The sequence below is a fragment of the Zeus faber genome (assembly GCF_960531495.2).
Source record: "Zeus faber genome assembly, chromosome: 17".
NCBI lineage: Eukaryota > Metazoa > Chordata > Actinopteri > Zeiformes > Zeidae > Zeus > Zeus faber.
In genome coordinates, this window is record NC_137204.1 from 29,572,349 (window position 1) to 29,715,154 (window position 142,806).

The 142,806-nt window shown below is 47.1% G+C and overlaps 7 protein-coding genes across 10 annotated transcripts; 4 read left to right on the top strand and 3 right to left on the bottom strand.

Annotated features, from left to right (window-relative positions):
- Positions 1-3,760: 3,760 nt before the first annotated feature.
- On the bottom strand, positions 3,761-14,096 carry sowahb (sosondowah ankyrin repeat domain family member B; the record flags this gene model as incomplete). The annotated part of the gene is made up of 8 exons (XM_080017740.1): positions 3,761-5,420; positions 8,238-8,425; positions 8,973-9,034; positions 9,695-10,066; positions 10,392-10,583; positions 11,057-11,368; positions 11,756-12,384; positions 14,005-14,096. The coding sequence occupies 8 exons, from the start codon at positions 14,094-14,096 to the stop codon at positions 4,988-4,990; spliced, it is 2,280 nt and encodes a 759-aa protein (XP_079873866.1). The 3' UTR covers positions 3,761-4,987.
- A 2,890-nt stretch (positions 14,097-16,986) lies between these two features.
- ccni (cyclin I) lies at positions 16,987-32,067 on the bottom strand. The gene is made up of 10 exons (XM_080017283.1): positions 31,873-32,067; positions 30,715-30,871; positions 24,826-24,960; positions 22,438-22,512; positions 21,515-21,655; positions 19,886-20,005; positions 19,641-19,742; positions 19,308-19,437; positions 18,923-19,143; positions 16,987-18,140 (listed from the first exon to the last, which is right to left on the bottom strand). Exons 2-10 carry the CDS (start codon positions 30,823-30,825, stop codon positions 17,901-17,903), a joined length of 1,275 nt encoding a protein of 424 aa, XP_079873409.1. The 5' UTR covers positions 30,826-30,871; positions 31,873-32,067; the 3' UTR covers positions 16,987-17,900.
- A 999-nt stretch (positions 32,068-33,066) lies between these two features.
- On the top strand, positions 33,067-40,863 carry ccng2 (cyclin G2). Of its 3 annotated transcripts, none has more exons than XM_080017284.1 (8): positions 33,067-33,160; positions 35,575-35,718; positions 36,066-36,203; positions 36,770-37,020; positions 37,958-38,039; positions 38,216-38,314; positions 39,342-39,544; positions 40,475-40,863. In XM_080017284.1, exons 2-8 carry the CDS (start codon positions 35,602-35,604, stop codon positions 40,590-40,592), a joined length of 1,008 nt encoding a protein of 335 aa, XP_079873410.1. In that variant the 5' UTR covers positions 33,067-33,160; positions 35,575-35,601; the 3' UTR covers positions 40,593-40,863. The 3 variants fall into 3 exon arrangements, with proteins under 3 accessions (XP_079873410.1, XP_079873412.1, XP_079873411.1); XM_080017285.1 differs by lacking the exon at positions 33,067-33,160 and adding an exon at positions 34,060-34,124; XM_080017286.1 differs by lacking the exon at positions 36,066-36,203.
- An 83-nt stretch (positions 40,864-40,946) lies between these two features.
- On the bottom strand, positions 40,947-53,415 carry taf1c (TATA-box binding protein associated factor, RNA polymerase I subunit C). Its single transcript, XM_080017741.1, has 15 exons — positions 53,011-53,415; positions 51,026-51,137; positions 50,685-50,734; positions 50,163-50,258; positions 49,899-49,969; positions 49,004-49,257; positions 47,994-48,125; positions 47,608-47,725; positions 47,423-47,494; positions 46,881-47,016; positions 46,256-46,384; positions 45,584-45,779; positions 44,788-44,925; positions 43,333-44,606; positions 40,947-42,859 (listed from the first exon to the last, which is right to left on the bottom strand). Exons 1-15 carry the CDS (start codon positions 53,140-53,142, stop codon positions 42,551-42,553), a joined length of 3,219 nt encoding a protein of 1,072 aa, XP_079873867.1. The 5' UTR covers positions 53,143-53,415; the 3' UTR covers positions 40,947-42,550.
- A 2,767-nt stretch (positions 53,416-56,182) lies between these two features.
- Positions 56,183-94,765, top strand: atp8b1 (ATPase phospholipid transporting 8B1). Of its 2 annotated transcripts, none has more exons than XM_080017921.1 (30): positions 56,183-56,221; positions 64,215-64,394; positions 65,303-65,400; positions 70,546-70,659; positions 72,562-72,660; positions 72,764-72,825; positions 73,028-73,100; positions 73,202-73,272; positions 76,122-76,204; positions 77,436-77,594; positions 78,772-78,860; positions 79,281-79,471; positions 79,601-79,685; positions 79,893-80,016; positions 81,009-81,052; positions 82,463-82,619; positions 82,706-82,894; positions 83,414-83,526; positions 84,454-84,618; positions 85,418-85,529; positions 85,615-85,690; positions 88,460-88,589; positions 89,252-89,380; positions 89,587-89,743; positions 90,134-90,357; positions 90,633-90,716; positions 90,804-91,049; positions 92,015-92,153; positions 93,160-93,290; positions 93,427-94,765. In XM_080017921.1, exons 2-30 carry the CDS (start codon positions 64,235-64,237, stop codon positions 93,655-93,657), a joined length of 3,735 nt encoding a protein of 1,244 aa, XP_079874047.1. In that variant the 5' UTR covers positions 56,183-56,221; positions 64,215-64,234; the 3' UTR covers positions 93,658-94,765. The 2 variants fall into 2 exon arrangements, with proteins under 2 accessions (XP_079874047.1, XP_079874048.1); XM_080017922.1 differs by having other exon boundaries at positions 89,653-89,743.
- Positions 94,766-96,239: 1,474 nt separating this feature from the next.
- nars1 (asparaginyl-tRNA synthetase 1) lies at positions 96,240-108,996 on the top strand. The gene is made up of 15 exons (XM_080017470.1): positions 96,240-96,394; positions 98,191-98,273; positions 99,256-99,321; positions 100,127-100,219; positions 101,523-101,612; positions 102,015-102,093; positions 102,422-102,492; positions 103,026-103,112; positions 103,870-104,091; positions 104,413-104,612; positions 104,720-104,855; positions 105,757-105,870; positions 107,210-107,341; positions 107,440-107,571; positions 107,971-108,996. The coding sequence occupies exons 1-15, from the start codon at positions 96,352-96,354 to the stop codon at positions 108,100-108,102; spliced, it is 1,680 nt and encodes a 559-aa protein (XP_079873596.1). The 5' UTR covers positions 96,240-96,351; the 3' UTR covers positions 108,103-108,996.
- A 4,039-nt stretch (positions 108,997-113,035) lies between these two features.
- On the top strand, positions 113,036-134,030 carry fech (ferrochelatase). The gene is made up of 11 exons (XM_080017803.1): positions 113,036-113,252; positions 114,075-114,165; positions 116,241-116,360; positions 117,231-117,379; positions 118,203-118,337; positions 120,644-120,750; positions 124,634-124,732; positions 125,214-125,321; positions 125,432-125,596; positions 129,460-129,519; positions 130,196-134,030. Exons 1-11 carry the CDS (start codon positions 113,216-113,218, stop codon positions 130,328-130,330), a joined length of 1,206 nt encoding a protein of 401 aa, XP_079873929.1. The 5' UTR covers positions 113,036-113,215; the 3' UTR covers positions 130,331-134,030.
- Positions 134,031-142,806: the final 8,776 nt, after the last annotated feature.

The window sequence follows — 142,806 nt, forward strand, 5'->3', positions numbered from 1 at the left end:
TACAACTGTACTTTACTTATGTTCCATAAAATGTACTTATTTATTGAAGTTGAATGTATCGCCAGAGAGGCTAGAGCCCCCATCTGACCCTCTGGAGTGCCATTGAGCAAGTCATTCAATCTCCACCGCCCAAGGAGGCTCTTTTTCTGCCGACAGGATAAAAGTTTCCCATTACAATATTAAGGGATAAGTTGACTACTTTGCTATTTTTCTGCTGCAGCTTCTCGCTGTGATTCAGTGCAGTCCAATGAGCCAAACGATTGGACTCAAAAAAAACAACAACCTTTAAATCTCCTTCTTAGAAAAAAGGAAACTCACAATATTGACAGAAAGTTTTTCTCTGTTAAAATCGAAAGTAAAATGGGTCACATGAATTTTATCAGATTGTTCTGGGTTTAATTGACTCTTTGACAAAATAAACCAACAAAAATGTAGTGGACAAGAAACAGGAAGTTGTGTAACTTCCTACGGTCTCTTCCGTCGCTTCCTCCTAACCCTAACCTACTGCAGGCAACTTTTTGCTCTGTATCTACTGTGGAAATTGCAAAATGTAGTTTGAAATAAAATATAATACTAGTTACTTAAAACATATAAAAAGGAGAAAGTTTCAAATTAAACTTGTTTTTTGAAGTCGTAAACGTTTGCCCCATTGGACTGCATTCAAAGACACCCAACAAGATCCAACCTTTAATGTTGCAGTTGGGCTTGCATCCTATTTATTGTTAAAAGTTGTAAATAATTTGGCCACTCCCAAGCTAATAGAATACCATCACATCTAAATATCAACACGAAGAATTTGTCATTTCATGATAAATAAATATTAATAATAAACAGAAATACATGTAATGTAATGTACAACAGTTAGCATGAAAACAACTTTTTGGACTCAGAACTCCCAAAGTTTTTGTTTCGTTAATTTTATTCTATTTCAAAATCTTTATATTCTGGTGGGGATTCTGACTTATGTCACACTGGCAACTTCATTGTTTTATTTTGCGTGCAGCTTTTTACCACTTTACACAAACTCCACGGCGATCCACACTGATATTGTTTGTGTTTCATTTTAGTTTATTTACTTTTTTTAGTTAATTTCCCACGATACATTTTGGCTGTTGTGAGTGTATTCGATTGTACTGTTCTGAATTTAAATGTATTAATGTGTTTGCTTTATGAAATGGAGGACGAATGGAAAACGCTCCCTCTGTTTTACAAAATAAATCTATTTTTTAAACACAACATTTGTCATTGCATTTTCTGTTTTGGGAAGATTGTTTAGAAACTCTCAAAATTGTTTATAAAAATTGTGGGTTTTTTTTTCTTTGTCCAAAGTCTTAAAATTGTGTTTTTTAAAGATAGAAATGTGTTTTAATATCTGTACTATGGTAGGGGCACTCTGTGTGAAGGGTTCAGACACTGCCTTTCAGTGCTGCCGTCATAGATTCCACCCAAGTCACCACCATTGTTCCTTAAATCAGATGACCGGAGGAGACAACATCACTTGGTAAGACTCATTGGCCCAAAGATATAAGTCGCTCTAAGAGGTCTTCAGGGTTCAATGCAGAGTGACCTTTAACAGGCTCCACCCTGAGGGTTGCCGGAGACCAGGATCGACTGTGAAGGCGACCCGGCCGATTCGGCCATCTGACCGGATGTCGGATGGCCGAATCGACTCCCTCTCCACCCTGATAGCCGAACAGCATCACCAATAGTGGCTGCTGAGAAAAGACGCTGGAAGCTGAGCGCCTGAGGTTTGGGAGTTCAGGGTTCGATGCCAAATGAGCTTTTGAAGGACGGTACCCCGCAGCCTCCGGGGGTAGGGGTTTTCCGAGAGAAAGCAGCGAAACATTTTGGAGTTTAGTTAAGAGTTGAGAGGTCATGTGTGTTTTGAAGAACATCAGGCAATACCTACGCCCGGTATTGCGGCCGGAGGGACTGCCACCTACTGAATACTACACCACCACCTACCTACAGCATACTACACCACCGCCTATAGGTAGGCGGTGGTGTAGTATACAGAAGGTGGTATGTTACTACCATCTAAGGTGTGTCAGAATGCAGTCTACTGATTTACCATCAGTCTGTCTGACATTAAGGTTTAGGTGCAGTGAAACAGCATCCCTACTGCAACTCTGAGGTGTTTCAAAAAGTTGCTCTCAGAAAACCCCCTGGCATTGGTGTTTTTCAGAGGTTTGAGGGTACCTTATACGTATTTTTCAAAATCATACTTGGCACCGAACCCTGAAATCACAAACCTCAAGTGCTCACCTTCAAGCAGCTTTCCTCTTTGAACCAATGAGTCCTACTAAAAATGGGTCGTCTTCTCCAATCATCTGATTGGTAAAGGTACAGGACTTGGATGGAAAAATGGAGACTTTAAACTGTGAAGGCAGAGCTTGAACCATCACGCCACTAGGTCACCATCACGCTCCACCCTTGTATTCGGGCGCATTTAAACGCACCATGAGGTGCGGCCTTTCGATAGCTCACCTGGCATCCATCCCTCGAGTGCTAGAAACCCGAAACCCGCCGACAGCGAGCCACTGAGTCTTTAGAAGCTTGGTTGTTTCCTCCAATCATTTGATGATTGAAGACAAGACCCAGGACTTGGGTGAAAAAGGGGCACTCTATAGTATTTTCTCGAACGTACTGGTACTCTAGAGGGCACTCTTAGTGTTTTCTCTAACGTACTGGTACTCTGGAGGGCTTCTATAGTGTTTTCTCTGATGTATTGGTGCTCTAGAGGGCACTCTATAGTATTGTTTCTAACGTACTGGTACTCCGGAGGGCACTCTATAGTGTTTTCTCTAATGTACTGGAACTCTAGTGTTTTCTCGAATGAATTGGTACTCTAGAGGGCACTCTATAGTGTTTTCTCTAATGTACTGGTAGTCTAAGGGCACTCTACTGTCTTCCCTAATGTAATGGTAATCAAAAGTCACTCTATAGTGTTTTTTCCAACATACTGGTACTCTAGAGGGCACTCTATAGTGTTTTCTCTAACTCACTGGTAGTCTAAGGGCACTCTAAGGGCACATTCACTGCGTTCTTTCGACCAAAGGAGCATAACGGAGGCTCTCTCTCTCTCTGACAAGAGTAGACACGACTTCTCAGCTGCAGCAACAATTCACCTTAACTTCACCATGATATCTTCAGGATTTCTCCAAAACGACCCAACAAGTCAAGACAACTTTATTTATAAAAGCATGTTTGCCTTCAAACACAAGCAGGTTTGACCAAAGTGTCGTCAAAACTACATTCAATAAAATAAATCATATGAAACTGAACTTGCTCTGACGAAAACCTCACTCCAACCTTCATGCACAAGCACACAAGAGTAGACACGTCTCCTCAGCTGCAGCAACAATTCACCTTCAACATCACCTTTGTTTATAAAAACCTGTTTGTGTTTAAAAGAATGTAAAGAATGTGTCTTTCTAAACTTACGGCTGCTGTTAATGTGCCCGACAGACAGGAAATCATGATGAGGGATCCAAGAACTATCATGATGTTTCTGTTTCCCATCTATTGATTTCATGTTGATGGATCATATTTCAAGCTAATAATTGAGGATGTTTTGTGCAGAGTTTAAATAAATCTCTTGAATTTCCGGTTTTAATCAATGCTTGCAGCCTCATCATGTATCAAAATCCAGTTTATTTGTGTAAAATTAACAAAATCCCAAAAGTCATAAAAAAATAAATGCTGTTCTTTTAAATCAGTGAACAAGTTCAACAATCCACTGTACATTGGTTTTGACTCCCCCAAACCGATACACTGAATAGAGTGATGACCACTTGACAAATTCAGGAAAACATTTCCCTCACCGTAAGAAAAGGTCACAATTCCATATTTCAAAAATCCCACCACACCCCCGTGCTATCAACATGTCACTGCTTTTTAAAGAGAAAAGTGCAAATTAGTTTGGAAAATAAATCACTTTATCCCGAATGCAGCCTCTTATGTCAATGTAAACTCAATATAACCTAATCATCAGCCAGGTAGAAACATAACACCCACTTATCCAGGAAATAGGCCTCTTTGGTCATTCATGTCTCACAAGGTCATTGGACGTCTCTGAAGGTCATTTGTGTCTGAAGGTCGATCGCGTCTCTGAAAGCCATACGTTTTTTGATTTATCTCTTGAGGTTGCTCACAACACTGAAGGTCATTTGTGTCTTTTCTTCTCTGAAGGTCGATTGTATCTCACGAGGTTTAATGTGCTTCCCTGGAGAGCCAGTTAGCACGGGTCAAGCAGAACCCAAAACCAATGTTCAGAGACTAAAGACTTTAGATCAGCTGATCCTGTTGATACTGATCCTGATCTGCCTGAGAAGGTCCAAGTCACTGCGACTTGACTTCACACAAAGCTGGTGATGACGGGCAAGTCTGAAAATGCAACGTTATGAATTATAATTCCCATTGTTCCTCAGATCTCAGGTAAACCGATCCAAAATATAATATTAATACAAAATACCCGGTATGTAGGACTGGTTCTGTGCATTTCAGTTCTACATACAGTGAACATCAAACATTAGGAGGAAAAATAATACAAACCCAAAACATTTGAACGGTGAGACTAAATAGTGAATAGCGCACACAGAGTGACAATCGCACACAGAGTGACAATCGCACAATGCCCTTCACGTCTGACTTTGTCGGCCATGTCGGATGTTTGAACAGGAAGCAGGAGGAATCAGGTGCATGAACTGTGTCTTGTTTGGTTTGAAGCTTCGACTTCAACTCCATGCATTGAAAGTAGAGTCGTAAAAGGTCGTTTTAAACAACATTTAACAACAAGAAACACAAAGGTGGGGTCTCTCTCTCTCTCTCTCTCTCTCTCTCTCTGTCTCTCTCTCTGTCTCTCTCTCTGTCTCTCTCTCTCTCTCTGTAGGCTAGGAAGTCAGTTGGTTAGTCAGGCAACAACCTAGTTTCTGATTAGGAACTAGCAGCCAAACAGTCTGTCAGTGATGTGATGTCAGTCATCCTCTCAGACAGAGTTGTCCGCCTGGTGTCCGTGGAACCTGAGCAGTGATTTGTGTTTGAGGAAGGCGGCGATTGACGACGACCTCTTCACATCGGCCGACATCCCCCCTGTGGCCGGGCGGCTGCGGTGCGGCCTCTCTGGTGACGAAAACGAGGCGTGGCGGTGAGAGGCGGGGCTCCCGTCTCTGCCCTGCGTCAGCGTGGCGGGGGAGGGGGCCCCCAGGAGCCGCAGCAGGTCCACGGCCCGAGGTGGCTCCAGGACCTGCCAGGGCTTCAGGCCAGCGGCGTCCCTCAGCCCAATGTTGGCGTTGAACTTGTGGACGAGGAGACGCATCATCTTCTTGCGACCGTGCATGGCCGCCAGGTGCAGCGGGGTGTAGCCGCAGGACGAGCGGGCGTCCACATCCAGCACCAGGCCCGCCTTGCTCACCCCGTACCTGGGCACACGGAACAAGTCGGATATCAGGAAGTAAAAAGTACAAATACCCTGACGCAGAAGGACTCCAGAGAAAGTACCACGTCGACATTTCTACTTTTGGAAAAGTAAAAGTAATGGTCAGTTTCCTGATATGAAAGTGTGTCAGCCAGCCAGTCGGTCAGTTGATCGGTAACACTACCGAGGTTTACAGAAGTCGGACTTTACGAGCCACTAAAAACCCGAGGAACGTTAACAGATGCAGTGGAGAAGAGGTACTAAAATGAATAAATAAATAAAAAAACACAAAAAGGCAAAGGAAAAAAAAGTTTTGTTTTTTTAAACCAAACAAGCCTCGGTGAAAAGGGGAAAGACAGTCGCTCTAAAAACGCTTTTACAGGTCTGAACAGATAGCAAACAGATTTAGGGACATAAGAAGTTTTGCTGTGGATACCACTGTAAACAGAGAGCGAGGGTCAGTAGCCTGCCAGAGAGAGATAAGACTAGCGCTTATTGTATTGTCTGCGCGCCACTAGAAAGGTTTAAAGGTTAACCTCAGGCCTCTTTGAGCCTGGAAATAAATAGCTAATATTGAGGTTGGTTATTCAACTTACAGGTTGTTTGTCTTGGAAACGTGGTCTGGTTGTACCACTATACAGTAGCTAGAGACCTATGATATCCTCTGGTTTAGTTTGCTGGCAGAGACAGAGTAAGGCATGAAAAATAACTATATCAATTCTGAAGAGGTGGGGAGGAGTAGCGCACCCTCTCTAGATCTCCACCATTGTTAGACGTGTGGCAAAGGTTGCCGGTAGGAGAGGACGCTTCTCATCCTGCAGTTTGGCATCTGAGATGAATTAAGTCTGTTCTACAGGAGGCCTAATCTTCTGGGGAACAAATTAAACACTATATGAGTCTTTGAAGCCATACCAGGGATAAAATAGTGTTTAAGCTATCTGACCCATGGGAGGCTGAAAGAGAACAAAACAAGGTGGGCTTGTTAGAGTGAGCTTCCTATCTGCCTGAACCAACCGAAGCACAAAATAAATTCAAATAATATATAAAAAGAAAAATAGTTGAAAAGCAATGAAAAACAATTACTGGGAATAGTATGGTTGAGAAAAAAATAAAATTTAAAAAAGTTTTGAAGTTACCTCTAATAAGGTTCTTTGGAAAAAAAAATGTTTTCACTCAGGGAGAACAGGGAGAAAACTTAGGGGGAAAAAGGTGGGAATTTAGATTCTGTGAGAATTCCGCAGCAGGCAGATTGTTGAAAAAACAAACTCTGGGAACGGTGCCAGTAAGCAGATACAAATGAACTCTGATTTCTTGGTTAGAAGGAGAAACATAGTTCAGAGAAAACAGAAAAGAGATTAAGCGCTAAATAAATAATGGAAAAAAGTGTCAACCGCTGTCGAGATGTTCACAAAACACCCACTATTATCAAAAGAGATCCAAGAATGCTCCAAAAAAGTGGAATAAAAGAACAAAAAATAACCCTACCCCATGGCCAGTGGAAGGAACATTTGACATTGATGTGTGTGCGTGGATAGACATCCTAATAAAGAATCAAAATTCAAAGGAAAAAAAACAAAACTAAAAGGGAGCGGCAGTCTCTCTACAGTCTACAGTGTGGTAGACAGTACGGTATAATCAGACCAATTGTTGGTCTAGTCTGCAAAGAACACACTCTACAACTAGACACTATAAAAGGGTATGTAAAATGTGTATTTGACCAGTCTTGTCCTCTGCAGAGGCAAACTCAGATCTTTTTATAATAACTTATCTTAAATGAAAGGACCTCTTCTCCAAGGTGATGTTTCCACCACACCAACACCACCAACAGACGCTGAACCAAATACAAAAGGACAGCTGGCTGGCCCATGGATTCAAAACCGCTGGCTCACTCCAACAATGTTTTCAAAAGGCCGGCTCATTTAAGCGTAGCTTTGAGAACCCTGGCTCATTTGACCGTGGATTCCAAAACACCGGCTCATTTGACCAATGGATTCGAGAAGGCCGGCTCATTTGATTGCTTGCCGTGGCAGACGATCAGGTTAAGATTGGTTCATGGTTTAATCTGAGCACATTTGTGACCCACCACAGCAAAACCTGCATTGTCACACATTTCTTAAATGGCCCGGAGCAGCCAAATAAGTTGAAAAAACCTTTCTTGAAGGAAAATTTGATTTTTCCAGATTTGTGTTCCTTTGTGGATTTCTTTTTATCGCTCAATGTTTTTTCAAAGCCGGGTTTGATTTATAAATAGTAGATAAACATTAAACCGTGGAGTTAAATGTTCCCGTTAGATGAAACACAGTTCACTTACCGACACGCCGATCGATGGTTTCCTTTAATGCGAGAGTCCGGGTGAAGATCATTCCTCCATATTCCATGTGATGTGAAGTCACAATGTGAAACCGTTTTGATAGAGTTCAACCTTTAACTCTTAGGTTTTTAATACACACACCTGGATTCATTGTTGTGTGGGCGTAACACGTGACGAAGAAAAGCTGACGTCACTTCTGTAAACAAGAGGCGGCGCCTTTGGAAAACTTTCAAGGTGATTATCTCACAAACAGGGTTTGCTGCACCCTCGTCATTGACAAAATATTTGCTTGATTCGCACTAGTGACACCTTGTTTTGAAGCTCTGATTCTCCACTTTCGAATGAGGTGGGGACAAAAGAAGTGAAACAGCACCAAAAGTACCTAAAATCTGCGGTGGGTCACATTTTGTGTATGTCTTTCAATTAACCCAGTACAAAATGGTCAAAACATGGCAAAAACAAGAACGTAAGTCGTGTAGAAGGCGTCGTGGGGGCGGAGGTGGGCGGTACCAGAGCGTGTTGAGGACGCGGTGGTCTCCATGCTTGGCGATCCAGTGCAGAACGGTGTAGCCAGAGATGAAGTCGTGCCTGTTGAGCAGCGACGGGTCTTCACGGAACAGCGAGTAGATGTCGGTCCAGGCCCCCGCGGCTCCTTTCACCAGCCAGGTGTGTTCCCTGTACTCCAGGGGCACCAGCGACTGGGAGCAGGAGAGAGAGTATTATTATTATTACTATTATTATTACTATTACTACTACTACCACTATTATTATTATTATATTTTTTTGTTATTATAATTATATTGTTATTATTTGCATATTGTTCTTATGATTTTAAACTTGATCTATTATTTAAACATTTTAGCTTAATTTTGTCAATTTTTAACATTTAGATCGACAGATTTACTGTTGATTTCCATTTTTTGCTTGTTTCTTGAAAATTATTGAGTTCATTTTTATGTTTATTATCAAATTGTTCTGATTATTTAGGATAATTATTCTTGTTTATTTTTATTCTCTATTGCTAATGTTTGGATCTATCTGTCTATCTCTCCATCTGTCTGTCTTTCTATCCATCCATCCATCCATCTGTCTGTCTGTCTTTCCATCCATGCATCTGTCTGTCTATCCATTCATCCGTCTGTCTGTCTGTCTGTCCATCTATCCATCTAGGTCTTCACTGGTCTATCCTGGTCCTGGTCCTGGTTCTGGTTCTGCTCCTGGTCCTGGTTCTCTGGACCTCCTCACCTGCTTGTGTAGATCTTGAGGAGGAAGAAACTTCTTCCCTCCGCTCTTCCTCCCTGATCCACCTGGAAAACATGGATGAACAGAAGACATGAAAGCAGTTCCTCTGCACCGGGGTTCACTGGTCTCAGACTGGTTTCCGACTGGTCTCAGACTGGTTTCCGACTGGTTTCAAACTGGTTTCCGACTGGTCTCAGACTGGTTTCCGACTGGTTTCCGACTGGTCTCAGACTGGTCTCAGACTGGTCTCAGACTGGTCTCAGACTGGTCTCAGACTGGTCTCAGACTGGTCTCAGACTGGTTTCAAACTTTTTGAGGTGTATACAATGTATGATCAGGGTTTTGTGAACCCGTGGGTTTTAGTATCGGCTGAAGAAGAAAATAGTTCCATGATCAGAGCAAAAAGCTGCATAAACGAATAATTGATTGAATGAATGAATGAACACTGAACATGCTGGTAGCATTTAAGCGCTTGATAGATAAAGTTTGTCGTCTCTTTAAATATTTTTGATTTTACAAAAAGAGCCTGACGAGTATATTTCTGTGTAGATTGCGCCTTAATTCTGAAATGATTTTAACGGGATGAAAACACCGTTTCTTTGCAGCCCTGCGCTGGTGGAGTTTTACTTATTTTTACCGAGCGACTCATCGAGAACAGGCTCTGGAAAAGGGGTGGAGCCCTGTCACCGGCGCGACCCGAGCGCTCCCTGCGTGGTTCCTCTCACCTGGACCGGCCTCCTCCTCCAGCTCCGCCAGGTCCCGGAGGCTGGGGCAGCGGGAGGTGGAGGTGGAGGCGGAGGAGAGGGAGGAGGAGGAGAGGTTGTAGCGCAGGCTGAGGGAGGACGACAGCAGCAGGAGGCGGCTCTGCCGGGCCGACACGGCGCCCCCTCCGCCCTCGTCGGGGAAGGGCTGGTCCAGCCCCGCCCCCAGGCTGCGGCACTTCCTGCTCCGCAGCCTGCCGCTGACCCGCCTGGCGACCGCCGGGCGCTGCCGTGGCAACGGCGACGACGTGGAGCCCCCGCTGGACTCCGCCTCCTCCCGGTCGTCAAGGAGATGACCTGTCAAGTGGCAAACGGAACCGATGAAAGTCTGGAAAGCTGAAAGGTTAAAGAGATACTCCGGTTGCTGAGGCAAACAGAGCTCACAGAAGCTAGGCTAGTTGATCCCATCCGCGGCCATGCATTGAGCTAACACTTAGCATGAGATGCAGGAAGTCAAATTTCCCGATTTCAAAGGAGCTAGGCTAGTCGATCCCATGCATTGAGCTAACACAGTTAGCATGCAACTCAATCTGGTTCGATCCTCTCGTCTGAATCTGGAGAAGAGACAAAAAGAATATTTCCCCCAAAAACGGGAGTGTCCCTTTAAGGTGAATGAAAGGTCAAGGGCGGGTGGATGTATGAGGTGTCCTCCCTCTCAGACCTGTGGAGTGGTGCCAGGGTGAGCAGGAGGTGGAGGAGGGCGGAGCTTCCTCCTCGCTCTCCATCAGGTGTCCGGTGGAGTGTCGCCACGGCGACATCGTCCCCCGCTGGGCTCGATGCATCAGGGAAGGCAGCCTGTTGTCTGAGGAACGCCGCAGCACTTCCTGTATGCTGGCCCCGCCCATTTTCTGGGCTGGAGACAGACAGACAGACAGACAGACAGACAGACAGACAGACAGACAGACAGGCAGACAAAACTATAAATTCCACATCATATGGTTATGGTTTCTCGTCGTGTTTCCATTTAATTTGACTTAAAACCAAAAGTTATTAAAAATTCAATTTAAAATAACTGAACAAACTGAAGCAAATGTTTCCTGATGTGAAATCATAATACAAACTATATATATATATATATATATATATATATATATATATATATATATACATATATACATACATACACATACATACATACACACACAGTATATACACACACATACTGTACATACATATATATACATACATACAGTAGATATATACATACATACAAACTGTATATATATATATATATATATATATATATATATATATATATATATCAGGTATATATTCTGTGTACTGTGTTCTTTTTAACCCCGACTGGCCACAGAAACAAAGCGTCACCTGAAGGGAAGGTTAAAGCTCCGTCCTCGTCGCTGCTGTTCCACCCGAGTCCAGCGGGGGAGCCAGAGGGCGTCCAGTCGCTGCTGAGGAGGTCCGCAGGGGAGGGCGGCAGGAGGCTGCCGGGGCCGGAGGACAGCCGGGGCCCCGGGCTCAGGTTCCAACCCGGACCCGCCCCTACCCCAGACTCCCGTCCCGGACCCGGGGCGGGCGACCCCCTGGCCCCCGTTTCCTGAACGTAGATCGTCGGGGGGGGCCCCGGCTGAGAGGCCGGCGAGGACCCTCCTCGGTCCTCCGACCTGCGGTCCTCAGCGGCTGAAGGGGGGGAGGCAAAGGAGGGGGAGGAGGGCGTGGAGGGGGTGAGGGAGGGGGAGGAGGGGGTGAGGGAGGGGGGGGAGGGGGAGGAGGTGGAGGGGGAGGAGGTGGAGACGGTCCTCCCAGTGTGTTCTATGGACCCGTCAAGGGGCCGCGCAGCCCCTCTGGCCGACTCTGGACGCCTCGGGACCTGATCACCCTTCACCTCCTTCTTCTGCTCCTCCTCGTCTTCATCATCCTCATCATCCTCGTCCTGAGAAATGGCCGTCTTGTAGCTCTTTCTGTGCCGGGCTCGGCGCCGCGCCACGTGAACACCCTGGATCGGATGAAGATCGGAAGGTGCTGCAACATGTGCCGGTGCTGGAGGGCCCGCCTCGGACCGGCGACCATCTGAGCCTCCTCCTCCCGTCTCGGGGTGCGGTCTTCCTCCCGCCGCGGCCTGGAGCCCCCCCGAGGGCCCCGGGTCTCCGCCCAGAAGGGGGCTGCGGCTCCTCTTCTGGCGGGCTCCAGCTGGTTCTCCCCCGGACCGACCCAGTTTGGCGTCGGCGAAGGTGTACCGGCCTCTTTCGGTCAGCTCGGGCGGGCGCCGCGGGACATCCTGCCTGCTGCCGGGTGATGAAGGTGTTCCTCCGGAGATGGGTGGAGGAGGAGCGGGTTCTCCGCCGCGGCCCAACCGCTGGGCGTGTTGCGGCGCCTGCGGAGAGGAGGCGTGGGGGGGTCCCGCCGGGTTCAGGTGGGTCTCCGCGCTGCCGCCGCCGCCGCCGCCGCTCTGGACGATCTGGGCGGAAGGAAGGACCACCCCGGAGACATCTCCGGGGGGGGCGGGTGGTGCGACGGGCTCCTCCTCCTCCGGGCGGCTCCCCCGCGCCGCCGAGGCGGCGCCGGGCTCCCGGAACCTCTTCCTCAGCACCACATAGGCCCCGTCCTCCCGCCGCTGCACGGTGGCCACGGCGTTGACGAAGCCCTTGAAGCGCTCGCGGTGCCGCGGCGCGGCGCTGCTCTCCCGCAGGAAGGACCTGGGGTAGGGGGCAACACATCGTCAAACCCCGCCCCCAGATGTACCGCACCTCGGGGGGCCTTGTTTTTTCTGATTGGATCAGGTGAGTGGGACACAAGACGATAAACGTAACCGTTGAAAACAAGTAAAGACCATTATTTTATGGGGGGGCTAAACATGTTGACACCCGTGTTACCCGACGGCGTAAACATTACGATACGTTTCCTGTATTCAGCCTGGAAGGATCTCGAGACGCGGTTCCCCCCCGGGTTGGACCGTACCACCTGCCTCGGCTTCCAAACAATAAAAACAGTGTTTTTATCGCCGCTTTTATTTCCCCGATGTCGCTTCCGAGTTCTAACGGAAAACGTAACCGTGCGTAACGCGGACGCTCCATATACATTTTACATTACATTGATCAGACGCTTTTATCCAAAGCCACTTACAATTATTCAAACACCGACAGACGCAGCCATGAGGAGCAATGAGGGGTTAAGTGTCTTGCTCAAGGACACTACAGCATGCTAGCAGGAGGAGCCTGGGATCCAACCAGCAACCTTTAGATGACTAGACCACCAGCTCTACCTCCTGAGCTACCATCCCCCACGCTCCCTCAGCCGCCGGCGTCGCTCTGCCGCCACCTGTGACCTGTGACCCCGGCGGGGGGGGGGGCACTGCGTGCTGCGTGCCGGCTCCAACCAAAACAACTTCAAATACTATTTTCAAATCAACTTTTGGAAACGACCTCTTGTGGCTTTGTTGTTGTTGTTGTTGTTGTTGTTGTTTTCAAGGCCCTCACCCTGTCGTTGCCGCTTCCTTTGTTCGTCTTTTTCGGGGCCTTAAAGAAACCGGCCGACACCGCTGCACCGGTGTCGGCCCCGCTTGGCCGTTGGTGCCGTGCGAGGGTGTGGCACAATGGCCGCCCACGACCTCACCTTTTTTAAATCAAACCACTCACTCATGTGACATCACTTGACTTTAACAAATGACATCGCCACTGTGAGGAAGTCGGGAAGTCGGCCATTTTGGACTGAAGGCGCGACTCCACCCGCTTTTTGGTCATTTTTATAGCCGGCACTGTGGCGAAGGCCTGCGAGGGCGGCGTCTGCGAGACGCCTCCGACGCCGAGACACCGTCACAGGAGCGAACTGCGGCCGCCTCCAGCGTTGACAACGAAGCCGCCTCCCCATTAACAGTCAAACACTGGGTCCGGTCAGGCGGTGTGGGCGTGGCGGTGTGGGCGTGGCGGTGTGGGCGTGGCACGGCACCGCCCAGTTTTTGTTTTTTTGCCTCCTACTTTCCTGAATCTCCTCACGCGCCATTTTATTTGGGGGGGGGGTCCCGCCGACACGTGCACGTGGAGGACCCGCGCCCCCCCCACGCTGCTCGCGGCTCTGGTCGTGACTGAGGTCCACGGAATGTACCGTAAAGCGACATGTCGTAAAGTGTGGCTTGGGTTGGGGTTTTTTGCGCATGCACGAGGCTGATTTGGGGCCTGGCAGCCCGTTGCCAGGGGTCACCGCTCCTGACCCTGCGCTCGGGCTCCGGGCCCCTGGGGCTCTGGGGCGTCGGGGGCCGCTCACGGTGCTACAGAGGTGTGTTGGGGCGGACACGCTCAGCTCGGACCCGGACACCGTACCTGAAGTGCCGCAGCAGCGCCGCGTTGCGCACCGCGCCGCCGCCGCTCCGCAGGAAGCGCAGCACCGCGTCCTGCGTCAGGTCCGTGGCCATGTCGGCGTCGGCGTCGGGGTCGGCGTCGGCGTCGGGGTCGGTGTCGGGGTCCGTCTGGGGAGCTCCTTGGGCCGGAGCAGCTCGTGGCGTCGGGTCCAGGTGCGGCTTCCAGGAGCGACTCGGGAACGAACCGTCCGCACCGAACGACTCGTTCCGAACGACTCGTGCGTCCGGAGCCGCGCCCTGCGTGTGGGCTTGGGAATGAAAGCAGCTCCTTCCCTTTCCGCCCGGAAACCTCAACAACTGAAAGCAATTCATTCCACTGCAGATGTAATTAATGTGGAAAAAATAAATCACATTCAATTGACTAATTTACACTTTCAACAAAAAAACCCTAAACAAAAGTGAATTACTTGCATGACGTGTGATAGAAATGACGTCATTAGTGCATGGACGTCATGGATCCACTGCATCCACAGACAAGATGAATAAAATGTGTATGGGGGGCGGCCCTGACACGCCGTCCTCCAAGTTGGATCCAGATGGCTCCATTATTGTGGGATCATTTGGTGAAAAACTGTATTTCTTTGTCATCTGCACAAGCGATTCAAGATTCAAGATTCAAGATTCAAGATTTTTATTTGTCACATACATATACATACTTCCATACATATATGCAGTGAAATGTAATGCAACGCACCCGGTGATAGCACACAATAAGTCCTAGGAAAAAGTACAAAAATAAAATAAAATAAAAAGTAGAAAATTCCTTTCATAGACCGACTAACTGACTCCTAAAACATAATACAGTAAGTGGAATACTTATAGAATAAGATAAAAATATATAGAATAAAATACAATAAAAAATAAATTGAAATAAAATGGAATAGATAGAAGGAATATGCCTATGTATATACAGATATGTGCATTAAAGTGGCATGTGAATTAAAGTGGCATGTGAATGTGAATAGTGTGAGGTAGTGTTTGGGATAATACAGCACAGTATACAACAGTACGGCGCAGCAATACGGCATCACGAACAACCCTGAACAGTGATACAGTATGCGGTACAGTATGCTACATACAGTACAGTAGGTAGTGGAGCCTAGTGCATGGCTCAGTTAGGACCCCTGGTGAGGTCAGCGTTGACAGTTCTAATGGCTTGAGGGAAGAAACTCCGTCTCAGTCTCTCTGTTCTCGCTGCGTGACTGCGGAGGCGCTTGCCTGACGCAGCAGCTGAAACAGTCCGTTGTTGGGGTGATGAGGATCCTTCATGATGCTGCAGCTCTGCTACTACACCTCCGACGGCTCTCACAGGTCACATGATAGCGTTGCAGTCCAGTGATTGGTCAACAAGTGGGTCCTCACCAAGACGGCGGCACGTGCAGATGGAACTGATTCAGACTTTGATGGATCCGACGAACCCACAGATGACCTGAACAAGGTGTGTGTTCGTGGCAGTTCCAACACGGTGGCCTTCCAGTTTCATCCAGATGGGTTCAGTATTGTAGATGGAGATTGTGATCGACAATCACCACCTCACCAAGATGGCGGCATATATATATTTGTGATGGGACTTAAACTAATGGAATATAATTTACAACCTAATAATCACGCCCATATTTATGATGAAACATAAATATATAAACACTTCTGAGGACAACTGACACGCACCACACTAAGCTCTACAACCAAAAAACCCAACGACGTCACTGTCAGAATTGATAGACATTCCAGAGACGTCAACGTACACAAACGTCCTGAATTATAATGACTGGAAACAATGACGTCATCCAAGCAACATGTATTTATCCTGTGTGTGTGTTTTGAAATAGTTTCCTCCTTTTTGTGTTTTTGGTGCAGCCCACGACACACAATTCAACCCAGCAACTGAAGTCAGCTCAACCACACAGCACTTTATTTATTTATAGTTTTATTAGATACATTATTATTATGAAGTCAGTTAAACACTCACTTTATTTATTTATAACTTAATTAAATACATTATTATTGTGAAGGCAGTTTTATGTTCATTTACAAAGTGCCATAAAATAATTCTGTTCCCCAAAAGAGATGAATCAAGGTGGTAATCATTTCAGCCAACATCATCATCATCATTCAGCCCTACGTCAGAATGATAACCACCGTTAGTTGCAGCGTAGGAAACCCACCCACAGCCACCATCCCATAATAGAATTACACTGTTACCAGGCGGAAGGAAGCGACTTCTGCAGTCACAAAGCACACCCCAACATTGAACTTTAAGAAATCCAACGACTCTTTTTTTTTTTTTGACCGAGTGACTCGTCAAGAACCGAATCTGGAAAAGAGTCGAACCTCCCATTACGTCACAGGAAGTCAGACTCCACCCACCGCAGGTATTCAGCTTTCCGCCCGCACCTGTAATATGATTTAGTGTTTTTATTCTTACCATTAATATCACTGTTTTATTAATATTAATAGCTGAAATATTATCATTATTACATTAATATTGTCGTCATTCATAATATATCATTATTAATAAAACATAGTATAATTATCATTATTACCGTTAAGATTAATATTGTTATTAATGACTAGCGTTTTCATTACTATTATTATTATTTGAAGCACTTCTTTCTAAAGCACTTTGACTTGCATATTGTGTATGAAAGGTGCAATTGTAATAAAGGGTTAAAGTATTATCTTCAATTATTCCTACTTTAATTAACAATATTACACAGAATGTGAAAGGACCGGGCTGGATCCAAGCGCCCCCACCGCACCGCTCAAACCGCTGCTTCCTGGCTGCCCAAGCCCCGAGTGGCCACCGGCCGCACTGCAGGCCACTACTGCGCTGGGACGGTTGCCAGTTGGAATCCCAAGTCGACACACTACGTCATTAGATCTTTATTATAGATTTAGATTTAAAAAAAGAAAAAGAAAATAAAATGAGACAGAAACGACCGGAAACGGTTTATTGGGACACTTTTGCTTTATTGGTGCCAGAGTCGTGGAGCAGCCCAGGACGGTCTCCAACCTCACAGCAGCGGGAACAACAGCTTGTTTTGTTTTTGTTTTGCATTAAAAATATGAAACGTAAACTGGAAAAGGGTCCACGCGGAGGGAGGCGCGGAGGGAGCTGGAAGGAGGAGGAGCTCTGCTTCACGTTTAACCGGTTGAGTCGTCGCCGACGCCCTCGCGCCCCGAACTCCGCCCGTCTGGGGCGGCGGCATTTTCACCAAAAAAAAAATTAAATAAATGAAAAGCCCCGGAAGGATGGAAGGAAGACGTGGAGCGGCTCCCGCACGACAGGCGTGACGGCGGGGGGGGCTCGGCCTCCTGCGGAGCCAACGCTGGACCACGTCACAGTGACTCCTTCTGCTTGTTTGGATCCTTCTTTATGATGGCGGCGATGGGGGCGGGACCAGCAACGCACACATCCTGCCACCGCCGCTTAGGAGACGAGCGCTGGGAGGAGACTGAATGACGAGGGGGAAGGGGAGGAAGGAGAGAAGCCGAGAAGGAGAGGAGACGAGGAGAGAAGGGAAGGAGAGGAGAGAAGGGAAGGATAGAAGGGAAGGAGAGGAGAGAAGGAAAGAAGGAGAGAAGGAAAGAAGACGAGGAGGAGAGGAAAGAAGGAGAGGAGAGGAGAGAAGGAGAGGAAAGAAGGAGAGATGAAGGAAACAACAGGTTATTAAATGAAAGCTTCAGACACGGCTTCTCCACGTAGACTAAACCACGTCACGTAGATTCAAGTCACGACGGAGGTGGAAACCGCGACACTTTTCCTCGAACCGAAAGGGTGTGGGGTTTTGGGAAACAGATCCTGGGCGTGGCTTTTAGGGGCGGGGCTCTAAAGGTGTGGCTTTTAGGGGCGTGGCTCTAGGGGGCGGCGATGGGCTGCAGAGGCGGGCAGGGGGAGGTTCTGCCTTCCTGTCTGGACAACAGGACACTGCAGCCCGGGCCTCCTGCAGCCTCTACGCCTCCTCCACCTCCTCCTCCTCCGCCCGGTGCTGCTGCTGCTCCGGACGGCGACGCCACCTCCTGGACGGCGGCGCCGACGTCCTCGTTGTACAGACGTTTGATCCCGTCGTAGAAGTCGTCCACCTCCATCTGCTCCACCTGCAGGAGGGACACAGGTATTACAGACTACATCCTTTTATTTTGCCCATTGATTGACCCGCGAATCAAAGCGTGACGAACAGGAAGTGGAATTCCTCGTCGCCCGCGCCCGGTGCTTTCCTCCCCGTCCGGAGAAATCCCCAAAAAGGTTCCCAGGTCGTCCTGAAACCACTTCCTCTGGTTCGGTTGAGATGTTGGAGGAAGGCGGCGGCGGCGGCGCAGAGTGCGCTCAGACACGCCTGTCACCGGGGGAGCCAGACAGGGCTTTCTCCAGGATAATCACACGATTTGAGCCTTTTATTCCGTTTGCCGTCCTTTTAAAAACACCAAATGAATCCATTGTTGTCCGTCCTGCGGCCGGCGGGGCCCGGTGCTCCGCCCGGCAAATGACTCCCTTCACGTCCACGGGCCCTGCCGGAGCGGCGCATCAGGCCTGCCATCCCACCCCCAGCACCCAGAAAAATATAAACAAAAACAACTCTGAGAAAAAGAGATCAAGGGGCAGTTTTTCTGTCCTTTTATTTTACATCTATTTATTTGTTTACTACGTGTTTGAAACTATTTTAATTTAAATTATTATTTTTTAACAACTGAGTTGAAAATATCGGCAATCGCTGACTGACGGTTGCCGGTAGGAAAATCTTCACATATCACAGAAGCCTCAAACAAACAGTCCTGCCGTCCGAGCGACACCGTCACATCCACCCGCCGCTGTGATGGAGGCCTTTCACACCAAAACAACAAGGGAAAAACACAACGCACGCCTTTTAGCCGCTAGCTACCTTGCGCTTGCCGGAGGCCTTGGACCGCAGCGTGACCTTCCGCAGGCGGTGGAGGTCGGGGTGCAGTCTGGGTGGAGAGAGCAGAACAGGGGCGGGGCTGGTGGTCGGAGAGGGCCAGGGCCTCTGGCTCCCTTCCCCGCCGGCGAGCGTCTGAAGCCGGGCAGGAGTGGCGGCGCAGAGGGCCGGCTCCCTGGAGGGCTGGGCGAAGGAGGGCGTGGTCCCTGCAAGGTTACGGGAAAACTGTGTCAACACCAGGTGGACCTACAGACACCTACGCACCTACCAACTCCTACCGACCTGCCGGCTCCACCCACTGCTGCCGCCCTTTAAACAAACAAAACACCGCTAAAGCTCAGTCGTGAAAACCTGTGGTTTCCGGTGGTACCTTGTAGGCGTGGCTCCGGGTCCGGGCGGGGCTGGTAGATGTACACGGTGTTGTGAGGTAGGGGAAGTCTCTGAGTGGACAGACCGCGAGCCAGCACCTCCCTGACCCTGATCAGCTCCGAGCTGTCCATCTGGACGCACAGACAGGGGAACACATCGGACGGTTACGGACGCACAGACCTCACAGCGACCGCAAGCCGCCGCTGGGATTCCCATCCGGGATCCCGTGTCAGCGGTGATCTCTTTTGCTCCCATTTCCGGATCTTTATCTCTCCGTCCCGCTCAAGGCTTTCCGACCCGAGGCGCCCGGCCCCCCGCGCCGCTCGTGGGCTACCTGTGCCTTCCTCAGCAGGTCTATGGTGAGGGGCAGCCAGTCAGGGCAGCAGGCCTCCAGCTCCAGGGTGATGAGGGCCAAGGCCAGCATGGATCCTCGCACCTACGGGAACATACGGGGGTCAGAGCCTGTCGGCTTCACGCCCCAGCCGGACGAGGCCGACGGCTCACGGGAAGGTTCTCCCCGGTTCCACGGAGGGTCTGACACCGCACGCCCTCCGTGTGTGTGCGTGTGTGTGTGTATACCTGTGTGAAGGCGTGGTCCGCCAGACAGTGGAACAGTCGGTGTGTGAGCAGCGACAGATGCTGAGAGCGATTCAACCCCAAACTGAACCTCGGTCGACATGACAACACCATGGCATGGAACTGCGGGAGGAGGGAGACTCCCGTTAAAGTCAAAGTACCACATTGACATTTGCACATTTCCAACTTCAGTATACACAGCTATACACTGACATAAGTATAAGCTGTAAATACTACTGAACCTTGTAGCAATTTACAATAAAATACTACCGGGCAGAGCTGCAGACCTTCCTCTACAATCCCATTCGAGTTTGTTTGCTTTATTATTTTGAATATTCAAGTGTATTCAAATTTTTAACGCTCAAACTGAGTACGGGGGGCACGGCGCCGCATCTCCGGTCAGAGTGAGCTTTTCTCCAAACAAAGGAAATAAAATCACTCGATGCGTTTCATTTACTCCGTTTCCTGCTGCCTCTCCGCTGCAGAGCACATCGCAGGTCACTCCTGGAAAAAAATTAAAATAAAAAAAATCCCGCCCGTCTTTTCACAGCCCACCGGTGAATAAAGATTTTTTTTTTTTATATTCGAACTCCATTTGAATTTCGTTCCTGCAGCCTGACTTTAGGGTATACTTCTTAAACATAAATACAAATCCTGATTAAAAACAAAAAAAGTAGAGTAGAAATGTGGTAGAAGAAAAGGTATAGATATTTTATTTAGACACATTTTGCCATTGCCATTGTCGTTCTTCATCACCCAATGAAGAAGAGCCATTTATTGACGTTGGACCATAAGAATCAGAAAAGAATTGGATTAGCAAATAATATTTTGCATTAGCAAATTTTAATTATATTCACCACAACCTTTCTAACATTGCTTTCAATCCCCCTTAAATGTTGTTGTTGGAAACATAACATTAAAGAATCTTAACGATTTGACAAAAGTATCTATCAAAAATAATTGCGGTTAGAGCAATTATGTAATTGTGCAGGCTCTAGCTAAGTGGTGGACATCCCTCCCTCACAGCATCCATTGGTGCTGTGATCTCCTCTCCTGTCACCGCTGTGCACCTGTCACTGTACTTTACCATTTCTTATTACTAATTGTTGATCTGGCTTATTCCATTGTTTTTGGTAATTCAAGGTTTACACTTGTCTATCAGTAGGTTATTGTAAAAGCCAATGTTATGTATTTATAGAATTTTCATTTATTGTAGATTCCCTAGTTTTCTATCTTAATGTTAATTGTGAGCTTTACCAGCTTTAGCTTTTAACTGCAAATGTTTTAGGTAATCCTCAGGTTTATGGCATCGTGCCATTTTCTTTTTTCCATTTGTATTCTTATTATGGTGTTATTGCCTTGTCTTATTGTCTTATTATTGTTATTGCCCTGTTCTGATGCATGTTACAGCCTGTGACACCGAAATATCCCTCTGGTGATCAATAAAGTATCTATCTATCCAGCCCTCCATCTACCTGTCTGTCTACCTGCCTGTCTGTCCATCTGACACTCAACCTCTCATTTCCCAGGCTCAGAACTGCACTGATACACCAACAAAATGTACTTATTCTAAGTCGCTTTGGACAACAACAGTGTCGGTTGAATGAGGTCGTCACGGTTACAGCGACGTACGATGTGCAGGAAGTGGAGCGGCGTGGCGGCGTGCAGGTTCCAGTCCAGCTTGTCCAGGATCACTCTCTCCATGCGACGGATCTCCGACGGAGAACAGTTACAGCCGCTGGAGCCGGCCAGCTCCTTCAGAGAGGGCACACACTGCGTGCACACACACACACACACACACACACACACACACACACACACACACACACACACACACACACACACACACACACACACACACACACACACACACACACACACACACACACACACACACACACACACACACTGTAGCGTGCGTGTTTGTTTTCCTCTGTGTGTTTGTGTAATTCTGTGTGTAATGGCTGTGTAAGCTGCCTGTGGAAAAGATGGCGTCCTGTCAATAGAATTCCCAAAACCGAAGAAGAAGAACATTACGATATTAAGATGATTCGAGGAAAGAAACTTCTAGATGTTTGCACTGGAATTAACAGTGTTTAACTGCAGGTTTGAGGCTTAATTCATAGACCTCAAAAAGCTATGAACATTATTATTACTACTGTTATCGTTGCTATTAGCATTACTGTTATGCCATTATTATTTTTTTGGATTAAAAGAGCGTTATCTCATTGGAGGGACATGCTGTTTTTTATTTATAATATGTAACCATGCGGTAAAAAGATAAGATAAAAGTTTAAGTGCAGGAATTCAAGAATAGTGTTTTCATTTTAGTGTTAAATTCATTTAAATTTAAATAATTTAAAATGAAAAACGCATTTTCCTTTTAGTAATACGACAAATTATTATTAATATATTGTTTACTTATACATTATTATGTTTTATTTTGGCTTGATCCACTCGGTCCTGGTCCTGATAGTCTTGATTATATAAATTCCATCATAAATAACAATAACATTGGTGTATGTAAGTAAGTGTTTTCGTGCACATGCACTCACCTCATCCTCCTCACAGGTCTTGGCAGCGAGGAAGAAGCAGCCAATGGCGATGCAGCGCAGGTACTTTGGGCGGGCCTGAAGGTATTGGAGGAATTCAGAAAATAGATTTTCTATTTATTTAGGTAATATAACACGTTTAAAAGTTGCAATAACATTAAGATATTTGCCGAAGGAGCATTTTCTCTCTTATCAGAATAGACCGACTCCGTAACCAGCCCTACAGAGCACGGTGATGGGGGCGCACAGAGAGCCGTGCTCCATTCACACATAATAATATATTTATGATTCCCCTTATTGATGATTCCTCGTTTAAATGTTATCCTTGAGCATTTTGTAAACTTCTGTCCGTTTTATCCTCCAATTGTTATCCACACTGAACGACAAAAAAAGTAAAATAAAAATAAATACGGCTCGACTTGAAGAATCTCAGTCGACTGATGGGTTTCTGACTGATGACTCGCCTCGTCCACTTTCAGAGGGCAGCCATAGCAGATGTATATATAATGTATATAGTAGTGTGTAGATGTATGACACACACACACACACACACACACACACACACACACACACACACACACACACACACACACACACACACACACACACACACACACACACACACACACACACACACACAGACCTGTTTAACCAGCGTTCAGACTTAGGACCAGCTCTCTGACCAGTCTGGATTATAGACTGTGTACAATACCAAGCATCTCATCACCCTTTGTATACTATATACACTATATACGCACTAAAGATACTATATGTACACTATATACACTGTATACATCTCATCTCATCACCGTTCTTAGTCTCGTTCCCGCAGTCTGTCGGTACTCACTAAACTACACACCACACATTGTGACAAATAATCTCTTGAACTTGAACTTGATAACTCCTGACATTCTGTTTGTTCAATGTCCTGCCATCCAGGGCCCAATTGCTCCGGTTGTAACCATTTCATTATAAATTGAAGATGGTTCGCTAGATAGTAGTATCTGAAGTTTGGGGCTGGTAGGCCTCCACAGTTTTCCTTTTTCCTGTAGTGTTGCTAGTTTAATTCTCGGTTTCTTGTATTTCCAAAACATTGATTGGTATCGAGTCTAGAGAATAAAACCAATGTATTGTTGGTTGGACTGGGGTCATTGAAAATATATTGTTTATTTTTGGTAGCGATATCAATACCAAGATATCTAATATAGCCGGTTGTGGTGGTTAAGGGACGTTTCTGGGTTACAATATTCCAGTCCTCCCGACTGAGTGATAAGACCGTGGTTTTAGTCCAATTTGTTGAATAGCCTGAGATGGCTGAGAATTTAGATCTAAGATTGAACACTTCCGGCACGGATGGTATTGGGTTCCGTAAATACAACAAAATATCCTCCGCATAGAAACTCGTTTTAGTCTCATTTCGTCGCTCATTTAGCCTCTCCTGTGAATATGAGAGCCTCAACAAGCGTCTTCCTGTACTGCGCCATGTCACAGAGAGGCTCTACCGTGTGGTTTTCTTTTCTAATGTAAATGATTTATTAATTGAATATACAGAAAACGTGCTATACCGCGATATATATCCTTATCGAGAAATGAAATGACCTATTTCAGGGTAGAGTATTTTGCCCTGATCGCACAGCCCTACCGTGAAGTTGTGAGAGCGTTGAGGGCATTCCTGTCCGCAACGAAACCTCTGGCCAGGAGGGGGCTGGAACCTATATGCCCCCAGCTCTGTGTGAACTCAATCCTTTCAAAAGCCTTGTGATCACAGGGACAATATGGAGGGATCAGGGATGTACTGGATCTAATGCACAGAGACCAAAGCAGCAGGAACCTCCTGCCGTCCCTGGAACAAAGACCCCAGGGCCACATAAATCCCCCCTTCCCTGGATCTATAAACCTCCTGGTCCTCCCTGGATCTACAAACCCCCTGGTCCCCCTCAGATATATAAAGCCCCTGGTCCCCTCCTGGATCTATAAACCCCCGGGTCCCCCCTGGATCTACAAACCCCCCTGGTCTACCCCTAGAACTATGAACCCCCTGGTCAAACCCCCCTGGACAAACCCATTGGTTGCACCTGGATCTTAAAAAGCCCTGATCTCTCCGGAATCTATAAACCCCCTGGTCCACCCTGAATCTCCAAACCCCTTGCCACCCCCCTGGAAATACAACCCCCCTGGTCCCACCTGGATCTATAAACCACCCTAGAACCCATGATCCGTTTGGGTTCCAGTTAAGATAATTAGCCTTCATCTTGATACATAAATCTAAATATGTGATGAATAGGTCTAGTACAGTAGTACTAGCGGCCATAGTTGTACTAGAAGTGCTAGTCGTCGTAGTTGTACTACTGGTAGGACTAGTACTAGTAGTGGTTGTAGCGTGTTATTTACCTTGATGGGAGCAAGGAAGCGATCCAGGATGCTAACGGCTAGCGCCAGCGTCTCGGGGTACAGCTGGAGGTTCCGGTGCAGCTCCGTCAGCCAGCGCACCGCCTCATCCCGTTGGGCCGGGGAGATGTCTGTATCCTAGCAACGGCAAACAGCGGCAACCAATTAGATGCCTTCCAACTTTCAGTAACGTGTACCATTTAATAACATGTAGCATCGTATTTATGTCCTCATTAGTTATTAGGTTCTGCTGGGGTTTAAACTGTTTATGATAATAGCAAGTAACAATTAAAGGCATCATGTAGTTATCAACCAACATAAAGTGTCAAAACTTTAGACTTGAGACTACAGGTACGTAAATTTAATATATACCGCTGGATCTTTTAAAAGAACGTAACGAACGCTGCGGAAAGTGTCACCAAAGCCCAGATATCTATGTCCAACAACTTCTGAAAATGAAAAGGCCAACAGTACAGACAGCGAAACAGGCAAAACTCCCCCCCGCGTGTGTTTTTAAGGATGAACCCCTTTGCCCCCGGGCCCAGGTCGCCAACATTCCTCCAGCCGACCCGGCGGGAGCACACTGCGCTGACACCCAATATTTTGGCCTTCAAACATGAGCGGCGCGCACGCTTTTAGCGCCCGCACAACTATGCGTTTCGGCAGCAAAACGACGATGGTGGTTCGCCCAGCAAAACGCACAAATAGGTTCATGAGGCGTCGGTAAAAGTCATCTATTGGGGGAAAAATAAAAAACCAAGACAAGCGGGTTACCCATGGCAACCATTGTATCCATGCTAACCATTTTATCCATTGTATCCATGTCAACCGTGGTTTCTGTTTTCTCCTCGGTAACTTGGTTTGGTTGTTGTGAAGAGGCTCCGATGTTCAGGAATGTGAAACAGCAGAACCGGTGGCCGGGGCTGAAGTTCAGGAGCCGCTGACCTTGTGTCCAGCTCACGAACCTGTAACGTGACACAGCTCAACCTGCACGATCTTCTGGTCCTTTCCGTCTTTCCCCTCAAGTCGAAAACAAACAGTTGGTTGCAAAGCACATCCGCTCTGCAAACCTGACCAGGCCGTTCCTTTGTCTTGAATAAACAAGACAATGTTCATTAGCACCTGTGTGGAATGCTCCAAACAGACAGGCTTCATCCCAATTTAATTCACCTTTCGGTCCAAATGATTCCAGCATTTTGGGGCAAATTCCCAAAAGCTCTGCAAAAGGAAATGCAACACAGATCAGGACACAGCGACACATTCCAGATGGGTTGAAATATTTCAACTCAAATTTAGGATCCGACGCTACGACGGGAATTCACTGTTTTTTGGGAACTGGATTAAAACTAGTTAGATAAGTATTGCATACAAAATAATGATGCTATCGATGTTAAAGCTGGTCATTACTATACCCACCATCAATAGATCAATTTTTATATCATATTAATTGTGGGGCATGGGGGGGTTGCACTTTGCAAACACTACATTAAAATAAAGTTTTGAATTTTCATTCATGGAAAATGGTAAATGTCCAGATACTCCTGCTCCTGCAGAAAGTTGAACTCTGCCCGGGTTCAACTTTTGAGTTATCGCCAAACAAGCTTGTGCTACATTTTGACCAGAGGATTTGATATTCCGCTGCCGGATAATTTTAGCTCCATACAAAGACATTCGTGAGACGGCACCTTTAAGAACCATGTGCCGTCGTGATTTCCAAGCAGCTGAAGTCTCCAGCTTAATGGGGGATCCCTATAATAAAAAAATAAGCTATGTAGTCGACCACTTGACGAGATATTCCAGCACACACCTAGCAGAGCTGCACCCAGCGGAGCAGGCACCTAGCGGAGCTGCACTTAGCGGAGCTGCACTTGGCGGAGCAGGCACCGTGCAGGGGTGACTCAGCAACTCTTACAGATTAACAGTCAAGGACTTGCCCTCCGTAAGTCCCTTCACCTCGATTAGCCGAAACCTCAAGTCAAGCCAAGAAGCGCGGCGAGAAGTTGGACCGTAGCCAGAGCCAGAGCCTCGATGGAGGAAAAATAGTCTGACATGGCGATGAACGACAGGAGGAGGAGGAGAGAACTGGACTGGGAATTGTGGAGCGGCAACAGAAATCGGCAGAGATGAGACGAGGAGACAGAAGATGAGGGATAAGATAGGGACGTGAGATAAGGAGAGAAGAGACTAGGAGGCAGAAAGGGAGATAAAAAAAAAAAAAAAAAGAGATGCGGGGAAACAAGATGGCGGCAAGGCCTCGGATAGAACAACAGCAGGGCTGAAGTGCACGTGTTTCGATCTCTAGTTCGTAGGACGCTTTGTTCCTAAACAGAGATTAGCAAACAGTGTGAATCCCTGACGCTAATCCCGTTAGCTTGATGAGCTGCAAAAGTACAAGCGGCCCTGGATGAAGCGGTGGAGTGGAAACAGTGGGAAAGAAACTTAAGACGACTTCTTCTCCATTTGAGGACTTCTGACCGGGCCCATTCCAATTGGGTTGAACTGAAACATAGCACCAGCTGCTCTTCACAGTCCGTGGTCAAATTAATAAGGTATCGAGCTGTACAGACTGTAACCACGGGGAGGACCGACTTCCTAAAAAAGGTCTACGAACATTGACCCGTTATCCTAAACTTCACACAAATGGAGATTCTTCTCCTCCTCCTCTTGCTGGGGGGGTTGTTTTACCAGTGAGGAAATGCTAAAGCACTCATCAGCTTCTATTTTATTTTACTAAATCTCTTCGACAAAAACACTAATTGAAAGTCCCTGTAAAGTGAATTCAGTGATTTGTTTCTAAACGCGTTCTAATGTTAGAAGGTAATCGCTAAAAACACGTGAAAAGACAGCAGCGTACTGAAGTAATGGAGTTAGAACGTTAAACTGTTTCTCGCCATTTCTGTGATTCCGATTTTTTTTTACACTTTATAGACACCAGGTCGCAAACGGAGCGTCAAGGGTGAAATAGGCTAAGCTAACAGCCTGGAGTTTGAGATAAAAGGCTGTTTTGGAAATGAACACCTGGAGTAGAAGGCGTCTTCAGGGACACCGGGACCTCATGCCACGGACGCCCAGAACAAAAAAAGAACCGCCCCCGTTGGTTTTTGACTGCGCGGGGTGTGGTTACGTTAGCATTAGCTGCATGCTAGCAGGCAGCGGAGCCCCGACTTGGCCTGCGGAGGAGCCAGCAGGACATTTAAAGTTACTATGTGGTTGGCCTTGGTTTGAGCATCTTCAGGGGACACGGCCCCCCTGTGTCAGAACAGAGGGAACTGCCTTTTCCCCCCTCCCCCTCTTTCTCTTCCACAATTTTGAAACCTAATTTCATATACTTGGCGATTTTTTTTAAATCATTGATTGGCTGGGTGGTTTGTTACCCATTTTTCTGTGGCGTGAAAAACTCAGAACACATTTATTGTCGCTTTAGAGGAACGTACAATTCATGGCAGCAAAGCTGAAAATGGTTCATTTTATCGCAATTACAGAAACAAAATTAAGGCAAACAAACAAACAAAAACAAACAAAAAAACAAAAAAAAAAAAAAACCCTTCCTTGAGGAGTTTGATGGTGATGACCTCAAAATTATTGCACTTCTGTGATTTTCTTGAATGCGGTGCCACGAGATGAACCTGTGGCTCCCAGTGATATGACCAGGCGGCCGACGCCCATGGAATCCTTGGTCAAACTACTTTTAAAACAGTGTGTGTGTGTATATATATATATATATTATTATTATTATTTTACATGGTTGTGATATTACAATATCAGCAAATTACATCTGGAAAGTAAAGATTTGCCTGAAGAAGAAGGCGGCGATGCAGGGAGGCGCAGGATGAGACGGAGAGATGACGAGGAGGAGGGCGGAGGATCACACAGCCGACGCCACGGCAACGCGGAGGAACAAACAAACAGGGAACACGGCGTCCTGGCCAAGCAGGCGTTTCCGCCGCTAAAGCCTCCAGGTCGGTTCCTTACGCAGTGGTTCTGGACGATAGCGGCTCTTTCTCAATAATAAGCCTCAGAACTGTTCCGTCACGCCACTAAAACATGTAATTTCTTCTCATCACATAATCGACCAAACCTAAAAGTTGTGTATCACCATGTCAGGAGAGTTTGCAAGAAACACAAACCCAGGGAACCAAATGAGCAAAGTCACAAACAAGCACCTTCGTGAGAAAAACCCCAAATCTGCCCCAACCCCAGAGCTACACCACGACGTCGGATGAGATTCCCCCAGTGGTTAGACAGGCCTGTCTAACCACCACTGGGGGTTAGAAAGGCCAGGACAAAAATGTGTTTCTGGGCTGTATCGCCCCCCGTGTAAGTAAATGCATTTTGTTGTAAAAACAGGCTCGTCTGCATTTGACATTGAAGCGACGCTGCGCCGCGCTCCACGTATAAGCTAAGGTCCGGCCTCCGCGAGGCTACTGCAAGACGTGCCAAGAGCCGGTTTTTAAGGATTCGAACTGGCGACATTCCAGTCGTAAGGGCGCGACTCCAAAACCCTCCCGGACGACTCAGTTTCCAGGTTATGCTCCATAAACACGAGGCTAATGTTTACCACCACGGACGTGAAGCCTGCCTACTTCCACTGGCGCGGTGGGTCATGGCCTGCTTCTTATCTCACAGCCCAGTAACCTTGACCCAGCTCTGGGAAGTTCCCTTCAGTCCAGTGCAAAAAGACGAAACAAACTGAGGCCGAACTGAAACCGAACACCAGCTGCTCGGTAAAAATGAATAGGAAACAAATTAAATGAGCCCCGGGGCGGAATCTACTTGGAAGAAAGGTCAATGAACGTTGATGGATCCTGAGCTGAAATGTGCCGAACAAAGGCTTAAAAACAAACAACCCATAATTTCACCACCGTATTACATCATCGGTGGACGTGTGTCAAGACGTGAAATGGAGGAACGGTGACTCTGCGATAATTTGACAAACCCAAGCGTCGGCGCTCGTTCTGCTCCGTCATAGACGTGGTGGTTTCGGTGACATCGCTTGACATACCATAATAACACGTCATCGTCATTAGCGTCATGGAAATTGGGTTGGGCGAAGCAACGGGGCTGAACGAAGCGTAATGGTATTAACAGCATAACGGCAACAAAAACAACAACAAAATGTCCATATCAAACACATCACATCAGCAGCTCCTTCGTAGTTACTTACTGTTGTATACTTTATCATTCACCGTGCACAGTAATATCCAACTATGCTGCTTTATATTTACACCTGGTCAATACTTGCATACTTAATGAAGGCTAGCTGAGTCACACGTGATTACAGCTGCTGAGAAGGTGAACGGGAACAGCTAAGTCAGCTGTTGTGATAAACTGTCACATTATCAACCAATGCACAGAGCGCTCATTGATTGCATTGATTTCCTTGATTGCATTGATTTCATTGATTGCATATTTCTCGCCTCAAATATGTTCGGAAACAGATTTTGGTGGAACGACGAGGTGAAATCGGCGAAAGTTACGGAGGAAATACAACACGGAGGTCGTGCTGAAACCCCGTTGGGTGACGTCACGTCAGAGTTCCAGTGCCCCTCAGGGGGTCCCCACAACTGTTCAGTGCCAAAACGCCCAACGACCCAGCAATCAACCGACCAATCAGACAACTGGTGTATTTAGTGGGAGAGAGATACTGCCCCGTCACATCACCAAGCAACCGACCAAGCAAGCAACCGACCAAGCAACAGATTGACCAAGCAACCGAACGACCGAGCAACCGAACAAGCAAGCAACGACCAAGCAACCGACCAACCAAGCAACTGACCAAGCAACCAATTGACCAAGCAACCGACCGAACAAGCAACCGACCGAACAAGCAACCGGCCAAGCTACCGATCAAAAAACCAACAAAGCAACCGGTCTAGGGAGGGGGATACCGACCTGTGGGGGCTTCTTTGGCACGTAGACCTTCCACATCATGGCTTCCCTAGAGACCGCCTCCTCCAGGAGGAACGACAGCCTCTGGCGTTCCCAGGGTTCGGCAAACTTCATCTCCGCCTGCCCTGGTGGAGCCCACTTCCCCACTGGATACAGCGACCTGCACGGGGAGCGGGGAACACCCAGAGCTTACTTTGGATGGACGCATCGGTCCCGGAGAATAACTGGACGGGAAGCCAGGGCTCAACGATTAGTCGACTGATCCATTAGTTGCCAACTACTCAATTAATCGCCAACTTTTTTGATCATCGATTAATCGTTTGGGGTCATTTTTTAAGAATAAGATTCCCTAATTCTCTGATCCCAGCTTCTTGGATGTGAATATGTTCTGGTTTCTTTGACCCTGTGCGACAGTAAAATCTATATCTTTGAGATGTGGACGAAACACGGCGTTTGAGGGCTTTTGGGGAAACATTGATCCAAATTTTCAGAATTTTCTGACATTTTATGGACAAAACAATTAATCAATGAATCGAGAAAATAATCAACGGATTAAGCAATAACTAAAACAATCCTTAGTTGCAGCTCTAATACACACACACACACACACACACTTTAATACTCTTATTCCCAAGTGAAATAGTTCGAGATGAGACTTTTTCCAAAACCAGTGACTTACTTAAACTTTAAACAGGGTTTGTGTACTTAAAGGTAGAGTACAGGTACTTTATGAATGTACTACTTGTAATAGTTTGAGTGCACAACAGAAAGTATTTATTCACGTACTTTAAATGAAGTAGAAATGTCAATGCGGTACTTTTACTCTTGTCATTCGTGTACGTGCAGACGGAGCAGGTTCACCTTCCGCCCCGGGCTGCGTCTAATCTCTGGGTCAGACCACCCGGTGGAACGGAGCTAAGCGACTACGCCGCGGGGGTGGTTACCGGTTACATAATCGTTAGCCGCGACGGTTGTTCAAACCAACCGGAAGGACGAAGGACGCGGTAACACCGTGGAAATGAAAGGTCTTTCGAAACGGCTTCTCGGGCTGTGTGTGTGTGTGTGTGTGTGTGTGTGTGTGCGTGATGCGGGCTCCTCCTCCGGGGTCATTTAAATGGAAGCGTCCTTTCGCTCCAGCAAGTAGCCGCAGCCGGCCCTTACCTCCCCGGAGAAGCGGCGGAGCCCGCGGCTGGATCTCATCCGCTCCACGGACATTCAGGAGAACAGGGGCGGGGGGTCGGGGTCCGTCCTGGGGCTTCTTAGTCGTCCATCTCGGCGTCCATGTTGCTGTTTTTATGATGGAGGGGTGGGGGAAAGAGAGACGGAGGGGGGTCCTTCTGGAGCTGGATAAAAATAAAAGAAGGGAATATGGACGCGTCTACTTCCGGGAAGGAGGGGACCTAGGCTCCGCCCCCTCCCAGGATAATAATACTACTACTACTACTACTACTAATAATAATAATAATATTAATAATATTAATAGACAACCTTTATTTGTATTTTTTGCTTTTTGGTTGTTAAACACCACTATGGCTAATCGTAAATAGACAATAAAAATTATTGGCTTATGCCATTATTTTGGGAAGGTGACGACATAATTATTAAAAACACATTATTCTTATTAATAATAACAATAATAATACTGCTACTAATAATAATACTACTACTACTACTACTACTAATAATAATAATAATAATAGAAACAACAGTAAAATATATTTATTTTGTTTATCAATAGCCACTATCAATGGTCGCAAATATATTATTATTTTTATTAAGGATAATAATAATAATGTATAATGTATTAAAATAATAATACCTTTATGTTTTGGTACCAATAATCACTACAGATGGTCGTTAATCGATTGTTATTGCTGTTGTTATAATAAACCATAACAAACTGTGAAGAACTATTTCATCCAAGTGGAAGAAAACAAAAACACAGCCATGACGTCATTCCAGGACCTTTAATTCTCCCCATGTCCAACGGCCAATCAGAAGCTGCCAATTTGGGCGGACTTTTTAAACGCAGCACCACGGAGCTCTCCGATTGGCCGACGGAAACGTCGCTCGAGAAGCCAGCGGGGGGCGGGCCACCCGGCGCAACGTCCACCGACACGCAGACGCAAAAACGGTCTCACCTCAAAAACAAATACAAAAACGAAGGTTTAAAAAAAACGAAAAAACACGCGATTCAACCGAGTGTTCGTTCCCGGGTTCGAGTCCGAACGGCGGAAGATAAACAGTAAAATGACGTACTTCTCCGCTCGTCGTCGTCGAACGCGTCCCGCCCGCCGATTGGTCCGTTCGGTGCGCGACGTCACGACGTGGGCGTGGAGCCCCTGCGAACGTCAACAAAAGACAGGAGGGAGGAAGAGGAGGAGGAGAAGAAGAAGAGGAGGACGATGAGCGGACGGAGCGCCGTGCGGAGGCAGCTTTCACGCCGCAGGTAACGGACGCGCCTTCGCCTTCGCTCGCTCGGGCCGAAACGCGTGAGAACCGGAGGGGGAAAGCGAATCCTCCGGCCCCTCGGGCGGGACGAGTCGGCTCCCGAACGCCCGCTCTGTTTACCTCCCGTGCCGCTGACAACGCGCAGCTCCGTCCCCCTCGTTTGGAACAATTGAATGGAGACAGAAGCAAGACGACACCCTCACCCCCTCACCCTCACACCCTCACCCCCTAACCCTCACACCCTCACCCTCACTCCCTAACCCTCACACCCTCACCCCCTCACTCCCTAACCCTCACCCCCTCACACCCTCACCCTCACCCCCTCACCGTCCAGGCTTTTTAATCGTTGCTTTTTTTCCGGTGCAGCTGCTTCGCCCTCAGAGCCTCGGACGACGGCTCGCGTCGTCGTTTTAGTTTCACTCGCTGTGGATTCGGTCGCTGAGAACACGGAGAAGTGAGAAACATGTAAATAAATGTAGTAAATGTTGATCAATATTTCCCCCAACTAGTTATTTTTATATTACTATTATTATTATTGGGATTTTGTCAAAAAACAACAACAATCGTCCTGCTTTTGTGTCGCTGGTAACCCCCTCCTCCCAGATCCTCCGTGTGATTAAAAATACATTTCAACATATTTATTAATATTAAAAATCAGCTTTTCACGCCGGACACACTGAGAAGTGGTGGGTTTTTTTTGGGGGGGGGGGGGCTGTAATAATTAGGGTTGAATGTTCTTGTGCGTTTGGATCAGCTGAGCCCCCCCCCCCACACACACACACACACACACACACACACACACACACACACACACACAGCTGCCGGGGCGGTCACGCACGATCCGCTCGTTTCGAACGGTTCCTCCGTAGGAAAACGGGGTCACGAGCCGGTGTTTGGCGTTCGACGGGCAGATCCGCTCGGTGCTGTTTGTTGCTCGTCCCCTGACGCTGTTCTGGGCGAAGGTAACTCACCGTGGGCTCAGTATTAGTTCGGTTTTGTTGTTTTTTAATTATTTTTCTTTTAAGTTGTGAAACTTTTAAATATTCTCCAAGTAAATGCGTATTAACGAGCCGAGGGTCGTCGCTCGAGTCGTCGTTCGAAACCCGTTCCGATCCGCACCTGTCGTCGTTCCACAGGAACCGCGGGTTATCATGGGGTCGGCCTGGCGGGCCGTTAAATAACCGTAGGAACGGGCAGGAAGGTTGTTTTTGTTTCCTTCATTGATCACGTTCACAAGCCTTTGCAGCCACTTGACGAACAGCGCGACGGCCTGGACCCGTCGAGTGGCGCAGCCTCCACCGCACAGTAAAATACATACTACCGCGATAACTTATCGCGTTTCCCCAAATATACGGGAAAAAACCCCCCCAAACTTTATTGATTTATTAATATTACTCTTATTAGTACTTTTTATTATAATGATTTTTACTATTTTCCATCAGATTTAACGCCGAGGTCATGTGACGCCCAGCCCGGATTTCAAAATAAAAGCTGCCTGGGGAACTGTATAATATAACAATGTGTAAAACAGAATATAAATGTGGGTTGTACCACGAGGAAAATAAAGATTCCGTGCAAAATAGGTAAAATCTAGTCTGTGCATCCAAGAAAACATACATATTCTATATCCCAAAAACTGTGTCGACTTACTGCATCTACTTAGGACTAATTCAAGATACCAGCAGCGATAGTCGCCAACATTTGTACCGACTTGCAACCGACTGCTCCAAGGTACGACTGTGGAAATTTGCAGTTGGTGTGTTGGCTGCCAGTCAGTCATCAGCCAGTCAGTAGCCAGTCATCAGCCAGTCAGCAGGCGACCTACATGGTGTGTGCACGTAGTTGGTGGCTTATCCATATTTACTGTGTTTGTGTGTTTTGTTTATTTTCACCCTTCATGATTTCATCATTTATATGGAAAAATTGCTTAGACACACGACTGTTTTAACATACGACCGTTCTTATAGAACCAATTACATACTGGGATGGTATCTCAGGAGGTAGAGCTGGTGGTCTAGTGATCTAAAGGTTGCTGGTTGGATCCCAGGCTCCTCCTGCTAGCATGCTGTAGTGTCCTTGAGCAAGACACTTAACCCCTCATTGCTCCTGATGGCTGCGTCCGTCGGTGTTTGAATAATTGTAAGTCGCTTTGGATAAAAGCGTCTGATCAATGACTAAATGTAATGTAAATGTAATTACAGTCCTAAGTCGAGGTACCACTGTGTACTGTACATCTGAAGTGTGCAACAAATAGATGAACAACGTCAGATTTCCATCTACGTCAGACCCTCCATGTTGGCAAATAATACATCACATCATCACTGATTGAATGATGACACCGATAACTGAATATTGACCCACTTAATGCTCTCCGAAAAATAACATAACATCCCCCCCTTCGTTCCTTTGCAGTAACTGAAGCGTTCCGCAACAGGAGACATGGGCGCGGCCATGGACGCCTTCAAGCTGATGAAGGAGCTCAGGACGAATTACGAGCAGGAGATCAACTTCCTGCCCAAGGAGGCGGGACTGAGCCTCATCGAATCCACCACCAAGGTGAGACCCGGTGGGAGAGCCCCAAACCATGAAACCATGCACCGTCTCAGAATCACTGCGTACGTGTATTTCGTTCCCACTTGAGAATAGAAAATGACATTACACAGCTATCCAAAACATACAAACGAACGAGAATAATCCTCAAAATAAACAAGGGAAAATGGCGATCAACACAAGAAACTAATAATAATTTAACAACATCCCAATCTTATTTTGGCGCCATATATTTTGGGTATCCACTACGTCCCATTTGGAAGACAGTGAAAAGTCATTTCTTAAGTCTCTGACTGGGTAGAATATGTTGATTGTTGCTTTGTGCTGAACACCTTCTGGGGCCCCGTGTGCAGAAGGAGCGGGGTGTGTCCGCCCGCTGCAGGGACCTCCAGGTGGAGGACCTGTGGAGCCTCAGCAGCTTCTTCGGGTACAGCACCCTGACCTTCGTCCGGGCCGTCAGCCTCCTGGACCGCTTCCTGGCCACCATGCGGGTGAGACGGGCAGCTTCAGCTCCGGCTCAGGGGCGGGGCGCTAACAGCCCAAAGTGAAAACTCCAAACGGAACGGGCGGCAGGTGGGGCGGTGAGCGGGGTGGCGAAGGGGGCAGTGAGTGCGGCGGTGGGCGGTGAGCGGGGCGGGCAAGTGGGGCGGTGGGCGGCAAGCGGGGCGGCGAAGGGGCGGGGTGGTCGAGGTCGTTACCATTTTTACTTCTAGGTTGACAACACGCTGACCTCGTGCACAGATCAGCCCGGCGAGCAGGACACCTGGATATCTGAACGACTAGTTCAGCCTCTTTGGCGTTTTTTCCCCCACTATATCGATATTATAACAATCACAGACGATGTCAAGTCGCAATATTACGATAACCGAAATACCACACAATACGGGCTCATACCACGACATATCACGATATTACAATAACAAGAATCCCAGATGATGGTCTCATATCACGATGTGTCGCTGTTATATCGCAATATTACAATAGTGGGATTCCCAGGTGATATCTGGTTTCAAAACGTGACATCCTGCTTCACGCCCCTCCCCTCCCCTCCACCCAGATCCAGCCCAAGCACCTGTCCTGCGTCAGCCTCAGCTGCCTCCACCTGGCCTCCAGGGTGACGGAGGCCGCGTGCGACGTGGCGCCCGCCGACGAGCTGATCCGCATCGGCCAGCGCCGCTTCACCGCCTCTGACCTGGGCCGCATGGAGCAGATCGTGGCCCGGAAGCTGGAGCCCACGCCCAGCGCCGTCACCGCCGTGGCCTTCCTGCGGCTCTACCTGCAGGTCGCCGCGTCGCACGGCTCCGACAGGTCAGGAAGACGTTTTGTTTTTTTTTCCCTGGAGGGCCGCACCACGCCGCATCTGTTCGCTTCCACCTTAAAATTTACACGTTACAATTCGGGAGCGTTTAGCAACGTCGCAAATTGGGATTTAAGACGGCATAATGACGAATGTTTGTACACCCAGATTTAAGGCGTTTCGAGGGTTTTAAGGACCTGCGGGAGGGAGACACCAAAGAGGAATTATATTTGGTCTTTTCTTGGTGAGCTCCAGCAGTCGTCCGGTTCCTAGGATCATTAATAACAACACATTTAAGATGAATTACTAATATTTGGAATCCTGAATTGAAGACATTTCAAGAGGTTTTTTTTTTTCTCCTCCTCCCCCTGCATGCGCTCAAGGACTATACGTTCAAAGACCTCAAATTCAGATGACAGACTATTGAACAAATTAAAAATTAAAGAGGTTTAAATTTGGAAACACAATTACTGTGTGTGTGCGTGTGCGTGTGTGTGTGTTGCACCCAGTGGCCTCAGATGCCTTTTCTCCTTATCTTAAAACCATAATAAAGCTGTGTGTGTGTGTGTGTGTGTGTGTGTGTGTGTGTGTGTGTGTGTGTGTGTGTGTGTGTGTGTGTGTGTGTGTGTGTGTGTGTGTGTGTGTGTGTGTGTGTGTGTGTGTGTGTGTGTGTGTGTGTGTGATCAGCCGCCTCCGACGTTGAGCGTCCCACGTTGCATGAGCTGATAAGGTTTAAGGTTCCCACATAAAAAGGAGGTTCTTGTTTTGAAGCTGCTGGCGTCGCGTTGAAACGTCTTGAGTCAGCACTCAGGAGGCCTCCAAAGTCATTAAACTGTGTGGAACCTGAATTCCCCGGGCACTTGTCGTCTTCCCTGCTGACGTGTCCTGTGTGGCAGGCGACGTTGTCCCAGTGTCTTTATTGTCTTTATTGTTGTTTTTCGGTGGCAGGAAGGAGACGACCCTGAGCCTGGACAAGCTGGAGGCTCAGCTCAAGGCCTGTCTGTGTCGGATCTGCTTCTCCAGAGCCAAGGTAGGAGGGGGCACCAGGGGGCACCATTCAACCCAGTTTAAGAGGCTTTAACCAGCCGTCTGGGGCCACCTTGGCTCCCTCCTCTCGCAAAGCCAGACGGGCGGGGCGGGGCCAAGGCACTCGGGTGAAGCTCTCGCCCTTCTTCACCTCCGCCTCTCTCTCTCCCGTCCCTCTAGCCCTCCGTCCTGGCGCTGGCGCTCCTCATCCAGGAGATCCAGGCCGTCCAGGCCCAGGACACGTTGGAGATCGCTCGCCACATCCAGAGACACCTCAAGGTACAGACACCACCCATCTGGCGAAAATACATGGTGCAAGATGTGCACGCTGCACCGGAGACGGCAACTCCGTAAGACAAATACACACAAAATAAAAATAAATATAGTAAATATAAGAATTATTAATAAGACCTGGATATTTATGCTAAATAAATGTCCAGGTCCTGATTGCAAAATAAAAGCTTTAACTTCAGAATAAAAGCCTTTACTCAGCATAGGTAATAAAACAAAAGCCTCGACTTCAAGGTGGTACGCCAACTAATAGCCCCCAACCGAAATGTCAGGAACAAAGGCAGATCCTGAGGGAGTGCAGTGTGGTGGTGTTACTCTTCCCACTCTACAACTTGTGGAGACGTGTCTTCCAGGGCGGCGGCTTGGACCCAAACACGGGTTACGTCCATCTGGACCACGTTATGTAAAACATGTTATGTAAGGTGGTGTCTGGTGGTGCGACTCCAGAGCAGTAGGGCTGCAGGTCAACGGGTGTCTGCTCCCGAAATAAATAACCAACAGGAGTTATCTCGCACGCACGCACACACACACACACTTTGGGTGTTTGTGTACGGCTGTCAGTATTGACACGGAAGGAGCCATCTTTTGGTCATTTTGCTGGGGACCCCATGTTGAGAACCCCCGTCCTCGAATGTCTCCTTTCTCCTAGAATGTCTCCTAGCACCTAGACTGTCTCCTTTGTGCCTCCTATCGGCTAGAGCCTAGCTTGCTTCCTAGCCTCTATACTTTATCATATGTTGTCCAGAAGCACCTAGGCCGTCTCCTAACTTGCCCCCTAGCCCAGACAGTCTCCTCTCTCCTAGACTGTCTCCTAGCAACTAGTTTGCTTCCTAGTTCCTATATTGTCTCCTGTTTTTGCCAGATACCCCTTCCACATGCAGGGGCCTCAGTTTGACCCTCATTCGGCCACATTTGATATGGTTTTTATCTTGCTCGTTGGACCCCCTGTGACCTCCAGGAGGGTCCGCGGACCCCCCCGTGTCAAACCTCCCTAACCGCGCCCCCCTGTCCCCAGATCTCGGAGGCGGAGCTGCAGCACTGGAGCGTCCTGGTGGCCCAGTGCCTGGCGGACTACGCCTCCCCGGCCTGCAGCAAGCCGGACCACCGGCGGCTGGTGTGGGTGGTGTCGCGCCGCACCGCCCAGAACCTGCAGAGCAGCTACTGCAGCGTGCCCCACCTGCCCACCATCCCAGAGGGCTGCTGGGACGCCTGCGAGAGGTAGGTGGGCCCATGAGCAGGGCACCAACACTGACAACCGCCACCATCAGTCGTTTACAATGGGATGTTTTAAGGGTTGTTTGCAGTAGTTGGGGGTTCTTTTCCCATAAATGGTTTGGTTTTTAGGTTTTACTCTGGGTTAGAGCAAGGCACTGCCACTGAAGGGTTAGGGGTTCTATTCCCCGTGTAGCTCAGTGGGTGTCAATAATAATAATAATAATAATAATAAGTGTATGGCGCCTGTTATACTCGACATGCAACTCAAAGTGCTTTACATTAATTAAAAAAGGAAATAAAATAGTATTAACAATAATTTCTTTAATAATTTAACTATTTATTAAAAAGTATTTTTTTATTTTTGAATGTCTTTTATATTAAAATATATATAAATATTAAAATGTATAACATGACCACCCTAAGCTGAGCTTGTGATTAATACAATTTGATAAACAAACCCAGTTACTTCCTGCCCGAGCTTGGAGCTGGGAACTGAAATGGAAATTACCCAGAATCCCTGGTGTGACGCAACGTTCCCTTTAAAAGACGCACCCTGAACCGCCCACTTCACTTCCTCATTCAGAGCCTCGGTGACTCAACACCTTTCATTTACCACGGCGGCCGTGCCCCTTCCCGGCTTCAAAACACGCTAAAACACGGGCGCCGCGCGTCACGGCACGTCACGGCACATCCGCAAAGCTGGTTTCCATGACGCCACATCAGCTGATTCAACCAGATCACAATGACAACACACTTTACAACTATACTTTGTTTGACTTTAAAATAGTACTTTTTATATTTTACTAACAATAACATTGCTTTATTGTACTTCAACTACAATACTTAAGAACAACCGGTTTGATCATTTGACTCCCGCCTGGGCCCCCGGGCCGCCCGTTGAGCCCCCTCTAACCCTGCCTTTCCCCCTGGCAGCGAGGACTCCAGCGAGGACCTGAGCTCCGGGGAGGAGAGTCTGAGCAGCTCCCTGGGCAGCGACGCCGAGGGGCCCTACTTCCCCCTGCACCTCCGTCAGAAGCACCTCCGCCCGTAGAGACCTCCGCCCCCGCGATGCTTTCATTCTGTTGTTTTATTTATGCCGTGTGAAGCCCCTCCCGCTCCACCCTCCGTCCCTAGAAACTTCGGAACCTCCGTCAGAAACACCTCCGCCCCTCGGCTCCTCCACGTGCCTCTATTTTATTTTTGGTCTGTTGGTACAAGTTGAACTATTTAGATAATAACTTATTAACTACGGTGCGGCCCTGGACGACTGCTACGTCACGTCGCGCTCCGGCTCCGCCCAAAACAAAAGCACAGGGAGGAAACTTCACAAAATTAAAAAGCAGCAGCGGCTCAGGCGTCTGAGCCGCTGCTGCTTTTTAATCTTGTTTTGGAGGTCCATGCTGGAGGGGGGACACACACACACACACACACACACACACACACACACACACACACACACACACACACACACACACACACACACACACACACACACACACACACACACACACACACACACACACACCTAAAACCAGAAAATCTCATAATTTTTATTATTTATTTTGATTTAATTTATATCCCCCTTAGATTCAGAATATAAATATATTCTCAAAATAAATATGTTTTCATATATTTGATGGTAAAATGATAAACATTCTAGATGGAACAGTCAGCACCTGTTTGTCAATGACAGGTTAATATTCAAGCAGTCAGGCGGGCGGGCGGGGTCGTGGCCCTCTCAATTTGGGGCCCCTGTGCTCACCAACCTCAAATGTTGTTTGTTTTTATTTTTGTTTTCCGGCCAAATGCAGCGACTGTCACGGCGCCGGGACTGTTTGGTGCACGACTCTTCATTTGCACATTGTGGTCGTTGGTCTTCAGGTGTTTCAGTGGCTCCGGTCGAGCCGACTTAACTGTAGCCGGCCGAGCGGCGGGCGGGGTACAAGTGCCTTGCCTCAGGGCACTTCCACAAGTGGCCAGCCAACGCAGGGATGCTTCCTCAACCTCGTCTTGGAACCAGCAGCCCCCTCCCGCCGCCGCCGCCAGCCAAAAAAGAAAAGAGCTGTAAGCGTCAGCTTGGCCACCGGGGGCAGTGTTCGCACGGTGCTCAACCAAGAGCAAAGGAAGGAGTTTGTAGAGTGACGTGAACCTTTTAAAGTCTTCTAACTTGTTTAGGATTTATATTGTCACGCAGAAAAATCTAAAAATTTCACAAAATGTAAAAAAAAAAAAAATGTAAAACTGTAAATAATGTAAACACACAAAAAAAAAATGTGAATAGGTTTGTAGATAGGTTATTTATTTGTTTTTGTCATCTGGATGGAGGAAAAAAAAAAAGCTATTAAAAAGTTATTTTTAAAAGACTTTTTCTTTTTGACGCTTTATTCATCTCAAAGGTTTTGAAATTGGCCTCGTTACCAATATAAACATGGACGTCATTTATTTTAAACAAATGGGAAAGTTTTTATACTAAAAAAAAAAAAGGGGGGGGGGGCATTTAATTTTGGCATAATATTACAAAATGTGGGCGTTGCTACATCATCAAGGTGTTTTTAATTACATTTTGACAAGTTATGTCAACTTTATGACATTTTTGGAGGATGACAAAGTGGGTGATATTTATTATAACGTCAAGGTTTTTTCCATCCATGATTTGTTTTGGGACATGACAAAATCATGAACAACATGCAACACGCCCTGCGGGGACTCACTGCGTTCGATGAGGACGCCGCGGTGCCCGTCTCCGGTTTGGACCAATCCTTTCTTCTTTTCATCGCTTCCGTCGGCGGGGGATCCACAACAAAGTCAACAAAGCAGCGGATACTCCAAAAAAAAACCCCAAAAAACCAAGTATTTCCAATCTGAACGTCTGAGGTCGGGTCTCTGTCCTCATCCTAAATTCCCCGAACCTCGCCCTCGTCCTCTTCGTCGTCTTCTGTATTTTTAAATTCTAAATGTTGTTCCTTCTTCTGAGAAATTCCCCCCAAAAAACACCTGCTCCATTTCAAATCAAAATCCCATCTGCGAGCGCTTCCTCTTCTGCTGGGACGACTGGGACGCTCGGAGCCCTGATGGTCCCTGCGAGGACTGGGACTGGACCTGGGACTGGACCTGGGACTGGACCTGGGACTGGACCTGGGACTGGACCTGGGACTGGGAGAAGAACTCTGCAAGTCCTCGTGGAGTAGTGACTGTTTTCCGGGTCAGCGCTCCGCCTTCTGAGCACTGGGTGGAGGTCAGGGCTCCGTAGTCCAGCTCTGTGGTGGCAGCAGCGCCTCCTTCCTGGTGAGGGAGGAAGTGCGGCCAGTGGGGAGGCTCCTGGGGGGAGGGAAGAAAGGGGGGTGACAATCAGGATGCTGTCCATCTAGACCATCCATCCATCCATTCATTCATCTATTCCTCTTCCATCCACCCTTTCATCTATTCATCATCCTTCATCCATCCATCTATTCAAAATCCATCATCCATCTATCATCTATCCATCCATCTAAAGTGATCATCTGTAACATTATTTCGTAAACAAAATAATGTGGATTTTTGTGATGAGGTGCTGCCTCAAAGTATCGTACATGGGTTTGATACTTTGAGGCAGCACCTCATAACAAAAATCCATTCACTGTATATTGGTCTCCTGCTCTCAGTGCTGTTTCTCCATTGTTGGTGGTGGGGTCCGCCCCTCAGAGCCCGTCCACTTGACCCGTAGGTTTGGAAAAGTGACTTTCAGGTAAACGCCATCGACCTACACCCTCCACACAACAAACACAAACAACAGAGCCCAGCGCCATCTTGACCTGCGACTCCAACCCGTCGCTCCACCTGGGGCTCGGCAGCAGGGAGGTGTAGCGAGGACCGGACGACCCCTGTGGCGCCGCAGCGGGAGGAGTAGTCGCGTGCGTCGTCAAGGCAACGGGCGTGGCCGGCCGAGAAACCCCACCCGACCTCAACGGGGAGCGTTCCCCCTCCCCGCCGTCCGCGCAGCTCCTGGGGCTGGTGGCGGTGGAGCAGCACATGGAGCTCTCCAGGTCTGTGTGGCAGGCGCCGCTGGACACGAAGCTGCCAGAGAGGTCGAACATCTGGTGGAGCCTCCTCCTGGCGTCCTTCTCCTTCCGCCTCTTGGCCCTCAGGGCGGCGGCTTGCTCCTTCCTGTTGAGGCCCAGCTTCTCCGCCCACCAGCTCCTCCACCCGCTCTCGCCCTGCCAGGACCGCGTCAGCCGCTGGCTCAGCTCGGCGGGCCAGACCCCCGGGTCGGCCATGACGGGGAGCTCCTCCTTCCGGAGACGTGGCAGGCTGGTGCTGCTGTGGAGCAGCAGCGAGCCCGTCGCCATGCGCTCCTTCAGGTCCCGCTGCAGGCCCCGCAGACGGGCGTCCTCGACTGGGTCGCGGTCCGGCCGCGGCACTTTCAACTCCCTTATTTCCACCTGGGGGTGCGGCCGGCAGCCGGGTTCTGTCCGGTCGCGGCTACTTTGCTTCCGCAATTTGCGGAGCCAGCGCTTCCACGACGCGAGGGCGTCGGCGCCGGGCGCCGTGGCCACGGGATACCCGGCCCGGGGGCCGCTGGCCCCCTCGTCGGGTCCGCCGGGAATGCGCGGGTCTCCTTTGCCGTTGCCGCCGGCGTCCGGACGCTCCTGCAGCCTGTCGTTGACGACCACCTCCAGCCCCGAGAACACGCGCTTGAGGCGGAGCTTCCCCGAGTCCGAGTCAGAGGTGTCGGGGGACTGCTGCTCCCACTCCGGGGTTTCGGGTACGAAGCCCAGGCTCTGTGTGGGTCCGATCACTTCCTCCTCCTCCTCCTCCTCCACCTCCTTCTCCTCCTCGCTGGAGGTGTCCTGCACCTCCTGGGATCCTCCTGGGAACCCAGGACTCTGCCATGAGGTTTCTGGGTTGGTGCTTCTGGCCTGAGGCTCCTGGGGGCCCCCGACGTCCCACTGGGGCATCGCAGCTCCATCTCTGCTTCCCGGACGCTGCGGCTTGAGGAACTGGTAGAAAATGTCTCCCACCTCCGTCAGCTGCAGGACGCAGATACAGTCCCCACCTCCTCCGCCTCTCTGCTGGAGGCAGGTCAGCCCTGGAAATATATATCAATCAGTTACAGTGTCAGTAGTGTGAGTTTAGTTTTAAATACTAGAATTAATCATACATTAAATAAACATATTTACGAGATAAATGCTAATAAAACACCCTTCTTTACTAAGTCATATTGAAATAAAAAAAAAAAAGAAAAAATCAATCAATAAGTATTTATTCACCTGCAGCCGGCAGGGACAGCCTGCGCTCCAGGGCCTCTGACAGGTGAGGGATCTGGACAGGAAGCTGCGCCTGAGCCGCTCGGGGCCCGAGGAGCTGCAGGGGAGGACCAGCGGCGTGGCAGGCCTCTGACCTGCCACCTAACACACACACACACACACACACACACACACACACACACACACACACACACACACACACACACACACACACACACACACACACACACACACACACACACACACACACACACACCCCAACATTTTGATCATTAATTTTTGTTGTACCTCTACTCTACCTCCACCCTCTCTGCCCTGCCTCTACCCCCACTTTGCCTCCACTCCTACCTCTTCTTTACATTACATTGCATTCTTCTACCCCTGCTTCTACCTCTTTTGACCAGTTTGACCAGTACCCTAGCTATACTCTACCCTGCCTCTACCTTTACCCAACCTCTTCTATTACCTCTACTCTCCTTCTACCTACATCTCCCTCTACCCTGCCTCTATTGTCCCTCCATCTCCACCCTACCTCCACCCAACCACCACATTCCCTCTAATCGACCACTACCCTGCCTCTACCTCCACGCTCCCTCTGCTCTCATGGACCACCACCTCTACACCTCTCTACTCCACAGGGAACTTGAACAAACAAATCCTTTCGGGTACAAATGAATATTCTTTACACGTTGAGAGAAATCTCACCTCAATGTAAGATTTGTGTTTGAGAATCGAAAAGCAAAATCACACATCACCATCCCAAGACGCCCCCGCCCAGCGGGCAGAGCCTCCGACTGACCTGAGTACTGCAGCATGACCAGCTCCTGGGAGGTGGAACCCAGAAGAAGCTTGGTGGTGCTCGCTCCGCCCAGGCTGGAACAGGAAGGGGCGTGGCCCGGCAGGACGTGCCCAAATATGGGCGGGTGCCGCATCATGTGGTCCAACTTGACCATGGGAACGGAGGGAAAACGTTCGTCCAGGACGTAGGCCGAATACTTGAGACGGAGGGAGACAGAGCACCACCACCACCCATTTGGGAAGGAGAGGAACATTCCACGACAACAGTTAAGAGTTGATATTTCACCAGTCAACCAGAATCCACGTCGCAGAAGACCCCACGCTCACTGTCAGGGGCGGTTGCCAAGTTGCCAAACATGCATCAGTTCACGGTTGCCAAGACTGACTCAACGGGGGGGAATTCTAATCATTTTATGAATGAGTGACAATGACCGTATCATCACTTCAATCCATTCAATAATGTTATTAGAATATTTAAGAGGTTCTTGTCACCCGGTCGCTCGGGGCAACGGTTATTGGCGGGCGCTGCGTATCAAATTAAAAGAGGAATTTCAACTCCACATACTGACATCCTAGTACTTTTCACTTATTTCATCCCTATTTCGGTTCTACACGCGAAACACTCACTCGGCGAACTAAGTAGTACGCTGGGTGGTGGAAGTGCCGTGTGTACCTGAGTGGTCACCAGGTGGTGGAAGGGGTGGGCGTCGGACAGGTATCTGGTCAGTGTCACCCTCTCTCCACTCCTGCACTCCGGAGTCTGACCGATACGAAACAGAGCGCAGGTGCTGGAATTCAAGGCCTGGAACGAGCGGGCGAGAGAGAGAGAGAGAGAGCGAGAGAGAGAGAGAGAGGAATATCTTAATGTGATGTTTTCAGTGTAATGTCCTGGTCGTCACCGTCCTCTGGAAAAACACCAAGTGGTGCTTTGTTGACATTTACAGGGCGCAGTGGTACAGGGATGCTATTACTGCTATTTGTTTACAGTTAATCCTCATGTCAACCAAACCCTGTTGACAGCAGTACTGACAGTACTACTGATAGTTAGTATCCCGAAAAGACCTAATTTATTTTTTTTTTATCCTTATTTTCACCTCCGATAAATGACACTTTGACTTATTTCACTGTGTTCCACATGAACAGCGTTGTAGCTTTTTGCTGCCCGGCGCAGGTTGCAGTGCTGTTCTATTTAAAGTGCACAAAACCACAGTTTGCATTAGTTTGTGTTGAGTATCTGGACGGTGGCGTCGTTGCCCCCGACGCCGCTCGTACGCCCTCGGGCCTCGGCGGCGCCTCACCCTGCTGTCAGTGAGCTCCAGGCCCGTGCGGTCGGCGTACACCATCACCCTGGGGTGGGCGGAGAACTCGCACCATCGCCACAGAGAGTTGGCGTTGAAGAACAAGTTGCTGTCCTCCTGGCGGATCTTCTGCATCCTAGAACACATCAGTAGTACTGGTTATAGTTTTACTGCACAGCTTGTCCTCGTCGTCATCACCACCATCACCACCATTACCACCACCATCATCATCGCCAGATCTCACCGCGCTACTCCTCACAGTTTTCGAGCCACACACATGCAAAATACATTTACATGACCGGCTCCCGGCGGTTTACAGAATATTCCACTTTTTGTGCAGAAATGTCGCCGGTGAGGTTGCCCATGGCAACGCTTGGAAACATTATGGGAACTCCACACACACACACACACACACACACACACACACACACACACACACACACACACACACACACACACTTACAATTTTAGCAGGAATTGTCACCTGACAACAAATGTACTGGTAACAAGTGTCCCGTACTGGTTGTGCTTGGTGTACTCACCCCTTGCCGACGATCCAGAGATGTGCTGCTCCGTTCTCAGCGGCCACCAGGACCTCCCCCAGCACGTGGGGGCTGCACACACAACACAGTTTATTCATCCGGAAACGTGAACCCCCTCCCCGCCCCGCGGCGTCAGTGCCTTGCTCCCGGGCTACACAGGGAACGGAGGCGGCGGCGCTGCCTACCTGGCGGCGACGCAGGTGGCGGGCGCCGCGCTCTTTACCACCTGCAGGAGGCGTGGCTCCTCCTCCTGGTTGAAGCTCCACACGCCGCAGAGGTGGTCGGAACGCACGCAGAGACAACCTGCGCCGACAGGAAATAAAGACGGCGTCAATTTGAAATGAAACGTTGCACCTCAGCACCGCCGCGGCGTTAATCAAAACACAGCACGTTGCATTGAGAGGGACATGTGCTCCCGTGTTGTAATAATCAGGCTCGGTTTTCTGTTTTACTCAGTGAGCAGCGTGTCATAAGCAGGATAATGTGCAGCCAGACGGTTATCACTAAAGAACCTCCTTCAGGGAGACAGACAGAGGGACAGACAGACAGACAGACAGCTTCATCTGCTCACAGTCGAGGAGCAGGGAGGCGCAGCTGATCTGCCTGATGGGTCCTCGCAGGTCGAAGTAGGGCGTCTTGCCGCTGCCTGTGTCCAAGCGAGGGGTCCCGTCGTCCTGATGCCGCAGCTTCACCCGGTGGAAGTCTGAGGCACTGCGTTAAAGAAGCTGTGGTCGGAGGCGGCGGCATCGCGTTGCTTTGCCAAAAACACCGATGGATTGGAATACTGATGGAGGTCAATGCAAGTTATGTGGGACAAATCCATAAAACGGAGCTGGAATCCAGATGGATTTCAATCAGAGAAACACCCACGGTGAAATTCTAGGCCGATAGCGATACTTAAAATAACTATTTGGCCGATAGCTGGTTTTTATTTTTTATGTTGTTATTTACTCCCCCTTTTGTGCCGGGGAAACAAAAAAACCTTCATTACAAAGACATTTCTGATCTGTTTTAAAGTCTTTCAGCCCTTCACCACACTGTCTTTGAATGAGCACTAATTCAGTCACACTCGTTCAATACTGTGCGGGCTATGGTTGTCTGACAGTTTTCCGAGTTCCTGTGAGTCCAGCTGAACCGGAGAGCCGTGTCCGCCAGCTAACCCACGCCTTAATTGATCCTGGACGGTGTTGGTCTCTCAGACGGATTAAAGTAAAAACGAGAAAAGGAAATGCTACAATGGGTCTCAAAATCTACTTTGGCGGCCATTAATATATCTGGGCGGGCCCCGCCCCAGTCAACTCTGTATGTGGGAAGCACTGCAACATTTTGCAGAATTGATGCGACACAACGGATAAACATCGGCCACTGCCATCAGGGAGGGTCATCTTATTTGCCGATCGGCTGGTGGCGGTCAACAAGGCTCGTATCAATCATTATCCCTCATCAACAAGTTAGAGTGTCCGGTGGTGGAAGGCTGAAAAGGACCGAACCGTGTTCCACGTGAGGGCGAAGACGGCACCAAACGGGAAATACTCTAAAAAACACAAAACGCTCACGAGGAGTGAGCCGGCTGCGGGATACTGAGGCGGTCCAAGGCCTGGCCCCCGGGGTAGATGAGGCAGCCCGACCGGGCGGGCCCCGAGCCGCCGCGCGGGAAGGGGACGTAGGCCAGGGCGCCCCCGGTGGCTCGCTCTGAGAACCGCAGCCGCTCCTTCTGCTCCGCCAGCTCCTCCCGGAGGAGGTCGGCCAGCAGCGCGGGAGGGATGTCGTGGATGACGTCCCCCAGCAGGTGGTCGTACAGGGCCACGCGCCGCTTCCGGGAGTTGTGCTCACATCTGGGAGGGCGCGGCAGCAGCGTTTCGGTTCAATAGTTAAAAGATAAACATCGCAGCATGATGTAACCGTTCTCATGCACGGTGGCCTCCTGCACTTCGGGCACAAACGGCCCTGTGCAGGGGCCAACCAGCCTTTCAGGGGCCATTCGGGGTTCACAGTAATTTAAAGTGGTAATCCATGATTCAATCCCAATTTCAATCCCAATATTTGATCTCAGCTGACACTTTATGAGAAACAGCCGTTCAATGCCCCCGCCCGACACGCTGTTTGCATGGTTTGTGGCGTGGTCCGCCTTTCCCGGCGAGAACGATTTGAAGTGTTGATTGGAACCAAATTAAAAGTGAGTAAATAATGTAGTTGTGTCAATAAAACAATGATGTCACCACATCCACCATCAATACATTTACTTTGAAACCAACTGTGTGATTTTTTCTTTTACTTGTTCACACCTTTCAGATTTTATATGAAGTGAAGTTTTAAACTCTTTTTCATGTCCATCTGAGAAGACCCAGCTTTCACACATTATGGGATGTGAAATCCAGACGCGTCCGCTCGGTTGCGCCGTTCCAACCGTCGGACGGGTTTTCAGATTCCGCGTAAAAGAGGCTTTAACTCCTGAGCTACAGCCCATAATGCTCACTGCAAATGTCCCAATTTGGACAGGAAGTCTCTGCTGTGCCACATGTTGACCGCGTTCCTGGAGAGACGATCCTGAAACGGCAAAGAGACACCGAGGCTCCTTCAGTCGGTTTGAGAACTTGTTAATTATACTGTTTTTACACACACACACACACACACACACACACACACACACACACACACACACACACACACACACACACACACACACACACACACACACACACACACACACACACACACACACACACACACACACACACACCTTCCCCCGCCTCCCACTGAAGCAGAAGGCCTCCTCCAGGGCCTGGCCCATCGTGCTGAAGGCGTCTCTGTGGTTTTCTAAGTAAAAGTTCTGCATCTGAATGAAAAACAAAGGATTCAAAACACTGGATATTCAATTTTAAGACACTAAAGGACAAAGAGCGTTGGTGAGATTACTCTAAATACAGTGTGATGTTATTTATAACTTTATACTCTGACAAGGTACCAAAATCCATTTTATTTATAAGATTCGCACATATTTAAAAACATGGTGAACTCTGCTACCGTCTACTGGCTGGAACATCGCAGATAAAAGTCAAGCTCCGAAAATAATAAGAATTATAATAAAAATAATAAGAAATTTATAATAATAAAAATAATAATATGAATTATGATAATAAGAATTATAATAATAAGAAGAATTATAATAAAAATAGTAAGAAGGATTATAATAATAAAAATAAGAAGAATTATGATAATAATAATACAACTAGTATAAAAACCTGATATCATCTAGACTGACCTGCTGCACAAAGTCTGCAGAGTCTGGAGGAGGAAAGGAACAGGGGAGGGCTTGAGGAAAGAAAGAAAGAAAGAAAGAAAGAAAGAAAGAAAGAAATGATCATTTAAAGGAGAACTACGATGCTCCTTTTAAACAAGTTAAAATAGGTCTCTGACGTCCTCAGAACATGTCAAGTTTTTGCAGGATAAAATATCAAGATCATGAAATGAGACATCTATCCATTCATCCATCCGTATCCATCCTTGACATAGGGTCATACATATATGCAGTGAAATGTCCACCCATCTGTTCCCATCCATCCATATCCATCCATCCAGGGCAGTCGTAATAGCACCACCTACCGGCTCCAGGGGGCAGTAGAGGGACAGCCACAGGCTCGGTTTGAAGCCACCGTTCTCCTTCAGCTCGATGCCTTGACGTGAACGTGAAGTCAGAGCCACGGGTGCAGGACGACTGAGAAGGAGAAGGAGAAGAAGAAGAAGAAATGCTACATCGACAGATCGAGGAGAGCAAGACTGGAAAGATGAGGAACGTTCCATCCTTTAAGCCGACAGTCTAGGAGCTAGGAGACAGTCTCGGGGCTAGGAGACATTCTAGGGGCTAGGAGACAGATGAGGAGCTATGAGACAGTCTAGCAAACAGTCTAGGAGCTAGGAGACAGTCTAGGGCAGGGGTGCCCAATACGTAGATGGCGATCAACCAGTGGATCCCAAAGGTCGTGCGGGTAGATCGCAAGCCATTCAAAATTATTATTATAATTATTTTTTAACCGATCTGACCAACATGTTGAATGAGCTTCGTTTAGAGCAAAGACAAAGGAAAAGACAAAACCGTGCTCAACATGATCAGTTCAGTTCGTGCTTTCAAATGAAAAAGGCCACTTCTGTCCTCAAAGCTGCAGCGCCATGATTTGGGGAACTTTTCGAAACCTGGCATCAGAGCTGGAGACCCCAGGGAAGGCGTGTGACAGTGCTACACAGAGCAGATTGTCTGACGTTGACAAACGCTTTCAAGACTCTACTTTACTGGAGCCCATCGCTGCATCGATGTGCTGCCCATTTAGGGAAGATGTTGAGGTTGATTCACTCCAACACTGCTCCACCTGAACTGCTCTGCGGTGGAGGATGAGATGTTGACACTACAGGCTGACCTTCAGTCCAGGGCTCTTGGACAGTTTTGGTACTTAAAAGTACCCAAACCTGCGGCCTCGTTGACTGCATTATTCAGCTCTGCTTATTTATGCGAGTCAGCCTGTTCCCACATGAAGATTGTTCAGTCCAAGTAGCGTTGCACCGTGACGCAGGATCATCTGGAAGCTGCTTGAGGCTGGTCCCCAGCAGCGACCGTCCGGACGATGCAACCCTGACGACTCCATCCAGTGCAAGTCATCGGAGTAAGGTAGTGACCATGAAGGTATTTAATTGTATTGTGCCGTCAGCGTTCATGCAGTGATGCAAGGTACGCCAACATATATTGTATACAGTATATGAAGTATACTCATATACAGTACATACATAAATAAATATATCTAGCATTTTTGAATGCAGGTAGATCATTTTGACCTGGTCATTTTAAAAGTAGCTTGCAAGCCGAAAAAGTGTGGGCAACCCTGGTCTAGGGGCTAGGAGACAGTCTATCAAACAGTCTAGGGGCTAGGAGACAGTCTATCAAACAGTCTAGGGGCTAGGAGACAGTCTATCAAACAGTCTAGGGGCTAGGAGACAGTCTATCAAACAGTCTAGGGGCTAGGAGACAGTCTATCAAACAATGTACGAGCCAGTCCAGGAGTGAGAAGACAGTTTAGGGGGCTCGAGGGACAGTCTATGAGCTAGGAGACAGAGAAGGAGCGTATGAGACAGGCAAGGCTTTATTTAAAGGAGTCTCCACCGCTGGATTCCTTTACTGCGCTCTATTTGCGATGTGACGTCGCAAATACTTTTTTAAAAACTTCTATTCACTTATTGTACTTGTTAGTAATTATTATTTACTTATTTGTTTTAGTAAAATAAAGAACCTGCGAAGTGTCTACCTGTCCAAAAACAACAACAATAACAACAACAACTACTACTACTACTACTAGCCACCAGAGCGTTGCATTGTGGGTAACGGGACGGGAGCGCCGCCATGTTTAAGTGTAGAACGTGTGTATGTGAGTCCAAACACAACAACAACAACAACAACGACAACAACTCGTCCGGTGAAAATACAACCTGAAGAAAGAAAAAATGATTAAAAAAAATCCGCATTCATGTCGCAGTAAACGACCCCGAGCATCCGAGTGAAAGGGCCGCGTCCTCCTCGCGGCGTGTCCCGGGGCTCCGCTCACCTGGCCGCCCGTGCCGCCGCTCAGGACTCTCCCGTAGGAGCCGAACCCTCCCGCGGCGTGGCCCGACACCGGCTCTGGGGGCCCGCGGTTGTAGAACGAGGGGAAAAGCTGCTCCGGGAATTTAAAATCCATTTTGGGGGGAAAAAAACAAAACAAAAAAAAGGAGAACGGATCATTCACAGTCGTTTAGAGACGGTCCCTCGTCTCCGGAGCACGGAGTCCGGACACGCTGCTGCTCGACCCAGCTGACGAGAGGCGGCGAACCCGCTCAATTCCGACATCAAGCCCACTTCCAGTTTAGTCCGGATGTATGTATATATCCCTGGGTTCCGGGGGACGGAGCCGGAGCCGAGACGACCCCCCCAAAAACGCCGCAAATCCGGATCGTGGACCCGGGGAAACGTCAACACGTGTCGAGCGATCCGGCGTGGGGCGCGCTGCGTTCAAGGCGCGTGGGAGATTTGGGGACCACTGCTGCGCCCCGCTGCGACAGCGCGACGCCTCTCGCCTAAAGGAAGGGGGAGAGGGGCGACCACGTACACCGGCATTCAAAGTCGTATGTCGCCCGCGTTAACGGACCCGCCGTCGCGACGACATGGCCCGACGCACCGTAAACGAATCGGGAAGTTCCCCTTTATTTTGGGAACACGGTTAACTTCCATGGAAAGTGTTGCGTCGTGTTCGCGTTGTGCAGACGTGCGCGGTGTGGCTCGTCGCGGCTGAATTCGCAGCGTGTGTCCGCGTCTTCTCCAACTGAGCCGCGACACCAGCTCGTCGTCGCCGACGTCCGAGGTGCGACCGAACGGCTTCGATGCGGAGTCCGAGGGACGCGGGGGCGCGGACAGCTCGTGCTGCGTTCCAGTGAGGAAGGAACGCGGAAAAGGCAGCGAGACGAGGTGTATATACAGTTTATATACAGTATACAGGTACTCCACCTGTATACTGTATATATACAGATTATATACAGTATACAGGTACTCCACCTGTATATACAGATTATATACAGTATACAGGTATCCTCTACCTGTATACCTACACACACACACACGTATATATACTATCTCACTCTCTCTCTCTTGTAGTACTATATATATATATATAGTACTATACTATACTATATATATACTATAATACTATACTATATATAATATATAATATACTATACTATATTGCAGTACTATATATATATATATAGTACTGCAATTACTCTACTATCACTACTATACTACTGCGGCAACATGGCGGCACACGCGACACAACAGTGCCAATCTACCAGTTGACCGTTATTCGTTCTCGGTGTAATATTGGTTTGGAAAGTATCTGTTTATTAGCGGATCAATAAGTATGAACACGTCACTCCCAACGATTAGAGCGCGTTCAGGCGTCGGGATGTGTGGGACGATCACCTCACCAAGATGGCGGTCTTATTTACGTGTGTGTTGCAGTGCGTCAACGTTTGGGCGCACTTCCACAGGGAGTCCCTAGATGGCGCTCGAGACGAGGTTTCAGCTTCTCGTCTCATTATTATACAGGTAGAGGAGTACCTGTATACTACCTGTATACTGTACACACACACACACATATACTGTATGTATACAGTATATAGGTACTCCTCTACCTGTATACTGTACACACACACATATATATATATATATATATATATATATATATATATATATATATATATATATACTGTATATGTACAGTATATAGGTACTCCTCTACCTGTATACTGTACACACACACACACACACATATATATATATACTGTATATGTACAGTATATAGGTACTCCTCTACCTGTATACTGTACACACACATACATATATACTGTATACAGGTACTCCTCTACCTGTATACTGTACACACATATCTATATATATATACTGTATATATACAGTAAACAGGTACTCCTCTACCTATATACTGTACACACACATATATACAGTATATATATACTGTGTATATATATATACTGTATATATTCTGTATACAGGTACTCCTCTACCTGTATACTGTACACACATACACGCATACAAACACACACACACACACATATATATATATATATATATATATACACTATGTCTCCCTCTATATATATATTACGAGTACTCCACTATACTATTACTACTATACTACTACTACTACTACTAGTAGTACTCTACTATATGACTACTACTATGCTACTACTACTATACTACTAATACTAAAACTAGTTCCATACTACTACTATTATTATTACTATATGACTACTACTATACTACTACTTCTACTACATGAGTAATACTGCACTGCTACTAGTACTCTACTAAACTACTTATTATTACTATATGACTACTACTATACTACTACTTCTACTATGAGTAATATACTGCACTGCTACTAGTACTCTACTAAACTACTACTACTACTATTACTAAAGTAATATACTGCACTACTACTAGTACTCTACTATACTACAACTACTAGAGTAATATACTGCACTACTACTAGTATTCTACTATACTACTAGTAGAGTAATAGACTGCACTATTACTAGTACTCTACTATACTACTACATACAGTATATGTAATACTCCTACAGTAATATACTGGACTACTATTAGTACTCTTAAACCTCTTGAATGTGCTATACTACTACGAGTAACTGTAGTACTAACTAGTATTAAAGTAGTGAAGTAACATTTGAGTATTGTCCACTACGCAGCGGGTCATACAAACATCATGCTGTGGTGGAATAGCGTTTCGTTCTCATTTATTTGCCCCTCTGGGCCTCCGTGTTTAATTTCAATCTTTATTGAAAAAAGCAACATTGAAAGGCAGACGGACGTGCACACCTGCTCAACGTGGCGTCACAGACCCCCACGTGGAGCGGGGGCCGTTCACCTGAGCTCAGCAGGTGCATGACGCGTCCAATTAACACACCGCGACGTCACCCGCCGCCGGTCACGTGGCTCCGCACAGCCACGCCCCCTGCCTATCCGCCCCGCCCCCGCCCCGCCCCCTCCCGTCCACCTTTCGCTGCAGGTGAGACGGAGCGGGAGGAGGATCCGCGGCCCGTCCCGTCGGACCGGTCCGGTGGGTGTGGGTGTGGGTGTATGTGTGGGTGGAGGAGATGGAGGAGGAGGAGGCACCAGAGCGGATCCTAAACAAGCGCTAAAACCCTGCGGAAGCGCCAGGAAGCAGGAGGACGAGCCGCGGACGGAAGGTGAGGAGCGGGGTGTCCCCTCGAGCCGTTACCACCTCTCTTGTATTGGTAGTATTAGTATTAGTATTATTATGATTGTTATTGTGTGAGTGTAAAGTCTCCTTTGTTTGCGAGCACCATCCTTTAAAAACGTAAGAATTGCGGGAGTTCAGAGGCCAAATGTGTGTTTTTATCTTGTTTCATGTTGTTTCATGTGGTGTTGTGTGTTGCTGCACCTTCCGCCATGTTGCAAAAAAAATCACAAGTTAAAAAAAAAAAAATCCACGGAGCAGAAGCCAAACCGAGCTCAGAGGTTTTTTTTTGTTTTACCTATTTTCATTTTAAATATTGAGTGTAAAATATTTTTTAAACCGTGAACCACCCGTCCTATAATAATAATAATAATAATAATCTTTTACCTGCTTGTAGTTTCACCTTCCTCTCATGTTGGATTGAGTTGATGACTTTGTTTGCTTCCCATCTTCTACATTGTTGTTTTATTCTATTTCTTAAGTATTCTTCAAACTGTTCCTGCTCCTTCTGTTTCACTGTGTCTTTGACTTTTCTTTTCTTTCTGTTTTCATACTTTTTTTTTTTTGGGGGGGGGGGGTTAAAACAAACAAACAAACAAAACAGAAAGAAAAAGACTGAAATAAAAACCCAACTGAGGCTCTAAGGAGAAACTCCTTCTCTGGGTCTGGAACAAACACCTGAACAGTCAAACAACCACATGACTCAAAGTACTGGTCCTGTCCAGAGCCCTGATGTCAAAGCATGTAATCTAATGATTTGATATCATTTATGACTTGATATCATTTATGACCTGATATCATTTAAAGAAGCTTTTTATCCTGGTAGCGGTCAAACAGGTGGAATCCTGTTATTTACAAGGGAATGTGAATAGAAATATATAATTAAATGTATAATTTATATAAATGTATAATTTCCTCTTGTTTTGGCTTCTCGTGTTGCATGTATCTAAATGTAATTCTGTGTGTGTCATTAGGGACCGTTTAGTTAATATTTTGTCTCATTTCTTAGTACAATCTTCATGCAAAGTAAAACGCTGTGAGTTAAAAACATTTAAATCTGATCGTCCTCATCCCGGAGTGATTGTGCATGGTTTAAATAAACCCGTCAAGGCTTTCCATTGTTACATTTCTGTGATATCTATTTAGGTTTTTGATATTTTATTTTTAGCTCATTTCTAATATTTATTTATCGACTTCCTGCTTCACTGGCTTCCACTTGTTTTCCACTTGTTTTACATTTATTTAAAAATTATTTTACATTTATTTGTTTATTTTCTGAAAATTTGGCCCCATCATGTCCGTCTTCCCCTTGAACCGTTGGTGTTTTTCTCACGCTCATTCTGCCGTTTCACAACCTTGCGGGTGGCGTCCATCTTCCCGCCCAGGTGTTGGTGAGAATCGGTCCAGGAATGTTGGGGGCGGGGCTTGCAGCGCTGATCATTCCTGATTGGCTGAGCCAACGCCACGCATTCTGTTCTCCTGGCGTATTTGAAAGGCACACTGGTGCCAGCAACAAGTCCATGTACTCCACCATGTCATCATTCACAGTTGCTATGGACTCCATATGTTAATTCTTGCGGAGCTTGATTTGTGAATCCAGAGGTGCTTGAACACAAAGGCGGGGGATGGAGAAAAGTTGAATTAGGAAAATTAATAAATCTACCATTAAAACAACAAACAATGTTAATAGTGGTTCTGTTTGGACGGGGATCACCCCCAGAGCGGAGATTTTATTATTATTATTTTATTTTAAGGACGGTTTTAGATGAGTCTTCTGGGAAATAGTGCCTTGCAAGGCTTTTTCCTACGCCAGGACTGATTTTCTGAATCTGGGCAGGTGCTTGGAAACGCAGGTGTCAAGGTGCTGGAGGAAGCTTTCAGTTCCTGGAGTTTTGTGTGGAAACGTTTCCTGTAGATGAGTTGAACTGAGAGGATACGCACTGTACCGGCTGCAGAGGTTCTAAACATGTTCTATCTTCTTTTGTGGTATACTGGTGCCTTGCTCAAGGGATTAGAACCCCCAGCCTCGGCGGTGTTGGTGCCTTGCTCTCGGGAATAGATCCCCCAGCCCCGGCGGTGTTGGTGCCTTGCTCTCGGGAATAGAACCCCCAGCCCCGGCGGTGTTGGTGCCTTGCTCTCGGGAATAGAGCCCCCAGCTCCGGCGATGTTGGTGCCTTGCTCTATGGAATAGAGCCCCCAGCTCCGGCGGCGTTGGTGCCTTGCTCTCGGGAATAGAACCCCCAGCCTCGGCGGCGTTGGTGCCTTGCTCTCTGGAATAGATCCCCCAGCCCCGGCGGCGTTGGTGCCTTGCTCTCGGGAATAGAACCCCCAGCCTCGGCGGCGTTGGTGCCTTGCTCTCGGGAATAGAACCCCCAGCCTCGGCGGCGTTGGTGCCTTGCTCTCGGGAATAGAACCCCCAGCCTCGGCGGTGTTGGTGCCTTGCTCTCTGGAAAAGAACCCCCAGCCCCGGCGGTGTTGGTGCCTTGCTCTCGGGAATAGAACCCCCAGCCTCGGCGGTGTTGGTGCCTTGCTCTATGGAATAGAGCCCCCAGCCCCGGCGGTGTTGGTGCCTTGCTCTATGGAATAGAGCCCCCAGCCCCGGCGGTGTTGGTGCCTTGCTCTATGGAATAGAGCCCCCAGCCCCGGCGGTGTTGGTGCCTTGCTCTATGGAATAAAACCCCCAGCCCGGGCGGTGTTGGTGCCTTGCTCTATGGAATAGAACCCCCACCCCCGGCGGTGTTGGTGCCTTGCTCTATGGAATAGAACCCCCACCCCCGGCGGTGTTGGTGCCTTGCTCTATGGAATAGAACCCCCACCCCCGGCGGTGTTGGTGCCTTGCTCTATGGAATAGAGCCCCCAGCCCCGGCGGTGTTGGTGCCTTGCTCTATGGAATAGAGCCCCCAGCCCCGGCGGTGTTGGTGCCTTGTTGGTGCCTTGCTCTATGGAATAGAGCCCCCAGCCCCGGCGGTGTTGGTGCCTTGCTCTATGGAATAGAGCCCCCAGCCCCGGCGGTGTTGGTGCCTTGCTCTATGGAATAGAGCCCCCAGCCCCGGCGGTGTTGGTGCCTTGCTCTATGGAATAGAGCCCCCAGCCCCGGCGGTGTTGGTGCCTTGCTCTATGGAATAAAACCCCCAGCCCGGGCGGTGTTGGTGCCTTGCTCTATGGAATAGAACCCCCAGCCCGGGCGGTGTTGGTGCCTTCAGGAAGTAGGGGCCGAGTCAAACCAGAACAGGGAACTGAAGCCACCGCATGGAAGTGGTTAAATCCGGGGATCCCAACTCCAACCTGCAGAACTCAACCGGAGGCGGAGAGGGCGGCTCCACCCGGCTCCACCCAACCTCGGTCTGTGCCGCCAAGGAGGTTGTCATGGTAACAGCCGGTGCATTGCCGCGTGGGGCCATGAGGGTGGGCGTCGGGTTGAAAGGATTTTTACGCGTCAGTTTCCGAAGCGCTGCCACGTGTCCCGGAAGATTCTGCTGTTGTAGAGCGTGACGTCATCAAGACGTGTCCATGTCTAACATCTAACATGAAATAAGTCCCGTCAGTCAACGTCGTCTTAAAGTTAAATCGGTAAAAGTCACGACTTGAAAGGGAATCGTCTGCGTTGGTGAACAACAAGTCACAAGCTTCACCTTCTTTCATGAACATTTCACCAAAACAACATTTTGAGCAAAACCCAAATAAATACCAAGTAGGTTTAAGTAAATGACACCGTCCGTGCTGCTGACGTCCCCTCCTCATATTTTACACACTGAGTATTTACCGTCTTGGGCCGCTTTACCGCTTCTCCTCAGAGCTCCGGAGGCGGCCGCTCCGCCCGCTTGTGCATGGGGGAGGGGGCGGGGCTTGGTTCTACGTCCGCAAACGCCGTCGGTCGGAGGCGTGGGGTCGGCTCCGCATCGTCCCGACCGCTCGGCTTCCCGTCGCGACTCGACCGACGCCGAGTGTTTGACGTGAAGGACGCGAGCAGCAGGGATGCGCGGCGTGATGGAGGCCAGTACAGCTTTCTAGCAAAGATGATGACGGACATTTAAAGATGTCCACTCTGACTGATTTTACAGGTACAGGAAACAAACTGCTGTGTACAGTGTGTACAGTATGGATGTACTGGACAGTGTGTACAGTGTGTACTGGACAGTGTGTATAGTATGTGTACAGGAAAGTATGTATAGTATGTGTATACATTGTATGTACATTGTGTACTGGACAGTTATGTACAGTATGTATGTAGTGTGTGTACTGTATGTACTGGACAGTGTGCACAGTATGCATGCACAGTATGTGTGTACAGGATGCATGTACTCTGTGAGACGATGTGACGACGATGAGGTCGTTGTGTGATTCATGTGTTTTTTATTTTTATTTTCTACCCGGTAACGTTCTCACTCTGAGATGTGATTTGTTTTCATCGTCTTCGTGAAGCTGTTTCCTGTTTGACTGGAAACAGACTTTAGCGCCTGGCCACGCCCACTCATCCACCCCTCCACCCCTGTGCCGGTGGCGTCCGTCTCCCCTTCCACTCTGCTGTGCCCGTGAGCCAGCCACCTGGTGTTGGTGAGAATCGGGTTCACTATTCCCCAGTTGCCATGGCGATCTGAAGGCCTGTTCCATTAGCGACCACGCCCGTGTTTTCTGTTGAGGGCCAAACACGGTGGTTGGATCTTTTAACCGCGCGGCCTTCTCAAGCCTCCCTTTACTGACAGGAGTAGAACACTTGAGCCTTGCTCCAGGGAATAGAACCCCCAACCCTGGCAGTGTTGGTGCCTTGCTCTAGGGAATAGAACCCAATGTTTTTAGGGGGATTAGAACCCCCAAACGTGTTGTATTCTTGCTGAAAACCATATTAAGTTATTTTATTTTAATGTTGATGTTCTGTCTTTAAACTCCTTCACGCTGGTAAGTAATATTATGTGGTAACTGCTATTGTACAGTAGTCGCCAGAGTTGTTATTATTGATGTTAATAATACATTGTTATTGATATTATTGTTATCATCATTATGAATTATAATGAATTAAAACTGTTATTAATTCTTTGGAGATTGGTGAAGGGGCGTGGCCGTATGAAATATTGAGGACGGGGACGATGGAGTCGCCTTACAGAAACCATGGCAACAGCAGGGAGCACCATCCATTCTGGAAATGCAGCTCTACATGAGGGGTCAACATAATGTTCAGACGTCAAATTAGTTATAGTTATATAAGTTATATATGGTTATATTATAGTTATATAATAGTTATATATGTTATATTATAGTTAGATAATAGTTGTTATAGTTAGATAATAGTTGTTATAGTTATATATGGTTATATAGTAGTTATGAATGGTTATATTATAGTTATGGTTATATAGGGTTATATTATACTTATATAGGGTTATGTATTATTATATGATGGTTATATTTAAGTTATATATAGTTATATATGGTTATATTATTATGTATTATATGGTGGTTATATTATGGTTATATTATAGTTGTATGATGGTTATGTTATAGTTATGTTATTATAGTTCTAGTTATCTATGGTTATATTATACTTATATATGGTTATGGTTGTATTATGGTTATGTATTGTTATATGATGGTTATATTATAGTTACCTATGGTTATATTATACTTATATATGGTTATGATTGTATAATGGTTATATTATAGTTATCTATGGTTATATTATACTTATATATGGTTATATTATAGATATGTTATAGTGTTAAAAACCTTTATTCATCCCAGGAGGGAAATGACTATTTTACAACAGCTCACATCAAAACAACAACAACAGACAATAACACAAGAAGTAATGAGAATAATACAGAAAATGCAACTTCCAATAGAGCTGCAACTGACCATTATTTTCATTTTACATTAATCTGTCGATTATTTTCCAGATTAATCGATCGGTTGTTTTGTCCATAAAATTCTGAAAATGTGGATCAATGTTTCCCCAAAAGCCCGAGGCCACGCCCTCAAACGCCGTGTTTCGTCCACAGCCCAAAGATACTGATTTTACTGTCGTACAGGGTCAAAGAAACCAGAACATATTCACATCCAAGAAGCTGGGATCAGAGAATTTAGGAATCTTCGTCTTCAGGAATGATTCAACATGAGGACTCCATGATCAAAATAGTTGGTAGTTCATTTATTAGCTGGCAACTAATCGATTAATCGACTAATTGTTGCTGCTGTGGTGTATAATAAGCTTAGAAACTCACAATAAACTAGAAAGATAAACCTCAAAAGAAAACCACAAAGTCACTGTCCTGGTGGCAAACACCGCAGGGTTGGGGGTTCTCTTCCCTCGAGCAAGGCGCTAACACCGCAGGGTTGGGGGTTCTCTTCCCTCGAGCAAGGCGCTAACACCGCAGGGTTGGGGGTTCTCTTCCCTAGAAGCAGGAATGCCATGTGTTAGTAAAGTGTCAAAGTAGAACACCCAGTTAGTTTCTTTGTGCAGGTTGAACCTACTCTGTTTAAAAGTCACTGCACTGTGTAGTACACGCAGTCAGGCCAGGACATGGGTGTGACACACACACACACACACACACACCGTGCGGCCACACCCTCCTTAACAAAAGTTACAGACAAACAAACGCACACGTGGTCTGATCGTTCGCTTCCCTAAGGCAGTGAAACTTCCTCACACCCAAAACCACCACCATGTACTGCATCGGTGGTGCTCACCCCCTCACGTCGTCCAGTTCTGAAGGTGCAGCCTGGGTGTCGTCGTCAGGATGGAGGTCGACTACAACCAAACAAATGCAACGTCGACGCTCTCACCCTCCATGACGGGAGCCGTGTTTTTTCACCTCCAGTTCTGTTCTGGTCCAGTTGTTCTACCTTGGCTTAAAACTTGAGTTTAGTTCTGCATTGGATCCGTTTGAGTCGTGTTCGTCTTCGTCTTCTTGGGACCTGGTTCGCTCCTGTGTGGTATCTTTTTATTTTATTTATTTATTTATTTATTTGAGGTGTGTTGAGCCGCTCTTGGCCCTGGTTGTTCAGTAGGAACTAGGCTAATGAACCTCATCAACCCTGCTAGTGGCCTCCCGCAGCTCATTCAACATGGAGGGCCAGCACAGCACAGCCGGTACCAACCTTGTGCCAAAATTATGCCTCGAACCTGTCGGCAACATGCCTCCTTGTCTGCTTCCCCAAGAGGCCGTGACCGGTAGGTTGATGACCTCCCGCTCACGGTCTATGGACCAGTTAGGACTGTGTGGACAGTAGGCGACTATATCGGCAATGGGCGACTTGTTTTTGCACCATCTTTGTCCTTTTTTATGACTGAATGATCTGTCTCCTCGAGAATTCAACTTGGCAAATAATGAACCTGTCTTTAAAGCCCGTTGAGCCGACGGTGACGTGTGTCACGTCTCTGTGATTTACTTCCTGGTGAAATCACCTGCACTGTGGGTTTTATTGGGTAGTCCTCGCGAACCGCGTGGCTTTGACGTGACGATGAGTCATGTGACATCAGCCAAGCTCGATCCGAAGTAACGCCGGATGTGCCAGTTTGGTTCTGCATGATTGCTTGCAAAGAATTGTCTGCGGCCGAGTGGAGATGGAGATCGGAGACTCCCTGCACCAGCGTCGGGAATTATCTTTGCAGACAGGGGCGGCGACGAGGAGCAGGAGATTGATTCGAGCCAGATGGGTGAGACTGGTTCGCAAAACACGCCAATATATCGGCGATCGCCGGTTGTTGGGCTGACGGCGGCCGCAAGGACGAGTTTGACAAAGTACTGACTGCAGACAAGTCGCTCCTTCTCGGCCAGGTCGAGGAATTCTGTGCAAGTTGGAATGAATGAGCTGAAACCAGCAGCCCAAGTCCACTGCTGATCAAGGTGTTTTCTTGCGTAACCTCCGGTTCTTTGTAGAGGAGGGGGGGGGCGCAGGTAATGAACAGTCATTCTGGCTAACCCATGCCAGGCGGGTTACCCAGAATGCAACAGTATTAATACGACCTCCATTCACTACCCTGTTTCCAGAAACCAGGTGAGGTGCCAGGATGAGCCGGCAGCGAGCCGACTCCCAGGGTTCCCTGGGGCCCGACGATGAGGTCATGCCCTACAGCGACGACGAGACGGACGAGGAGCTGGGCGGCAGCTCGGAAGAGGAAGGGGATGGACCCCCCGCGCCCCACCCGCCGCTGGAGGCCAGGACCACTGGTGAGTCGCGCGGCACGCCACCCCACTTGATATTCCCAAGTCTCCCATTGTCTTTTCTATGTAGCGCCACTAGCTAGCATTAGCATGTAGGCTGCATGAAACGAGGGACGTGACACCCAGCGGAGAAGTGGTTGCCATTATTCGTTATTCAGAAATGTGTGTACTCATGCATGAAATGAGTATTCCACAGAGCTACAATACGTGAATATTAAATACAGTCAAATATGCCGCAGTTAATATTTATTTATGTCGCCGGGGCCATGTGCTCGTTCTTCTTAGATGAGGGTTCTGCTCCGAAACGCTCTGCAGGAAGTGAAAACGATGTGATGTTTGACAACGAAGAATCCGTGTTTTTCTGCACTAACAGAAGAAAAGCTCAGTCTTGGACCAGCATATGACGAGCTTTAACAGGGTGGAGCCTTCTCAGGGACGCTTGAGTTTGGGATTGCCTCTCTTTTTTGTTTTGTTTGGGTTATGATAGACTAGTGCTCCACCTAGTGGTCGCTAGGTTTTGATAGTAAAGCGTTCATCCAGGTTGTGCCGTGACTAGTAACGTCACTGATCTCGCGTCTGAATACGTCGATACAATTTAGGAATCCCGCCTTGGGTTTTGTCATGGTTGGGTTATAATAGACTCGTGCTCCACCTTCGGGGTCGATATCCGAAATTGTGACTTTAGAGCCAGCCGAGCTACTTTAGCCGAAGGCGTACCCGACCTTCCCAAGGAGAGATATCTTGTCGTGCCACGCCTTCATCCGGTGTGAGCCAGGTAAATGTCATCCCTCATTTGTGACCTCCTCCTATCGGCATCTTCCGTCCTTTCTGCCTGTGAAGTGGTTTTTCATAATAGTCTTCCTTGTGGTGAGAGGAGGCAACGGGCGGATTCAAACTGTTGTTCCCTCTTTCAGATGTGAGCTGGAAGGTGAAGGCCAACGACCGTGCGTACCACCAGCTCCCGGAGTTTCAGAGGAAGGTTTTCCTGTGCATCAAGAAGAGCAAGTACTCTGTAAGTTGGTTACTTGAACAGACCTTGTGGAGGTTGTCGTGTAGTCGTTCACAGCCACTTCCTGCGGCCGTGTCTGGACCCCACAGCCGCTCACGCACAACCACACAAACCCAAAATGCATTTCCCTCACACGAGGGTCTAGGTTTTGGGTATATTTATTTTTTTGCCTTGGCTCGCTGCGTGGGCGGCGCTCGCCTGCATTGTCATCATCTGTGGTCGAACCGGTTTCTGATGGAACAAGAAACAAATATTTACTGATGACAGGAGAGGGGGAGGGCTTTCCCTTTTCAAATGTCAGACGGTGCCGTGTTTCATTGTCACGATTTTGGCTGAACAAAGCGACCAAGGTCAAATGATGACGATAATAAATACAGTGACATACCACGACGACGGGGCCAAGGGCCACTGCCCCACCCGCTTGATCCAGGACCGTGACCTTTGTCTTTGAAAATAAAGATGAATGCAAATATTTAAAGTATGTCAATAACAAATGAGTCAGAGTTCCTCTTTCCACAAGGTGGCCCTATGAATCACATTCATTCAAGTATGACCCGAGTGGATCCCGGTACTTTGTCGATCAGTAAGGATACATGATTTAAACCAAACTTGCAATTTTATTTGTCACCGAATGATTCTCTACGCTTCACGACCACTGTTTGGATGACTTTGAATTATAGTGCCCCCCAGCAGTAAAACCTGAGTCCATGTCCTTTCTACCCCCTGCTGAGGCACCAGGAGGCGAATTTGAGGGTAAAAGACATTTCTGACACGGATTCATGGACGTGCTCGAACATTTTAAGAGCGATTTCTCCAGAAGTACCAGGATGTAAGGAATATCCAAGGAATTACCCCTTGAGGGCTGGCTTTCGGTTGCAAGTGTTACCATACCCTGCATAACCCTACTCCTACTATACTCTCTTACCATACCCTCTTCCAACCATACCCTCCTGGACTACCCCTACCATACCCTACACCTACTGTACCCCCTCCTACCATACCCTACTCCTACCATACCCTACTCCTAATGTACGCCCTCCTACCATACCCTACTCCTACTGTACCCCCTCCTACCATACCCTACTACTACCGTACCCTGCTCCGACTGTACCCCCTCCTACCATACCCTTCTACTACCATTCCCTACTCCTACCATACCCTACTCCTACCATACCGCCCTCCTACCGTACCCTGCTCATACCGTACCCTGCTCCTACCATACCCATTCCCTACTCCTACCATACCGCCCTCCTACCGTACCCTGCTCCTACCGTACCCTGCTCCTACCGTACCCTGCTCCTACCATATCCTCCTCCTACCGTACCCTACTCTTACCATACCCTACTCCTACTGTACCATACCCTGCTCCTACCATTCCCTAGCGTGGAGATGTCAGTCCCTGGAACCCTCCCGGAAGAAGCAAGCCTATAAAAGCCACGTCTGTGTGCAATGTTCTGGGAAGCCCCTCCCCCGCTGCCTGTGGTGACTTTGCACGACTAGAAACACTTCCTCCTCTGCTGGTTTTCCCTTTCCAAAGTCAAAAAGCAATAAACCAGCGGAGTCTGAAGACAAAGAGTTGATCATTTGCAGACAAGAGTTGATTTTATTTATTCAGCCTTTATGTCACTGGGTTAGTCTTTATTGAAATTCAGACTCTGGAACCGGCCAAGAGAAGCAGCTGATAATGTTCCAGAACACACAACATTGAACCCATAAAAAGCAGAGAAGGTCCATGTAGAAGAACCACATGGACCTCTCCAGAGAACTGGAAATCCAGGAGGTGAAACGATTACAATCACCGGCTCCATTAGTTTGAACCACCGCTTTGAGACAGGATCCGACAGTGTGGGGTTGTTCCGGAGCTACACGACACCCTCAAACTACAGCTGAGAACTTTCACTTTGCCTCCCACCAAAACCCAGCCCCCGACCCCCGTAGAAAAACCATGAAGGAAACCTTGAAGGCGTGGCACAGGGGGAATCTCCCTTCCAGGACGGGAGTGTAGGGAACGCCCAGGAATTACAAATTAAAAGCGCCATTTCCCAGTTTGAAGTCCAGGGCCATTTTCTTTTTTTAGTTCCAGTCCGTCTTTGACCCTGCACCCACCGTTAATGAGCTGATGGTGAAACCTCACTTTCTATTTTGTAAGTACATGAGTTATTTATTATGGATACATTTTGGTTAAACGTCAGTCCTTCCATCGCCTCCCTGCTTCATGATATGTACCTTTTGGTTTTATTTGAGGTTCATAACAGTACGTTGTACTCAGCAGCTGTTGGCGCATTAGTTGTTTTGTCTTTGTCAAGAACATTTTGGGGAAACTGTAATATGTACCAAACACGACTAAATGGACCCCATGTATTGCTGCCTGGAGCTTTATTTTTGACGGTCCGACCTGCAGAACTGGACCCTTCATTTTTTCGGGCTCAAACCATCTGGAACAGAATAACCGCAGAAGCTACGAACACGGTTGAGGTGTCGTTAGAACCGGGACGTTGCAAACATGTCGTGGTTCAAGTGTCATCCAAATAGATGCACATAGGAAGCAGAAATTACTGAAAAACCAACTTAATCTGACCCAAAGTAGCCAGACGGTCGTGCGTCACCGACACGACAACATTCCAAAACAAAATGAAACAAAATATTTACAGTAAGATGCTTTATGACATCATATTATTTACTTTAAATTATATTTGCATTCAGATGCTTTATGACATATGTACTATAAATGATATTAACAGGAAGACACTTTATGATGTCATCATATTTACTATAAATTATATTTACAGTAAGATGCTTTATGACGTCATATTATTTACTATACATTTACTCAACAGTGCGAGTGATGCATTCATGTACCAGGAACGCGTCGGAAAAATAGAACCTGTGAAACTGGAATTATTTACAGGAATGCCGCAACGTTTTTCTTATTTCATGGAAACGGAACATAAGTAGTCGCCACTAAAAGGACGTAAACCTCTGTTTATAGGCCATGTCAAACATGTGACTCAAACAGCCAATCGTAAAGCGGCGAAACCACCATGTGACTCAAACAGCCAATCGTAAAGCGGGAGCTTTGGCGCTTCCTCCGCTCTCTCCCCGGTCTGGCAGCTCGCAGCAGGGACGAGGCCCCCCGGAGCCGACACGGAGTGTCTTCCTCAAAGCCATTTTGAACTGGAAGACGGACGGGCGTGGCCCCCGTCCCCTATTTATTATTGTTTATTATATCTATTGTTATTATTTTAGATTGCTTTTCCAAGGGCGTGTCAAGCCTTGTGTGTTTGGAAGAGCAGATACCCTGAGGCCTCCACTGAAGACTCCTTTGGAGGAGGGTGGAGGAGGGTGGAGGAGGGAGACAGTGTGTGTGGTCCCTCCCCTTTTAGGGCGACGTGTCTGAGCTCGTCTCTCCCTGAGGTGTCTACCCAGAGATACTAGATGGATGGATGGATGGGTGCTGGATGGGTGGGTGCTAGATGGATGGATGGGTGGGTGCTAGATGGATGGATGGGTGGGTGCTAGATGGGTGGATGGGTGCTGGATGGATGGATGCTGGATGGGTGGATGGATTGATGCTGGATGGGTGGATGCTGGATGGATAACAAATAAGAGTAATAATAATGGGCCTGTCATTCCCGTCTTACATTAAAGCCTTTGAAAATAATGACGTCGTTGATCAAACCACGAGTACGTTTTGGGTCCTTGAGCATCAGAACGTTTTGTTTTATTTTAAATGTACTGTATTTTATTTGACTCAATGTGCTTATTGCACGAAATGAAAAAGCACCGCACGTAACACCCCCAACCTCCATAGAATTTAGACTTATGACATTATCAGTTGAGTTATTACATTATCAGTTGAGTTATTACATTACATTATCAGTTGAGTTATTACATTACATTATCAGTTGACTTATTACATTATCAGTTGAGTTATTACATTATTGGTTGAGTTATTACATTACCAGGCCATTTATTACATTGTCAGGCCATTTATTGAATTATCAGTCCATGTATTACATTATCAATTCATTTATTACATTATCAGTTCGGTTCTTTTATTATCAGTTCAGTTATTGAATTATCAGTCCATTTATTACATTATCAGTCCATTTCTTGAGTCAGTCTATTTATTACATTATCCGTTTGTTTATTACATTATCAATCCAATAATTATATTACCATTCAATGATTATTCCTGGCTTTCTTAGTTACTTTAATTTGGCTTTACTTTAATAATTGTTACATTGTCATTTTACAATACTGTAGTGTAAAAACTTTTGCAAGAAAAAGGTTATGTTGTTATTGCCACTTTATGCGACTTCCATTACATTACTGAGAAATGTATGACATCGACATTGAAGGTTATTAGATTTTCAACTTTAAATTGTTTTATTCCACAGGAAGTGGCTTGTCTTTCACTGTTATTACATTATCTTTGTTGAATGAAGGTTTCAAACTTCCTGTTAGTGTCGCCGTCCCAAAGTAACGTGGTAAGCAAGGCATCACGGTAACGTGGTAAGCAAGGCATCACGGCAACGTGATAAGCAAGGCATCACGGCAACGTGATAAGCAAGGCATCACGGCAACGTGATAAGCAAGGCATCACGGCAACGTGGTAAGCAAGGCATCACGGTAACGTGGTAAGCAAGGCATCACGGCAACGTGGTAAGCAAGGCATCACGGCAACGTGGTAAGCAAGGCATCACGGCAACGTGATAAGCAAGGCATCACGGCAACGTGATAAGCAAGGCATCACGGCAACGTGGTAAGCAAGGCATCACGGTAACGTGGTAAGCAAGGCATCACGGTAACGTGGTAAGCAAGGCATCACGATAACGTGGTAAGCAAGGCATCACGGTAACGTGGTAAGCAAGGCATCACGGTAACGTGGTAAGCAAGGCATCACGGTAACGTGGTAAGCAAGGCATCACGGTAACGTGGTAAGCAAGGCATCACGGTAACTGGGTAAGCAAGGCATCACGGTAACTGGGTAAGCAAGGCATCACGGTAACTGGGTAAGCAAGGCATCACGGTAACGGGGTAAGCAAGGCATCACGGTAACGGGGTAAGCAAGGCATCACGGTAACCGTAGGAAACGCTGTGTCTCAGTTGAATGTTGTTGATGTTTTTCTGCTCTTTCCTGGGCAGGAAAACGGCATCAAGACGCATAAATACAACGCCCTGACCTTCCTGCCCCTCAACCTGCTGGAGCAGTTCAAGCGGGTGGCCAACCTCTACTTCCTGGTTCTGCTCATCCTGCAGGTGTGTGTGTGTGTGTGTGTGTGTGTGTGTGTGTGTGTGTGTGTGTGTGTGTGTGTGTGTGTGTGTGTGTGTGTGTGTGTGTGTGTGTGTGTGTGTGTGTGTGTTCCAAATACATTATTGCATGTAATGGATTTGCGTTGAGCTCCTGATTTGACTGTTGTCCTGCAGCCTCAGCGGGCGTGGGGGTTCGGGAGGATTTCTCTTTGTATTTTCCTGTTCTCACCATCAGAGCGTTAAGCATCATACAAAGAATTGCGATTAAGGGTATAATTGATTTTATTTGGGGGGCGGGGTTAATTTCATGCCATTCAAGTTATTCATAGAGCACTTTTTGAAACATTAGTTTGGACAAAGTTCTTCACAAAAAGGAGAAAACAATTTAAAAGGTTTAAAAGCTAAATCAGCTAATTAACAAAGCACATCTTAAAAATGACACAAAATGAAATGGTTCTCTTATCAAACTTAAAACAAAACACGAGGAGAGATTGTAAAAATATATAATTTTTTTTTTTACCTTTGTTGTCAGCATGCTGAACATACAACACAGTATTTGTTCCATTGCATCCAGGACAGAGTTAGTTGCGGAGTTAAGTGGAGTTGAACTTGTCAACCTGCAATGACTCTCTTTATTCATTCTTTAATCATCAACAACTGCTGCAACAACTCTGTCCTGTGACGAGCAGAGCACACAACCACCAGCAACCCCCCTCTTTGGAGAACCATCTCACCATGTTTTGGTCTTTAAGCAACTAATCATCACTACTCCAAGAGGGAGAATCACCACAGTGAGACAATTAAACATAGAAACAAACAACATGTACATGGAAAAACATAAACATAGAACCAAACAACTACATGTACATGGAAAAACAAACATAGAAACAAACATGTACACGGAAAACCATAAACATAGAAACAAACATGTACATGGAAAACCATAAACATAGAAACAAACATGTACATGGAAAACCATAAACATAGAAACAAACATGTACATGGAAAAACAAACATAGAAACAAACATGTACATGGAAAAACAAACATAGAAACAAACAACAACATGTACATGGAAGAACAAACAGAAACAAACAACAACATGTACATGGAAAAACAAAAAGAAACATCAGATGACATGTATCTACAAAAACAGTTGATTAAGTCCAGGAAAACTGGAACAGCAATTGGTCAGGTGGCCCCTTCCTGTCATAGTTATGGCAGTAAATGAGGGAGAAAAGGAGAGGGTTGCAACCAGGAGGGAGGGAGGGAGTTGTCCCAATCAGTTCTGGTGTCTGATGTCAGTATAATATTGTAGCAGCAGAAAAGTAAAAATGAAAATTTAAACCAATGAGGACAAAATCTGGGTTTATTTTCTTCCACCCTACTTACATTTAGTCATTGATCAGACGCTTTTATCCAAAGCGACTTACAATTGTTCAAACACCGACGGACGCAGCCATCAGGAGCAATGAGGGGTTAAGTGTCTTGCTCAAGGACACTACAGCATGCTAGCAGGAGGAGCCTGGGATCGAACCAGCAACCTTTAGATCACTAGACCACCAGCTCTACCTCCTGAGCTACCATATTTATATTTGTTGCAACATTTCTCCCATAAAATACCATGATATTTACATGCAAACATAATAATAATAGTAATAATAATATTGAGCTGTACTTCAAAACTATTAATAACATATATGAATCTTTAGTTGTTTTTTTTTATGGTGACGTTGTGTCAAAGTTAAGCTTTTAAAGACTTATTGTCTGTAATTCTCTATTCCCGACCGAGACAAACTCCCCGTGCAAGGAAATGTTCAAATGAGTCAGATTCTGACTCTTTAAGACGATGACCTCGAATGTTATTGTTCTTTGTGCCGCTTGCACCACCTTTTCCTGCGGTTTCCAGATCATCCCGCAGATCACCACGCTGCCCTGGTACACCACCCTGATCCCCCTGGTGCTGGTGCTGGGCATCACCGCCATCAAGGACCTGGCGGACGACCTGGTGAGATGGGACCACATAACTCTTGGTTATTATTTGTGAATCCCTTTAATTCATTCACCGTATTGATTGACGTTGAGTTCTGTGGTTTGGTCCTTGCCCCCAGGCTCGTCACAGGATGGACAAGGAGATCAACAACAGGAAGTGTGAAGTCCTCTTGGACGGCAGGTACAAAATAACTAACTTCAAACTGATTAAAATGACATACCCGGAACTTGGTGTTTTTCCAGGTTCCGTTTCAGAACGCAGCCACGCCTGAAAGCAGCTTGAAGATCCGGGCGCCTGCGTCCATCTGCTTCGAACGTTGGCACGCCACATCCGCTGTTCGAGTCCAGATTTCGAATGACTGGGTTTTTGTTTTGCTGCTCAGCTTCCAGGAGTCCAAGTGGATGCACATGCAGGTCGGGGACGTGGTTCGTCTGAAGAAAAACGACTTTGTGCCGGTAAGGGCTTTTAAGTCATTGTACTGATTTTACACAACGTTTCTTCAATCCAAGGAAGTAAAGTTCAACCATTAAAGCTGTTTTCTGTCACGGTGTTTCAGGCCGACATCCTGCTGCTGTCCAGCTCCAACCCAAACAGCTTGTGCTACGTTGAGACTGCCGAGCTGGACGGGTAAGAGGCCCCCACTCCAAGATGCTGTGACCTTTACCTTTCTGTTCTGTTTTATTTGTCACATGCTCATAGTGTTGTCCCCCTGAAAGCGAGAGAAATACAATATGAGAACTTGTAGAGTAGGGTGTTGGGACTTGTAGAGTAGGGTGTTGGGACTTGTAGAGTAGGGTGTTGGGAATTGTAGAGTAGGGTGTTGCGACTTGTAAGGTGTGAGAACTGGTGATGAAACCCTGGGATTTGGGGTGAAACAAGTCCCAGCCTCCAGCTCTGCCCCGCAGCCTCTAGCCTGGAGGCCATAGCGTCTTGTTTGATTTAGATTTTTCTGGAGCGCTCGGTCAACAGCCGCTCCCTGATAAGAGCTGAGTGGGAAAGTGCTTCCACGTCCACTGGACCTGAGTGCTTCTCACGCAGGAAGAACTCTGAGAAAACCACAGTGGCTCCAAAGTCGGCCATTTTGAACGAGATGCACTGATATGGATAATGATAACAGGATGAAACGCAGTTTATGCACAATTAAACGTTTTTAACACCAAGAGCTGTATCAAACACAACCTTGTTTAAAAGATTTAAAGCTTTGCTTGTTTCAACTAGGTCCTTAATAACCTGGTTCCTGTCACTTAGAACATTTTATTATTATCATAATAATATTAATAATAATAATAATAATATTAATAATAAATATAGCTGCTGGCAGCAATACATGGGTTCCGGTTTATTAGTTTTAGGTATGTGTTACAATTTCTTGGAAATTTTCTGTGAAATGCATCACAATTTACTTAATGTACAAATATCGTGGTGTTACGTCCGTAGTACTTTTTTTTTTTTTTAATCTATTGTGACTGACCTTGACGACCGGATTTTTCGGCAATGGCTTCTTTACTGTCTTAGATTTTCAACAATTTTGTGGCATCTGGAACAATAACAAAAACAAAATTTGTAATTACTTTGCTTAACAATAAACACATTTTATTCTAGAAATATTATAAATGCACGTTACTTGTAATTACTACTTTACTACTATTGTATTTTTTTCTGTCAATGTACAATTGTAAAATTCAGTTTATTAGTTGTCTATATGATAATGCAGACAACAATTTATGGAAGTTTAACATGAATTTGTTTTTAGAATTATTGTGGAAGAACTTGTCAACACTTAACACTTTGTCTTTTTATTAAATCTGCTACGTTTAGCTGTAGGAAACTGGTTGTACATGAAGTTTCTTTAAAACAACTGTTTATTTTTTACGTGAAACCAAACCTTTTCATTGTTGTAACTTACCTTGTGTGTAAGTACATGTGCATTCTCAGTGACGGCAGGTGACGTGTCTCACTTATTTACGCAGGTTTATGTATTTAGAGATTTATGATAGTAGTCAAACTTACGTAATTTTAGTTGTGACTTCTCTCCTTGAATTATATTTCCAAAAAGTTATGTGTCCATGAAATACCAAAAACGTTGTGGTATTTCTGTGAGTAATTACTATTGCACGGCTTCTGTTTTCCCGACGCCTCGCTGGATGTTGAACACATCACTCAGTCTTACATTCGAGTGGATTCATTCTGAGCCAGAACCTGTACATTTATAGTAAATAATATAATGTCATAAAGTGTCTTACTGTAAATATCATTTATAGTAAATAATATGATGAGGTTATAAAGCGTCTTCATGTAAATCTCATTTTGTTCACTTTGTTTACGAATAATTTAAGTTAAATGTCATGGAAGTCAAGCCAGACCAGGTGAATATTTTTGATCAAAGTTGTTCGGTTTTGCACAAATCCTTGTTCCGTATGTTGATCCATTCGGATGAAACTTAAACCTTGAGATCCTTGTGACATAGCGGTTTAAACGACACCTCAACCGCTTTCGTCGCTCATGTCATTGTTGTGTTTTCCGGGTTGGACATATTTTGATGTGAAATGCATTGGACCACGTCTGTGATATAGATCAAAGTTCTCCTGTTTTTCACTCATTTCTGCTCCATATGTGGATGGATTTGAATGAAACGTCAACCACCAGATGTTTGTGACGTACCAGTTCAAACAAGATGTAAACAGTGTGTTCATAGCTTCTCTTGTTTTAGATTTTAAAATTCAGAGGATTTTCCCAGAACAATATAATTTATCCAGAACAATATCAATAACCTACGGGCTGGCCCCCTAATAATAATAATAATATTAATAATAAGAGCCTGACCAATGTATCGGTGTATTGATTATATCTGTCATTATTGGACTTTTTTGACCACCTTGGGATTGGCAGTTATGCAGCCGACAGTCCTGATTTTCAAATGAGTATAATAAACAAAAAAACATTGATTATTTTATTTATTATTACACTTTTAGGTTACTCAGCAAAATAAGCGCAGAAGTCAGACTAGGCATTATCAATCCATCCACTGTCCATCCACACATCTCTCCAAGCAGGAAGCGATGCTGCCTTCATGGGAAACCCCGAAAACATTTTCAGAAGTGATGATTCGTTCACTGGCACTCGGGGAAAAACAATACATTTTTTCGTGTTTGCTTGTTTTTGTTTTTAGTTGTATTTATTGGTTTGCCTACACTTTAAATGTTCTCCAATATAGAAACTTTAATAAAATACGTTTTCTATCTCTCTGATGGAGGTTATTTAGTGGCAATGACCGTCCGGCTGCAACATTATCCTGCTTATTGCACACCAACCGACTAGAATCCTCATCCTTCAGCAGAAGTGAACAGAACAGAACAGATTATTACATTTCACTGCATATATGTATGAAAGTATGTATATGTATGTGACAAATAAAAAATCTTGAATTGAGAAAGAAGGAACTTGAAGTATTTGATCACGGTTTGTTTATTCTCCAGAGAGACGAACCTGAAGTTCAAGATGGGGCTGAGGGTGACGGATGAGAAGCTCCAGGGAGAGAGACAGCTGGCTCAGTTCGACGGTAAACACAACACTGTCAATTTTATACTGTCCCAGTGCAAAAAATACTTAATTTAATGAAAATGATAATACTGTACACTTTTTATAATACTATATTTCCTCAAATATAAACCGGTAGTCAAATGACAGCCTCTTATAAAGGCCGGGGGTGTGGTCCACATCAACAAATAAGTCCTGCCTCAAATACAAAAACTGATCGGAGCTGTGGCGTGTAGAGCTCCGCCCCCAAACAAAGCAAATAAAAACAGTGTGTTTGTATTGTGGATGTATTTAATTTACTCTATTTCCTACTGCTGCATAGCGGACCGCAGATATCATTCCCCCGCCGGCTACTGCCACAAGTGTGACTTTTAGGATAGCTACTAGCTCTGTTTTTTCACCATACATGTGTTTGCGTGGCATGGCGCCCAGACGCAAGTTTGATTATAAAATCCATACCAAAATAGGATCAAATATACTTACTAAACAGAGGGAACTAGATATAAGTACAGTGGCGATAGTGGCGCCGCCCCTTATGGTCGCCTGCGCCGGCGCTCCGGCTTACTCCGCACATTTGAGTATTTTTTTCAGTTTTTTTTACCATAATGTTCGCAAAAAAGCATCGTCAGTTACCTCCTACGGCCGCGATGCACTCATGGACATAAAAACTTCCCTAAAAGAACAACTTTGGGACTTTGTATCTGTTGAACATGAGTGGCCGACTGAAATTTTACGCGCCAACACTTTCAACAACAACAAAAATGGAGTTGCTGTTCCAAGAGCGGGACCACGGAGTAAGCACCGTGGTAAACGAGGCGGCATTCAGGTCAGAATGAGGACGAAACCTTACCGTCCACCTCTGCCAAGCATCCTTCTTGCCAACTTCGGTCTCTGGAGAACAAGATGGTGATCTTGTACAGAAAATGTTGAGTGCCAAATTGAGACACTTTTTATTAAGTCAACAATTTGACACAAAATACACGCTCCGTGCTCACCAAGAGCGTGTATTCACTGTTGGCTTGTGATATCAGGAGTGGATAAGAATTTAGATAAAGTCTATTTGTGTTTAGATTATGTAATGTGTACTTGTGTAACTAATGAGAATAGTTTTCTACGGCTGTTCCATCAAAATGCAGCCGTTTGAGTTCAGGCCGTAGATGCTGTTTGTACATTGCAGCTCCATAGGTTTTATTATGGTAGTAAAAAGTAAATCACTGACCCGCATCACGTCTAAACTTACTTCCTCCTCTCAGCTCTGATCCAGTGCGAGGAGCCCAACAACCGTCTGGACAAGTTTGTGGGGACGATGGCGTGGGACATGGAGCGCTACCCCCTGGACCTGGACAACATGCTGCTGAGAGGCTGCAAGATCAGGAACACGGAGGAGTGCCACGGCCTGCTCATCTTCGCTGGTATGGACACACGGAGGGTTGGATGGAGTTGGGCCCAGCAGTTTATATGACGTGACGATAAGTCTGTAAAAAAAGCAGGATATTAACGTTGAGGACGGCGGAACCCAACGGTGTTGGACTCCGCCAAGGTTGCCCCTTGTCCCTGATTCTGTTTGTGACATTCATGGACAGGATCTCAAGGCGCCGGAGGAGAGTGTCCTGTTTGGGAATCCCAGAATTGCATCTCTGCTTTTTGCAGATGATGTGGTTTTGTGGCTTCATCAGACCGTGACCTCCAGCACGCACTGGGACGCTTTGCAGCAGAGTGTGAAGCGGTCAGGATGAGAGTCAGCACCTCCAAGTCTGAGGCCATGGTTCTCCTCTGGAAAACAGTGGATTGCTCCCTCTGGGTTGGGAGCGAGTTGCTGCCCCAAGTGAAGGAGTTCAAGTATCTCGGGATCTTGTTCACGAGTGAGGGGGAAAATGGAGCGTGAGATGGACAGGCGGATCGGTGCGGCGTCAGCAGTGATGCGGGCCTTGTACCGAACCGTTGTGGTGAAGAGGGAGGTGAGCCGGCAGGCAAAGCTCTCAATTTACCGGTCCACCTACGTCCCAACCCCCACCTATGGTCATGAGCTCTGGGAAGTGACCAAAAGAACGAGATCATGAATACAAGCGGCCGAAATGAGTTTCCTCCGTAGGGTGGCCGGGCTCAGCCTTGGAGATGGGGTGAGGAGCTCGGACATCCGGAGGGAGCTCGGAGTAGAGCCGCTGCTCCTTCGCGTCTAGGAGCCAGTTGAGGTGGTCGGGGCATCTGATCAGGATGCCTCCTGGGCACCTTCCCTTGGAGGTTTTTCAAGCACGTCCAACTGGTAGGAGACCACGGGTAGACCCAGAACGTGCTGGAGGGATTACATATCCCAGCTGGCCTGGGAACGCCTCGGGGTCCCCCAGGAGGAACTGGAAAACGTTGCCGGGGAGAAGGGGTCCTGGAGCTCCTTGCTCAGCCTGCTGCCACCGCGACCCGGCCCCGGATAAGAGGAGGAAAATGGACAGATGGATGTATGGATGGATGGCGCAACCCGCTCATAACGTACTGCGAGAAATGTTGACGGATTCACCAGGAGTCCAACTTGAAGGGATTTTGGTGGCGTGGGCAGTCGCTCCGTGGGTAACGGTCTGTGTTGTGATGCTTTAGGAGCAGACACCAAAATCATGAGGAACAGCGGCAAAACAAGGTTTAAGAGGACCAAGATCGACGAACTGATGAACTACATGGTCTACACAGTAAGTGTGTGTGGGGGGGGCTGTATTTTAGACACATTTAATACATCAACATGACTAAATGTACTGAGAGTACCACACACTACTTTTGCACAACATCTTATTATTAAAGCCAAATTTCCGCCACGCTACTCCTCCCACAGTTCTCGAGTCACATGCACAGAAAACGCATCAAAGCGACCGCCCAATCCCAACAGGTGCGCTGTGACTTTGCCGGAGGACCTGGCGAATGGTTTACAAGAGATTCAACTTTTCGTGCCAGATATTAGCCCCGAGTCGCGTCCTACGCGAATATGATGGAATGTGGTGGAGAACTCCAGTCGTCATGGAAACGCACGTCACCATATTGGGGGAATCACCCGCATAGGCCCAAACACACAGTACATGCAGGCATACATGTTCATCAACGCTCCCTCGCTCTAGATCTTCGTTGTGTTGATCGTGGTGGCGGCCGGCCTGGCCATCGGCCACACCTTCTGGTACGAGGAGATCGGCTTGAAGGCGTGGTACCTGGTGGACGACAAAGACCAGGAAGTTTCCTACCGAGGGTTCCTCAGCTTCTGGGGCTACATCATCGTCCTTAATACCATGGTGCCTATATCACTATATGTCAGGTCAGTAAAACGTGCATTATCACGGTTATAATACATCATCTTGGGTATGTACACCCCTCCCTGGTGTCATTTATTTAAAGGAAAACCTTTTGCCCTTTTGTCTATTTCTGTTTCTTGGTGTCATGGCAGTGTGGAGGTGATTCGTTTGGGACAAAGCAAGTTCATCAACTGGGACCTTCAGATGTACTACCCTGAGAAGGACACGCCTGCCAAGGTACCAGCGCCCTGCCTGAGCCGGGGTTCGGCTTTACACCGAATCCGAAAACAGGTCTTACCGTTGCGTGGCGGTCGCAGTGCACGTGTTTGGGTTCATCAAAGCAAAAGGCAAATCGAAAAAATAAAAAAAAATAAAATATGGCCGAACCGCCAGACTGGACCAGGTTTTGGAAGTAGAGTGTGATGGATCCCTCCCTGTGTCCAGGCTCGAACCACCACCCTGAACGAGCAGCTCGGCCAGATCGAGTACATCTTCTCCGACAAGACGGGGACGCTCACCCAGAATATCATGGCCTTCAAGAAGTGCACCATCGCTGGAAGAACCTACGGTGAGAGACCTTCACACCAAATATCAGCTCCTGGGTTTGTTAGGACAATTCGCCATTGGATTGAACGCCACTCAAACCCAGTGTGGAGTCTGCTGCAGAGCCACTTCATCGGTGACCGTCCACAGCAGCAAAACAACACCTGCTGCCTAACTGGTGTCATTACATGTCAGCTACACTGTGCGGCCAGTGGCGTCAACGCTGCTTCTCAACATAGATTGCCTCCTAGGTCCTCGACTGTCTCCTCGACTGTCTCCTCGACTGTCTCCTCGACTGTCTCCTCGACTGTCTCCTCGACTGTCTCCTCGACTGTCTCCTCGACTGTCTCCTCGACTGTCTCCTAGCTCCGAGCCTGTCTCCTAGCTCCGAGCCTGTCTCCTAGCTCCGAGCCTGTCTCCTAGCTCCGAGCCTGTCTCCTAGCTCCTAACCTGCCTCCTAGCTCCTAGCCTGTCTCCTAGCTCCTAACCTGCCTCCTAGCTACTAGCCTGTATCCTAGCCTGTCTCCTAGCACCTAGCTCCTAGACTGTCTCCTAGCTCCTAGACTGTCTCCTAACCTGCCTCCTAGCTCCTAGCCTGTCTCCTAGCCTGTCTCCTAGCCTGTCTCCTAGCCTGTCTCCTAGCCTGTCTCCTAGCCTGTCTCCTAGCCTGTCTCCTAGCTCCTTGCCTGTCTCCTAGCTCCTTGCCTGTCTCCTAGCTCCTTGCCTGTCTCCTAGCTCCTTGCCTGTCTTCTAGCTCCTAGCCTGTCTTCTAGCTCCTAGCCTGTCTTCTAGCTCCTTGCCTGTCTCCTTGCTCCTAGCCTGTCTCCTAGCTCCTCGCTGGATGTTCCGTGCGTCCTCATCATCTTCCTGGAACCGGTGCTTCTGTTCTCCCGGCGCCTCCTTCCCAGCGTCTCCATGTTGGATCCTGCTTCCTTCCTGGGCGGGGAGGCCTCGCTCCTCGCTGCTTCGTCCGACTGGAACGTTGTTTAGTTTTTAAACCTCGTGTCCTTTTCCCAGGTGACCCCACCAACGCGGAGGGAGTTTCGCTGGACAGAGGAAGGGTAAAGAAAATAAATGATCTCTGTGTGTGAACGTATGTACGTGCAGTGTTAAATATCTTGCTCATTTAGTAAGAATTCAGATGCAGCCAAAGACTGAGAACAAAGTATGTGATGCATGAACACACAGACAGATCCTGCGTTTTTCCCCGAATCCCAGATTTAGGGGCAATGACGGGAAAAAGAAGCAAATATAAATATGATTATTATCAACAAAAAGAAGATTTTCTTTATATTTTAGCCGAGCGGTGGAGTGTTTAGACGTCTGACGCTCTCTGGTGGACGCTGCAGAAACCACCATGTCTAGATTTCCGACCGTGGGATCAGCAGAAGGTGGTGCAGCCGCACGATGGTGGTTCAGAGGCACCAGACGCTGTGGGATCCACACCGTTTTCTCGCAAGAGTCGAAAAAGTCGGCGTGTTTTTCATGCGGTTTCATTGGATTTTATCTTGTTTTGTTTTATTTTTATATTTTATTATTATATTATTTTACTTTATTTCACTTTCTTTTGATATGATATTGTTTTATTTCACTTCATTTTATATTTTTGAACCTTTGCGTTTTTCGGGTTTAAAGTATCTGGAACGCGACAACCACAGTACACACGGACATGGTTGAGGTGGAACCAGGACGTTTCAGACGCCTTGTCGTTCGAGTTTAATCAATATCCATCTACATTCGGAGCAGGAATGAGTGGAAAAATCTGTTCCAAATTTACCGGAAGTAGAAGAGCGTTGAGAGGATCCGAGTAGATCAAGGAGTGGAGCTCTTTGTGACATCATCATCCGAGGTTATGTCATTCCAAGCTTCGTCTCTCAGAACTCATTGGCATCCAGCGCCTGCAGACTGCAAAACGTTGACTACACGTAGACAGACAACCCCAACAGAGGCTGCGTTCAATGGAAACTCGGAAAACTGTGACTCGTGCTGCTTTTCACAAAACCCCAAAAATTATAATCGGTCACTGACGGCGTCTTGGCACCACAGGGAGTTCTAAGAACCTTTGGAGGAAGCGTCCCTTTGTTTGCTGTTGGTTTATGAACCTCGGAAACCTGTAAAAGGTACCGAACACAAACTAACTGGACCCCGTGTGTTGTTGCCTGCAGCTATATTTATTATATCATTATTATTAATAATACAATTTATTTTTTATTTTATTATTATTATTATTATTAATAATACAATTTATTTTTTATTATTATTAATAATACAATTTATTTATTATTAAAATTATTATTATTAATACTATTTATTTTATTATGATTATTATTAATAATACTATTTATTTTTTATTTTATTGATTATTATTAATAATAATACTATTTATTTTTTATTTTATTATTATTATTATTATTATTATTAATAATAATAATACTATTTATTTTTTTATTATTAATATTATTTCTTCGTAGCCGGTGGACTTTGGCTGGAACCGGCACGCTGATAAGAAGTTCCAGTTCGTGGATCACTCCCTGGTGACCTGCATCCGGTCCAAGAAGGACAAGGATGCGCTGGAGTTCTTCAAGCTGCTGTCGCTCTGCCACACCGTGATGGTGGAGCAGAAAGAAGGTGGGGAGTAGGGCGGAGGAACGGGGGGGGCGAATACAAACAACCTTTCCGTCCTGACTCTAAGCGTGTGCCGGTCCCGCCCCCAGATGAGCTGCTGTACCAGGCGGCGTCTCCGGACGAGGGCGCTCTGGTGACGGCCGCCAGGAACTTTGGCTTTGTGTTCCTGACCCGCACGCAGGACACCATCACCATCAGCGAGCTGGACCAGGAGACCACCTACCACATGCTGGCGCTGCTCGACTTCAACTCCGACCGCAAGCGCATGTCCATCATCCGTGAGTGTCGGCGTCAGTTCACCCCACTCTCAAGTTTGCAAACGCCAGACTTGACCGAGACAGAGACTTGGCACGTCCTGCACGGACACCAGCAAGAGCAGCAGACTCACGAGGCGTCAGCTGACCGGACGCTCAAAGTGACCGGACGCTCAAAGTGACCGGACGCTCAAAGTGACCGGACTCGCTAATATTTTACAGTATATTTACAGACTTGCAAATTCACGACACACGACACAAACTCAGAAACCTGGCTTTACCAAATTAGCAATTGTACAACACAAAAATGATGAATCACGCAAATTTGTGTGTGGGTGTGTATATGTATAGTTGTGTGTGTGTGTGTGTGTGTGTGCGTGTGTGTATAGTGTGTATATGTATAATTGTGTGTGTGTGTGTGTGTGTGTGTGTGTGTGTGTGTGTGGATATATAGTTGTGTGTATAGTTGTATATAGATGGATATATTACAAGTAAAGCCTGTTAGTTGCTTTAGTATGACAACAACATGTCTCTGGTCCTCAGTGCGGTTCCCAGACGGTCGTATCCGTCTGTACTGCAAAGGAGCCGACACCGTGATCTATGAGCGTCTGTCGCCCCAGTCCAGAAACAAGGAGACGACGCAGAACTCCCTGGACGTAAGTTCACCTGCAGAGGGGAGGGTTCACCTGCAGAGGGGAGGGTTCACCTGCAGAGGGGAGGGTTCACCTGCAGAGGGGAGGGTTCACCTGCAGAGGGGAGGGTTCACCTGGAGAGAGCTCCCTGGACGTAAGTTCACGCAAACAGGAGGTAGAAGGCAACCTTGTCCTTCAGCTGCATTAAGGGATATGGGTAAAGGCATCTGCCTGCCTGTCTGTCTCCCTGGTGGTGTCGTTCTGCACACCCTGTGTATCCAGGTGTGAAGGGATGTGTTGGTGGTGGGGGAGGACACGCCCCATGTTCATGTCATGATCACGTTGTTTACCTGACTCAGTGACTCAGTTTTAAAACCAGTGACTTCCTGTCATGGCAGGTCCACCACTTATTACAAGAGGTGACAAAGGTTGTTGATTATGTTGTGTTGTCGTTGTGTTGTCGTTGTTGTGTTTATGTTGTCGTTGTTGTGGTTTTTGTGTTGTATTGTTGTTGTGTTATTTATGTTGTTATGTTGCTGTTGTGTTGTGTATGTTGTCGTTGTGTTTATGTTGTTGTTGTGTTATTTTTGTTGTTATTTATGTTGTTGTTGTGTTTATGTTGTCTGTGGTGGTTCTGTTGTTGTTGTGTTAATGTTGTTGTCATTTTGTGTTTATGTTGTGTTTATGTTGTTGTTGTGTCATTTATGTTTTCATTGTGTTATTTATGTTGTTGTGTTTATGTTTTCGTTGTCATTTATGTCTTTTGTGTTATTTATGTTGTCGTTGAGTTAATGTTGTGGTTGTGTTGTTTATGCTGTGGTTGTGTTGTTTATGTCGTTGTGTTTGTCGTTGTTGTGTTGTTTATGTTGTTGTGGTTGTGTTGTTGTCGTGTTGTTTATGTTGTTGTGGTTGTGTTGTTGTCGTGTTGTTTATGTTGTTGTGGTTGTGCAGGCGTTTGCCAACGAGACGCTGCGCACGCTGTGCCTGTGCTACCGCGACGTCCCCCAGGACGAGTGGGACGTCTGGGCCCGGAAGCACAAGGAGGCGGCGGTGGCCACCAGCAACCGAGACGAGGCGCTGGACCGCGTCTACGAGCAGATCGAGAACAACCTGATGGTGCGTTGTTCCCCACCTCTCCAGGCCGCGCTCCACCCGGAGAGTCGCAAAGACGCCGTCTACGCCGGGCGGCCGACTGAGACAGTCTGTTTACTTTGGCCATCAGAGGACGGCCCATTAGAGCTACTTTTTCATCCTTAAAATTCTAAAGAAAATTTGTTTCAAGAAAAATACAATTAACGTTTTGATATCGATGAACCTGACATAGCTATATCCTTGAATTTCTTTTTCTTTTGGAAAATTTAATGAAACTATCAAAAAGATGTGAACTGAAACAAACTACGATACCGCTTTCCCGCGGCACATGAAACCCGCTCACACCTGGCTTCTGTCTTCAGTGGGAAAGGCTGCCCTCTGCCACGTGGGCGCGTGAGTAGACGGGGATACCTGCGTGCCGCCCCCTCGCCGCCGAAAGTCCGGGATCGATGCGCAGAAAGCTGCCGGCTCTCCCAGTCGGGCGTTGCCGTGCACGCGTAGATACATACTCCGTGCTGCTTCTACTGTTTTCACTTTATTTCTTTCCCGAGACGCGCCTCCCCCCCGAGACACGCCCCCCCCCCCCCCCCCCCCCCCGAGACACACCCGCTTTCCGCTGCGTTCGTGACGTGGAATGTGACACCATTAAAAACCAAAAAAAAGCCTGCTCGTTCACTGGAAAGGGAATCTCCTGTTTTAAGCGTGTTGACCCACGTTTAAATAAATAAATAAACAAACAAACAAACAACCCCCTGCGTGACAAACAACAACACAGGCTCATGTCGGGGTCAAGCCTGTAACTAACAGCTCTTCCTGCTCGTAGCTGATCGGAGCCACGGCCATCGAGGACAAACTCCAGGACGGCGTTCCGGAGACCATCGCCAAACTGGCCAAGGCCGAGATCAAGATCTGGGTCCTGACGGGGGATAAGAAAGGTATTATGGTCTGGATCTGGCGCCTCCGGGGGCCCGCCCGCTCGCCGCGTGGAACGGATGATTCAGGGTGTTGTGGTCGTTTCAGAAACGGCCGAGAACATCGGCTACGCCTGCGAGCTGCTGACGGACAACATGCACATCCACTACGGGGAGGACGTCAAGTGAGTGACACGGCAGACGCCAAAGCAAACGCGGCACCGCCGGCTATAAAAAATGTTATAAAAAATGTTTTTATATCAATGTCATTCATCAGATCTTTTACTGATATCAAATGATGTGCAGTGTGTAGGACACGTGATTTTTATCAAATATATTGGGCTAAAAAAATAGATCATATTTTCGGTCTGTTTATCATAATATATTTCGTTAAGTTGTGTTTGTGTTTTAATACAATGAAATATTAAATCAAATAATCTGTTAATAATGATAGAATCCTATGTTTTTTATATATACGTTCATAGGCCTCTGACAGAGTATTTTTTTTAGCCCTGATTGCACTTTTTATTTGTAGATATATATTTTTAATGGTGCGTTGTGTGATACTGCGCTGGTTACTTTGATGACTAAATGAGGTTGAACTCTTACATGTTGCTTGACTCTTGATTCTGTTTATTGTCGACGCGTCACTGCCTTCCTGCGTCACTGCCTTCCTGCGTCACTGCCTTACTGCGTCACTGCGTCACTGCCTTCCTGCGTCACTGCGTCACTGCCTTCCTGCGTCACTGCGTCACTGCCTTCCTGCGTCACTGCCTTACTGCGTCACTGCCTTACTGCGTAACTGCCTTACTGCGTCACTGCCTTACTGCGTAACTGCCTTACTGCGTCACTGCCTTACTGCGTCACTGCCTTACTGCGTCACTGCCTTACTGCGTCACTGCCTTACTGCGTAACTGCGTAACTGCGTCACTGCCTAACTGCGTCACTGCCTTACTGCGTCACTGCCTTACTGCGTCACTGCCTTACTGCGTAACTGCGTAACTGCGTCACTGCCTAACTGCGTCACTGCCTTACTGCGTCACTGCCTTACTGCGTCACTGCCTTACTAGGAAGGACGCAGCGCGTCACTGCGTCACTGTCTTACTGCGTCACTGTCTTACTGCGTCACTGTCTAACTGCGTTACTGCGTCACTGCGTCACTGCCTTACTGCGTCACTGCCTTACTGCGTCACTGCCTTACTGCGTCACTGCCTTACTGCGTCACTGCGTCACTGCCTTACTGCGTCACTGCCTTACTGCCTTACTGCGTCACTGCCTTACTGCGTCACTGCGTCACTGCCTTACTGCGTCACTGCCTTCCTGCGTCACTGCCTTCCTGCGTCACTGCCTTCCTGCGTCACTGCCTCACTGCGTCACTGCGTCACTGCGTCACTGCCTTACTGCGTCACTGCCTTACTGCGTCACTGCCTTACTGCGTCACTGCCTTACTGCGTCACTGCGTCACTGCCTTACTGCGTCACTGCGTCACTGCGTCACTGCCTTACTGCGTCACTGCGTCACTGCCTTACTGCGTCACTGCGTCACTGCCTTCCTGCGTCACTGCCTTCCTGCGTCACTGCCTTCCTGCGTCACTGCCTCACTGCGTCACTGCCTTACTGCGTCACTGCCTTACTGCGTCACTGCCTTACTGCGTCACTGCCTTACTGCGTCACTGCCTAACTGCGTCACTGCCTTACTGCGTCACTGCCTTACTGCGTCACTGCCTTACTGCGTCACTGCCTTACTGCGTCACTGCCTTACTGCGTCACTGCCTAACTGCGTCACTGCCTTACTGCGTCACTGCCTTACTGCGTCACTGCCTTACTGCGTCACTGCCTTACTAGGAAGGACGCAGCGCGTCACTGCGTCACTGTCTTACTGCGTCACTGCGTCACTGCCTTACTGCGTCACTGTCTAACTGCGTTACTGCGTCACTGCGTCACTGCCTTCCTGCGTCACTGCCTTACTGCGTCACTGCCTTACTGCGTCACTGCCTTACTGCGTCACTGCGTCACTGCCTTACTGCGTCACTGCCTTACTGCCTTACTGCGTCACTGCCTTACTGCGTCACTGCGTCACTGCCTTACTGCGTCACTGCCTTCCTGCGTCACTGCCTTCCTGCGTCACTGCCTTCCTGCGTCACTGCCTCACTGCGTCACTGCGTCACTGCCTTACTGCGTCACTGCCTTACTGCGTCACTGCCTTACTGCGTCACTGCGTCACTGCCTTCCTGCGTCACTGCCTTCCTGCGTCACTGCCTTCCTGCGTCACTGCCTCACTGCGTCACTGCCTCACTGCGTCACTGCCTTACTGCGTCACTGCCTTACTGCGTCACTGCCTTACTGCGTCACTGCCTTACTGCGTCACTGCCTTACTGCGTCACTGCGTCACTGCCTTACTGCGTCACTGCGTCACTGCCTTACTGCGTCACTGCGTCACTGCCTTCCTGCGTCACTGCCTTCCTGCGTCACTGCCTTACTGCGTCACTGCCTTCCTGCGTCACTGCCTTCCTGCGTCACTGCCTTCCTGCGTCACTGCCTTCCTGCGTCACTGCCTTCCTGCGTCACTGCCCTACTGCGTCACTGCCTTCCTGCGTCACTGCCTTACTGCGTCACTGCCTTACTGCGTCACTGCCTTCCTGCGTCACTGCCTTACTGCGTCACTGCCTTCCTGCGTCACTGCCTTCCTGCGTCACTGCCTTCCTGCGTCACTGCCTTCCTGCGTCACTGCCTTCCTGCGTCACTGCCTTACTGCGTCACTGCCTTACTGCGTCACTGCCTTCCTGCGTCACTGCCTTCCTGCGTCACTGCCTTCCTGCGTCACTGCCTTACTGCGTCACTGCCTTCCTGCGTCACTGCCTTCCTGCGTCACTGCCTTACTGCGTCACTGCCTTACTGCGTCACTGCGTTACTGCGGTTGCCCTTGGTGACGGCGCACCCCCTGTCTGTGTCCAGTGAGAAGCTGCGGCTCCGCCAGGCCAACAGGAGGAACCAGCCACTGGCCAGCGGGCGGAGGAAGAAGGCGCAGGAGCAGTTCTTCCCCGAGCCCGGAAAGAACGCTCTGGTCATCACTGGAGGATGGCTGGTCAGTCCCAGCGAGCGTCTGAACGCCCCCCGGGGCCCGGCGCCGCTCTGAAGGGGGTTATTTAGCGGCCGCGCCCGTTTCCCCCTCCCTAATTAACGCCGGGTGTCGGCCCCCCGTCCGCTGGCGACGCCGCCTGCTCTCGGTCATGGCCACCGAGGGGCCGCCCGCATCTCGGCTCCGCCCGCCGTTCTAGTCTTCTAGCCCCCGATTGGTCGGGAATTTTGTGACCCCCGTTCCCTGATTGGTCAGAAGGTTTTGGAAGCCACGCTCCATGTCCCGTTGCTCGTTATTTATTTTTAGCTTTGGTTTTACCGGCTTTTTGTTTCTTTCTTTTAATCCTAAAAGATTATTGGGTATTGTTCATTGTTTATTACGTTTATTTTTTGTGTATTCATATTTGTTCACGGTTCATATTATAGTGACAATAATTTTTAATATAGATAATAGATCATTTTCAGATTTGTTGCATATTGCAATTAATTTGTTTTTTTTTTATTTGTATCACTTTATTATTATTATTGCCTCTACCTTAACCTTTCCATAGAGAGCCGTAGCTCCGGCCACAATTGGGGACTTCCCTCCCTGATTTGTCTTTTTAAAGTGTAGCTATGACGTTCCAGAAACTGACCCTGGTGCTATGTTGTTGTTGTTCTTCTGCTCAGAATGAGATTTTGTACGAGAAGAAGAAGAAGCGCCGCCGCCTCAAGCTGCGGCGGCTCGGGAAGAGGGCGGCGGCCGGCAGCCCCCAGGACGGACAGCCCATCGACGAATGGGAGAAGGAGATGCGACAGGTGGGCAGGGCATGGGCGTAGAAGGGGTTGGAGGGATGGATATAAAGATGCATAGATGATGGAGGGATTTCTGGCAGGTAAATACACGATGGATTGACAGACGTGGGGGTGGAGGGGTGCATAGGTATTTTGGGCTGGCAGGGTAAAAGCGGTGGCCCGGTGGGGAAGCCTCTGGTGCGTGGACGTCATGCCGCCTCTCGCTCCAGGTGGACTTTGTGGACATGGCGTGCGAGTGCGAGGCGGTGATCTGCTGCCGCGTGACGCCCAAGCAGAAGGCCAACGTGGTGAGTCTGGTGAAGAAGTACAAGAAGGCGGTGACGCTGTCCATCGGGGACGGAGCCAACGACGTCAACATGATCAAGAGTGAGTGACGGGGACGGGTTGTTTACCCTTTTTATTTACTTATTTATTTATTTATTTTAAAGGACGTAACGAACGTTTTGCGAAGTCGGTGAACGAGAACGTAAGGTCACGTCTGGTCTTTAGCCGACCGGGCGTCGCCGTGGGGGCAATGCACCCGGCCTCCACCGGGGGCGGCAGAGGAACAAATCTCCGGTTTCAAAAGCCTAAAAGCGGCGTCTGAGTTTTTTCCCGCGATGCAGTTTGCAAAGTTTTGTCTATTTTTTTTTTTATTTTTTTTTTTTATTTTTGTAGTTTTTACAAATTGAAAAGCCCCTGTGATGATGCACCTCTGACACCTTCGCCCGTTCTTATCCTCTGAGCCTTGAGAGCGTCTGCCCTGTCTCCCCCCAGCGGCGGACATCGGGGTGGGCATCTCGGGGCAGGAGGGCATGCAGGCCGTCATGTCAAGCGACTACGCCTTCGCCCAGTTCCGCTTCCTGCAGCGCCTCCTGCTGGTGCACGGGCGCTGGTCCTACATCCGCATGTGCAAGTTCCTGCGCTTCTTCTTCTACAAGAACTTCGCCTTCACGCTCGTCCACTTCTGGTACTCCTTCTTCAGCGGCTACTCCTCGCAGGTCAGTCGGTCTTTTTTGGCGACTGTCCTCCGTTGGCCGATAGCCGCGACCGCCGCTCGGTTGTTTCCGAGTGGCGACGCTGTCTGGTCATAGTGACCGTTATCGCGTCTAATGCACCATCTAGTGACGCTCCATAGGAACTACAACAGAAGAATTTAAAATAACAGGGTTTTTTTTAGTTGCCGAGTAGCTTTCAGGGTTATTTTGCGGTAATGGCCGACTCGCCGCCCGTGACGCCGCAATTGAAGCGTGACGTTCTTCCTTGTTTCCTCCAGGTGGCCTATGAGGACTGGTTCATCACCCTCTACAACGTGTGCTACAGCAGTTTGCCGGTGCTGCTCGTCGGCCTCCTGGACCAGGTACCGGCGCGCGCCGCGGCGCCCAAACGCCACGTTGCAGCGTGGTCATTCAGAGTGAACTTTTTTTTTATTTATCTCTCCCCGCAGGACGTGAACGACAAGCTGAGTCTGAAGTTCCCCAAGCTCTACCTCCCCGGCCAGCTGGGGGCGCTGTTCAATTACAGGAACTTCTTCATCAGCCTGTTCCACGGCATCTTCACCTCCCTCATCATCTTCTTCATCCCCTACGGAGCCTTCCTGCAGACCATGGGCCAGGACGGGGAGGCGCCATCCGACTACCAGTCCTTCGCTGTGGTCACCGCATCCTCCCTTATTATCACCGTCAACCTGCAGGTCAGGGTCTGCTATTTTAATAACGATGATGATGATAATAATGAGGATGATGATTATAATGACGACAATGACAACTGCAGGCAGCAGGACACAGGCTCCAGGGTAGTCGCGTTAATCAGTTTTCTGAGAAACACAGCGTCACTCCCTAACGAGCGGAATTACAATTTTACGAGTTCCCATGCAACGCAGTGTCAGTTCAAACCAATTTTTCAGAGTTGCCATTGAACGCAGCATCGGCTCCCTCTCCTCTGAACCCGGCGCGGCGACCACCACGCACCAATGGAGTCCCGAGCGCAGTGCGCCTCGCCCGAACCGCCAGAACCCCTCCCCGAGCCACACCCTGGACATATATGACAAATTGGACGATTCCTGCTCCAAATATAGATCTGAGTGGATCAAACTTGGAGCTCAAAATGTCTGAACTGCCCCAAATACAACTCGTGTCCGACACTTTCAGCCGGAGAAATGCCAAGAGAAAAAGAATAAGATTCCCCGAAACCCTAATAATGATGATCATGATACGGATGATCATAATGATAATGAATATGATAATAATATGAACAATTACAATGATGATAATTATAATAATGATGTTAATGATAATAGTCAGAATTAGAATGATTGTGATGATGATGATGAACTGAGTGAACGACAGGGAAATATGAATATGAAGACGAGGTTTGGAACTTAAAAACAGCGTGCTGTGGATACCGATGTGGGCTTTACACTGAATGCGACAAACGAGAGAGAAGCGCTCCCCAGAGGTGTCCGCCGTCGAGACAGGAAGTCGCCATTTCCGCAAGGTGTCGGGGGCGTCTCTCGTGTGGTTTCGGATCGCAAATAGAAAGGAGCCAGACCCCCTGTGGGTTTGTGGTCGTTTGTGGCGTTGGGTGTAAAGCCGCTGCAGGTAAACGTACAACACTGACCAATGTGCTGGACGCGGCGCTGACGCTCTCCTCCGCCAGATCTCCCTGGACACGTCCTACTGGACCTTCGTCAACTGCTTCGCGGTGCTCTGCAGCATCGCCATCTACTTCGGCATCATGTTCGACATCCACAGCGCCGGCATCCACGTCATCTTCCCCTCCATCTTCACCTTCACCGGTCAGTGCTCCGCCCATTCATCCGGTGTTCCTTTTGCCACCGCTTCATTTTAGTAAATAACTGAATTAAATGGAGAGTGTAGAGAATAATGGTAGAAGAAACATACATATTCATACATGTACATACTTTAATACATGTACATACTTTCATACATATACATACTCTGATACATGTACATACTTTGATACATGTACATACTTTCATACATGTACATACTTTCATACGTATACATCTTGATACATGTACATACTTTGATACATGTACATACTTTCATACATATACATACTTTCATACATGTACATACTTTCATACATGTACATACTTTCATACATATACATACTTTCATACATGTACACACTTTTATACATATACATACTTTCATACATATACATACTTTCATACATGTACACACTTTCATACATATACATACTTTCATACATGTACATACTTTCATACATATACATACTTTCATACATGTACACACTTTCATACATATATGCAGTGAAATGTCTTTGCAACGCACCCGGTGATGACACACAATATGTATTAGACTGAACACAGTACTGCTAACCTAATTCCTACCTAGCAACTACCTGAAACAAACTGATTCCTAAAATATAAAGCAGTAAGTGAATGGAATTATACGAATAAAATAAAAAGTACAATAACACTCAAAAAGATCATTTAAAGTGGGGGTACAAAATAGAAGGCAATGGAAACAAGTGTTGACTTATTGAATTTGTTATTATATTAATAAAGCCTCATCAGTCCCACAATTTCTCAGCCTTGAGCGTCCTCGTACCTGACGTCTGGAGGAGCGCAGGGAGCTGGGACTTGCTTCTTGCCTTTTTGGCGGGGGGGGGGGGGGGGGGGGGTGTTATGTCTTTTTGCGTCTCGGCTTTCATTTATTTATTTAAGTCACTCGAGCCGCGCACGCCTCGTTCGCGTCGCTCTAGTAAAGTGTGACTGGTAGTGCTGAGTTGTGGTGTGACCGTGGCCCCTGCAGGCGCCGCCTCCAACGCCCTGCGCCAGCCCTACCTGTGGCTCACCATCATCCTGACGGTGGGCGTCAGCCTCCTGCCCGTCATCTGCATCCAGTTCCTGCACAAGACCATCTGGCCGTCCGTGGGGGACAAGGTATGTGTGTGTGTGTGTGTGTGTGTGTGTGTGTGTGTGTGTGTGTGTGTGTGTGTGTGTGTGTGTGTGTGTGTGTGTGTGTGTGTGTGTGTGTGTGTGTGTGTGTTGACATAGCTCTCCCTCGTCTCCCCTCCAGGTGCAGAGGAACAGGAAGAAGTACGAGCTGGAGGAGGAGGAGAGGAAGCGGCCGGCGACGGCGGCGTTCCGCCGCGGCGGGCGCTCGCGCCGCTCAGCGTACGCCTTCTCGCACTCGCGCGGCTACGCCGACCTCATCGCGTCCGGGCGCAGCATCCGCCGGCGGCCGACGGTGGCAGCGGGCCGCGGCGGGCCGCGGCACGACGGCATCCGGGAGGCCGAGAACATCTGAGAGCGCAGGCGGCGGCGGGGACGAGCGCGCGTGGCCGTGGCTCGAGCGGGGACGTCACCTCCGAAAAGAGGGCGTGGCCGTCAGCGGCAAGGACCTTGAAACCGCGTCACTTTGTTCTAACTCTGGTTAAAAACCCCGAAAAGGGCTGATCTGACTGGTGGTGCAGGAGCTGCTTCAGCAACGTTATTTTTCGAGGTTTTTTTGGAAAGTGTCGCTGGGAGGACGTGGAAAGGAAACTCTGCTTTTTTATTTCTTTTATCCTTGGGACCGAATCCGATGGCGAGGATGTTTTTAAATTGATCCAGAATCTTTTATTATTTCTTGTTTAAATATTTAGTGTTTTTTTTATTTTGGGATATTTGTTTTTGTTTACTTTTGTCTTCATTGTCTGGTGGGAGGAAAATGGCAAAATATAAATGAAATAAAATAAATACTGGATGAATTAAAAAGTTTCTGATCACTCTGATCGATCCTTTAGGTTTGGAAAAAAAACAAAAAAACCAACAGATGTTTTCCTTTTAGGAACAGGGTTTAGACGGCGGTCGCCAGGTAGATTAAAGTGCCTGACGAGGCGGAACGACCCATTTTCCTCTTGATCTTTGTCTTTTAATCTCCTCCGCTCCCAAAACCCTCCCCTCCGCGCTCCTTCTCCGAAAAAGTGAAAAACTTTTTTTGTTTTTTTTTCCCCACGTTATTAACGGGTTTTAAGTCAGTGTCTGGATGCGACACCGTGTCATTCTACTCAGGATTTATGCTGGTTTTTCTGCTTTTGTTTAACGGCTGGGTTGGGCTCCCCCTGGTGGCGGCTGCATCTCGCGCATCGACACCTTTTGTTCTTTTCCGTCGCGTTCAAGGAATTTGAGGCTTTCCCTCCGTGCCTCCCTCAGCTCCGCTATTGAAGTCAACGTCACGTTCTCTTTGTTTTTTAAATTTTATTATATATATTTTTTTCTTCCCTGGTCGACTTCATCCTGCGTGCTGCTGCGGCGGCTGTGAAATTGTGCCTCAAATGTTTTTAATACGAGCTACGGCATCATAAAATGTTTAATTTAATATTTTCCGCCCATCTGACCGACTGGGCGTGGCTGCGGTGGTGGTGGTGGTGGTGGTGGTGGGGATTGATGCGGGTGTTCACTGGTTGTTCCAGCCTTCCCAATGATACCTCTTCTTTAAATGCTGGAACTTAATATTTTTCTATATTTACCTCAGTTCGGATCTATTTTTCTATTGTTCCTATGGTGCTGCGGTCTGACTTTATAAATATGTTCATACATTTATATATCTACAATATCTTTATTAAAGGAGTCCTTTTTTTTTTTTTTTTTTTTTTTTTTAAACCGTTTCCCTTCTATATTTGGGTTTGACTTTCTTCCATCGGGGCATTGGGACAAACTCAAACTGTTTTCTGCATCCTACACCCATTTGCAGCAGCCCCAGAAGCCTTGGTTGTTGTTGTTGTTTTTTTTGGAACCCCGGTCAGTGTCTCTGCTGCTGCCGCTCTGCGCTGACCACAGTGTTTTAAACATTGAGAACCTGAAGCCGGACAGGGTGGTGGTGGTGGTGGTTGTTTTTCAACCATCTGAGATACTTTGTGTGAATTGTATTGGAAAAGGAGGTCCAGCGCCTGTGCCTCGGTTTTTATTTTTCCTGCAGTTTTTTTTTGCTTTTTTATTTTTTTTATAATATTTAAGAAGGGAGCCTCATGGAAGCAGCAATAACTATAAATATACTTTTGTGTGTCGATGATTTTAATGATGTTTCTCAGTCCAGGATGTGGTTTCGGTCTGTGTGTCCTGGAAACGCTGCACGGCGGCGGGGGGCTTCCTCTCCGCGTGCTGTGCATGTATTTGTAAAGTACGAATGTATCGTGTCATGAGAATAAAGCAGCAAAATGTGGAGAAGACGTCACGCGGTGTGTTGTTCGTATCCCCGCGAGTGAAACTAATCTCCCCTGCGCCGCCCGGTTACCTGGAGGCACCTGGACGGAGGGCCTGGTCAACGTGTCAGGGCGTGTCCACGGCAGGATCCAGTCGTGTGTGTGTGTGTGTGTGTGTGTGTGTGTGTGTGTGTGTGTGTGTGTGTGTGTGTGTGTGTGTGTGTGTGTGTGTGTGTGTGTGTGTGTGTGTGTGTGTGTGTGTGTGTGTGTGTGTGTGTGTGTGTGTGTGTGTGTGTGTGTGTGTGTGTGTGTGTGTGTGCGTGCGTGCGCGCCCTCCCTGCCGGAGTCGCCACTAGCAACGTCCCATCGAGATGCCTCACGAAAAATCAGCCAATCACTGATGGGGATTGGATAAACCCGGAAGTCAACAGCCAATCGCTGCCCCCGCCGTGACTCGAGGGGCGTGGTTAGTCCCGCTCCGCCGCTGGAAGGCTGACGTCAGGCAGGGACGAGAGGTTCGACTCCCTTTTGGAGAGTCGGTCCTTGATGAGTCACTCACAAAAAAAGGAGTCGGTCGGTGGAAGAGGAAGAGGAACAGGAAGAGGAACAGGAAGAGGAAGAGGAACAGGAAGAGGAACAGGAAGAGGAGGATCTTACAACCAAATCGAACCTTCCGTCGCGAGGGGCGTGGCTTGGTGCCGGAAGCTGATGCAAACGGTCTCGTGTCCGCGCTTCGACCCACACGGACTCGCACCGACCCGCGTCCTCCTCCACAAGCCGCACAGGAAGCCCCGCTCGCCGGAGGAACCGGGAACAACATGTCGGAGGGGATGGCTAAAGACGCGGCGGAGCTCTCCGTGGGTAAGATCCGTGCCGTGGCTTAGCTTAGCCCGCTGTGGGTTAACGCGGTTAGCTTTAGCTTAGCTTCACGGGCGTCGCAGTGTATTGCATCAGTCCGGGCTGTTCGTTAGCGCGCCTGTCAATATTATTATTATTATTATTATTATTATTATTATTATTATAATTCTATTCAATTCAAAAATAGTCCAGAGCAGCACTTCCCTAATGTATTCAAACAATACGGGTTTCATGTAAGTTTTATGTCAAATAATAAAGCATCCCTCAAACTCATTTCCTCCACATGTCCGTGTATATAGGGGTGTACTGTATATGTATGAACCAACGTGTATATACAAGTACCTGTATACGTGTGTGTACGTGTGTGTACTCTTCTTCTATACATCATTTCATTTACAGATGAATTATATTACCTATTATATTAACTAGCAACATAATATAATCACCTAGACTGTCTCCTAGCTTGTCTCCTTGACTGTCTCCTAGCTCCTTGACTGTCTCCAGCTCATTGACTGTCTCCTAGCTCCTTGACTGTCTCCTAGCTCCTAGACTGTCTCCTTGCTTGTCTCCTTGACTGTCTCCAGCTCCTAGACTGTCTCCTAGCTCCTAGACTGTCTCCTAGCTTGTCTCCTTGACTGTCTCCTAGCTTGTCTCCTTGACTGTCTCCTAGCTTGTCTCCTTGACTGTCTCCTAGCTCCTTGACTGTCTCCTAGCTCCTTGACTGTCTCCTAGCTCCTAGACTGTCTCCTGCTCCTAGACTGTCTCCTAGCTCCTAGACTGTCTCCTAGCTCCTAGACTGTCTCCTAACTCCTAGACTGTCTCCTAGCTCCTTCACCGTCTCCTAGCTCCTTGACCGTCTCCTAGCTCCTTCACAGTCTCCTAGCTCCTTGACTGTCTCCTAGCTCCTTGACTGTCTCCTAGCTTGTCTCCTTGACTGTCTCCTAGCTCCTAGACTGTCTCCTAGCTTGTCTCCTTGACTGTCTCCTAGCTCCTAGACTGTCTCCAGCTCCTAGACTGTCTCCAGCTCCTTGACTGTCTCCTAGCTCCTAGACTGTCTCCTAGCTCCTTGACTGTCTCCTAGCTCCTTGACTGTCTCCTAGCTCCTAGACTGTCTCCTAGCTCCTTCACCGTCTCCTAGCTCCTTCACCGTCTCCTAGCTCCTTCACCGTCTCCTTCACCGTCTCCTAGCTCCTTCACCGTCTCCTAGCTCCTTGACTGTCTCCTAGCTCCTTGACTGTCTCCTAGCTTGTCTCCTTGACTGTCTCCAGCTCCTAGACTGTCTCCTAGCTTGTCTGCTTGACTGTCTCCTAGCTCCTAGACTGTCTCCTAGCTTGTCTCCTTGACTGTCTCCTAGCTCCTTGACTGTCTCCTAGCTCCTTGACTGTCTCCGAGCTTGTCTCCTTGACTGTCTCCAGCTCCTAGACTGTCTCCTAGCTTGTCTGCTTGACTGTCTCCTAGCTCCTAGACTGTCTCCTAGCTTGTCTGCTTGACTGTCTCCTAGCTCCTAGACTGTCTCCTAGCTTGTCTCCTTGACTGTCTCCTAGCTCCTTGACTGTCTCCTGGCTCAATGGTTCTCAACCTCATCCACGCCGGGATCCTCAGTTTGATCCATTTGATCATCTTCCGTCGGTGGATCCGATCTGATCAATTTTCTTATTGATTAGATCTGATCCAGTGGAGCCAGGACCCGAGCGGTGGTAACTGGACGTTCTCTAACGTCTTGGTAATGGGCCCCTGGAGGACCCCCGGGGGATCCCTGGTGGAGGTGATGGTAAAACTTTCCTCCTCCTCTTTTCCAGGAGAGCTCTACGTGTCGGACAAACACGGCAGCGACCAGGATGGAGACGGAACGGAGGGGAAGCCTTTCAAGACCCCCCTGAAGGTGCGTGGACGTCCCAGCCCGAGTCCAAAGCAACAGTCGCAACTCAGCCGGAGCTGTCCTCTACGCCTCTCAAAGCAGTGGGCATGTCGGCGCTTTTTGAGCGGCCGTTTCTAGGGAAACAGCGTTAAGTCTGAGTCACACACTGAATCACTTTATTCCACCAGGTGCATTGACAAAAATGGAGAGGATTGGTGCTTTTCTACAGATTATAAGTATATAGAAAAAAGCTTTATTTATTAAAAAACATTTTTATTTACTTTTATTTATTAATTATAATAATAATTATAATATAGTCAAATAAGATTTCTTGATAGAAAGTAAAGTAAAAATCATTTTTTGCTTTGATATGATCTTGTTGTAATGGTACAAGATTCAAGAGGTTTATTCGTCCTATACATATACATACATACTTTCATATATATGCAGTTAAATGTCAAGTACAGTGCTTTGAGTTCTGAGTAAAGTTCTTTATAAATAAAATGCACTATTATTATTATTAATAATAAAAAAATAGCCCAAGTTTGAGGGGAAAAAAATATATGTTGTTTATTATTATTATTATTATTATTATTATGATGGAGTTTTGCAGGGATATTATCGACGTATTATTGTTCTGGTTGTGCCCGTTGGGGTGTTTCCTGTTTGGGCTCCGTGCAACGCTGTTAACAGGGCCCCGCCCGAGAGAAATCAAAAGGAAAAGTGCTCTGATTTGTGAGGCCAGGCCTGTTTTTGTTTCAGTCTTTTCCCCAAAAAGTTCAAGTTGAAGTCATTGAGATTATTTGTCACATACATACACATACGGTCGTACATATATGCAGTGAAATGTCATGACACCCGGTGATTACGCACAAGCTCTATAAGCTTGAAAAATACTCGAATGTGCGTAATCGACACGCAGTGCTCGCGCAGGCAAAGGTGTCTTCCTCCCTTTGCGGGTGATGCCGTGATGATCCTGATAATAACGTTCTTCCTCATTCCTCAGGCGCTGTTGACGGCTGGAAAGGAGCCGTTTCCCACCGTCTACGTGGACTCGCAGAAGGAGGGCGAGGTAGCACACACCACTGACTGACAGCCCTTTAAATTCAATTTGCTTCGGACCGGAGTTGGGTGGATTTCCGGTCTTGCCGGTGCGGTCCCGTGTTTGAGCCCAAACCCGTTTTTATTTTTTTGTGAACCCGCTGAACCGGCATTTGTCATTGTGAGACGTTCTGGCAAATGACAAAGTAGCCGACATCAGCAGTCTGTGCCCACGGTGTCACGGCACTAAATCCAACTTGGATTGAATTATTAATATCAGCATGAGAATATGATTAACATATCATGTTTGTTTATAAACGGACTATGGAGCCACTCGTGTCTGACAGGACGTGTGCAATCTTAATTCATATTAATGACATGATGATATTAATATCAATGACATGATGATATTAATATTAATGTGCGATAACATTGTTGTCATGATAATATCATTTGAGAATGTTGGACAAATGGATCCTTCCATCCCTGGAAGGAAATGACTGTCAGTGTCAGAATAGGCAATAATGATAATAATAATAATAATAAAGTAATAAGAATTAAAAAAAATCAAAATTGCAATAAATGGGCAACATATAATAAACCTAAATCTTAACTAAAAGATTGGAAAAAATGGTAATATACAGTCGATGTAAAGATCAAAATAAAGCTAACAATAAAAGTTAATTTTACTGTGAAATTGTTTGCGTTTGATGAAAACACTTGTGTGGCTGAAGCTTTTCTTTTTTTATTGAAGCACGTCCCATGAAGTGGTGATTGTGAGATTGGTGTTGATGTGTTATTCTCAAGACTCAAGGCTGCGCGTGTGTCTCCCCCAGCGCTGGGCGGTGATTTCTAAAACGCAGATGAAGAACACCAGGAAAGCCTGGAACCGGGAACAGATGAAGAGCAGCGCCAAAGACAAGAAAGAGGTGAGTGGAGGAGGAGGAGGCAGGTGACTCAACCTGACCTTCTGTTCGTATGGAATGAAAGAGCAACAAACACATGACCCTGGGTGTAGAGGATAGTACACTGGCAGGGACCCAACCGACCATCGGAGCGCCCACTCGTGGTCGTCGGAGTGCATGTGTCTGTATTTCGCATCCCATAATATGTGGTTGAAAGTGGGAGAGCTGGGTCTCCTCCAGACAGACACAGGCGTTTGCTCGGATGGACATTTACAATTTTCCTACAGGGAGTTTAAAACATGCCGTGGGGGGTTAAAAACACAATCAGTGAATATGAAACTGGATTAGTGGATGTGGTGACGCCCAACGCTTTTATTTTTTATTATCTACGCAATTTATTTGCTTAGTAGTTGTGCAGTTCCAGCAAAAACGGCGACTTCCTGTCGTCGCGTGGCTCCAGGTGGGCGTGGCCGATGACAGAGGGGGGGGGGGGGGGGTTGTTGAGAGACGCTTTATTCATCCCCGGAGGGAAACTGTAGCGTCATAGCAGCTCACAGGAAAAATAGGCGATAATGATAATACTTTTACTATTAATAATAAGGCAATAGCAGCAAAATGGAGAAAAAATAATGGAAATACACAATAAACCTCAAGTGAAACATTTTTAAAATATACAATATACCTAACCATCAACACTTAAGTAAAACTAAATATGGAATATACAGTAAGTTTGTTGATAAACAATATATAAACCTTAAAGTTACTAAAGCAGTAAAAATGACCCTAAAAAATAAATGCTGTTCTTCTTGTGCATTAGAAATGAATGAGTCAGTCATTGTCGTTTGTCGGATTTAGTGTAAAACCGAGTGAACGGGCTGTCCTTCATGTCAAAACAAGCTACGCCTTTGTTCCGCCGCCTGCGCTTGGAGTCGCGGTGCCAAAATAGTTGACGGAGCAAAAAGCAGTTAGTGAAGAGAAACCAGGACCATTTGTTTTTCCCCAACCTTGACCTTGAATACAATTATGCACTTTTATAGGGACCTTAAAAAAAAAAAAAAAAAAAACTATTGTGTGTGGCTTAAAGTCAAAATAAAAATTGTAAATGAAAAATGGAATTGAGAGAACTGTCCTTTCAACACACTATTCCAGATCCATCTCAGGTCAGGTCTTGTTGAATTCTAAGGGTTTTAAAGGGGGCGGGGCTTTGGCTTCCACATTTGACCAAACCAAGTCCCATGGCGTGCGGGTCTTCACAGCGGCGTCGAGGTGTGTTTACGCTGTAAATGTAGCTCCACCTTGAAAGCGTCTTCTCTCGTGCCGTCCACAGACGGAGGACACGGAGAGGAGGGAGAAGAACCTGGAGGAGGCCAAGAAGATCACCATCGAGAAGGACCCCGCCCTCCCAGAGCCCACTACGGTCTGTCCGCCCACAGCCATGTTGAAGTACTCCACAGCCATGTTGAGATACTCCACAGCCATGTTGAGATACTCCACAACGCCGCGTGTGTGGTGAATCCCCCTGATATGTTGACATGTGTTTCCGTGACGACCGGATTTCTCTGCCGGAAAATATAGTAAACGCTTGGCCGAAAGCTGCGGCTCACCTGTAGGCAATTGCCGGTTGTTTTGACGTGTCTGGTGTTCATTTGGCTCCCCGGACTGTGGGGGCCAAATGAAATAATAGCAAATAAATAATAACAAAAATCAAAACCGATTAATCGCACGGCAATACTTGGCGACAGCGCGAGTGACGGTGTCCCAGGCAGGAGGTTAGGGTGGTTTGAGCGGTCGCTCACGGCGTTCCTCTGCCCGTCCCCAGGCCAAGATCCACCTCCTGGAGCCTCTGAGGGAGCGGAGGGTGACGGTGCTGGGCTGGGTCCACCGCCTCCGCCGACAGGGTCCGTCCTCCCTCAGTTCTTCCCTCCAGTAGAAAGCACAATGCAACAAACACAACCTGTCTGTCTGTTTGTCTGTCTGTCTGCACATCCCTGATGTGCAATTTTTTGGAATATGTGCAATACGCTTCATTACGCTGATTTCTATTTATGTTGTTTCTACCGAGGTATATATTTTTCTCACTGTTATATTGTTTGTGATGCTCACATTGATTCTTACTTGAGTGACTGCGACTCTTTATTTTCACTTTTTGCTGCTGTAACTGTGCACGTTCTCCCGTTGTGCGACTAATAAAGCTTTATCTTAACTTATCTTGTTTGTTTGTTTTAGGGAAGAACCTGCTCTTCATTGTGCTGAGGGATGGCACTGGCTTCCTCCAGTGTGTTCTCACTGATAAACTGGTAAATATGACCTGATCATTGGGATACTTTATTCGTTCCCGGTGGGAAATCCAAGAAGCAGCGATTCTCAAAGTCCCAACTGCAAAACAGTAGTTGATGGAGAAAGTTGGTCGTGTACAATAAACCTAACAAAACAATAAAGCTCTGGATCAAAGACATGAATCATGTCTGTGTTACTCGAGGTGTTAAAGTACATCTATTCATTTCAGCTTGTTGTGAATTTCAAAGTATGAAATGATTGAGTTGAGCTTGGTTATTTACACTTGTATTCCTGGAGAGTGTGGTTAGACGCCTCATTGTCTATATTTAATGAAATTACTATTTTTTTGTTATTATTTCTATGTATTCATTGTATCATTTACCATTTGTTATCATTGGTATTATTTCAGTATATATTATAGCAACATTTCACCTCATCTCTTGAATGTGCGTCTTCATTTTTAACGGTTAATGCAACAAAACGAACGATTGTAATTATGAGATCATGTGAAAGTTTGGGCTTTTCACCGTTGGTTGTGTTGTTGCGTTCCCAGTGCCAGTGCTACAACGCCATGGTCCTCTCCACGGAGAGCACGGTGGCGCTGTACGGAACGGTCAAGCCCGTACCAGAGGGGAAGCAGGTGAGCGTCTCCGTGGCAACCCTCACCTGGCTCTTATGGTCTGGTGGCTGGGTGCCGCATGGGAAAATGTGATTTCTTAACTAGAAGTTGTGATTTTAAAAGGTTGTGTGGTGGCGTAAAGACATGCGACAGTCCTGAGTGGAATACTAGCGTTCTGTATAGTACACCAGCGAGTGTGTACGGTTACAGAAGCGGTCTGGTCTCCTACCACCAGATCAACATTTTGTCAGGGATGATGTGCAGCCACTTGGCTCTGGAGGTGGTCGTCATAATGTATATTACCCTGCTTATTACAAGGCCAGTTATGAAATAAAATAATACATTGTGACGGGATATTGATCTGAAAGTATTTTTATTTGATTCAACGCGTATGTCGTTTCATAACTAGTTTGTCTAGTTGAAGAAAAATAGTTCCAACGCCGTCGAAAACACTGCAACAACGCAGTAAAGTATTCAGCTACAAAAATGAAGAAAAAAAAAAAGATTTACTGTTGTTCATGTGAAACCGGACGTTTGCACATTGAGCTCTTCAGGTCTTCCGTTGTAGATCCTGTGGAACGCCACAAGATGGCACGAGCATTATCATGTGGTCGGTGTGAAACCCGGTAACCAGCGCACGATCCTTATGGACAGATTGTCGTCCATTGCTCTGGAATAACTGACCTCCAACGGTTGCCTCAATCGACCCATCGGAATCAAGTTTTCCGTGGTGGATTGGGTCTTCAATTTGGCTGCGTTTCCTTCCCTCTGCCACCAGGCGCCGGGCGGCCACGAGCTGCACTGTGACTTCTGGGAGCTGATCGGCCTGGCGCCGGCGGGCGGGGCCGACAACCTGCTGAACGAGGAGTCGGACGTGGACGTGCAGCTCAACAACCGGCACATGATGATCCGAGGGGAGAACGTCTCCAAGGTCCTGAGGGTCCGCTCCACGGTCACCCAGTGCTTCAGGGACCACTTGTTCAGCCGGGGATACTGCGAGGTAGGTGGACTAGGACGTAGGTGGTTGGACTAGGACGTAGTTCGTCGGGCTAGGACGTAGGTCGTCGGGCTAGGATGTCGGTAGGTGGATTACGACGTAGCTCGTCGAACTATGACGTAGCTCGTCGAACTAGGACGTAGGTGGACTTGGACATAGGTAGGTGGGCTAGAACGTATGTAGGTGGGCTAGGACGTAGGTGGGTGGGCTAGGACGTAGGACCGGGAGGAGGGCGGTAGGACCGGGGAGGTACTCTGGGCTCACGGTTGATACAGTCACCATATCTTCAACAAAGGCCCTCTCCCCCTCCCTCCCCCGCCCCAGGTCACCCCTCCCACCTTGGTGCAGACCCAGGTGGAGGGCGGCTCCACCCTGTTCAACTTCAACTACTTCGGGGAGCAGGCCTACCTGACCCAGTCGTCCCAGCTCTACCTGGAGACCTGCATCCCAGCGCTGGGGGACACCTTCTCCATCTCCCAGTCCTACCGGGCTGAGCAGTCCAGAACCAGGAGACACCTGTCTGAGTACGAAGCTCCCGTTGGATGCGGATAGACCTACACGTCTGTCTGTCTGTCTGTCTCTGCATACGTATATACCGTATGTATCTACCGCGTCTCTCTGTGGTACACAGGTACACTCACATCGAGGCGGAGTGTCCCTTCATAACGTTTGAGGAGCTGCTGAGCCGCCTGGAGGAGCTGGTGTGTGACGTGGTGGACCGGGTGCTGCGCTCCCCTGCCGCTGAGCTGCTCTACCACATCAACCCTGTACGGGCACGCCGCCGCCACCGCCCCTCACCAGGACATTTACATTTTGTCATTTATCAGGCGCTTTTATACAAAGCGACTTACAAGGGAGAATAACATTCAAGCTACATTGCGACAGGGACATTAGAGCAACAATAAATACTGCTAGGTAGTGCTAAGTAAGGACGCTCTCTTACGGCCGAGAGCCCACCCTCCTTAACCCATCATTAACCGCTATCCCGCAATATTAAAATATTAGGTCACTGTCCCCTGAATAATAATAATAATAATAATAATAAATGACGGCCTTATTTTATCAGACTTTGGACAAATTATGACGAAAAATAAGATGAATCACGACTATTTTTAAATGCACAGCTGGAGCCGTGAGGCTGCTGCCCCGTTCCTCCAAATGAAACAGCTGCAAACTGTAAAATTAAGTTAACACACACATATAAAAAAAAAAAAATTCTGTGTGGCCGTGATATTTTATTCGCGGGTTATGATCTCAGCCCCGCGCTGACGTGCCGTGGTCGCCCCCATGAAAGACGTTGATTTTAAGTCGTTTTTCTTTTGCCGTGCAACAAACTTTTTTATTATTATTTATTTTATTTTTTTGAATGATTATTGCTTCTTTTTGGTTGAGCCGACGGTGTTAACCGCTGTGAATGATCATTGTCGCTTTATTATCAACTTCCCTCAAGGTAACGTGTGATGAGCAGGGTAATGGGCGACCAGACGGTCATCAACGCCAAACAACCTCCGTGGCAGTGATACCAGACCTGGTCGCCCTGGCGGGGGTTGTTGTGCGGGAATGACCGGACGTTGCCTCGTCTCAATTACAAACAGGGTTGTTGTTGTTGTTGTTATTTTTGCGCTTTTGACAAGAGTACGTTTGCTGTACCTTGGGTGTGATTTTCAGGACTTCAAGCCTCCCAAGAGACCCTTCAAGAGGATGAACTACACTGAAGCCATCGACTGGCTCAAGGAGCACGACATCAAGAAGGACGACGGCACCTACTACCAGTTTGGAGAGGTCTGTCTGTCTGTCTGTCTGTCTCTGTGTGTGTGTGTGTGTGTGTGTGTGTGTGTGTGTGTGTGTGTGTGTGTGTGTGTGTGTGTGTGTGTGTGTGTGTGTGTGTTTTAAAGATGACGTGTCGGTACCATTTATTTGACACCGCGCGGCTACAGAAAGTAGCTGCAAACCACAAAAGGCACGGCAGCAGAAGCTGAGCAGCATCCAGTGCACTGCAGCCGGGTTCTCCGCCCGGTGGTGCGAACGCGCGGCACCGCCGGCTGAGGCTGACGTGGGTATGTTGTCCGGCTGCCGTGGTTGATGAGCGACAGCTGTGTATCACGCGGGGTCTCATAGTATGAAAACGCTGGATGGAGGTCACGGTTCAGCTTAACCATTTTACGGGCATAACAATGGTATTTTGTGGAAAAGTTCGTTCCGGTGCAGAAATGTCATATTTAAATGTGTTTGTAGCTATGGCGGTGTCTACTTTAAACTGAAAATGGCTTGCGTGACTTTCAAACAGTGAAGTATTGAGATCTATAATACAAGTGATATCACAATTGTCAATCGATTCATGAATTCAAATGATGGAATTGAACATAATTGAATGATTCAACCCTTGAAATAAATGCAATATTACACATCTCTTGTAAATGAAAGAGAAAGTACCAGACACACCATAACAGAACTGTAATCTTTGTTTGTTTATTTTATGACGGGACGTGTTTCGAGGGGTTTTGGATCTCTGATGTTGTAATGTGACCTCTGCTTAACCTTGGATCATGAAGGGTTAATAACCGCTTCGGGGTCACGTGTGCTGAACAACACTTTGGCTTCGTGCACCTTTGCAAACCTCTTACTTCCTGTTTCCTTCAACCTCATCACTGATACTGGTGTCAAGGTCAGGAGGTTCAGTACTCCACCCTCACCTCTAGGTGGAGCCCCAGGCGGCGCTGTACTGGATGCTGTGTGTGTGTGTGTGTGTGTGTGTGTGTGTGTGTGTGTGTGTGTGTGTGTGTGTGTGTGTGTGTGTGTGTGTGTGTGTGTGTGTGTGTGTGTGTGTGTGTGTGTGTGTGTGTGTGTGGACACACAATGAAAACCAATAAAGCTTAAAATGAACCTAAAAATAAAACGAATGAATTGATCAACACAAAATGAGACGTTGTCAATATGTAATAAACCTAAAGAACAAACAATGTAATGAAATGTTGGGAGTCTAATGAAAGATGCAGATGTTGAAATATAAGCTGTATATGTGAAGATAACCTTCAAATAGAAAAATGTTCACACTGGTGTGTTACACATATATACTCCCCTCCCTCTCTCCTGTCTCACCCCGCCTGTCTCGCCCCCCCAGGACATCCCCGAGGCCCCGGAGCGTCTGATGACGGACGCCATCGATGAGACCATCCTGCTCTGCCGCTTCCCCGCGGAGATCAAGTCCTTCTACATGCAGCGCTGCCCCGACGACCGCCGGCTCACCGAATCCGTAGGCCCCTGACCGCCTGTCTGTTCCGCTGCCTGTCTGTCCCACCGACACGTCTCGCCGCCTGTCCTCACTCTGCCTGTCTTCCCGCCCCGTTTCAGGTGGACGTCCTGATGCCCAACGTGGGGGAGATCGTGGGCGGCTCCATGCGTATCTGGGACGCTGAGGAGCTTCTGGAGGGATACAAGAGGGAGGGCATCGACCCCACGCCCTACTACTGGTACACCGACCAGGTAGGAAGTACACATGATACTGGCAGTACTACTGGTACACCGACCAGGTAGGAAGTACACATGATACTGGCAGTACTACTGGTACACCGACCAGGTAGGAAGTACACATGATACTGGCAGTACTACTGGTACACCGACCAGGTAGGAAGTACACATGATACTGGCAGTACTACTGGTACACCCACCAGGTAGGAAGTACACATGGTACTGGCAGTACTACTGGTACACCCACCAGGTAGGAAGTACACATGGTACTGGCAGTACTACTGGTACACCCACCGGGTAGGAAGTACACATGGTACTGGCAGTACTACTGGTTGTATACAGGTTAGGGTTGGTTATGGATATGGGTATCCAGGTGTTGACGGTAACCGTGGCGACGTGTGTGTTTCCTTGCAGAGGAGGTTTGGCTCCTGCCCCCACGGGGGGTACGGCCTGGGGCTGGAGCGCTTCCTCACCTGGCTGCTCAACAGACACCACATCAGAGACGTGTGTCTGTACCCACGCTTCATCCAGCGCTGCAGACCCTGAGTGCACACACACACACACACACTCTATTAGTTCATACACTGATGCTGTAATTACACCTATACACACACTGACAAGAGAAACACACAACTGTAGAACACACTCATACACACAAATTGAAACATACGCTGACTGACACACACACACACACACACACCGCAGGAAATGAAAGATTAAAAATGTTCATCCATTCATCAAATCGTGTGGAAGTACACATTATGAACAACACACACACACTCTGTCCTGAAACACACACACTCCTCCACCAGTCCAACCTTCTGTCTTTATACTGGAACCAGCCCAGCTCCCAGTTCTCTGCTGGTTTTTCTGTCAAAACACAAATAGTAAACGATAACGAAAATAGCAAGAAATGAAGAAGTGATTTCCAGCGCGTTGGCGTTTTGAAAGGCGTGGGTGAAACCACGTCAGCGAGCAGCGGTTCACACCATCGGGCTCTGACAACGATGTTTTGTTCGCTGTTTGTTTTGTTTTTGTTTTGTCATCGCCTTGAGTCTCCGGCCCCTCGGCCCCCGACGCCAATACCCTCAAAGTGAAGCGAGGCGGCTTGCTGTGGAACCGGCGTCGGCCATTTTGAGCCTGGCTTTGCTCCTCCGCGTCGAGTCCAAATGGCGTCGCCCAGCTACATCAGCTGTTCTGCCGGTGCCTCCGGGTGTCAGGCTGTGTCTTTGTGACTGCGCCCCCGGCGTGGAACGGACCAGGTGGGATGAAGAGGGGGCGCAGAGCTGCTCGGGGCGCCTCCTCGCCGACCTCCTCCCGGGATGAAAGTCAAATAAATAATAATCAGTTCAACGTTGTGTGGGTGTCGCCGCCGCTCGCTTTCCCTCCGTTCACCACTTGTTCTGCTGCAAAGCTCTGCCAATAAACGCTGTTGATGTGCCGCTGTGCTCTGTGGCTCTTTTGTATTTCAAGTGAAAGTACTTTTTGTTATTTTTTAACTCAAGTATCTGTACTTAAATATATAAATGCATTCAATGGTGAAGCAGTTTGCCACCAGTGGAGGGCGCGACGATGGTTCCCTGTGGCCTTCGTTTACACGGGGAGACACATTGACTCTGAAAAACTGAAAAATGTAAAAGCTACAGTTAAAAACTAATGTCAACGAGTGTGAGGATGACCTAAAAGTGAAAATAATTCCCGACATTGTCTCTCTATCCCGAAGGCCGCCCGTCATGAACGCCCAAAACAAAAATAAACACTTCCCACCCGGTGTGAAGTGGCGCTCTGGGGAGGGCGTGGTCGTTGTACACAGCTCTTTCAGGGGAGCCTTGGGGTGAAAGATAAGGGGGTGTGTGTGTCTGTGTGTGGGTGTGAGAGATAACATGTTGTTCGGTTAAGAGGGCGGGGCTTCTCCACCTCCCTGAACACACACCTGTGCAGTAACGAGGCTCGTGCTTGTGTTTATTCTGAGGACGCCGTCTATCTCTTTGGGCAAAGTGGGTGTTGACGAGATATGTTTTGGAATGAGATTAAAACTCAACTGAGCGTCCGCTCTCATACACAGAACAAATACAAAACAAGGAAATGCAAAGTCCAAGTCATTTTTTAATTCATCATTCATTCATAAACCTCCACATTAACAAACAACTCTCTGACCAAAGGAATTTTGCAGGCTCGTTACTAAAAAATAAATTATTTTACTTTGACTTTATTAAGTTATATATATATATATATATATATATATTAAAAAAGCTGCCCAGAAAAGCCCTGCGTGACGTTTTCATGCCTCGTTTGATTCTACTCTGCTGATGACATCACCTCCGCCGCCTGGTTGTGTAATTTACGTCATATTCAATGGTGCATTCAAGTCACATGGGAATTATGGGCTTCCTCGTTAGTCGGACCCGTCACTCCGTGGAGCGGTCTCCGTCTCCACGTTTCTATCCGTGACAGCGCCTCACATCCCATCCAGACAACGACGGGACACGGAAGCTGTATCATCTCGAAGTTGTCGTCGTGACCGTCTACAAATAGTCCGTAAAGAAAGCAAAATTAAAGCTATAACAAAAAACCATCCGTTCCACAGCCGCCACACGACGGGAACAGGCGGCGGCTCCACCTCGTACCGATCGCGCACCGCTGCGTGGTTGGAGTCGTGTCGCTGCGTCGTTCACGGACTCGAACGACGCAACGAAGGGCGAGGCGTGTTTCCCACTCCCCGCCCGCGACTCGAACGCCGCACGGGCCAAGCGCTGCGTTCCCGCGAAGCAGAGAACTCGGACAAAAGGGACGTCCTGCTCGTGGCGCGGGCGGGCGGAGTCCCGAGTAGAGCAGAGTAGAGACGGGCAGAGCAGAGTAGAGACGGGTAGAGCAGAGTAGAGACGGGTAGAGTAGAGTAGAGACGGGCAGAGCAGAGTAGAGACGGGTAGAGCAGAGTAGAGACGGGTAGAGTAGAGTAGAGACGGGCAGAGCAGAGTAGAGACGGGTAGAGTAGAGTAGAGACGGGCAGAGCAGAGTAGAGACGGGTAGAGTAGAGTAGAGTAGAGACGAGTAGAGTAGAGACGGGTAGAATAGAGTAGAGTAGAGCAGAGTAGAGACGGGTAGAGTAGAGTAGAGTAGAGTAGAGACGAGACGAGTAGAGACGAGTAGAGTAGAGTAGAGTAGAGACGGGTAGAGTAGAGAAGACACGGGTAGAGTAGAGTAGAGACGGGTAGAGTAGAGTAGAGACGGGTAGAGTAGAGTAGAGTAGAGACGGGTAGAGTAGAGCAGAGTAGAGTAGAGTAGAGACGGGTAGAGTAGAGTAGAGATGGGTAGAGTAGAGATGGGTAGAGTAGAGACGAGTAGAGTAGAGATGGGTAGAGTAGAGACGGGCAGAGCAGAGTAGAGACGGGCAGAGCAGAGTAGAGACGGGTAGAGTAGAGTAACGACGGGCAGAGCAGAGTAGAGACGGGTAGAGTAGAGTAGAGACGGGCAGAGTAGAGTAGAGTAGAGACGAGTAGAGTAGAGACGGGTAGAATAGAGTAGAGTAGAGCAGAGTAGAGACGGGTAGAGTAGAGTAGAGCAGAGTAGAGTAGAGACGAGACGAGTAGAGACGAGTAGAGTAGAGTAGAGTAGAGACGGGTAGAGTAGAGAAGACACGGGTAGAGTAGAGAAGACACGGGTAGAGTAGAGTAGAGACGGGTAGAGTAGAGTAGAGACGGGTAGAGTAGAGTAGAGTAGAGACGGGTAGAGTAGAGCAGAGTAGAGTAGAGTAGAGACGGGTAGAGTAGAGTAGAGATGGGTAGAGTAGAGATGGGTAGAGTAGAGACGAGTAGAGTAGAGATGGGTAGAGTAGACACGGGTAGAGTAGACACGGGTAGAGTAGAGTAGACACTGGTAGAGTAGAGTAGACGGGTAGAGTAGGGTAGAGTAGAGACGGGTAGAGTAGAGTAGAGACGGGTAGAGTAGAGTAGAGATGGGTAGAGTAGAGTAGACACGGGTAGAGTAGAGTAGAGACGGGTAGAGTAGAGACGGGTAGAGCAGAGTAGAGTAGAGTAGAGACGGGTAGAGTAGACACGGGTAGAGTAGACACGGGTAGAGTAGAGTAGAGTAGAGACGGGTAGAGTAGAGTAGAGACGAGTAGAGTAGAGCAGAGTAGAGACGAGTAGAGCAGAGTAGAGTAGAGACGGGTAGAGCAGAGTAGAGTAGAGTAGAGACGGGTAGAATAGAGTAGAGTAGAGTAGAGACGGGTAGAGTAGAGTAGAGATGGGTAGAGTAGAGTAGACACGGGTAGAGTAGAGTAGACACGGGTAGAGTAGAGTAGAGACGGGTAGAGTAGAGTAGAGACGGGTAGGGCAGAGTAGAGTAGAGTAGAGTAGAGACGGGTAGAGTAGACACGGGTAGAGTAGAGTAGAGACGAGTAGAGTAGAGTAGAGACGGGTAGAGTAGAGACGAGTAGAGCAGAGTAGAGATGGGTAGAGTAGAGTAGAGCAGAGTAGAGTAGAGACGGGTAGAGTAGAGCAGAGTAGAGACGGGTAGAGTAGAGTAGAGTAGAGTAGAGCAGAGTAGAGACGGGTAGAGTAGAGCAGAGTAGAGTAGAGACGGGTAGAGCAGAGTAGAGTAGAGTAGAGACGGGCAGAGTAGAGTAGAGTAGAGTAGAGACGGGTAGAGTAGAGTAGAGGCGAGTAGAGTAGAGACGGGCAGAGCAGAGTAGAGTAGAGTAGAGTAGAGACGGGTAGAGTAGAGTAGAGACGGGTAGAGCAGAGTAGAGTAGAGACGGGCAGAGCAGAGCAGAGTAGAGTAGAGACGGGTAGAGTAGAGTAGAGTAGAGTAGAGTAGAGACAGGTAGAGTAGAGTAGAGACGGGTAGAGCAGAGTAGAGTAGAGACGGGCAGAGCAGAGCAGAGTAGAGTAGAGACGGGCAGAGCAGAGTAGAGTAGAGTAGAGTAGAGACGGGTAGAGTAGAGTAGAGACGGGTAGAGCAGAGTAGAGTAGAGACGGGCAGAGCAGAGCAGAGTAGAGTAGAGACGGGTAGAGTAGAGTAGAGGCGAGTAGAGTAGAGTAGAGGCGAGTAGAGTAGAGTAGAGTACCGACACAGCAGAGCGTCGACGGCGAAAACGGTTCCTCTTGCATGGCCGCCATTTTATTTACTTTTAAACGTCACGTTGTCACGGCGACACGCCTCAGAACAAACAGGCGATTACAGCGAAGTGTTAAAAGTAGAAAAATGTCCCTACGCAAAAAAAACACCCCAACATAAAATAAATAAATACAAATTTAAACGAGAAAAACAGGAAAATACAATCAACAATGACCGGCGGGGGGTTGCGGGTGGTGTTGGCGGGTGGTGTTGGGGGCTGGTGGTTGGGGAATCCCGATACGTCCGAGTTTGGCCCGAACGCAGCATCAGACGCGCGGCGTGCCCTGGCTCCGGGGAGGGGGCGTGGCCTCCGCGCTGCGTAGTAGCGGCGCGTCACTCACCCCCCGCGGGCTCCGAGGGATCCTGCAGCCGCCGCCACCTCCGAGCCAGAGTCGGAGGAGCCGGACCGAGCCTCCTTCCGCCCCCACCCCCCGAAACAAGAACCACAAACCGGGGGAGAAAGAAAAGGGAAACTCGACGGGAAGAGGAGGACGAGGAAGAAGGCGGAGGAGGCGTTCGGGGCACAATCGGACATTCCAGCATGACAGTCCTGGGCAGCGCCGTCAGGCTCCTCCACTGTGAGTTTGTCGGCTCCAAACTCCGCACTTCTCATAAACAATACCAAAACAAAAGAAATATTATATTCATATTAATATTCAAATTCATATTCCTGCGACCGTGCACGACCTTGTGAATGAAAAGTGTGTGTGTGTGTGTGTGTTTGTGTGTGTGCGTGCAGCACATGCCGCTGACATTGACTGCTACGCTACCGGCCGCCGGGACGTTGCGTAACGGGCTTATTCCGGGTTTTAAGCCCGGCTCGAACCCGGGTTTGCGCCCGGGTCCGAAGCCCGGGCGGCGGCGGGCCCGGCCCCGGGCGGCGCAGGGGAAACACTTTGCACCGAAGCCCCCGAGCGCTGCGTGTCCCTCAGTTACACAATTCCCATTTCCTTAACTTGCGTAACCCTCCCCCTGGTGGCGGCGCCGCGGCGCTGCAGCCTCCGCGGGGAGCGGCTCGTTGGTCTGGAACCAGGTGCATTTACCTTCTTTCAGCTGCTGCTGACAAACTTCACCTGTGTTTTTTAATGCACATATTATATTATGTTTTTTTAAATACTGTTTCATTCATTTGGAAGTTGTGTTTTATTTTAGCTTATCGATGTTGACTATTATTTATGTGTAACATGTTTTATTTTTGTTTCATTCAACTGGAATTTTTATTTCATGTTTGCTTCGCTGACGCACCGTCCAGTCAGCTTTTCTCTGCCGGGCTCCCAGCACCACCTGTATCACGCTGTTGCTGCTGCTGGTGCTGGTGGTGCTGCTGGTGCTGCTGGTGCTGGTGGTGCTGGTGGTGCTGGGCGGGTCCCGGTATTAAGTGTTTTCCTGGTGCTTCCCAGTTGCCAGGAGCAGCCTCGGTGTCGCTCTGAGGAAACAGTCGACTGCCGCCGCGCTGGCACAGAGCACAGCGCCAGACACACACGAAAACAGGTACACACACACACAAAACACACACACACACACATACACAAAACAGGTACACACACACACACATACACATACACACACACACACACAAAACACACACACACACACAAAACACACACACACACACACACACACACACACATACACAAAACAGGTACACACACATACACATACACAAAACAGGTACACACACACACAAAACACACATACACAGACACACACACACACACAAAACAGGTACACACACACACACACAAAACACACATACACAAAACACACATACACAAAACACACATACACAGACACACACACACACAAAACACACATACACAAAACACACATACACACACACACACACACAGGAAAACAGGTACACACACATACAAAAACTGGTACACGCACACACAAACTGATGCACACACACACACATAAAAACCGGTACACACACACACAAAAAACAGGTACACACACACAAACTGATGCACACACACACACACATAAAAACCGGTACACACACACACACACAAAAAACAGGTACACACACAAAACAGGTACACGCACACACACACACTTTAGCTTTAGCCTGCTTACGTCTCGGGTTCCTTGCTAAATGAGGCCCTCATCTTTTTTTAGGACACTCTTTGATCCGGGAGTTAGTTTCTTTAGTGGGAAAGCAGAATAATAATATATTTGTAATATGATGTATTAAACTGTACAAACTGTAATAGGCAAAGGTAATACGTAGTAATAATTATAAAAATATATATTTCATTATATTAGGATTATTATTATTTGTAATATCCTGTACATTTTTATATATCCTCATATGAATATTTGAGAATTTGAACTTCATATTTTAAAGTTTTTATTAGTATTTTTACCTCACTTTTTATTCTATTTTATTCTCTGTATATTTTAATGCTAATGATGTGTAACAACGCAGCAAACCTCGCCACAACAAACTGGATTAATGGAAAAATGTGTAAAAAAGGAATATTTACTGGTTGATTGTCATTGTAGTTATTATATGAAAGATATATACTTAGTTCATTCATTTCAACCATGGTCGCAGCAGCTCACATCAAATAGACAATAATAACAAAAACAATAAAAGTATTAAGAATAAAAAAAAATGTAGATCTACAGTGAACCTAAAAATGAACCAAAGAATGTGAAATGTCAAAGTATAAGATATCATCATGTGATTGTATTCTTCCACGTTTTTTCTGTAACACTTAGATTTGAACTGATTTAAAAATAAAAAAATAATGAAGTGCATTTTCAATGTGATTAAAATGTACATCCACTCCCTTTCCCCTCCAGAATATGAATAATGATAATAATCAATACATAGTTTATGTATAAATGTCTGGAAACAAATACTTCCAGACTTTAATAAACGATAATATACACCATCATGCAGAGAACTAGGATGAACATTTTCAGACAATTTGTCGATTCGATTACATTTTTTTTTTTAAATTTGACCGTAATCCATCAAATAAAAACGGGGCCTCTAATAAATTTCAGCGTAGTCTACATTAACAAATCAAAGCCTGCCTCAAATGCAGATCGGGGGGAAACTGAACGGCGTTGCGGTGCTGTTCTGGTGCGGAGCGCCTCCCCCAAACAAAGCAAATAAAAACAGTGTGTTTTTATTGTAGATGTATTCAATATACTCCGTTTCCTGCCGCTGGGTAGCAGATTGCAGCTCACTTCTGGGGCCGAACGCCCCGAGCGCTGCCGCTCTCGAGAGCTCAGAGCAGGAAGTGGTGCCTTCAAGGCCTACCCCGGAAACTGCAATCTCCTCGTTGGCTTCCACCACAAGTGGGACTTTCAGTGTAGCGAGCTACTAGTGCTCTATTTTGTCACCATACATGTGTCGGCACGCAATGGCACCCAGACGCGAGTTTGATTTAAAATTCATACTAAAATATGATCAAATATATTTATTAAACAGAGGGAACTAGATACATAATCCTACTTCAAATCAAGGCCTGGTACCCACTGCAGTCCAGGTAAATAAATGACGGTGGTGGTGTTGTTGTTGTTGTTGTTATATATTTTGATCTTTCCAGGAAAGCCAAGACGGGCATCCTCATGCTGAACATGGGTGGACCCGAGAAGCTGGAGGACGTGCACGACTTCCTGCTCCGCCTCTTCATGGACACCGACCTCATGAAGCTTCCTGTGCAGAAGTAAGTGGGTTCCAAGTCCGAGAAGGGGGCGTGGCCTACGGCACATTTCACTGAATGCTCAGGGGCAAATCGCTGCCCTGCATCTCACATAACGTATATTATATAAAAGTAAAGAAGAATAAAGGCATTTAAATAAAAACATAACAGGTAAAAGTTGGGTTGACAACATTAAAAACATGAATCCGAGCCCACTGTTATCTGTTGTTGTTGTTGTTGTTGTGGGGGATGAAAGATTTGTTGATCCAGAACAAATCTTTCAAACGACTTGGCACTGCAGCCGCTCTAAGTGAAGCTTGGACTGACAAACTGAAAATAAACACTGAGCTCACAAACAAGGACAGGAAGACTCAGGCGTGTGGGATAATTCATATTCAATGTGACACTTTCACATTCCACCAAAATAACTCTTTTTGACTCATTAAATGATTCCTGTGAGAATTCCACTCGAACCCAAGAGAGAACGTACAGACAGCTGGTCACCAAGAAGAACCCCCCCAGCAGGCGGATCCAGTTTGTGTCCAACTGCAGGGGATTATTATTATTATTATTAATAATAATAATAATAATAATAATAATAATAATAATAATAATAATAATAAATTGTATTATTGTTTATTTATTATTATTAATATTAATATTATAATTATATTTTTTTATTATTATTTATTTGTGATTATTATTATTAATATTATAATGTTATTATAACTGTATTATTATTTATTTATTATTTTTATTATTATTATTTGTTGTTTGTTCTTAGTTATTATTATGAGGAAACTGGAAGACAAAGTGACCTGTTAAAACTGTTTCAACTCTTACAATGTAAAATGAACTGGACATGACCGACCAAACCCCTGTGTCACTCTGCAGCAAACTGGGTCCGTTCATCGCCAAGCGGCGGACCCCCAAGATCCAGGAGCAGTACAGCCGCATCGGAGGAGGGTCCCCCATCAAGCACTGGACCTCCATGCAGGGGGAGGGCATGGTCAAGCTGCTGGACCAGATGAGCCCTGAGACCGGTGTGTGTGTGTGTGTGTGTGTGTGTGTGTGTGTGTGTGTGTGTGTGTGTGTGTGTGTGTGTGTGTGTGTGTGTGTGTGTGTGTGTGTGTGTGTGTGTGTGTGTGTGGGGGGGGGGGGGGGGGGGTTCATTATAACATGAAACCAGAGACAGTGAAGTGAATAACATGGATATTCATTTGGATCTCCTGTTATATATTTATTATATATACTGTTATATATTATTATTATCTTTATAGTGTTATATATTGTTATTATATATATTGTTATATATGATTAATATTTAAATACTGTTATATATTGTTATTATATATATGCTATTATTATTATTATTATTATCATATTTATAGTGTTCTGTGTGTGTATGTATGTATATATATATATATATATATATATATATATACGGTTAAGAAAACTGGTTGATATTTTCTGGCAGATTCTGCCGGTTGCTCTTTCAAAATAAAGGCGTGAATGGCAAACCACCGCTAAAGCAGACTCAGGTGGATGTTGCTGTGCTTTAGCTGCACCGTGTTGAGACGCAGCGGCAGCTTCAGCTTGACGTCCACGTGCTGTTCAGAGATAAAGGAGGAGTTTCCTCCACCTCCTCCACCCTGCGCTCACCACCTCGCTGATAACGCCGCAGAATAACTGACACCTGATGTTGAGGGATAAGGCCCAGGCAGAGGCTGGTCACGCAGCACCGTGGCCCGGCTCTTTGATTTACAAATATCTTGGACTCATTTTCAAGGTTCCAGGCAAGGTGGCTGCTCCAGGCTCCCTGAGTTTGAAGTCCTTGATTTCTCCGTCTTTCCATCTTCCTTCCAGCTCCTCACAAGTTCTACATCGGCTTCCGCTACGTCCACCCGCTGACGGAGGAGGCCATCGAGGAGATGGAGAAGGACGGGATAGAGCGAGCCGTGGCCTTCACCCAGTACCCCCAGTACAGCTGCTCCACCACAGGTAACCATGGTAACACATGTACACACTGCTATATACATGATATACACCTATAACATATACATATGGGGACGGTAGCTCAGGCGGTAGAGCAGGTGGTCTAGTCATCTAAAGGTTGCTGGTTGGATCCCAGGCTCCTCCTGCTAGCATGCTGTAGTGTCCTTGAGCAAGACACTTAACCCCTCATTGCTCCTGATGGCTGCGTCCGTCGCTGTTTGAATAATTGTAAGTGGCTTTGGATGAAAGCCTCTGATCAATGTAATGTAATATACATCTACATATACACACTACTATATACGTTATATATACATATAACATATACATATACACACTACTATATACATTATATTTACATTATATATATATATATATATATATATACACACACACACACACAGTGGGGCAAAAAAGTATTTAGTCAGCCACCAATTGTGCAAGTTCTCCCACTTAAAAAGATGAGAGAGGCCTGTTATTTTCATCATAGGTGCACTTCGACTATGAGAGACAGAATGGGGGGAAAGAATCCAGGAAATCACATTGTAGGATTTTTAATTAATTAATTGGTAAATTCCTCGGTAAAAGAAGTATTTGGTCACCTACAAACAAGCAAGATTTCTGGCTTTCACAGACCTGTAACTTTTTCTTTAAGAGGCTCCTCTGTCCTCCACTCGTTACCTGTATTAATGGCACCTGTTTGAACTCGTTATCAGTATAAAAGACACCTGTCCACAACCTCAAACAGTCACACTCCAAACTCCACTATGGCCAAGACCAAAGAGCTGTCAAAGGACACCAGAAACAAAATTGTAGACCTGCACCAGGCTGGGAAGACTGAACCTGCAATAGGTAAGCAGCTTGTGAAGAAATCAACTGTGGGAGCAATTATTAGAAAATGGAAGACATACAAGACCACTGATAATCTCCCTCCATCTGGGGCTCCACGCAAGATCTCACCCCGTGGGGTCAAAATGATCACAAGAACGGTGAGCAAACATCCCAGAACCACACGGGGGGACCTAGTGAATGACCTGCAGAGAGCTGGGACCAAAGTAACAAAGGCTACCATCAGTAACACACTACGCCGCCAGGGACTCAAATCCTGCAGTGCCAGACGTGTCCCCCTGCTTAAGCCAGTACATGTCCAGGCCCGTCTGAAGTTTGCTAGAGAGCATTTGGATGATCCAGAAGAGGATTGGGAGAATGTCATATGGTCAGATGAAACCAAAATAGAACTTTTTGGTAAAAACTCAACTTGTCGTGTTTGGAGGAGAAAGAAAGCTGAGTTGCATCCAAAGAACACCATACCTACTGTGAAGCATGGGGGTGGAAATATCATGCTTTGGGGCTGTTTTTCTGCAAAGGGACCAGGACGACTGATCCGTGTAAAGGAAAGAATGAATGGGGCCATGTATCGTGAGATTTTGAGTGAAAACCTCCTTCCATCAGCAAGGGCATTGAAGATGAAACGTGGCTGGGTCTTTCAGCATGACAATGATCCCAAACACACCGCCCGGGCAACGAAGGAGTGGCTTCGTAAGAAGCATTTCAAGGTCCTGGAGTGGCCTAGCCAGTCTCCAGATCTCAACCCCATAGAAAATCTTTGGAGGGAGTTGAAAGTCTGTGTTGCCCAGCGACAGCCCCAAAACATCACTGCTCTAGAGGAGATCTGCATGGAGGAATGGGCCAAAATACCAGCAACAGTGTGTGAAAACCTTGTGAAGACTTATAGAAAACGTTTGACCTCTGTCATTGCAAACAAAGGGTATATAACAAAGTATTGAGATGAACTTTTGTCATTGACCAAATACTTATTTTCCACCATAATTTGCAAATAAATTATTAAAAAATCAGACAATGTGATTTTCTGGATTTTTTTTTTTCTCGTTTTGTCTCTCATAGTCGAAGTGAACCTATGATGAAAATAACAGGCCTCTCTCATCTTTTTAAGTGGGAGAACTTGCACAATTGGTGGCTGACTAAATACTTTTTTTCCCCACTGTAACTAGTTTTATAACTACTATGACTAGTTGTGTAACTAGTATGTCTAGTTTATAACTAGTATGTCATCACCACACCCAACCGCCCTGCCGCTGTCTGATAACACACACACACACACACACACACACACACTTTGTTCGCATGTGTGTGTTTGCACTTTTCCAAAAAAAACACTCAAACATCGTGGAAAAGCGTTGTCATGGAAACGTGGACCTGGCTTCATACTGGTTCAGCCTGATTTTAAAATGGAAAGAGAAGTTTTGGAATGTAATTATTATTTGACTTTTTTTTTTCTTCTTGTTTTCAAACAGGCAGCAGTTTAAACGCCATCTACCGTTACTATAGCAACAGAGCAGACCGGCCCAGGATGCGGTGGAGTGTCATCGACCGGTGGCCCACACACCCCCTGCTGGTGGAGGTGGGTAACACATACACCCACACAGACTTATTATTGAGTCGTAGTTAATTTGACATTTTTTGACAAATATCACAGAGCTTATAAGTGCAATGTATGTGCAAGAACACAGTTATAACACTTTACAAATAGCAATAACTTCTAAGTACACATTAATGATCTGTAATGTATACGTTATATGCTCATTCCAATAATTCGTCCTGTGCATAGGATCAGATTTAGTATATTCTGTACATTTCTATATATTTGACTATTTGGGTTGTGTTATTTTTTTGGGCTATTTGTGTATATCTGGCAATTTAAGTTCTCCTTAAAATTTTATTTTATTTTTATATATATATAACATTGTTTTTTTATTAATTTAAATGTATATTCTATTTTTTCAGAACGTGAAGCTTGTTCTTAACACTAATTGTTTGTGCATCATGCCCTGACTTGACTAATGACAAGTCCCTCATACATGTAAATATACTTCACAGGCAGTCAACTCTTATTGTGAAAGTCCGATTCTCTCTTAAGTCTGTTTAACTGAACTTGTTTGACTTATTGTAAAATTAAAATAAGAATATGCAGAGTTTCCAACTATTCCCACAAAGCCAAAGTGGTTTCACTCAGAGTGGAAAACAAAAAAGCCATCAGACGCTGCCAAGTGGTCGGCCGCCGGTCGCCACGGAAACTAACGAGGCCCCAAGTCCCTGAGTGTGGTTGCCACGGTAACCTGTGACGCCAGGCCCGTATTTTTAGACGGAGATGTGATGTTTTTAGGTGTTTTTTTAGAACGAGGGGCGGGCGGGGGTCATTTGGAGATTAGAGCATCATTTGAAGTGATTTGAACACATTAAAGACTTAATTCATACTAAAATGACTCATTTTTATTAATTCCCTACTTATCTACCTTAACCTATTTATCTACTTACGCCCTACCTACCTATCTACTTATCTACTAACCCCCCTATTACCTACTAACCTACCTACCTACCTACTTATGTACTTACCCCCCTACTAACCAAGTAGGTTAGTAGGGGGTACTGACCTACTTTTAAGTAATTTCCCCCTGGGATTATTAAAGTATTTCTGATTCAGATTCTGATTCTGAACCAACCTACTTACCTAACTCCCCAACTACTGTTGGAGAATTCTCAATGCGTGGTGGGTGAGGTAAATCTGCCAGCTACAGGAAAACAAACTGAGTATTCAAGATATTTATTCTGCAGAATAAAGAGAAAGATAGATGTACTTCAAAACAGTGATCTGATCAGTCTGCCCTTGCCTCTGTTGAAGAGGCCTATGTAGAGAAGAAAGGTTGTGTCCCATTGGTCAGCTTGTCATTTTCAGGACTCTGCCCCCTCAACCATATCCCCAGGTGTTTCTCTCATTTACTGGTTTAACAGTCAAACTCAGTCACACAGGGACAATCTTACTGTGCTTTAAAACAAACCACAATGCTCTGTCACGCCCCCTGGGGTTATCCTTATCTCCACACAAGGTTGAGTGACGATGGAATGGGATCTGCTCTTGACAATACAGTGTGAGCTCTGAGAGGCAATGTGTTTTAAAAGCTACATAACATACAAAACAGCTGTTTTCTTATATAAAACATATTTCAAAGATACTTATGGACTTTCCCCCTACTAACCGACTTGCCTACTTACCTAACATCTGACCCACCTCCCCATATACCTACTTACTTACTTAACTACCTACTAGGTACTTACCTACTTGCATACTTACCCCGACTAACCTACTTGCCTACTTACCTAACATCTGATCCACCAACCCATATACGGACCTATATACCTACATACTTACTGACCTATCTACTTACCTACCAATCTATCTACTTACGGATCTATATACCTACTTACTTACCGACCTATCTACTTACCCACCAGTCTACCTACTTATCTACTTACGGATCTATATACCTACTTACTTACCTACCTATCTTCTTACCCCCCACTTACCTACTAACCTACCTACTTATCTACTTACCTACCCACTAACCTACCTATCTACTTACTTACTTATCTACTAACCTACCTACTAACTCACCTGTCTACCTACTTACCTACCTACAGACGTGGACAAATTTGTTGGTACCCTTACAGCTCATTGAAACAAAGAAACTGTGAAAAGAGATATCGTACTGCTAAAAAGATCAATTATATTCTGAAATGGCCTGGACAGATCTGTTGGTACACCTTAGAAAAGATTACAAATAATTGGTTTAAAGTGATTTTTCAAACTAACTGTTTTCTTTAATTGGTATCACAAGTCTTCAATCTTATAATCAGTCTTTCAGCCTATTTAAATGGAGGAAAGTGGTCTGCTGTTTGGTGTCATGGTGTGCACCACACTGAACATGGACCAGAGAAAGCAAAATCGAGAGCTGTCTGGGGAGATCGGAAAGAAAATGATAGACAAGCATGTTAAAGGTAAAGGCTACAAGACCATCTCCAAGCAGCTTGATGTTCCCGTCACTACAGTTGCAAATATTATTAAAAAGTTTATGGTCCATGGAACTGTAGCCAACCTTCCTGGACACAGCCACAAGAGGAAAGTAGACCCCAGATTAAACAGAAGGATAGTGTGAATGGTAGAAAAAGGACCCCCCCCCAAAAAGGTACAAGCTGAACTCACAAGGTCAAAGTACATCAGTGTATGATCGCGCCATCCGTCGCTTTTTGAGTGTCAGTGGGCTCCATTGAAGAAGACCTGGGAGGACTCCACTTTTGAAAGATAAATATAAAAAAGCCAGACAGGAATTTGCTAAAATGCATATTGACAAGCCACAATGCTTCTGGGAGAATGTTCGTTGAACAGATTAGTCAAAACTGGAGCTTTTTGGCAAGTCACATCAGCTCTATGTTCATAGACGAAAAAATGAAGCTTTCAAAGAAAAGAACACCACACCTACTGTGAAACACGGAAGAGGCTTGGTTATGTTTTGGGGCTGCTTTGCTGCGTCTGGCACAGAGTGTTGAATCTGCAGGGCACAATGAAATCTCGAAGGGTACCAACAAATTTTTCCAGGCCATTTTAGAATAGAATTGATCTCTTTTGCAATAATTTATCTATTTTCAGTTTCTTTGCTTTACTCTAAGGAATACCAAAGGCATGCAAGTATACATGAGAAAATTGCTTTTAATTTCATCACCTTTCAGGAGGAATGAAGCATTGTTTCAATGAGCTGTAAGGGTACCAACAAATTTGTCCACTTCTGGTCTTATTTACTTAATTACCTACATATCAACCTACTAACCTACCTATCTACTTACTCACATACCTACCTACCGACCTATCTCCTTTCCTCCCTACTTACCAACCTTCCAACCTACTGATATACCTATCAATACCTACCAATATACCTATCTACTAACCTGCCTACCTACCAACCTGCCTACTTACTTACCTACCTAATCATCTACTTACCTACTTAACCCCTACTAACCTGCCTATCTACTTGTTTCCCTACTTACCTACCTTCCAACCTACTTACCAACCTACCCATATTTCTACCTACCTATGTATTCACTCCCCCCTACTTCCTACTAAACTACCTACCAAATTACTTACCTACCTGCTTATCTACTTACCAACCTACTAACCTACCTACCTACTTACCCCCTACTTACCTACTAACCCTCCCTATCTACTTGCGTCCCTACTTACCGACCCTCCGACCTACTTACCCATATTCCTATCTACTAACCTACCCTAATTACTTACCTACTAACCTACCTACTTGCCATCCTAGCTGTGTCTGAATACAAAATATTACCTTTAGAGTCTAGAGCCTTACTTTTTTTTTGTTGCCTCTGATGCTGTTTTCCTGTTCTATGTTGTTTGTTGTTTATTTGTTGTTGTTTGTTTGCTTTTTCCACAGTGTTTTGCCGAACACATCCGCAACGAGCTGCTGAAGTTTCCGGAAGAAAAGAGAGACGACGTGGTGATCCTGTTCTCGGCTCACTCCCTGCCCATGGCCGTACGTTATATACTGTATACACTAGATCCTCAGCTCACTACGACTGCTGCACGTGCAGCTAAATACAATGGAGGACACGGCACACACTCTGAGATCCGGTCCCATTTTAGTTTGGGACCAAGTCTATTATGGAAGCGTCTAAAAAGCCTCCTTACTTAAGAGTACAGATATTAGCCCTTAAAAGTCATTAAATAGTCTTTAAACTCCCTGTAAAGCAAAAATAAAGTTAAGTAAAAAATGAGTTGGGTGAATGAAACGAACCGGGTTACTTAAAACAGGGGTTTCAAAAAGATCCCTCTGATCGGAGCAGCAGAGCTCCGCAGTGGCTTTACATAGGGTTAGGGGCGGGGCCATGCCAAGTATGACTGTGTGTGTGTGTGTGTGTGTGTGTGTGTGTGTGTGTGTGTGTGTGTGTGTGTGTGTGTGTGTGTGTGTGTGTGTGTGTGTGTGTGTGTGTGTGTGTGTGTGTGTGTGTGTGTAGGTGGTGAACCGGGGCGACCCCTACCCCCAGGAGGTCGGCGCCACAGTGCAGAGAGTGATGGAGCGGCTGGGATACTGCAACCCCTACAGGCTGGTGTGGCAGTCCAAGGTACGTGCGCGTCAATAGAGAAGCGTCTACCAAAAGACCGCAGATCAATTTAAAAATCACAAAGTGGAATTCCTCCACTTCACCTGACGGTCCCGTCACCTGTCCCCCAGGTGGGCCCCATGGCGTGGCTTGGGCCCCAAACAGACGAGGTGATCAAAGGCCTATGTGAGCGAGGGAAGAAGAACCTGCTGCTGGTTCCCATCGCCTTCACCTCGGACCACATCGAGACGCTGCACGAGCTGGACATCGAGTACGGACAAGTGCTGGGCGAGGAGGTAGGGTGTGGGTGTGTGGGTGTGGCTGTGGGTGTGTGGGTGTCCGTGGTCCAGCTCCACAGGCGGACATGTTTTCCACTAAGCCTCCGGACAGTAGAACAAACTGTGACCGGGCGAATCCAAGTCGATCACATCAAATGTTTTGAAGGTGCAATGTGTAGGGTTTGGGGAACGGACTTGTCAGAAATGGAATATAATATTGACAAGTATGTTTTAATAAGTGTATAATCCCATGAAAATAAGAATCGTTATGTTGGCGTTTCCTTAGAATGACGCCTTTATCTACATAGGGAGTTGGTACACTTCACGGAGGCCACAATGTTGCAGCGCCATGTTGCACCGACATGTTGCACCACCATGTTGCAAAGTTCAAAGTGTTTTATTTGTCAAGTGTACAATATAACACAAGGTAATTCGGTACAATGAAATTCTTGGGGCATGAAAGGCAACAACTGCGTCGTGGGCATAAAAAGATAAAATAACAAGGCAAATATAAGGTGGAAATCTTTTTTTTTTTTTAATAAAATAAGAGTCAAATATAAAAAAAAGTAAGAGTCGCTGTTACAAATACGGGCAAGAGGTTGCAGTGTATGTACATAAAATTAAAATAAGAAAAATAAACCTAAAATGGAAACTAAAATAATTGGAACATTGTAGCAGTTCCAACAGAAATAGCTCAGTCTACTGCACAAGACATGGATATAAATATAAAGTGAAGCAGTGCTGCTGGACGTGTACATGTAATTGTGGTGACGTACATTTAATTGACAGAGGTGACTACAGATGTTGCAGGTTGAGAAGCCTGATGGCCCGAGGGTAAGAAGTGTTGGTGAGGCTGGTCGTCCGTGCCCGGATGCTCCACTAACGTTTACCAGACGGCAGCAGCCTGAACTGTCCGTAGCCTGGGTGGCTGTCGTCCTTTATGGTTTTCCGTGCTTTCCTGAGGCGTAGTGTGCGGAAGATGCCTTGCATGAAGGGGAGGTGGCAGCCAATGAGGCGCTCCGCTGTCTCACCGCCCTCTGGAGCGCCTGGCGATCAGCAGCGGAGCAGCTGCCGTACCAGGCGGTGATGCGGCCGGTAAGAATGCCCTCAGTGGTGCATCGGTAGAAGCTGGTGAGAGTCCTGACGGACATGCCAAACCTTTTGAGTCTCCCCAGGAAGAAAAGGCGCCTTTGGGCAGTTTTTATTGTCACGTCCGATTGCCTGGACCAGGAGAGGTCATCACTGATGGACACACCGAGGAACTTGAAGCGGGAGACTCTCTCCACTTCAGCTCCGTCGATGTGGATGGGGGCGGGCCCCCCCCGCTGTCGTTTCTTGTAGTCCACCATTATCTCTTTAGTCTTGCAGACGTTGAGAGATAGGTTATCCTGGCACCATATTGCCAAGACGCTGAGCTCCTCTCTGTAGGAGGACTCATCGTTGTTGGAGATGAGACCTAGGATGGTGGTGTCATCCGCAAACTTCAGGATGGTGTTGGTGCTGCGCGTGGCCACACAGTCATGTGTGAACAGGGCGTACAGGAGGGGACCGAGTACGCCGCCCTGCGGGGGGCTCCAGTGCCCAGGGTCAGTGCAGAGGAGGAGAGATGTCCCATTCTCTCCACCTTGGGTCTGCCGTCAGAAAGTCCAGGATCCAGTTACAGAGGGAGGTGTTAAGACCCAGGATCCTGAGCTTGGGAACAAGCAATTGTGTTGAATGCTGAGCTGTAATCTACAAACAGCATCCTCACGTATGTGTTGCTCTTGTCCAGGTGGGAGAGGGTGGTGTGCACTGCCAGGGCGATGGCGTCGCCCGTAGATCTGTTCGGGCGATATGCAAATTGAAGGGGGTCCAGGGTGTCAGGAAGGGAGGCACAGATGTGGGTTCTGACTAGCGGCTCGAAGCACTTCATGATGGTAGAGGTCAGTGCTACGGGGCGATAGTCATTCAGGCAGGTAATGGGTTGTTTCTTTGGTACCGGGACAATGGTTGTCTGTTTGAAGCAGGTGGGGACTGTAGACTGGATCAGGGAGAGGCTGAATATGGAGGTGAATACCTCCTCCAGCTGGTCGGTGCACGCTCTGAGGACATGGCCTGGAACGCCACCAGGCCCTGGAGATTTCTGAGGGTTTACTCTTTTAAGAGCTCTCCTCATGTCAGCCGTAGACAGGAACAGAGTGCAGTCATCCTGGTCCTCTGCTAGCCTTGCAGCCGGTATGGTGTTGCTCGCCTCAAACCGTGTGTAGAAGGTGTTGAGTTCATCGGAAAGAAAGGCGGCTGGCTGGGCATCACTCCTGTTTCTCTCTTTTTAGTCTGTGATGGTGCGCAGTCCACACCACATGCATCAGGGGTCGGAACTGTGGTAATCCGACTGCAGCTTGTCCCTGTAGGCTCTTTTGGAACCTCTGATGGCTTTCCGAAGGTCATATCTAGACTTCCTCAAGGCCTTCAGGTCCCCAGAGCTATAGGCGGAGGACCATGCTCTGAGCTTAGCACAGACATCACTATTAACCCAGGGCTTCTGGTTGGGGAAAGTCCTGACCTTGACTCTTGGGACGACGTCATCAATGCACTTGGAGATGTAGGCTGAGACAGAGTCTGCATCTGCCAGTCCGTGGTTTTGATACAGTCCTGGAGAGCGGCAGTGGATCCTCACTCCAGTGTTGGACTGTCCGACAAACCGGTTTTCTTTGCTTTTATCGTTGTCTGTAGGTTGGTAGGAGAAGAATAGAGGTGTGATCCGCCCAACCGAAGGCAGGGCGGGGGAGGGGTTTGTAGCTGTCCTGTAGTTTTTGAATAACAATGGTCGAGAGTCTGATCACCCCTGTTAGGAAAGTTATGCTGGTGATATTTAGGCAAAACCTTCCTCATAATCGCCCTATTGAATTTGCCACAAACAATAGAAGCTGCCTCAGGGTGAGCGTTCTCCAGTCCATTGATTACTTCGTGAAGGTCCTCTAACGCGCACCTTTTATCCGCCTGCGGGGGCATGTAAGCTGCCGTGATTATAGCGAAGCTGAATTCCCGCGGGAGGGAGAAGGGACGGACTTTTATAGTTGAGAGCTTCACGTCCGGAGAGTGGTCTTTCGAAAGTACTGATATATCCGAACCCCAGCGAGAGTTTACCATAATGCAGACCCCACCGCCTCTGCCTTTACCTGACTTTGTGGTTCTGTCGTGCCGGTAGATGGAAAATCCAGCTGGAGTAACGGCAGAGTCCAGCAAAGTAGCGTCCAGCCAGGTTTCTGTGAACGCCAGCTCACAGCAGTTTGCGATGTCCCGCTGGAAGTTAATCCGTGCGTGTAGTTCCTCCATTTTATTGTCCAGCGATTGACGATTGCCAGTAAAATGCTCGGTAGCGGCAGGTTGCAGTATCTCGTCCGAGATCTGCATAGAATTTCACCACGTTTGCCTCTTCTCTTCCTCCTCCGTCGACGTATTGGTAAACACAGCGGTGGCAGGACAAAGGGATCACAGCACGTACTCTGGTAAGTTGCGAAAAAGTCCATATTAAGTGTTGAACGGATGTCCAGGAGTGCTTGTCGTTCATATTGTAAGAGCGACAGTGCACTGCGTCCAAAAATAAGAACAATACAAATAATAATAAACAAAAAACTACCAGTTGAATGCGGAGCCATTGCTGGTGCGTCCATACTATGGTGCACCCGGAAGTAGGGGCCGCATGTTCCACCCCCATGTTGCAGCGCCATGTTTCTACAGTAGCCCAGAAGGGACAAACCCAACACTGGTTCTAGAGAGGGACTTTCGTGTTTTACGGGAGTTTCGTGGCCACTGTCTCTTCCATGGAGGCCGCCATGTTGCCAGTGTCACCTCTAGATGACTGAATTCGGCACCGTAACCCCACCTCCCCCTCTCCCCAGTGCGGCGTGGAGAACATCAGGAGAGCAGAGTCTCTGAATGGAAACCCTCTTTTCATGAAGGTTGGTTAATCATTTCACACACAACCCCAAAACCTGAATACATGTAATACTTCCAAGTTGTATAACTAGTTCAACGAGTTGTATAACTAGTTTAACAAGTTGTATTACTAGTTCACCGAGTTGCATAGCTAGTATAATGAGTTATATAACTAGTATAACGAGTTGTATAACTAGTTGAACGAGTTGTATAACTAGTATAACAAGTTGTATAACTAGTATAACGAGTTGTATAACTAGTATAACGAGTTGTATAACTAGTTCAACGAGTTGTATAACTAGTTCAACGAGTTGTATAACTAGTATAACAAGTATAACAAGTTGTATAACTTGTTTAACGGCTTGGATAACGAATATTACAAGTAAGAGTATATAGATTAAGAGTTGTAAAACTTGTTTTATAACTATCTCTAGTTGTATCAACTAGTATCATGAGTTTTATAGTAGTAGTCTAGTAGGTCTAGTTGTTTTATAACTAGTGTGTCCAGTTTATAACTAATATATCTAGTTGTATAATTAGTATGGCTAGTTGTATGACTAGTTGTATAGCTAGTATGTCTAGTTATATACAGAACCTGGAGTCGTTTTGTTGTGTAGTGATTAACCGAGGCGCACTCCAAACAGACTGACTTGACCTTGACTTGTCCTTGTTTGATCAGTGTTGTTGTTGTGCCTCCAGGCTCTGGCCGACCTGGTCCAGTCGCACCTGAGGACCAAGCAGCCATGTTCCCGGCAGCTGACGCTGCGCTGCCCCCTGTGCACCAACCCTACCTGCGCTGACACCAAGGCCTTCTTCTCCGGCCAGAAACTCTGATGCACACACAAACACACTAAAACAAACACACACACACACACACTAAAACAAACACACACACACACACACTAAAACAAACACACACACACTAAAACAAACACACACACACACTAAAACACACACACACACACACTAAAACAAACACACACACACACACTAAAACAAACACACACACACACACTAAAACACACACACACGGATTAAAACACACACTCTTTAACGCACACACACACACACATAACACACCCTCCAGTCCTGCTAAAACAAGGTAGCATCGATGCTAACGTGCGTATAGAATCGGGGGCGGGGTCGTGGGTCCAGAAGGTTTAAATTCGGGACACGTCACCGGTAGTTCAGTGAATAATCTGTTTTCCGACTTCCTACCTGAACACGTCGGACTAAACCAGGGGTCTCAAACCACAGGCACCAGGGCCACATCCAGACCAGGAGACGACTTTGTGCGGCCCTGCCACAGAAACACCAGACACGCGACTGGTGTTTTTTTTTCGTTGACGTTGGACGCAGGGGGAAGGAAACCTGGACCGGGTGGGGGCTGGAGTTTGCCCCCCCCCCCCCCGGGTCCCCGAGGCCCCTGAGGTCTCCCAGGACGCGGGAGCGTTTGGACGACGCCCGGCAGCAGGTTCTGCGGCTGAACCGGATCCGTACGACTTCGACGCCGCGCCCGGCGCTAACCCGTGCGCCGTTTTCAATGCGGTTTTTCGTTAGCCCAGCCTCGGTCGCAGGAGGCCCGCGGCCCCTGGAAATACGCGTCGGGAACCCCGTTCTCTCCCCCGCCGCCCAATGATATGCGCCGGAGCGGCTTCGGCGTCGACCCTTTCCCGCCATGCAGCGGTGGAACCGACTCATATCTCGTAAAAAACAAAAACAAACAAAAGTAAACAGACGCTCTAGGATTAAGGATAAGGATAGAATATTAATTATTTATAATTCGCAGTTAATTTTTATGCGCCTGTCGTTTTAGGTGTTGGGCACCGGCCGCCCATCTCTGATCCCACAGCGGGACTTCTTTAAAAAAATTTATTTTATTTTTTTTCCGTCCAGCGTCTCGTCCGACTGTGGAAGCTGCTTTCCGACGTGCGAGCAGATTAGCTCTTGGCTATGGCTTTTGGCTGGGCGGTAATAGTCGGCGTCAGCGTAGCGCCCCCTGTAGCACAGCGCCCGTCGTGTCCTTCCACCTGGATCCCGACGCAAAAACAAAAAAAGAACGTTTTTCAAATGTGGATGAGCAGAAAGACGGCTCGGCCAGACGCCGTGATATGTCATCGGTTTAAACTGAAACGGAACGGAGTAGGTCACCGTCAAAGCCTTGTGAGCCAAGCAACGCACCGTTAGCCTCTAGCGCTAGCGAACGCGCTGCCATCAAAAGGCGTCTTTTTTTTGTTTTCCTCTGTTTACACTGGAGCGTTGGGGAAGGTGGAGCTAAACCTTTCGCCAGCGGGCGGAGCTGGAGGTCCGATGAATGTTTCTTCCTTTTGTTTTGGGTTAATTCCTTTGTTTGCTGTTTGCACCAGGGCAACAAGAAGCTTCTTGTTGCCGTGGTGAAGGGCGCCCCGGATAATGATGATGATGATGCCTTGTCAAGTCGCAAAAAAAAAAAAAAAAAAAAAAAAAAAAGTCAAATGCTAAATGTGGTTAGAAGTCACTTCCATCACAACAAAACCTGGAGTCACTGGATTGCCTTAAAAAAATAATAGTACTAATTATATATATATATATTGATTTTTGTTTTTATTTTAGTATATATTTTTTCGTTTCTCAACTTAAAATTGAACCGTGCAAACACCAAAACATATATCTTTTTTTTTTTACCTAGGTTACACAAATCAAAGCAGCATTTTTTTTTTTTTCTTTTAATTGATTCATTGTTTTGTTTTTGTTTTCTGTGGAGCCCCGCCCCTCACGCGCCCCCCCTCATGCACCGCCCCCCCCCCTGTCTTGCCACGATGATGTGCCTTCTCCACCGGCCTTGTACGCGCCGGAGCAAGGAAACCCCGGAAGGGGAGGTCCGCCGCGCGTCGGGATCCAGGGCGTGGCCGTCTTTCGTCCTGAGTGTTGGATAAAGATGCAAAAACGATGACGTTCCGGCCTCCGAATCCGATTGAAGTGTTCCTTCCATCATTTATACCTGTTCATGTCAACAACCTGCTGGGAAACGCACCGCTCCCCGGGCTTCCACGCATTCCAACGAAAACCGGAGAACAGCGTCAAAGTGTTGACGTCTCACGCCAGGGGGCAAGATGGCCGCCACCGCACGCATTTCATCGGGTCTCCCCGGCTTTTATCGACGCAAATTGGCTCGTTTGGCAACGGGCTAATGCTTACGCCAGAGTCCAGGAACAGGAAGTGAGAGATTGGGAACAGGAAGTGCACGTGCGGGACTGCGATGTGAGTTTCCCCCCTTTCCTCAAAGCGACTTAGCGTAGCGCTTCCTTCCGTCGTGACGGTCTGCCCCGTTGGAATGCACCGTAGCCCCGGGCGCGGCCGGTGTAATGAACGATGGGAACACACGTTTAAAACGGACTCGCCCTTTAACGCTCGTTTTTTTTTTCGGAACTCGGTGTTGAGGCGTCTTGCAGCTGCCGCTTCTTCACGGCTCCGTTCCGGGATTTAGGGGAGACCGTGTGGATTTGACTCGTTAGCATCGAGCCAATCAGCATTAAGCCGGAGACGGGTGGAGCAAAAGAACATGGAAACGGGACGTTTTACTTTCTGAACCCGACCAAGTGGGGAAAAACGTCTATTTTTTAGTAGATAAAGTGTGTTATTATATATTTCTACCCATTTATACTTTTTGTGAGTATACTTGAACTTTATTTTTTGGTACTGCTTATTTACTTTTATGTTGCTACTCAGATAACACGTTTAAGTGTATCCTCAGAAAATATATTCAGTTGGTTGCAATCTGCAACCTCACCACTAGATGCCACTAAATTCTACACACTGTGTACTTCCAGACAGTACTTTACTTGTACTTTCAGAAGGTACTTTGTGTGTACTTTCAAACAGTACTTCCGTGTACTTTCAGACAGTACTTAATGTGTACTTTCAGACAGTACTTCTGTGTGCTTTCAGAAAGTACTTTACACTTACTTTTAGAAAGGACTTTATGTGTACTTTCAGATAGTACTTCTGTGTACTTTCAGAAAGTACTTTATGTGTAGTTTCAGACAGTACTTCCGTGTACTTTCAGACAGTGCTTTAAGTGTACTTTTTTGACAGTACTTTCTTTACGTGTACATTCAGACTTTTTTTTTTCCCGAGTACTTTTTTTCCCACTTGGGTGAAACTTTCCGAAATGGCCGTTTGCCGCCGCTGCCGCCGCTGTTTTTACGCTGATTGTGGCGCCTCGAGTCGCTACGACGACAGCACACGCTGCATGTGTGTTGTATTATGGGACGTTTCAATTCCCGTGGGTTTGTCTTGATCTGACATGTTTTTGTTTAGTTTCCAGTTTATTTGTTTATGTTTTGTGTGTTAGTGATTTCCAGGGCTCCGCTCGGCTTCCGATGCTGCTTTTGGGATTGTTTATTTATTGTTGTTTTCTTTGTTTTGTTTAATTTTGTTTATTTTTGGGATTATTAATTTATTTGCTTTGTTTTGGGTTTTTTTTCCAAGCACGACGACGTAGTTTGGTTCGTTCTGCATCAAGTCTTCCTCAAACAATAAAACCTGGAAACCAGTCTGGCGTCCTTCTCTCCTCCTTCCCTTGTTCCGTCGCTCTTCCTCGTCTCCTCCTTTTCTTTGTTTCTCTTCCCTCATCTTTCACTTTTTTTTTTCTTGCCTTCACCTTTTTCTTCTTTACCTCCCTTCATGTCTGATCCTGTCTTCCTTCTACCGCTCTCCTCCTCTTCCTTGTTCTCCCTCGATCCAAAGCTAGAATCACTATGAAGGATCATTATCACTCAATGGTGGTTTGCTTTACGACCCCCTGCTGGGCGTTTGGACCAGTCCTTCACTGTCCCCGGACCCCAGAGGGAATGTCGTGGATGTGTGTTGTCCTTCAGTCAACTTTTTTTTATATATATGTTATTAATGTATACCTGATTTGGTACATATACCATAATATAGACCGGTATTGGACAATTTCCTTCAATCATTCACAAAATAAAGTTGTTCTGTCGGTGTCTGTCAGTGGTGCAAGAACTAACGGAAGTAGCCTGACATAAAACTCATATCTGAGAAGCTAGGACCCAGCAGGACCCCGTGGAGTGATAGTCCAGACGCTGCTGCGGGTTCAGGTCCAGATTTTTCCATCCAAGTCGCCACCGTCCTTCCTTAAGTCGGATGACTAGAGAAGATGACATCTCTCATAAGACTCGGTGGCTCAAAGAGGCTGTAGGAGGAGTTGAGGGTTTGAAAGCTCCTGAGACTGGGGCGGAGTGTGAGGGTGACCTTGCGGAGTGATGCTGCCTCAGACGCTGCCGTCGTGGGTTCGGGTCCAGACTTTTCCATCCAAGTCCTTTTAATTTATTCAAATGATTGGAGGAGACAACCCAGCTCAGAACGACCCTGTGGCTCAAAGAGTTAAGCGGCTGTAGGGTGGAGGGTTCGATGCTGAGGGTGCTTTCGAAAGGTCGCGTTTAAAAGCGCCCAGAGACCAGTGCTAAGCGTGAAGGCGACCCAGAACGTGGATGGCTGCCAATTTGACTCCCACAGCCTTAAGGGGCGTACATTTTGAAACACCTCAGAGTTGACTGTTTAAAGCACCTCAAAACTGGTGGTGGTGGTTCACCGCATGTCTACATCGTCCCTTGCTATCTCAGCTTTACGGCAGAACGCACTCCATCTACAACGGTGCAACAATCATCATGTAAGATAGTCGCCAAGTCAGTAGTGTTCATTCATACATCATTTATGTATAAAACAGACAGTGACGGACTGGGATCAAAGAACAGTTCTTGTATTTGCGACAGAATGGCCAAACTCTCAAACCCGACACCAACCACACCCAAATGTCATGATAAAATGCTTGAGCACAGATAAAACTGTGATGGTGGCGCGCCAGCGTTCCTGAGGGAAACTTCGGAGGGAACCTGTGCCTGCCTGCACAGCCACAGCACCGTTGATTGCTTTGGAACCCGCTTTGACGGATGCGCACCAGGGGCAGGTAGGCTACAGACTGTAAATGATCGATAGCTAGAATGTTAAGGAAAATTGTCACGGCGACCATCAGTTCATCGAGTACTGCGCGCTATTTGAAGGGCACTCGGGGAGCCTTGTGCTGCGAGGTCATCCACGATGCTCCCTACGTCAGAATTTTTCACCCGCTCATTTTCAACTGATAACATGACCGATTCACCCGGTCCGTCCCGTCCCATTGTGCTGCTCAGATAGTTTTGCAGAATGAGCGCTCGGCAGTGGCGACAGTGACGGGAAGAGTGACAAGCGACTGATGATGTCGTTGTTGATGACAGCATGTAATACCCAGCATGCATTTGGAGGTTATGCATGTTGTCACGTTCGTGTGAGCGTGCAAATAAAATAACTCACGCAACACGACATTTCAAAGTAATTTAATTCATTTAATGGTTTTATTTGAGTCATGATTCAAACCGTTGTCAATTTACTCCCAACAATGACTGTCATTACTATGTGACTTGGTGGTATACTGTATGTACAATTCATTGCACTGATCGAAGGTATGTTAATGCTTTAAAGGTGACATTGTATCAAAACTCAAACTAATTATTATGTTCATAACAGTATTTGTTATGGGCCCGCCCCGCCCGACATGCCAAGGGACCGCACAGTCTACTCAGGATGGGCCGGCCCATCTGGCATTTGGCCAAATGCCAGATGGTCACTGAAGACAGATGTTGGACTAAATACTTTACTTATCTCATGTGTACTTCAAAAAAGGATGAACACGAAAACATTGTTTTACTTTTTAAAATCTTCTAGACACTTCTCTAAAGCTGTTGTCCACAACAACTGTCAGTTCTGAGGTGTTTCTACACTTTCAGGTCTCTCAGCGGGACATAATGAGCTTTGTTGTCTCCTCCAATTATTTGATTAAACAAACAGGATTTGGATGGAAAAATCAGGACTTGAATCCGCGGTGGCAGCATCTGAAACAACACAGATGTTCTCAGCCAACGAATTGCCTCTTTGAGCCACTGAGTCTTGATGCTGGGTTTGGTTGTCTTCTTCATTGAAGGAACAGGACTTGGATGGAAAAGTCAGCGTCTGAAGCATCACTCCACAGGACGCTCAACCCCGGTCTCCGGGAGCTTTTAAAGACGCCCTTGTGGCACTGGCTTTCAAAGCTCACGCCCCATCGAACCCTCAAGTCCTCACCTCTTTGAGCCACTGAGGCTTACTGAGTTTGGTCATCTCCTCCAATCACTTCGTTCAAGGTAACAGGAAAAAATCAGGACTTGAACCTGTGATGGCGGCGTCTGAACCAACACTGCAGTGCTCATCCGATGATTTTGAGCCACTGAGTCTTACTGAGTTCGGTTGCCTCCTTTATTCAAGGAACAGGACTTGGGTGGAAAAATCAGTGTCGGAACCATTGCGCCTTGACGCTCAGCCCCGGTCTCCGGGAGACTGGGGCTACATTTGGTCTGCTGTGTGGTTGGCGTGGATATAATTGTGATTATTGGTAAACTTGGCACGGTGGCGAGGTGCATTGCACCGCTGCCTCACAGCAAGAAGGTCCTGGGTTCGATTCCCGCCTGGGGCGCTGTTGGCACCGTGCTCTGGTGGGTTATCTCCCAAATAGGAGCCTTTCTGTGTGTAGTTTGCATGTTCTCCCTGTGCTCACATGGGGTTTCCTCCACCTCACGTCAGTAAGGACCCCCCCCAAAAACATGCACCCATCATGGTCTGACCAGCGATGGACACTCATCACCTGGTCCCCGGGCGCGTCCACGTACGCTGCCCACTGCTCCTGGCTGTGGCCCCGGAGGAAGGACAAGCCAGGATGGTTAAATGCAGAGGATCCATTTCACCAGCCACCATCAAAGCATATGCATGTGTTGTAGTGTTGTGTGACCAATAAAGACTGTTTTTTACGGGATGTGAGTACAAAGGAGTTTGAGACGTCGTGTCATGTAGAGACAAAACAGCCTTAAATTATTTTCTTTATTTTAAATCACATAAGGTATCAATAAATCACATTTTCAACTCATAGCGATAGCTCTATCTATGTAATGAAGTAAAATATCAATTTATTTATAGTTTACCTCCCTGTTCCTTCATCACTTCCTCTCCTCCTACGACCAGTTCCACCAACAACGACCCGTTCAGAGCCCAGACCTCATGAACATTCCTCTCCTGCCGGAAAATAAATCAGGACTTTCTCTTCTCCTGTTTCCGAGCGGTGAAATGAAGGGCGACGCCCATGAGGATAAGGTAAGAGAGATCAGAGAAGACAGGGGGACGGGGATCAGAGCTGTGACGTCTTTATTTTCTTTTCTTTTATACACAGAGTGGAACAACATTAATTTTCCTCCTTTTTCACTCAACTCCACACGTCTCCATCCGTGGCTTCTCCTTTCTGTCCAATCAAAACGCTAGAAAAACATCTGGACGGGAGACGCGACCACAACAGTTCTGAACCAAGGAACAGAAATGACCAAAAAAAACATCAAAGCGCGGGATCAGAGACTGGAAGTTGCGATGTGTGTAGAATGAGGCGTCTTTGGCATTAAAGCGGATTTTGGTGGAATAATGAGGAAGCGCTGAGGTTTCATCAGGTTTATTATTCAAAATCATTCAAAAAAAAATTGGCAAATCTCAAGCTTTTTGGGCTGTTCTCCAAACACCATTTTTTTGCTAAAACATGGAGTAATTGAATGTATCTGTTTATTTCAAGGGAAACTGATATTTAAGACAAACGTTGTATTCATTTAAAATACAATTTCCATTTCTACGTTTAAATGTATTGGGATGGAAAATTACAATCATTAAGGACAATATCTTATTTTTATTGATCGGATTAATTGATCTTATAATATAATCAATAAAGTTTAATCACTCACTTCAAATTTTTGGCTGATTTAAAAGATGGCTGCTGCAGCGGTGGCGTAGGAACCTCCTGAGCAGATGCACCGCTTTTATTTTGAAACGCTTTACCTGCAACAGTTTGACAAATTTGAGGTTTTGCTTTGGTTCCAACACTTGATTTAACAGGTTTACCATCGCAACCGAAAGGTTTTCTTTCCAAAAAACACTCGTCAGGATGCAAATGAGCTTTTATTGCTCCATGGCCCACGGGGGGGGGGGGTTATTGGGGGATTGCGTCGAGGTAACGTCACCAATGAAATGACGTTAAACTGAACGTTGTGCAAGTGCACTGTACACGTTTCTCTTTGGTTTAAATGAATAAATACTTTAGTTTTGATCAACATTCACCTGGTACAAAAAAACAAACTTCAATACAAATGTAAAACACTGGAGCACTGGAATCCTTTTCAGATTTTTGGCTGTGGAGGTCGGTGCGTTCACTCAGTCACGTGCGGAGATGAGAGCAGGACGTTCACGTCGGGCGCCACCAACTCCACCGTCGACAAATGGTTTTTTCTGTCCAGCCGTTCTGTGCGTCCTCCTGGGGTTTTTGTTTTTTTGTCTGCACTTTATAAAGGAAGTTTTATAAAGGGGGGGGGCGCTGCTCCTGCCGTCGGGAGGGTTTTTGGGATTCGGCGTGAAGCCGACTTGATGACGTTCAACGTGCGAGTGCAAAAGGTCACAGGAGTTCACCTCGGATTTAGCGGGTCAAAGGTCGTACCCGGGTGAACAGCACGGCGAACGGGCCGTGAAAGGAAAAGGGAACGATCATAATCATAATCATAATGACAAGGATACCATCACAATGCAGTACACCGCTAGCTAGTTAGTAAATATACTCATGCATAACATCTGGGAACAGCCAGGTGTTCTGTCCGTCCTGGAAGGCCACGCCCACCAGGCAGCGCTCAAAGGAATAAATAACAAAAACCAGGAGGCACCGAAAATCAACTGCGACGTGTCTGTGTGTGTGTGTGTGTCTGTGTGTGTGTGTGTGTGTGTGTGTCTGTGTGTGTGTGTGTGTCTGTGTGTGTGTGTGTGTGTGTATGTGTCTGTGTGTGTATGTGTCTGTGTGTGTGTGTGTGTGTGTATGTGTCTGTGTGTGTATGTGTGTCTGTGTGTGTGTGTGTGTCTGTGTGTGTGTGTGCGTGTGTGTCTGTGTGTGTATGTGTGTGTGTATGTGTGTGTGTCTGTGTGTCTGTGTGTCTGTGTGTGTGTGTGTCTGTGTGTGTGTGTGTGTGCGTGTGTGTGTGTGTGTGTCTGTGTGTCTGTGTGTGTCTGTGTGTGTGTGTGCGTGTGTGTGTGTGTGTGTGTGCGTGTGTGTGTCTGTGTGTCTGTGTGTGTGTGTCTGTGTGTGTGTGTGTGTGTGTGTGTGTGTGTGTGTGTGTGTGTGTGTGTGTGTGTGTGTGTGTGTGTGTGTGTGTCTGTCTGTCTGTGTGTGTGTGTGTGTGTGTGTCTGTGTGTCTGTGTGTGTGTGTGTGTGTGTGTGTGTGCGCGTAAAATAAAAAAATAAATCATTTTCAACTCTGGGCTGAAACATGTCGAGCCCGGCGTCATTCCAACCGTGTTCCCCACGCCCCAAAAAATACCCGGGCGGGGCGGGGCGGGGCCCCTCCATCCCAACAAAGGAGAGAGAACAGAAGAAGACAAGCATTTTTCATTTTTGGTTTCGCTGCACCTCTTCAACTATTACCAAAAAACAATAAACAAACAAATAAAAACAAAAATACAAGCGAAATAAAAACAGATGTATAAAAAACTTCTACACGTTTGTTTGCTTTCAAGTCACAGCAACAAAAAAAGGAAAACAGCAAGTGAATCATTCCAGATGGAGGCTTCTATCACACGGTCCTGACACTGGTGTCTATGAGGTATATCTGCAACAGCTTGGTCAGGGAAGCACGGTCTGCGCTGCAGTGCCACGCCCTACCAGGCCACGCCCTGCAGTGCCACGCCCTACCAGGCCACGCCCTGCAGTGCCACGCCCTACCAGGCCACGCCCTGCAGTGCCACGCCCTACCAGGCCACGCCCTGCAGTGCCACGCCCTACCAGGCCACGCCCTGCAGTGCCACGCCCTACCAGGCCACGCCCTGCAGTGCCACGCCCTACCAGGCCACGCCCTGCAGTGCCACGCCCTACCAGGCCACGCCCTACCAGGCCACGCCCTGCCACGAGGGACATTCTTCATTTTGATCGTTTAAAGCTTTGCAACCGTTGGAAAAGAGAAAGAGGGAGAAGGAGAAGGGAGGAGGGAGGGGCGGGGTCTGTGTCTTGCGCTCGGTTGCTATGGCGTCGTATAGGATGCGTTCGGGGGAAGCGGTCGATTGACCAATCAGAAGGAGCCGCTCCTCGTCTTTCTGGGAACTGACCTTAACACTGCATCTGCATCAGTATACCATACTATGCTATACTGTACTAAACTGTACTATACTAGACTGCTTTACTACACTTTACTATACTTTACTGGTACTCCTCACTTAACGACCAAGTTCTGTTCCTAGGACCAGGTAAGGGTTAAGCAAATTTGTCGATAATTGATGACCCGTGTTATTTCACGGTAAGAGGGCATGGATGGTATATATAGTGTATATAGTATAAACAGTGTATATATAGTATACTGTATATATATAGTGTATAGTGTATATACAGTGTATATAGTATATATAGTGTATTTGTATATGTAGTGTATATAGTATATGTAGTGGGTATAGTGTATATAGTATATATAGTGTATATAGTATACAAAGGGTGATGAGATGCTTGGTATTGTACACAGTGTACTATACAGACTGGTCAGAGAGCTGGTCCTAAGTCTGAACGCTGGTTAAACAGGTAGGTCGTTAAGAGTACCTGTACTATACTGTACTATACTATATTACTAGTATATACTATACTGTAATATACTATAATATACTGTACTATACTGTACTATACTCATTATCATTACTTTTCATATAAGGTTTGTTTACATTGCTCAGTTGTGCACTTACGATGGCACTTGGACAGAAGTGACATGCTATAAATGATCTTAGTTATTATAATAATAATAATAATAATAAAAATAATAGTGATAATAATTACAACAATAATAATAATGATAATTTAAATTAAAAAAAATATATATAATGATAGTAATAATAACAATAATAATAATAATATAAATAATAATAATCAATGTAGCTGCAGGCAGCAATACACAGGGTTCAGTTTCGTAGTAATTTTGAGTCGATTTTGTCGTTGCAGACAAATTTCCAGTGTATGAACGTCTGGAACGGCAAACGGGCGTCTGTACCCCCCGTAGTGTCAACGTGAATTCACCTTACGTCGCTCAAATGCCGTAATAATCCATCCAATGAGTCGCGTCGCCCAAAATGACACGTTCACCAGAAAACAAATATCTCATTTGAGGCAAATCTTAAGCAGGTGTCAGTGGAACCTAAAGGGGGCTCGTCCCGAACCCGTTGGCGGGGCGCTGGGGTCCGGGACGAGCCCCCCAAACGCACCACGGACACGCCCCAACATCCAGGAGCCGCCGCCCAGGTTGGGTTCTCCTGGCTGTCATCCCTGCAACACAATCAGAAAGATACGACTCCGCCCGGCTGCAAGACCCTCTGGGTGAAGGTAAGGAGCGAGAGAGAGAGGGGGGGGGGCAAAGGGATAAGAAAGGGCGTGGCATTCCCAGAAGGGCGTGGCGAAGCGCAGACCGTACTTAAGAGGAAAAGTTTCTTTGGTTTCTTTGGTTTTATCAAAGGACAAGCGGGAGGTGAGTGAGGTAGCCGCTCTGGTTCTCACCGCTCGGATAGAAAAGGTTTCTTTGTTCTTTGTACACGCACAGAGTCTGGGAAAGTGTGTTCACACCCACACCCACACCCACACCCACACCCACACCCACACCCACACCCGGACGTCAAACTTTCACCTCGGATCGTCAAATCAGACACTGCGACAGTACCCGCCCCAACGTGAGGCTGGATTGAAATAAAAAGGCTAATTCCACATCAAAAAAACACGGTGTTTGGGCGGAGTTTTTCTTTTTTTCCTTCCAGCGATGCTGTGGCTCCGCCCCCGACGCGTCCCCTCGCCCGTGGCCAACGTCTTCCTGAAGCCAGGTCAGGTGGGCGGCGTCTCTTTATATGAAAAGGTAAATAAACGTCCGTGGGTCCTTCAGGTGGGAGCGGGGTGCGGCGACACTTTGACCGCCCAGGGTCCTCTTTGGTCTTGTCCCTCCCTCCCTCCTTCCCTCCTTCCCTCCCTCCTTCCCTCCCTCTCTCCTTCCCTCCTTCCCTCCCTCCTTCCCTCCCTCCTTGTCCAGTGTCACAACATGGTCTGAAGCTGCTGGTCCAGCTCGCGTTCAGCAGATGCCAGAGATGTCAGATCTCAACATAAATAAAGGTGAAACGCAAACAATGGAAACAAACAAACAAAAAAAAAAAAAAAAAACCCA

Bases quoted from the DNA above. Each gene is read 5' to 3' on its own strand.
- ccni (XM_080017283.1), bottom strand. From the start codon at position 30,825: ATGAAGTTTGCCGAACCCTGGGAACGCCAGAGGCTGTCGTTCCTCCTG. The intron at 22,513-24,825 runs GTAAATAACACG...CAATACCTTCAG, and splicing joins GCTTCCTTGCTCCCATCAAG to GCCCGCCCAAAGTACCTGCG. The intron at 19,743-19,885 runs GTATACACACAC...ATGTTCCCGTAG, and splicing joins CGGACCACGCCTTCACACAG to GTGCGAGGATCCATGCTGGC.
- ccng2 (XM_080017284.1), top strand. From the start codon at position 35,602: ATGGGCGCGGCCATGGACGCCTTCAAGCTGATGAAGGAGCTCAGGACG. The intron at 37,021-37,957 runs GTCAGGAAGACG...TTTCGGTGGCAG, and splicing joins GCGTCGCACGGCTCCGACAG to GAAGGAGACGACCCTGAGCC. The intron at 39,545-40,474 runs GTAGGTGGGCCC...TCCCCCTGGCAG, and splicing joins TGCTGGGACGCCTGCGAGAG to CGAGGACTCCAGCGAGGACC.
- taf1c (XM_080017741.1), bottom strand. From the start codon at position 53,142: ATGGATTTTAAATTCCCGGAGCAGCTTTTCCCCTCGTTCTACAACCGC. The intron at 47,017-47,422 runs GTGAGTACACCA...GATGTGTTCTAG, and splicing joins CTCTGGATCGTCGGCAAGGG to GATGCAGAAGATCCGCCAGG. The intron at 42,860-43,332 runs GTCAAGATGGCG...CCCTCCCCCCAG, and splicing joins GCGACGGGTTGGAGTCGCAG to GAGCCTCCCCACTGGCCGCA.
- atp8b1 (XM_080017921.1), top strand. From the start codon at position 64,235: ATGAGCCGGCAGCGAGCCGACTCCCAGGGTTCCCTGGGGCCCGACGAT. The intron at 73,273-76,121 runs GTAAGAGGCCCC...TTTATTCTCCAG, and splicing joins GAGACTGCCGAGCTGGACGG to AGAGACGAACCTGAAGTTCA. The intron at 89,381-89,586 runs GTGGGCAGGGCA...CTCTCGCTCCAG, and splicing joins GGGAGAAGGAGATGCGACAG to GTGGACTTTGTGGACATGGC.
- nars1 (XM_080017470.1), top strand. From the start codon at position 96,352: ATGTCGGAGGGGATGGCTAAAGACGCGGCGGAGCTCTCCGTGG. The intron at 105,871-107,209 runs GTCTGTCTGTCT...TCGCCCCCCCAG, and splicing joins CCTACTACCAGTTTGGAGAG to GACATCCCCGAGGCCCCGGA. The intron at 107,572-107,970 runs GTAGGAAGTACA...GTTTCCTTGCAG, and splicing joins ACTACTGGTACACCGACCAG to AGGAGGTTTGGCTCCTGCCC.
- fech (XM_080017803.1), top strand. From the start codon at position 113,216: ATGACAGTCCTGGGCAGCGCCGTCAGGCTCCTCCACT. The intron at 118,338-120,643 runs GTAACCATGGTA...GTTTTCAAACAG, and splicing joins GTACAGCTGCTCCACCACAG to GCAGCAGTTTAAACGCCATC. The intron at 125,322-125,431 runs GTACGTGCGCGT...CCTGTCCCCCAG, and splicing joins GGCTGGTGTGGCAGTCCAAG to GTGGGCCCCATGGCGTGGCT.